Below are 121,896 nucleotides of genomic sequence, written 5' to 3' on the forward strand. Positions count from 1 at the left end.
CCCCCAAGTTCCTGTGAGTATAAGAAGAGGGGAGGGGAGGGGAGGGGAGCTCAGCTCTGAGGCAATTCAACGCCCCCCCCCAAATTCCTCACATTCATATTTGAGATCATATTTATTAGTCAGTATATGAAGGAAGAAGCTTGACTCCCCCCCTTTTTAAACATACGTTTTATTCCTAATAAACTCTTCTCTTTCTCTGGGGGGGGGCGCTTTTATATGTTAAAAGTTCGTTTCCGGTTCCGAAGAAGCCTCCCCCTTCCCCCCACCCCACTATAAAGCAGAACAGCCCCTCCCCCATCCGTTTTCTTCATCTCTATTGACTCCCCCTCCCCCATTTCGTCGCCCCCCCATTCCATAGATATTGGACTCCTGCAAAGTCCATCATTTGGGCCCATATCTCCACTCCCCCCTTCCTAGAATAGATATTTCCCCCTCTTCCCCGCCCCCCCCCAACTTCCCAAAACTACACCTTCTCCCCCAGGTTTTGAAAGCTGTATGGGATGCAATTGTGCTTTGGGGGAGTGAATAGGGAGCATGGGTGTGTGTGTGTAGACAGGTTGGAGACATTGCTCTGTTGTATTTATGTTTTGATTACTATTATAGTTTTATATTTTGTATTGTAAGTCTTAGGGTGACCATATGAAAAGGAGGCCAGGGCTCCTGTATCCTTAACAGTTGTATTGAAAAAGGAATTTCAGCAGGTGTCATTTGTGTATATGGAGAACCTGGTGAAGTTTCCTCTTCATCACAACAGTTAAAGCTGCAGGAGCCCTGCCCTCTTTTAAACCTGGTCACTCTAGTATAGCTCTTGCAGCTTTAACTGTGGTGATGAAGAGGGAATTTCACCAGGTTCCCCATATATACAAATGACACCTGCTGAAATTTCCTTTTCAATACAACTGTTAAAGATACAGGAGCCCTGTCCTCCTTTTCATATGGTCACCTTATGTAAGTTGCCTTGGAAAACTTCCTCCTCCTCCTCCTCCCCCAAAAGCCTGGGGGTATATTAATACAGTGCTTTGCATAAATGAGCATTATGGTCTGTGATAGTCCTTACCCATAGTGAATATTTCTGGGGGAGGGGGGAGTTACACAGGTTGATCACGCCTTAAGTATGTGTTTTTATCTGTTGTTTCGGCTATGCTTTTACGCACTTCCGTATCCCTTAATGCTGAGTAGAAAGACTTTGCTAACTTCTTAATTATGAACGCTGACCCATTTTTGCATATTATTAGTAGCAGCACACTGCTTTCCTTTGAAAACTTAGAATGCTGTGTACAGTTCTGGTCACTGCACCTAGAAAAGCAGCAGTCCTCAACTTTTTTGGCACCAGGGACCGGTTTCGTGGAAGACAATTTTTCCACGGACCGGGGGTGGGTGGGTTGAGGGAATGGTTTTGGGAAGCCAAGCCCCCCCCCCCCCAGCATCCTGACTTCGCTTCGGCTGGGTGGGCACCCAGCCGAAGCGAAGCCAGGACGCTGGGGTGGGTGTGCGGTTTCGGAGCGGCGCACCCGGAAGTCACTCTCCCAGAGCGGCTTCCAGCCGGGTGAGCCATTCCGAAGCTGCCCACCCCCACCCCAGCGTCCTGGCTTCGTTTCCGCTGGGTAGGTGAGATGGCACCCCGTGCCCAGGTACACTGGTGTGGGAGTGGGGGTGGGTTGGTGGGTGAAAGCAGCTCACCTGCGCGGCCTGGTTCCTAAAAGGCCACGGACCAGTACCGGTCCATGGCCCGGGGGTTTGGGACCCCTGTAGAAAAGGATATTATGGAGCTGGAAAAAGTGTAGAAAAGGGCAACTAAAAGGATTAATGGGCTGGAGCATCTCCCCTATGAGGGAAGGTTCCAACAACTGGGATAGTTTAGCTTGGAAAAAAGGCGACTCAGGGGAGACATGATAGAGGTGTACAAAATTATGCATGTTATGGAGAATGTAGTTAGGGAGACATTTTTCTCCCTCTCTCAAAATACTAGAACCCAAAGGGGTCATCCCATGAAGCGGATTGGTGGGAGATCCAGGACAAATAAAAGGAAGGACTTCTTCACACAGCGCAGAGTTAAATGATGGAACTCACTACCACAGGATGTAGTGATGGCCACCAGTTTGGATGGCTTTAAAAGGGGGTTGGATAAATTCCTGGAGGCAAAGGCTATCAATGGCTACTAGCCCTGATGATTGTGTGCTACCTCCAGTATTCGAGACAGTAAGCCTGTGTGCACCAGTTGCTGGGGAACATGGGCGGGAGGGTGCTGTTGCACCATGTCCTGCTTGTTCATCCCTGGCCGATGGCTGGTTGGCCACTGTGTGAACAGAGTGATGGACTAGATGTACCTTTGGTCTGATCCAACATGGCTCTTATGTTCTTAGGAATTTCTTTCCATTGACATTTGCCCCCTCTTCCTGATCCCCTTTTTGTTTGCATGGATGGTAATGTGTTACATCAGGTTTAAAGATCTGCATATCTTTGGTGGGTTAACTACTATTTCCATCTCCCATGCTTGCAACTTCAGGTAGGGCACCTGTCAAAGTTAAGCTTTCATTATTTGTTATTATTTATACAACATTCAGTCATATTTAAGTTAACTTATCAGTGATTATATTTACCTCAGGATCGGCATGAAATTACCATTGTTGATATATCCATGATAGGGGGAAAGGAGGGAAAGTGCTTGGGGAGATAAACAGACAGATAAGGGCATGTGGCATTACAAGTAAATTGGCACAAAATGTGCTTGAGTGATTTGGGGGGGATCATTGCATTAGTATACATATTTTTACAATGTTCTTCAATAAAAATTCTCAGGTTTTTTGGGGGGGAAATGGAAACTTCGGAAGGGTGATATATGCACCTCTTCCTATTCTTGCTGAATGGATATTGTCTTTGTGGATAAATATAACCCATTCTGTTGTGAATGTTTAGACATGCATATATGCCCATGGGTTTTCTAAAAATAAAGTGAAGATTAGTTATATATTGTATTGAAGATGACACACTGATCCTGAATAGTAAGGCATACTAATAAAGGGGATCCATGCAGAACTTTACTTGATGGAGTCTATATGCCCTAGATGCTCTGTTATGCTGGACTAGCGAGCAATCGAAACGAATCACTTATTCCAGAAGTACCCTCCAGAGTGGCGGTGGTGATGATGATGAAAGTTGTCACATCTGTTTATCACTGCTCTGTGCATGCTTGTGACTTTAATATGGAGAGGGGAAATCTTCATCTAGTCTAGGAGGATGATAGAGCACTAGGGATATGTGATTCTTCCTGAGTTATAAAAACAACTAAAAGTGTCTTTACTGGGATAACTTGACAGATGTATTGAGTTGTTGATGTGCAGGAGCTTGTGATGCTGGAAAATACTTTATGAAAGTCAGGACATTTCCTTTTTCAGAATTTGCTCGTCCTGGGAGAATGCATTGCGTGTAATGGCATTCTTGTTTAAAATCCACTTGTTCAGAACCAAGTCCTACTGAAGTCAATGGGCTTCTAATTAGACATGTTTATGTTTGGAATGTAAATGAGTATCTGGCTGTCAATGTTCACAGTAGTTCTTCATTATTCTTAAGCATAACATATAATTATCAGACTAAGAGAGGCTTGATATTCATTGCCAGTTTTGAAGCATAGAAAATCAATTCAGACTCCAGTGAACCTAAGGGCTTTTGACACATCCTAAAATTGAAATAATATGAACTCAAACTATTTATACCTGGGGTGGGTTACCTGCTGCCCATGAGCCAAATCAAGATTCTTTTAACCCTATGTCTTACAAACCATGAAGCAACTGAATCAATGAGATCCCAGTCTATTTTTGATTTTTCCTCAGTCTTTCTCTAGAGACTCATTCATTTTGCACTCCCTGGAAGTCATAGAATCATAGAATAGTAGAGTTGGAAGGGGCCTATAAGGCCATCAACTCCAACCCCCTGTGCAATGCAGGAATCCACCTTAAAGCATACCTGATAGGTGGTTGTTGTCATTGTCGGCTTTGGGGGTGCTTCTTTTTTATTTTTTTTATTTATTTAAGGATTTTTATGCCGCCATTCAACCAAAAAAGGCTCTCACAGCGGCTTACAAAAGTATTTCTTGACAGTCCCTGCCCACAGGCTTACAATCTAAAAGACATGACACCAAAGGAAAGGGGATTGGGAGGGAGGAGGAGGAGGGGGAAAAGGAAAGCAAATTCAGGCACTACAATCTTAGTTGGAAAGTTCAGCAGTTACAGGTGACAGCAGGAGGGAGGGGGCTCTCAGCTAGAGCTGGACCCAGTCACGGTGGGTCTTGCACTCCCAAAGTGTATGGCAAACAGTGGAATATAGCCATCTTCCTCCCTTTGCCAGTAGCTTTACCAGGTGAGCATGATAGAAGAAAAGGAAATACAAATTTGTGCATATGAGTGAGCATAGTTGTGAACAAATGTATGTGCATACAACATAGCTGTAATATTTGTGTGCATTTTATTATAAATACCAAGAGTATGTGTGTTCTTGTGTAGGCACTCCTGCCAGCATGTAATTCAGGATGGCTTTCCACCCCTAAATTAAGAACACAGGAAGCTGCCTTATACCAAGTCAGGTCATAGTCTGTCTAGCCCAGTGCTGCCAAGTGCTGACAGTCAGGAGTCTTTTCCATCCACACTTGGGGATGCGAGGGGTTGAACCTGGACCATTTGCATGCGAAGACATGCTTTACTGTTGTACAACTGCCAGCTTGTTCAGATTTATGTGCCATTGATCTCTGACCTCTAGGAAGAAGCTGGGCTAGAAATCAAAATAAATGATGGTGTTAAATGAATCCTTCGTTGTATAGAGTGTAGCTTGGTTGATGGCATAAGTAGAATCAAATGATCTTCCCTGTAATACTTTTTTGTAATAGTAAGAGCCCTCCTGTATTAGACTAAAAGGTCAGTCCAGTTCAGCATTCTGTCCCCACACTGAATGGCCAACCACACGCCTATGGGCAGCCCAGAAGCAATATCTCTGATATTGGAGGTAATATATAGCCATCATGGCTCCATGAATTTGCCTAATCAACAGACTGAAGTTGGGCCCAGACAAGACAAAGGTGTTGGTGATGAATATATTTGCTTTTGGGAAAAAGAACTTACCTGTAACTGATGGGGTATCTTTTTTTTTTAACTTATAGATTCATTCTTCTTCGAAGTCTACCCTTCAGAATATGCTTCATAGCATATAAATACACAATTTCATTGGCTTTCTGGAGGGAAAACATTTCAGGTTTTAGATTTTAAATGTTTTTTGCTGCTGATGTAGCTTTTTATTTCTTATTGCTAACTTTGGTCTTCTAGCCTTTTCTTTTTATGCTTTTAATTGATTTATTTTTGGTGCAAGCTCCTTAGAAATGTACGTTACAGTCCTATGTGCACTTAACTTGGAATTTGTGAATAGAGATGTGTAGGGGTACAGAACTTTAAATTAAAATGCAAGTGGGCATTAGTCCTATATAGTTCTCTAGTGAGCTTCAAAGACTTCTTGCAGATAACAGGTTGTTAGGATGTTTTTCTTCTCCTTCTGTTGTCTGATCTGAGATCAGCCACATGAATTATATGCCCTTTGAGAGCATTTATCTGTGCATACACAGCAATAGATTTGATTAAACAGTTGTTGCTGTGTTGATCCTGTTGAATAAGCATGACCATTGGGCCAGTGGATGTTGCAGAAATAGCATGCAAGCATTAATGCTACAAAGAATACTTAATTGGTCAGAAGGCATTTCATTCTCGGCTAATAACACGTTTGATTTTTTTTTTTTTTTGCACTACATGCGTATAGATACGTATATATAATGAACAAAGGGTTCATTTTTTTTCCTGTTCGCCTACCTGCTATTTACTGCAGCGGTACAGATCAATATCCCCTTTGTATCTGTTGAAATCCCATGCTTCAATTTGGGATCTCACTGTATTAAGTTTTGTTTCCTCTTCCACTTTGGTGGAGCAAGCACGTTTAATTACTGCTGGTGTATAGGTGTAATTTCTGCAGAAGTAAAATAATTACTAGTGCACTTGCGGAAAGCAGAAAAAAATGAACTGATTTTTGCAGTAAGTACACCCCTACTCCTCCTGCCCCTGAAATATTATTTCTCTGCTGCAAGGCTACACCTTTGTTCATGACATGAGGTTTTCTGAAAGTTTGTGGGTTTAAAACCTTTAAATATTTTTTCTTATGTACATGGTTGAGAATTTCTTATCCTCCGAATGAGTCTCTCCTGTGTAATGATTTCTAGGTTATTTCCTCAAGCTTCGTGTTTACTACTTGAAAGACTTGATTCTACAGGAACTGTGTTATACTTTGTTTCAGTTTATGTTTGATAGTTTGATGCATCTTCTCTTCACTGCTTTCAGTGGAATCGGGCCTGTCTTATTATGTGACTTGTCCACCCTGAAACTTGCCATTCATTTCTTTAAATATCACAGGCCTTTGAGAATTCAGGGACATCTTTCTGTCAGGTACATAGATAAATACAGCTTTGGTAAGGCGAACACAGAGTCACAACTATCAGTTCTCTTCCCCCCAACAAATACATACTTTAATGAGGGGAACTAATTCCCCTGCTTGCTAGATTATTCCAAAATCTGTCAGTTTTCTTCCCCTTAGCTTAGTTACACACACATCCCTTGAGAAGGATTATTCCGGTTTCATTAGTTTGAGGTTATCATGTGTTAGCAATTGTTTCTGACTGCCACTAAGGTAAATATTATTCTATTTGCAGCAAATGGCACAACTTCTTGGACATTTGTATTCCTTCTGCATTGCTCTTTCATTTCCTCATCCCCATCTCTTTCTGGCAACTAGCAATCCGAATGTTTTGTCTCTGTGACTTCAATTGCTAATGTGGCAGTCTCAGAGGCTCTAGTTAATTAGCCATCTTTTGAGGTATGAAGCATTATATGTAGTTTCCGTTTCTGCCATCCATTTCCTCAAACTCCTCAAAAGAATGTTTATTAATACTTAATGTGTGTGCTTGCTTGGAAAACTGTCATACGAAATGAATATTGCATGTAACCTTATAGATTTGAGGTGCTACTCTGATATCCTGAAGATATGCATTCCCTGGTGATGGGAGGAGAAACTGTTAATATAGGTAGCTTCCCTTCCCTACACCACCCCTCAAAAGCAGGAATAGAATGGCTTGAATGGATGTCAGGTTTTCCAGGACCTGCCGTAATGAATTATGTGTATTTGGTTCAGCATGAAGGCTTTGCATCAGTCTGTATCAGTCTATAACATGATAAGATAATTTGTGAAAGTTGTCAGGATGAGGCAAACTGAACCCCACAGTGGTTTCACTCCTTGTGACAGTAGTATAGTTGAGGCCTAGACATTGTGGGGGTAGAAAAAGATCTGTAGTTTTGGCGCTTCCTTGCTGCTCCATTCTGGAGCTGGGGGTATTTGAAATGTCTTCGTGCTGCTTATGTGCCTTGACTATGTTCATCCTTCTGGTACGGGAAGGTTACAGCGGTGGTAAGTCCTGGGATTGCTATCCATTTGCTGCTAGACTCTGAAATGACGCTCTCTCCACCCACCCTGTCCCCATTGATCCTGTTGACTGAGTGAATTTAGTACACCTTGGAGTAATGCCTAGTCTGCTATATAGGAAGGTCTGTAGGATCTTTTCCCTTCATAGGGTTGCCAGTTTGCTTCTGTAAATTTGGGATGAAGTAAAGGAAAATGCTGAAATATGATGGGAAGAATTGGACAGCAAAGTAGGCTGTTTAAAAAGCAGGTTTGTAAAGAGTCCCAGTTTCTATGAATCCTTCCATAGAAATTGATGTCCCGGTTTTTAATAGGTGGTGCGCCTGTCCCCACTTTCTCATGCTCTCTCGCTGTCTTGGATTCTTTGTTTCTGTGGTTCTGCCAGAGCAGCAGGTAGACTCTGGCTTTAATTTGTACCTGCCAAGATGAGATTCCTTAGCTTTTAGTAGGTGCTATGAATCTTACCACATTCCGCTTTAGAACCCCAGTATCAGTATGTTGTTTCATTCTCGCAAATTGCAACACTGGCATGTAAAGGAAGACAGGGCTACTATACCTTTACTATCTGCATCTTTGTAAAGCAGGGGTAAGCAATTTGTGGCCTTCCAGAGGTTTTGGCCTACAACTCCCATCATCCCTCATTGCTGGCTAGGACTGATGAGAGTTATTGCCAAAACATCTGGAGAGCCATTGGTTTCCCAGCCCTGATGTAAAGTGAGGTGATGGCTTCAGTTCCTAATGGCAAACAGTTATTAATGTCAACATTATTTGTTTCTCTATTAGTCCAATATTTCAGGATGCACAAATCACTTTTTAGCAATCAGCTATTCCACTACGTTGTTATTTCGAGGTATATTAATGTGATTGAAGTTGGTATGGAGAATGTATGTATTTAAGCTTCTTTAACGTAAATGCCTCTTGCTCTTGACGAAGATCACTGGCCAAAACATGATGGGCAATATTCAGCTATTTAATTGCTACTTTTAAAAATGTATGCATACCCCACCCTTAGAATTGTATGAGAAATATTTGATCAGGATTTAGCCAGTTTTGCATCTCCTAGACCAAACTATTACTTCAATGAGTCTATGAAGTCTGTACATTTCTGAGCTTGTAATGTGGTGGTGGATCCCCCTCCCAAATGTGTTTGCCAGCATACATTTGAAAAATGTTCATGAAAAACTGTGTACTTTTGAAAAAATATGCACAAACACGCTTTAATCAATGGGAGAAGAATAGGCACACAATTGATATGTACATTTGTAAAGCATGTGCAAAAAAGAAAAACAAACGAAGCTTGTAACCTTTTATGGACATGAAATAGAATGAGTTTCATGGTGGAAGTTGGAGAATTTCAGTGATCTTGAATTTTGCTTTGTATGCACGTCCCTACCCACCCTTCAATAAAATTCCTAGGGTAGCTTGCAAAATTTCAAAAAATCAAAGCAAGTTAGGAACATACAAATTAACACAATATATATATTTAAAACAGTAAAATCTCTAGGAGAGGCATAAAAAGAACAAACCCAGCCAAAATAATACAGATCAAATTAAACGATGATACCATGGTTATTCCCAGTCAGTGATCTAGCATCTGTATTGTGAACAACTATCTTCAAAGGCACTTAATTGTCTAGTACATGCTTGAGATCTGCATCTCTTTTTGGTCATTCAGGTTTTTTTGAATGAAGAAGAGCTAATGCAATTCTTCTTTACAACTGCTATCTTAAAGAGTCAATTGTTCTATTGCTTAGACTCCATCTGCTTGCTATTGACCCTTCTGGAAACACATTGGCCTCACTTATCTGTTTGAATACTATTCAGAACAGCCACATAATTACCCCTGCTTAAGATATTGAAAATCAATATATACATATTGGATTTTATGCTATGCTGATTGCCTTTATTGTTCATGCTTCATCACACATTGCTTCAGATTTTCTTAAGGGTAATATATAAATCCTACCCAGTCCTTTTCCTTTAACAAGTGGAATTAGGATGTGCAAGAGGAAGTTGGGGCCCTTGTCCAGTGCACTAGATGTAGATTATAATCCAGGTTGTAATTTTTTTAAAAAATCTAACTTTTAAAATACCAAAGACCATATTCATGTAATACCTTTACTAGGCCAACCAAAAGGATACAGAAATCGTGACTAGATTTCATAATTTCTAAAATGGGGGATTAAACATTTCCCCCTTTCTTGCTCCCTGCAGCAGCTCAAGGTCCAACCAGTTACCATCACATGACCTGTTAGAACTTACTTTAATGTTTCAGACGTCTCCTCCCCTGCTTCATTTTAGGATGCTAATCATGTAGATACTATGACTCCACCATCATAGTCCCCCCCCCAATCTCCCCTCTGCCTGCTTTTTGTAACATCTTGCCTGATGAAGAGTTCTGGAGATCTTGAAAGCTTGCACATCTTTTTAGTCTAATAAAAATATTGCACTAATAAGAGCTGTATATATATTATTTGTTATAGTCAATTTGGCAGCCTTTGTTTTTTGTATCATTGTATTTATACAAACCTTTCTGACATAGACTTTCTGTTTTGAAATTTCATTACATGTAAGAGGAAAAACTATTGCAAGTGTTCTGCTTTGCTTTTTATTTTGTTGGAATTCATAACAGTACAGTTATCTGAATGGTTTGTTAAACATTCAGTTAGTGTTTCTCCCCAGTTGGTGACTTTCACAATTGTTGTAATCCTTTGGACTCTATAACCTTTGCTTGAGTTTTGGATAATTATGGATACTTTGGTGGTCCTTACTGGAGTGTTGCAGCTTAACCTTTTTTCCTGGGGTACCATTCAGCTCTTGCCTCGCTATCTTCAACAAGTGATATTAATTCTTGAACATCAATATAATTATAAAACTTAAATGACTCTTGCAGTCTCAAATATTATAAAATACAAATTTTCCAATCTTGATGAGTATTACTTTTTTAAAATATCTGTTTGTTTCAGCCTATTGCAACAACACCACCACGCCGTGGATTGAAGGAAGAACTATTAAGCCAAAGCAGCAGTGGGACCCAGATTTCAAATGTCAGTGGTATCTCCTTGGGAGAAGTGATCAGACGTAGATCTACCATTAATCAGGTAACTTTGCAATGTTGTCAACGTACCTTTTTTTGCGTCTCATTGGACTATTCACATAGGAACATTGAAGAGACTGGATAAACAGTATTTCAAATGTAACTGATGTGCTCGGACTCTAAGACAAGTCTCTTCATTTTTATTTGAATAAGCACTTGTGTGCTCTGATTATGACTGTTATAGAGGGGAGCTGGGTGTTAATCTGAGGGAAGGGCAGTGAAGTACCTCTGATATTAAGAATATAGGCAACTCCTCTCCTGCTTTTAGGAGCTATGTTAAATGGGTTGGGTCCTTCTGTAAAAGGAAGGAATCCTTCCATTTACAGAAGGAATGAGATCCAACAGAATCTCCTACTGGTGGTAGGCAGGAACACAATTTGTCCAGATTCCCCTTTTGCCCTGTAGCTCCCTGTGCCGCTTCCAAATTGTTCTGGAAGTCCTTCAACCCTCTGAAGCAGTTCTTTCGGGAAAGGAGGAATGGATGAAAATGGTCTCTTCCACCCCATCCCCTCTCTAGCAGGAGATTGGGATGTGCTTGTGGGATTTCTGTCCAGTGATTGTGGACACTCATGGGATTTCTGGATCGCACTCATCTAATAGATGGCTGTGGAGGCCGGACATTCTGGATTCTGAATATTCTAAGGATTCTGAATATTCTAAGGGTGGAGTTTACAACAAGAAACATGTGGGTCTGTATTCAATGTGGCTCTCTGTGCTTGAAGCCATGAGGTAGGAGAAGTACCCTAGAGTAGAGGTGGGCAGATTTCAGGTGGGAGAGAACTGCTTTGCTTTTTTTTAATAGAACTCCAAGATCCGACAATGACAGCTTGGTGCAAAAGATGTGCACTTGGAATGAAAGAATTCTGAACCCAGGGATTTGTTTTGAGTACCAGAACTGAGCTTAGCTGGGAGTCTTTCCACATGGAAATCCGCTCCTGGTTACCTCAAACTTTCTTCACATCTGCAGTTTAATTTGAGGGCGGAGGGGAGTCATTTTCTTGGTGCTGCTATTGTTAAAACAATTTGGGATCCGATATTGGAGTAAAGCAGACTAGCAAACCTTAGAGGAGTAGACTCTTCCACAGAAGTGCTGTGGGTGACAATACTGGGCTCTAAAAGTAATTTAGTATTACGACCGTGCTATCGTCCCCTGGATCAGAATGCTCAGCATGATCTTGACATGGAAGGCAAAATCAGGGAGGCCTCCTGACGAGTGTTGTAATAATGAGTGACTTCAATTAACCCCACATTGACTGGACAAATGTATGTTCGAGTCATGACAAAGAGGTTAAATTTCTTGATGCCCTAAAGAGCTGTACCCCAGAACAATTGGTCATGGAACTGATCAGAGGGGAAGCAACCCTGGATTTACTCCTAAGTGGTGCTGCCCAGGACCTAGTAGGAGAGTGTTGAACCAATTAAAAACAAGTGTTATCAGCTTCAGTATCTATTTAAGCAAAAAAAAAATGCCAATGAAGTCCAGCACAGTCAGGGTTGTTTCCCCGGCTGTAACAGGAGCCTTGTAATAGTGCTTGGGGTCTACTGGGGTAAGGGGAATGTGAGAGCTGTGTTTCAGGTATCTTAAATACGTATATAGGCACTTAATTCTAAAAGCATGGTGTTGTGCAAGAGAACTGCAGATTCCGTAAATCTTGTCTTGAAGAATTCAGTATTGTGAGTGTTTTTCTTAGTTTTTCCCATCCTTCTACGTTCAGGAGACGGAGGCATGGTACCAACCTTCTGCAGAAACGGATGCCAGCAATCTGATAGTGGCTGTTGGGTGGAGACTTGGCCAGAGTCATGGAGCCTGTGATTTGACAGAGTTTCCAAGTATGGAGGAAGGGCCGTTTACTCCCACAGAGAACTCTAGAAGACTGGAAGCACCAAACATGACACACACTCCACTACTGGGTATGTTCTGTACGTTCTAATCATGTTTAGAATTTTGAATATTCCATAAGCAGTTTTATGAACTTTAATCCATTTATATTTATTGGCAAAGGCCACTCTTCAGAGGAGTTTCAAAGTGCTGATACTGACAATCTCAATTTTTGGGATTTTTGGACCATGAAACACAATCAGTTTTTGAAGTTGTTGTGGCCATCTTTTTTATTATTATTATTATTATTATTATTATTATTATTATTATTATTATTATTATTTAGAATATTTATATACCGCTCCCCATTGAAAAATTTCGGAGCGGTGTCCAAGGTAAAATGAAAATAAAAACAGAATAAAACAGTTAAAACAAAATTTAAAAGAAGCAATAACAGTAATCCAAGGCTGCATGTTAAAGAAAGGCTTCTTGGAATATAGATGTTTTCAAGAGGTGCTGAAAGATGAAAGTAAAATCAAAGATAAAATAGTAATTCAAACACTATGTGATTGAAACAATTAGTGTAGTAAATTATGTTATCTAAATTATGTTTTGCTTTTAGATCTAAATGTAGTTTTTGTCTAGGTAGGTAAGCTCAATATTCATTGAATGCTATCTTTTCTAAAACAACATTCAAATCTAAGTTATATCTGTTGTTGGTATGCTAAATGAAAGATATTTGGTTATCCTAAGATCATGGCTTTTAGTTGTTTTAAACTGATATTGTCTTTTTGTTTGTATTTTATGCTTTTTATAGTTTCAAATTTTGTATATTTGTTTTTAATGTTCATTGTTTTAAACTTTTGTAAACTGCCCAGAGAGCTTCAGCTATGGGGTGGTATATAAATGTAATAATAATAATTACTTTCTGTTAATAAAGAGTTTACAGTTAGGGAGGATTACTCTCTTTGTGCAAGAGTGTATATTATGGTGGTTTCTTGGCTAAAATTTATGTCTGTTTATTGTATTGTATTTTTAAAGTTTTTAATCTTTGTAAACTTTGTGAACTGCTCAGAGAGCTTCGACTATTGGGCGGTATAAAAATGTAATAAATAAATAAATAAATAAATAAATCAGACTACCCAGAGAGCTTTGGCTATTGGATAGGCTAGAGATGTAATGAAATGAACTGACATGTATCTGCATTTAAGCAGAAAGCACTTTTGCTGTTATGGAATATGGTGAGAGATGGTAGCATCAGTTGTAGGCACGTGTACACTATGGTGGCCTGTCTTCTGCTCCAGACATGTTCCAAGCTTTTGTGGTTTTGTACAGTCTTTGTGGATGCATTTAATAGGCACAGTACTTGTCCTTATCGAAGTACAGCTTCTGGACCTTTTGAAAATAAAGGAGAAAGGGGGGCGGAATGGAAATACAGGCAATGCTCACAGGAGGTGGGGTGCATCTCCCAAGGCCTGGGAAGAAGGTGTTTGACAGCAGCCTCACAAGTCTGATTAAGAAAGCTTTAAATTAAATTATGTGGGGAGGAAAGTGAAAGCCCAGATCCTAGTACTGAACCAAGTATTTGGGACAATAACATGTTTGGCAAAGGAGGAACCAAACCGGCGAAGGTGCTGCCTGGTAATGTGCAGGTAATTACAGCACTGGAAGCTTGCAACCACCGTGGCTTCCAATGTCTGTATACAAAGTATGGGAAACAAACTGGGTGAACTTGAAAAACTACTATGGGAATTTACTTGTGATTTTCCTTATGCGTAGAAAGGAGAATTTAAGGAAATATAACTCCTATGCCGCTTTTAGAATTGCAGGAACTGCAGTTTCTAAAATTCACCTATTTATCTAAAAGCTATTAGCTTTTGGAATGCAAAATTATTATTGACCATTACATACAGACTTCAAAATCAGACAATTCAATTTTCCAAGTTAAGCATCCATAAAACAAATAAAAAGCACATTGGCGTAATAATGTATACAAGAACCAGCAGAAAACCGCTCATAAAAAGCTTTGTGAAATAGACCATTAAGTGCTTTAAAGGTTAAAACCAGCAGTTTAAATTGGCTCTGGAAATGAATTGGTAATTTATATAGTTCATGTAAAATTGGTGTAATGTGCCAACAGTTTTGCTCTGATCAGTTGTTTGAAAGCTGCATTGGAAGTACCTGCAGTTTCTAAATAATTTTTAAAGACAGTAGCAGCTGAACTTTTAAATCAGCCTGTCTTGTTACAATATAAACACATGTGTATATGTGACATTGGCAAATTGGTGACTGTGCAAAAATCATGTAGGTAGTGCTTGCCAAATAATCCAGTGGTCAGTGCTGTTACGTTCTGAAGGATTACTTAATGTGGAGTCAGAACAGCCTTGCCTGTGTTCTTTCCTTCTGACTTTTTCCAGAGTTAGTTGGCTACTTTGACAGTTGCCAAATTGAGTGCAGTGAAAAACATGGTAAAAGATGGGGTTAAATTACACTGAAATGCAGTCTGTGAGGATTTAATTAGAGCTTATCTGTATACAAAAGAAACACAATGAGTAATCACAAAAGTACCGTATTTCTTCGATTCTAAGAAACACTTCCCCCCCATATAAACATCTCTAAAAACAGGGTGCGTCTTAGAATCGCAGGTGCGTTTATTATTTCTTAGAATCAAAGCTTTTTTTCTGTTGGTGGTACTGAAATTAGTGTGCGTCTTACAATCTATGGCGTCTTAGAATCGAAGAAATACGGTAGTAATCTGTGATAACAAAGTCATTTTTATCATGATTGAGATTAAGACCTGGACAGGAAACACTTGTCTGTATTCAGACCCAAATAAGTGGAATCAAATGTCATTATTAGTTTGAATTTATCTATTTCACTCTGGAGTCTCCCTCTATTGCAAAATGGCAACTTTCAAGTTGGTAGCAACAGTGTCCAAGGAGAGTGAAATGTTTTCCTACTGGTTTCTAAGTGTCCTTTCTGTTGTCCAATTTGTATCCATTTATTCTTTTGTGTTCCACGTACAAAGCAGAATGGCATTGCTGGCAGGTGATAGTATATATATATACACCACATTGGCAGATGGAGCAAGTAAATGAACCCTTGATGTCGTGACTGATACTATTAGATCCTGTAATAGTATTGGCAGGGAGGATATTGGGACAGAATTGTCGTCTGGGCTTGTTGCAAGATCTGGTCGTCGCTGGATTTGTGTTTATTATGTGGCCTGTAGCTGGTGAGTAGCTGTTTTAGGTTAGGAGGCTGCCTGTAAACAAGGAAGACTTCAAGCCTTATTTGTTTTTACAGCAACAGAAGGACATGGCTACCTCTCTAGAAGTTCAATAATTGCAGAGTGTTAATTTTTTTCGGGTTTCCCAAGCCCAAAAAAGCTCTCTCAATTTAACTGGAATGAATGTAAAGTGTTAGGTTTTCTTACTGTGTCTCCCTGTATTTACATGCATGTGCACATACTTTTAAAAGTTCTGGTCTTACTTATTTTCTCCATGTGCAAGATATTGGAATTCTTCCATGACTTCCATGTACAGTTTTACAATTTTCTTGCACTTCAATCCCATCCATGTACAAGTAACTCCTGGAGTGCACAAATGAGAGACAGTCTACAACAGTGGTTCCCAAAGTGGGCGGTACTGCCCCCTTAGGGGCGGTGGGATTGCATAGGGGGGCGTTAAGAGGCAAAGGGGCGGCAGGGGGACGCTCGAGGTGGTCTTTTCCGTACCAGGGGTTTTGGTTACAGAAGGAAATTTCTGATCGCTATCCTGCACTATAGAGAGTGGTTCAGAAGCTCCTGGTTGTATTTCCAATGTCATATTTGGTGGAATGTGGTTGTAGTGGGGTCTGCCTACTTCTCTCCAAGCAAAGAAATTGACTCCAGATTACTAAACGTGATTTAAGACTCATGTTAAGTGACTTTAAACCAGACATTGGGAAACTGGTATCACTTCATCAAGCCCATCCATCACATTAAGCATTTACAGAATAGCGAGGTACTCTACCCTAGTTACTAAATGTGATATCTAATATTCTTGCTAAATGGCTATCAGGTTTTGACAAGATGGTATCACTGGATCAAGTTAATCAATTATGTTTAATTGAATAAACTAAAAAAATGTAATTGGATTTTGAAGAAATATCCAATTAATTGCTACTGTTTTGAATTTCATTGTTATCATCTTCCTTAGTGGATCGTTGAAAACCACTATTCTGAATAATGATTTTTATAGGGTAGGGTAGGGAGGTGCTGGGCATGAGTTTGTGGAACCACTGGTCTACAAGATCCTGGCAAACTCTTCAGTTTCTCTCAGCTTCCTCTTTGCCTCTCCATGAAGGGCAGACAAGCACTTTGAGAATGTCCTGCAGTTGGGATGGGATTTACAGAGTCCTGTGTGCATATGTGAAATGCATCTGCATGTGCAAGAGTGGCTGATCTTTATTTCCTTCCGGAAACAGCCACTCATGTTTTAAGGTGGGGCTGTGCAAGGTTCGGGCCCCAGATTCGAAGTTAAAATCACAGAGGCCATTTTCTGGTGGATCTGCCATTTCCTCTCACAGCCCTAGGCCCCTGTACAGCCTACAACTTCCAGCATGCAGTGCCTGGGAGGGCTGGACTTACCAGGGCCCAGTTCATATCCTTGCCACCGCCATTGCTGTCCTCCTTGGCGTGATCACATTCTTTTCCCTAGCTCCTGACGTGATCACTGGCTTTCCTGCGAGATCACTGGCTTCCCCGCAAGATCGCCATTTCCTGTGAGAGGGAATGGTGGATCCATCATAAAATGGCAGTTCTGCCAGAAAATGGCCTCCATGATTCAAACTTTGAATTGTGGAGCCCTACTTTAAGGGATGCTAGATTGGATTGCTCTGGACCTTCAGGCGTTTGGTTGGGTGCTCAGGCTGCTGCTAGAAGAGGGGAGCTGAAAAGCCCAGAGGAAAAAGGGAAAGCTTACTTGTGCTACTTTGGATACTGGCTGTATTATGCACCATCCCAAAGGTAAGTGTAGGTCATAGGAGAATTAAAATAGATGTAACAAACACCAAGAACGAAAACTGCTAAAAACAACATATGAAAAAAAAATTATAATATGACTAAGGGAGTTATATTTGGATCATATAGTACACTTTCTTTGTAGCAGTCAGACATTTTAAAAATTGCATTTGGGGGGTGGGGGAAGACATTGCAAGTGATATACCTCCTACACTCTGATCTCTCCCTGCTGCTTCATATTCTGACTTCTGGTGGCAGCTTCTGCTCTGTTTAGCGTTAACATTTAGTCATTGGCAGGCTTGAATTTCCAATTGTGACTGCTGAGGTACTGGGTGGTTCAATGAATATTGCTCACAGAGTTGGAATTTGATAATAGCCAGTTAAGCATTTCAGTTGGAACATGGGGCACAATTTCCTTGCTGCGCTTGTGGAACTGTAATTGTTAGTTCTTCACTCTAGTAGTAACAAACCTGATCATCCTCTGTCTGCTCCGGCGATTAGCAGTGCTGGCAACCGAACATGTGCAGCAAAATGACTATGTGCACCCGAGTAGTTTATTTTGTTAATATCTCACCGTTTCTCAAAATAGCTTAGGGCAATGTATGTGGGCTTGTTAATTTTAGTTGGGTAATATCTAAACTAGTGTGGAGGGAAAGTGCATGCAACTGGGAATCACGTGAAGATGTGTTGGACGGAGCAGGATATATTGTTTTGCATTATCTAGCCTCTTGAGCCATCCAGTGTAAAAAGGTGGCAGTATTCCCTCCCACACCTACTTTAGCATGCTTTTCAAACAGCGTGTCTCTCGTTCAATACTGCTACCCAGCAAGGGAAGCTATTTACTGTTGAATGAAGCATCAGTTTCCACAGCGCTATAGAATTCTTCTTAATGACTTTTTCCTTAAATGTATTTGCAATTTGATCTGACAAAGCCTGTGAATGTGATCTGCAGTGGAACAGCAGGGGAGGGTAAGTCGATTGGTAAGGATGTTGTTTTTCTCAGATTCCAGGGTCTTATTGTTCCTCAGTCTTGATATCTTGCTGGGGTGTGAACCTTCTCAATATTCATTCTGGCTTGCTACAGCAGCTGCATAAAGGCTCTTTTCCTTTCTCTCGCTCCAGCCTTTAAAATACTGGCCAATTAGAGCTTTGAGAAAGAAAGTGGAAGAATGTATAGCGCTAAATGTTGCAGCCAGGCTGTTGTAATGGAGAAAAAGAAGTAGGCGTGAAAGCATAGGAGCAGGTGTTGGGTGGGGGACGCTGGTGGTGGAGGTCATGAGGAAAGGCCAGTGGTACAAGTCATGGATAGTGCTGCTCACCCGAAAGGAGTAGACAAATGCCAAATCGTGTGACTGGAATGATGAGGAATCTGGGTATTCAGCAACATTATTCTCTGGTGAGTGAGTGGGACTGTACACTTCCATTCTCTTTTGCTCTATATGCCACTCCCCATGTGACTTTTGAAAGATTGACTTGTATTATTTTATTAATATTTATTTCATTTCTATACTGCTCCATAGCTGGAGCACTCTGGGCAGTTTAAAAAGCTTAAAATCATTAAAAAACCAGTTTGCCAAATTTAAAAACAAAACTCCCACAAATGGACAGTATACGCTGAGAAAACATATATCTGAAAACAGCTTGAGCAATCAGCCACACAGTAAACAAATCCAGAATCAATTGAAACACATCATGTGCTGCCAAATGCCTGGGAAAAGAGAAAAGTCTTGACCTGGTGTTGAAAAGGTAACTATGTTGGCATCAGGTGGGCCTCATTGGGGAGATCATTCTTTAGTTAGGAGGTCACTGCGGGAAGGCCCTCTCTCTTGTTGCTGTCTTCTGAGCCTCCCTTGGTGTAGGCACCTCGAGGAGGACCTTAGATGTTGAGTGTAGTGTAGGGTATATTTAAGCTGGGAGAGGTGCTCCGTCAGGTGTTGTGGTCCTGAGCGATGTATGGCTTTATAGATTAAAACCATCTCCTTGAATTGAGCTTGGAAACATATAGGCAGCCAGTGTAAACGGGGCAGAGTTGATCTTATATGTTTGGATCTTCTGGTCCTCGTTACCAATCCTGCTGCTGCATTTTGCTTGAATTGCATCTTCTGCCTCAAAGGCAGTGCTATGTAGAGCACATTGCAGTAATCTAACTTGGAGGTTACCGGAACATAGACAACTAAAGCCAGGAGGTTATGCCTGTCCAGATAGGGGTGTAGCTGGGCCACCAACTGAAGTTGGTAGAAGGCACCCCGTGCCACTGAGGCCATGTGGTTTGGGTCTTTTAATATCCACCACTGCAAATGCTGATGAAATTCCATAATGTAATGGGCACTGTAATTCTTTTGTACAAATGTACAGAAGAGACAGACCATTTCTGTCTGTCTCTTCTGCCAAGATGCTTGTTCATGCACTGGTTATTTCTCGGTTGGACTACTGGAACCTTCTTCTCTCTGGCCTTCCTTCTTCTCACATCAGTCCGTTGGTTTCTGTCCACCACGCTGCCGCAAAGATCATCTTCTTGGCTCGCCGCTCTGACCATGTTACTCCACTTCTGAAATCTCTCCATTGGCTTCCAATTCACTTCAGAATCCAATATAAACTTCTCTTGTTGACCTTCAAAGCTTTTCACGGTCTAGCTCCTTCCTATCTCTCCTCTCTCATCTCACACTATTGCCCCACTTGTGCTCTTCGCTCCTCTGGTGCCATGTTTCTCACCTGCCCAAGGGTCTCTACTTCCCTTGCTCGGCTTCGTCCATTCTCTTCTGCTGCCCCTTACGCCTGGAATGCTCTCCCAGAACATCTGAGATCTACAAGTTCAATCTCAGCTTTTAAAGCTCAACTAAAAACTTTTCTTTTCCCTAAAGCTTTTAAAACTTGATGTTACTCGGACTTTAGACTGTTAGTTATACTGTTATTTTTTCCCTACCCTGTGCCTGTTTACCCTACCCAGTGCCTGTTTGCATTCTCTCCCCCTCCTTATTGCTTTACTATGACTTTATTAGAATGTAAGCCTATGCGGCAGAGTCTTGCTATTTACTGTTTTACTCTGTACAGCACCATGTACATTGATGGTGCTATATAAATAAATAATAATAATAATAAAATGTGAACAGCATTTCATTATTGTACTTCATTTCAGAGAATTCACTTCTGCCCTGTCCATTCAGACATCAGAATATCTCACTCTACAGAAAATATTAGATGATATTGCTATCTGTTCCTTGTGTCAATAGGGTTACTGAAGCTCCTTGCTTTAATTTATATAAAAGCATTTTCTATAATACTAGAATTATTATTATTATTTGCTCTTTCCTAAAAGTATTCACTGTGAGTGATTGCAAAGCACCTTTTACAGTCTTTCTGAAAACGTCTTTCTTAATAATAGTGTCAGAATTGTCAAAGTGAATTGTCAGAAAAGAGGTGTTTGCTTCTTTTTTTGCCTTCATCTCTAAATGTTCAGTGCACAGCAGTCTCGTTCTGGCTTTCAGACTTCTCAACAGCAGGCTGTATGATGATGCAGGATCTGCAAGGTTTGCTTGCTCAGTAAATTTAGTAGGGAGGAGGAAGACGACCTTCAGAATCGACAGAGGAAGGAATTGCTCTTTTTTGTACCTGGCATTTGAAGATGATGGCACTGGTATCGCTTGCTGCTTTGATTTAAAATGTCCCCATCCCCACCCCCAGAATTCAAATGTGTGTCTAAATTATCACAAGCAGCAAAGGTTGGGGTGAGGATGTCTTTGCTCTTTCCCGGAGAAAAGTGAAGCTTTGTTTTCAGCCAATATAAAATTAGGTCTTCCAGTGTAACTTGTAATAATCTTACTATTTTTTTTTGGTAATTATTAGTTGGTTTATTTAATTATTATTTCTGACATACCTAATATTGGATGGATTGAAAGAGACAAGTCCTGCCCGTAGGCTCACAATCTAAAGGCTTATGTCTAATTTTGGGTGGCAGATCTGTAGACTGAATGCTTGCTTCTTCCCACCCTCACCCAAAGAAGAACTCTGATACAATCCTGCTGAAATTCTGGATTGCCTTTTGGGCAGGTTGTCAGACTTGCCAGTGATGGTAATGGTGAACAGCTTAGTACAAGGGCCTCAGGTGACTTCACTCCAAGATCAGAGGTTGGAAGTGACATGTTAGTCCCCTTTGAAAAAATGTCTCAAGCCCACTGCTCTAGCCTACCTGACTCTTAAAATCAGCCTGAGAAAATGATCTGTTTTCAAGATTGACAGACAATGGAATGCATGAAAAAGAAGCATGTATTCATTCTTCATGACTTTTGAAAGATTGACTTGTAATATTGTGGTTTGAGTCTTTCAGTAGCCAGTACTGCAGGTGCTGATAGAATTCGATGATGTAATTTTTTTGTACAAATGTGAACAAAATTTCATTATTGTACTTCACACTTGCTTCCAATAGCTGCTCTATATGGGACAAAATTTGAGAAACAATTGCAACTGACAGTATCGGCTGAGGCTGCCACTTATGCTTTCCCCCTCCCACACTATTACCGTATTTCTTCGATTCTAAGACACACTTTTTCCCCTAAATAAACAGCTCTAAAAATGGAGTGCGTCTTAGAATCGATGGCGTCTTAGAATCGAAGCAATATGGTAGATGCAAAAAGACTCTATCGTATTAAAAAAGGGTCTGAAACATCCATTCTGTCTAGCTTTATTGCTTTTAGAAAGCTGAGCAAGCCGGGCTTTTTAAGATTGCTTTGCAGGCTGATTGGGGCCTACAGCACGCCCCGTGCAGCTCCGGCCCTCGTCAGCCGTGCCTGGAAGACACGCGGCTCCAAGAGTCAGGAGGCTCACCCCCTCAAGCACTGGGTCTCCCCCCAGCCGCCACGCTGGGAAGCGTGCGTCCCGCCTGGAACTCCTCACGCCCGCGGAAAAACCTGTGCCCGGAGGCTAAAGAAGTGCTGCTCCACCGAAGCTGCTCTCACGCGGCAGCTCCAGCTCCAGTCGTGTCTCTCCTCCTCGTGCAGGCAGGCCTCCAAAAGAGGAAGTTCCTGCAGCAGCCGCGAGCCATGTGAGCAAAGAGGAGCTGGGAGGGTAAGCGCCTGGTTTTTTGCTTACCCCTAAGCCCCTCCCAGCCCAGTGGCACCAAAACCCAGCTCTTTCTAAGATATTTCTAAGAAATTTCTAAGAAATTCTACTCATAAAAGATATTCTAAGAAATTTATTTTTTCTTAGAATCAAAGCTTTTTTTCCCCTGTTGGTGGTACTGAAATTAGTGTGCGTCTTAGAATCGATGGCGTCTTACAATCGAAGAAATACGGTAGTATGAGTTCTTACCACATCTTTTAAAAAAATTTCCCTGAAGGAGAATTTTATCGGGAGCACCCTACAAAGGTTTGCTTGTAGTCTTTTAAGAGAAGAAATGTGTTCGGTCTTCCAGATACATCCTATCGTCCACGAAGGGCATGTCTACACCAAAGGGTGTAGAGGGAAGGAGAGGGGATGATCTTGCAATATGCTGAGAGTGAGATCTTCCCCCTGGATTCACACGCGTGGTGTAACGTCTGGGGAGGAAGCAGGGATGTCACGGCTGCCATTTTTTTCTTTGGGAAGCAGTGGGGCCAGTTGCACAAGAGTGAGGCCCCGCTCCAACGAAAATGTAAGGAGAAAATAACTTTCCCCCTGAAACAGCCCTCAGACCCCCTCCCTGCCATCCCAGGGGTGGCGGAATTGCTGCCAACCCCTCCCCTGATGGGCATGGACCTACGCTGCATGGCTCTGTGCTGCGGGTAAAATCGGGATAACTGGGCTACTAGTTATCCCGCAAAAATGTAGATGTCATCCTTGGTTGTCCCCGGGATCCCATGTGCGTCAGGAAGACGACCCGGGATAAAAGTCTTGTGCAGACATGCCCCTGGTTTGCATGAGTTTTAACATCTGTTGAATATGAAATTAGAAGTTGCAATCCAACTCCTGAGATTCTTAGTACTGGCTGAGGTGCCAAAGAGGCTGCCTTCCTCTCATTTAATTTACTGACTTTGTTGCAAAGTGCCTGGTGCTGAAACGCTATTGTGGGGTTTCAAGGAGAGGCTGTAGCTCAATGATAGAGCACCTTTATGCAGAAGGTTCTGGGTTTGATCCCCAGCATTTCCAGGTAGAGGGAACAGTCCTTCCCTAAACCCTGGGGAGCCACTGCCAGTCAGTGTCGACAATACTGGGATAGATGGACCAATGGTCTGACTCAGTATAAGACAGCTTCCTATCCTAAGTAGCATTTGTTTTGGAGATTGACTGTGGAAGAAAGGGTTTCTTTACCTGGTATCTCTATGACTCTGGGCCAAATTATTGTTGTCGGGTTTTTCTACTGTTTTCTCTCAACTCCTTTCAAACTGGTGTAGGTGGCATAATTTGAAATAAGAAATGATTAGTGGGGGCACTAAGGCTTGCAGTGTTGAGGAAGGATACTTTTAGTTTGCTAAATTTGTTTCATCTTTAATTAAATACAGCAGAGAAAGGTCTGGGTTCTGATGACACACTGCGACTCACTGTGGGTTATTTAACTTACGTTCAGTTGCGGTACTGGTGGGCACCAGATTACATACACAACCGCCACGCAGGGGTTGTCTTGTGTTGTGCAGACCTGGTGAATGTGGGTTAAACAACCCTTGCATAATCCTAAAACAGACCATGGGTTATGCGAGGGTTGTTTAAGCCTTGCATAAGCCATGATCACTGGATTTGCATGACACTTGCATATTCAAAATGCTGGCTGCACATGCCCTGAAAACGCAAAAGCCTCATAGTCTGTTAAATAACTCATGATGGGCTGTCTTGTCATGTGAACAGCCCCACTGTCAAGCTCTATTCATAAGAATATAAGATCTGTGTTGGAGACCAATGGGGCATATATTCCATCACCTGTTTCTTACACTGACTGGGATTCCTTTTCTAATCATCAATAGCTTGGAATTTACCATTTTTGGAATTGCTGGATACTAGGCTGACATTTTCATTGAGCTTTCCAACCTCCAAGAGCTCTTTCCCAGTTAGTCGCTGCCTGAAATGTTTGTGTCTCAATAACTTCATTAGGCTTTTGAGGTGCCATAAGATTCTCTGTTGCATTTGTATCTTTGAACAACCAAGTGGAATTTATTTTATTTTATTTATTTTACTTATTACATTTGTATACTTCCCCATAGCCAAAGCTCTCTGGGTGGTTAACAAAGATTAAAAACAATGAGTTTCAGTCTATGACTGGTTCGTCTCTTATTTATCAGGCTGGTCATTTAACGTGTTGGCTAATGGCCTCTTGTCTGCTTCCTTTCCCCTTTCAGTCGGGGTTCCATAGGGCTCTGTGCTTGGCCCGTTGTTGTTTTCTCTTTCTACATTATCTTTGGGTAATCTTATTCATTCTCATGGTCTTCAATACCCTCTGTATGCCGATGATACCCAACTGTACCTTTCATCTCCTGATTTGTCTTCCGATGTTCAGGATCATATCTCGGCCTGTCTCACCGATGTCTCAGCCTGGATGCTTCGGTGTTGCCTGAAACTAAATATGGCAGAAACAGAACTGCTAGTTTTCCCTCCTAAACCCTCTCCTCTTCTCCCATTTTCTATCACTGTTAATAATGTTATACTCTATCCTGTTGAGAAAGCTTGTAGTCTTGGTTTTATTTTTAACTCTTCATTTTCTTTTTCTTCCCATATTGAGGCTGTAGCTAAGTCTTGTCGTTTCTTCTTGTATAACATCTCTAGAATTCGCCTGTTCTTATCGGTCTCTTCCGCCAAGACTCTCATTCATGCCTTGGTTATTTCCCGCTTGGACTATTGTAATCTCCTGTTGACTGGTCTTCCTTCTTCTCATCTTTCCCCATTGGTTTCCATTCATCATTCTGCGGCTAAGGTTATTTTTCTGACTCGTCGTTTTGATCACATCACCCCGCTTCTAAAATCCCTTCACTGGCTCCCTATCTCCTACAGAATTCAATGCAAGCTTCTCCTTTTGACTTTTTTTTTTTTGGTTAATATTTTTATTTTCTACATTAATTAAACATACAGCATTACAATAATAAAAGAAAAGAAACATCAAACAACTGCTACATACACATTGAATAAACGTTGAGTACATATATGTTGAATAGATATTACCTATAAATTATCATACTACAACATAATCGTTCTTAACATAAAAGTGCACCCCCCACCTCGGGATCTATTCCTGATTCCAAAATCTTATCGTTTCTTCTGCTGGCAGTTTCCCACTTCCCTTAGTAAACACAAATATTAGGAACTGTTTCCAGATTCCTTCAAACTCTTTTATTTTAGTTATGCCTTTTCTCCACTTAATATTACAAGTCAGTTTATCATTAATAGCTATATCCCATACTTCTTTATACCATTCTTCAATAAAGTATTCCCCTTGAATCTTCCAGTTCCTAGCTACCATCAATCGTGCTGCAACCAGCAAACTCGATATCAGCTCTTTAGTTTCTTTTCCACATTTTAAATCTTCAAATAGTGATAGTAATGCAATCTTTGGTGTTTGTTCTATTTTCATTCCCACTATTTCTTCGATTTCTAAAAACACCATCTTCCAAAGTCTTTGTACATATTTGCATTCCTCTCCTTTTGACTTTGAAAGCTTGTCATGGTCTGGTTCCTCCCTATCTCTCGTCTCTTATTTCACCTTACTGTCCTGCTTGCACCCTTCACTCTCATAACACCATAACGCGCCCAAGAGTTTCTACTTCTTCTCTCGCTCGTCTTTGCCTGTTTTCACTCGCTGACCCCTATGCGTGGAATTCTCTTCCAGCACATTTGCGAACCGCAACGTCGATCACAGTTTTTAAATCTTATTTGAAAACATTTCCTTTCTCAAAAGCTTATAATCTGTAGTGTGACGATACTAGTTTTTATTATTTGTTTTATTGTCCCCCATGCTGGTTGGTCTTTGCCCTCCATGTTTGATTGTTACTGTGATTTTAGATTAGAACATAAGCCATATGGCAAGGTGTTTTGTATTTTGTTTTATTTTGTTCTGTACAGCACCATGAAAATTGATGGCGCTATATAAATAAATATTATTATTAATAATAAATAAAACAAAATTTAAAACCGTAAAAAGCTTAAAAACAATATCCATTTAAAACAACTATTTTGGAGTAAAATTAAGAAAAAACACAGCATATGTTGTTAAATGCCTGGGAGAAGAGAAAAGTCTTGACCTGGCGCTGAAAAGATAACAATGTTGGTGCCAGGTGAGCCTCCTTGGTGAGATTGTTCCATAATTAGGGGGCCACCACTGAAAAGGCCCTCTCCCGTGTTGCCATCTTCTGAGATTCTCTTGGAAGAGGACCTTAGATGTTGAGCGTAGTATACGGGTAGGTTCATGTCGGGAGAGGCGTTCCGTCAGGTATTGTTGTCCCAAGCTGTGTAAGACTTTATAGGTTAAAACCAGCACCTTGAATCAGGCTCGGAAATGTACAGGCAGCCAATGCAAGCGGGCCAGAATCGGTCTTATATGATCAAACGTTCTGGTTTCGGTTATTAATCTGGCCGCTGCATTTTGCATAAGCTGCAGCTTCTTAACCATCTTCAAAGGCAGCCCCACGTAGAGTGCATTGCAGTAATCTAATTTGGAGGTTACCATAGACAACTGAAGCCAGGTTATCCCTATCCAGAAAGGGGCATAGCTGGGCCACCAACCAAAGTCGGTAGAAGGTGCTCTGTGCCACTGAGATCACCTGGGTCTCAAGTGACAGAGATGGTTCTAGGAGAACCCCCAAGCTATGAAGACTCTCCTTCAGAGGGAGTGAAGCCCCATCCAGAACAGGTTGAACACCCTGCATCCGGTCAGAATTAAATTTGTATTTAACAGTAGCTTTTATACCACTTGAGCCTTGTGTGGCGCAGAGCGGTAAAGCAGCAGTTTCTGCAGCTGAAACTCTCCCCACAGCCTGAGTTCGATCCCAGCGGAAGCTGGTTTCAGGCAGCCGGCTCGGGTCGACTCAGCCTTCCATCCTCCTGAGGTTGGTAAAATGAGTACCCAGTTATTTATTTATTTATTACAGTTAGCTGGGGGAAAGGTAATAACGGCCGGGGAAGGCAACGGCAAACCATCCCGCTATAAGGCCTGCCAAGAAAACGTCAACGAAAGCTGGTGTCCCTCCAAGAGTCAGTAATGACTCAGTGCTTGCACAAGAGGTTCCTTTCCTTTCCTTTATACCACTTATTTTTAATTGCTAATTTTGTAGACAGTGCAAACAGTAATAGAGTATATGAAGTGTTTTGCTGGATGAAATGAGAATGCTGCAGAATGGACATTTGTTCCCATAAACAGCAGGAAAGAAGAATAGGACAGGCAGAAAATGGACCTTTTGTTTCTGATGCTTTCTCTTACTTGCAACCTGGTTGCTGGGAAACTACAAACACAATGCACGGTTATATTAGCCGACTCTAAGCCTTGGAAACAGTGGCATGTTCACAGCATTGCTATTTCTGGCTTTTGGGTTACAGTCTATCTACTATGAGTTGAAAAAATCAAATTCGTTGCCAAGGAATCTACATTTGTAGCAAGGATTATTATGACAAGAAAGCAAGTCTGCATAATTCTGCTTCTGTGCTTACAGTTTTTCAAAGCTCTTTGTAATTATTTGGGAAGACATTGGGGTAAAGGAAGCGGACTTTCCTTTTAGGGCAAGAGCCCACTCAAGGCAGCTTACACAATAAAGTTCCTAACAGTCTCATTCCAAGCAGGAAGTGTGTTTAGAACAGTGACTTGTGCAGAAATGGAGGCGGAATGGCCCCCTTTGAGAGTAGGAAATCCTTATCTTTTCAGAGAGTGTAAGTAAACATTTGGGTGTGATGCTTTCTTCCAGCTTTAATTCAGGACAAAAGTGTGACTTGTCAATCAAAGGTCTGGAAACACTGGGCTAGAGCATAACTTGGCTCTGGAGGATATGGCTATTTGTAACACCGAAGATGTTTGTAAGGACTTGCAAAAGCCATTCCCCTTGCTTCTTCCTCTCCCTGCCTCACTGGTGAAAAGGCAGGAGACACATCCTTTAAGCCCAGCTGGGTAAATGCCATGAGGATTGCAGATTTCTTTTTGTCTGTCCATCCAGCAGTGAGGGAAGCAGAAAAAGAAAGTGATCCCTGTCTGTCTGTAGTGCTGTGAAGGAGGCAGGTCTTGGCTGTATGTATTTTCTTTCTCCCAGATTTAGAACATGTAGGGAACATCCTGTTTCCCTTCTGGCTGTCTTTTAACATGAGGATTAAGGAATTCTGGGCCAGGGATAGATCTTTCTAAAACTTTGTGAGTGTTGGCAGAAATGGCTCCCCACTTATTGTGCCATAACATGATAGTGAGGCAGAGGTAAAGTAGGTTTTTTTTCCTTTTTAAGTTAATGTATGACAACCTGAGCAATTTTAAAGAATGTAGTCACTGAGGAAATTATTGTATAGGCGGTGGGTAGGTTAGTGCCTTCATTCAGGCTTGCCTTTTGCACTGATGTTTTGATGATGTCCCTAGAAAACGAAACATTTTCTTGCTTGCTTAAAAAAAGAAACACAGTTAAGAAATACTTTCATTAAAGCCTTTCGCTTTAAGAAGGAATTCTTTGATTTTCAATTTGCATCTCATTTGACCTGTCATTATGCATTAGATCATTCTACTTGGGAAGCTAATTATTTGGCATTAAGGGTATTAAAAGTTTTCTCTTGTACCACTTAAATTACTGTTGCCAGCTTAGTTAATAGAAACATGCATTTCTCTAAGTAGCTTGTTTCCTCCTTCAGATAGTAGAACAGCCAAAAGGAACTGCCAAGGTAAGAATGGGCATGTGTGTTTGAACCTTGTCATAAGGCATAATTGTAGGTTATAAGTGTTAAAATCAATCTGGCTATCTGGTATTTGGAATGGGATATGTTCTCCACTAAAGTAATGAGATTCTTGGAAGAGAAGAAGGTATATGGAGTGTTCTTGCTTGCAATCATGTCAATGTTTTCTCAAGACGTTTGGGGCTGTATTCTAGGAGGAGCAGCTTTATTTATTTATTTATTACATTTTTATACTGCCCAATAGCCGAAGCTCTCTGGGCGGTTCACAAAAATTAAAACCATAATAAAACAACCAACAGGTTAAAAGCACAAAGGAGTACAGTGTAGGAGCCAGGCGGACCTCTCTGGGGAGCTCATTCCACAACCGGGGTGCCACAGCGGAGAAAGCCCTCCTCCTAGTAGCCACCTGCCTCACTTCCTTTGGCAGGGGCTCGTGGAGAAGGGCCCCTGTAGATGATGTAGAAGGTCCGGGCAGGTACATATGGGAGGAGGCGTTCCTTCAAATAACCTGGCCCCAAACTGTTTAGGGCTTTAAATGTCAATACCAGCACTTTGAATCGGGCCTGGACCTGGACTGGCAGCCAATGAAGTTGTAAAAGGACTGGCGTAATGTGATCTCGCTGGCCAGTCCCTGTTAGTAAACAGGCTGCCCTGTCTTGTACCAGCTGAAGCTTCCGGACCGTTTTCAAAGGCAGCCCCACATATAACGCATTGCAGTAATCCAAACAAGAGGTTATCAGAGCATGGATAACTGTAGCTAGGCTATATCTGTCCAAATAAGGGCTTAACTCATTCCCCTAAATTTGTATTATGAAATTTACTTTTATTTTTTAATGATGATATGGTCTTTATAAAAATCACCATATGCCGTTTCTGCAACCTGTGTATCCCAGTGTGATTCATTTTTAGTCACAGCGTTGTTGTGTTACACAGCTTTTGACTATACTTGGTTTTTAAAGCTTATGCCAGTTGGCAGGGCAGTAGCATTAGTAAGAGTGTGGTTAGCAAGCCATGACTTTTCAGTCTTGCCACATCACCCTGTTATTTGTAATCTTGACAGAAATTCAGGACAGTCGCCTCTCTCCCAACCTCCCACTGCAGACGACATACTCAACACAAGGCCGAACTTTCTTCAATGAGACGCTCTTTCAGCAAACTGGAATGGATTTTGCTCCTTTGAAGTGAGGTTAACCTATTACTTGCCAGAACTCTCTTAGCTCCTTTGTTTAATGCAATGAATTTCTGTTTGATTTACGCTGATCGTGTCCCTGGGGTCCACAAATTTTGGCTTGGTTTACTAGCCAAATCATTACCTGTCAGCACCATTAGTTGCAGTCTTCAGATCCTGTGGGGTGTGCAAAGGACTTGGGGAAGTGTGCATACCACTGTGCAGGATGTTTGCAGAAAACATGAGAGAAATGCCCTGCTGCTGCTGCTACTGCCACTTTCTGCAGAACCACATGGAAAGGGAAGGAAGCCACGCTGCTTTTCAAGGAGGGTTGGCATATCTCCCATTGGGCTTTCACTGGAGGTGGCAGCAGCAGAATGGTGCTACTTTTTTTTCTTTTCTTTCTTTCTTTTTGTTGTTGTTGTTGCAAAAAAAATTGTTTACAGGAGGTGGGGGAAACCAAGCACTTTCTCTCCTGCATGTTGGGATTTTCAAGAAGAGAGGGAGACCCTATTTCCTTCTTCGTCTGTGAAAATGCTGCTGGCATTTCCTTCTAAACCCAGCATCTGTGAAAGAAACCATCCAGTTTCTCCCTATGATTAGAGGCATGTCTACACTATGCGAGGGAAGGGGGAGGTTCTCGCGATATGCTGATCGCGAGATCCTCCTCTTAGACCACACATGGCGTGCGATGTCTAGGGAGGAAGGAGGACATCGCACCCTCCGGGTTTTTTTATTGAAGATGAGTGCATGCGCGCTCCAATGATAAGGTTAGTTTTTTTCAAACAAAACACCTGCTCCCCCCCTCCCCCGGGCATGGAGCACCTGAAGAGCTTCATGCCTGGTTCCCTGCTCTTCACATTTACTTGCGAGGAGCTGGGACGAAACCGGGATGGCTGCCCACACCTCTCACGGTATCGGGACGATCCTGAGACCGCAGGAAAAGTAGGGATTAAAGCCGTCCCAGTTATCCCGGGGAAATGGAGGGATCATCCCTCCATGCCTCCGGGACCCCCTGTACATCATGTGGACACACAGGGATGATCTCGGGATGATCTCCGGGATAAGGCATGGTGTAGACATGCCCTGGCACTCTTGCAGAAAGTATCAGTAGTGCTCTTCTGCTATTGGCACCTTCCATAAAAGCTCAGTGGGAAGAAAAATCTCCCCAACCTTCCTTGAAAGAAGGCTTGGATTCTCTGTCCTCCCTGGCCCCTTTTGAAGAAGGCAGCAACAGCAAGGCATGCCTTTGCAGGAAGGAAAAGAAAGGCCCCTATCCCTTTTCTCTTCCCTAAAACCTTCCTTGAGAAGAGCTAGTTCTTTCCCATGAGGAGGAGTTTTGCTGGAAGCCTCCACTGCTAATGAGTTGGTAAGTGAATTTGTCATTTGGTATATCAAGAATTGAAATTTTGCCTGAGTCACCTTAGCCTTGTGTTCCTGTATGTATGTCCTTTGCCATTTCCCCTGCCTTATTTACTAGTGTGAAGGACTGCTTTGCCTGTTACCTTAGCCACGTGGGAGGCTGCTTTTATCTGATGATTTACCCTGTCTGGCTAGAATGTCTGTCATGGATTTCCCTATGAATCCAACCAATTATACAGAGAAATTCCATGCTCATGCTGGATTTCTTGGAGACATCCATCACGATCATGGAAAGTCTTCCTGTAATCAGGAAGAGGATCCATAGGGCCAACTACTGTATCATAGAATCATAGAATAGCAGAGTTGGAAGGGGCCTACAAGGCCATTGAGTCCAACCCCCTGCTCAATGCAGGAATCCACCCTAAAGCATCCCTGACAGGTGGTTGTCCAGCTGCCTCTTGAATGCCTCTAGTGTGGGAGAGCCCACAACCTCCCTAGGTAATTGATTCCATTGTCGTACTGCTCTAACAGGAAGTTTTTTCTGATGTCCAGCTGGACTCTGGCTTCCTTTAACTTGAGCCCGTTATTCCGTATCCTGCACTCTGGGAGGATCTAGAAGAGATCCTGTAGAGTGACACAGTTGGATATTGACAGTGAGGAACATGATAAAGACAGTTGAAGGAAACAGCTGTAAGACTAACTGTATCAAAAGGAGATTTCCAGGAGCAAGGAAATGACAATGTTTTGCAACAAAAACAATGAATACTTGCAGATTTATTAGACGCAGACTGGCAGTTCGAAATAGCACTTAAACTGAGACACAGCGAATTGGCAAGGAACGTAGATGAGACTGGAAGGAAAATGTAAAGCTAGATAGAGAAGAATAGGTTAAGATAAATATCAATTGATAATAAAAGCAGCAAACCAATAAAACACAAAAGGGTTGGAGAGAAAGGCAGATAAGAGAAGCAACGCGGATTAAAAATTGTTCCTTTGTGATACTGGCCTTTGAAGCCTCAGCTTGCCAGTTCACCAGAAAAAGGGGCAATATTAAGAAACACCACTGTGCCACCAGGCAGGAAGGGTTATGTTTCTGCTTGTGTGAAATGGGAGCTGGATGATGATGTAGCCAAGAAAAACTTGGAAGTGCGTCTCTATGTTACTGGAAGGTCAGAGCTGATCCCAGGCTCAGTTGTACCAGTGTGACAGGGATTCTAAGTGTAGCACTTTCGACCTGACGGCAGTATATATGTTTACAACCCCACTAACCTCACTCCATAGAGTTCGATGGCCTTCCTCACTTGAGAGGCTGCTACGACTGAGATACCTAGAGTCCTGGAAGTAACTAGGATTTGCATATATTAAAAGATGCATCTTGAAGGTCATTGTATTCATATAGGCCCAGCATTGGGCAAAAGGCAAGATATAAATATAATAATAATAATAATATTTATTTATTTATTTATTTATTTAAGCATTTTTATCCCGTCATTCAGCCAAAAAAGGCTCTCACGGCGGCTTACAAAATATTTCTTGACAGTCCCTGCCCACAGGCTTACAATCTAAAAGATATGACACAAAAGGAAAGGGGATTGGGAGGGAGGTGGAGGGGGAATAATAATATTAATATTAATAATATAATAATAATATAGGTTTAGGGGTGGGTAAACTCACCCACGCTTGCCTTGGCGGGAGCTCGCCCCTTTTGAAGTTTGGCTTGGACTGACGAGCGCACGGCTGCCATCATGCTGAAATTGCACGCTTGTCCTCCTGCGTCAATGGAAGCTGCCATTGATGCAATTGGGGGGGGGGGTTGTGCAATTTCTGGAGCCTCAATAAATTGTGTACCTCTTTCCTGCTGCATCAGTGGCAGCTGCAAAGGCTCCACTTCTGCATGGTTAAAGGTGCGTAAATGGGGCTTTTACGTATGCCATTGGTGTAGCAGGGGAAAGTGCTCAACTTAAGGAGGCTCTGGAAATTGTGCAATACCTCCATTGTGTCAATGTCAGCCACCCCTGATACTGGGGGCGGGGGAGGGAAGTGTGAAATTTTGGCATGAGGGCAGGGCAGCTGCCAAGCATGCTGGGGGCCCTGCGGACACTTGAGTAGGGCTCGCACTTGTACCAGTAGTGCCTTACTGAGTCTGGGTGGTGGTGCATGCAGGGCAATCCCTCGTGACATCCCTATATAGGATAGGAAGACACCCAACCTCTGCCCCATATTGCCCTTTGCCCCACTTGCCCTCTGCCCAGTAGCACCCTCTGCTTTGTGAAAAATGTCGTCGGCACCAGGATCTGCTTTCCAAGGAGCTTTTGGAGCAACATCAGCTTCCCAGTCTATACTATATAGGGAAGATTTGGGTCCCTGCTTAACATAGATTTAGGAGAAATCCAGGTGTGCCCCAAAGCTATGGATAGAATGGATTTGAATTTGGGAGATCTGGACTCTAATTGTCATTGGCCTACAATCTAATCGCAAGGGGCACTATCCAATAGGGCTGTTCCGCTTCCATTAGTTCTGGTATGCTCATGGTATTCACTGCTTGCACAACAGGGCTTTTGCACTTCTAAAAATAATCCCCAAAATGCTTGTTTCTCGGTTGGGACGGGACAGCAGAACTCCCTTCTATGAACACCTCAGACTTGCCCTGTTCTGGAAACGAGTGTTTCCATTCAATTTGGGTTGTTATTAGAACTGCAAAAGCCCCATTGGGCAAGAGCTGGGTTCCATGGGTGCATGGGCACAATAAGATACTGCCCTAGGTGACTTTTGAGGGTTCCTTCCAGTTTTATGATACCATCTCTCTCCCCTTCCCAGTTGGGTGGATACAGGATACAAATTGTAAATATAATCCCTTTGTAAGCGGATAGTGGAACTGAAAAGTTAAATAACGAATCTTTCAAAGCTGAACTGAACGTTTTCTTCGCTAAACTAAATTCAGAAAACTGTCTGCTTAAGTCAAAAGGGTCCACCTGCACTTCTTGCAGAACACTAGAAGGCCGAAAGCCCTAACAAATTAGCATGCCTGTATGTTGTCACTGCATCTGTTAAAATATTTCATTGAAAGGGCAAATTAAATTATGTTTTGCTTTGACCTGGAAATCTCTCTGGGTTCTGTTAGACTATAATTCAGGTTTGCGTTTTTCCTCTCTCTTCTGTTTCAGAGGGATTCCAGATGTTTCTGAAACTACTCCTGAGGAGACGTCAAGGTGTTTGCAGATGAGTGAAGCTGTGCGGCTGGCCGCCACGGAAGTTGGCTCAGACTCTTCCAGTGACAGTTTTTTCCTGACCCAGCACCCTCTGGCTTTCAGTGCCATGGCACCTAGCAATACTAGCCTTGGTAGCTGCCTGTCCCAGCATCCTCTGGCTTTCAGTGCCATGGCACCTAGCAATACTAGCCTTGGTAGCTGCCTGTCCCAGCATCCTCTTTCGCTTTCTGGGCACATACCTACGAATCAACGGCATTATGATGAAGAGCAAACACCTCATCTTGATATGCGTGCTAAAAACTTGGGCTCCAAGGATGAGAATTCTGGAGTCTTCTATTCGCAGAAGTTGCTAAACCAGCAGCCGGCAACACCTTTCCCTCCAAGGGATTCTTGGGGAATAGGTCAGGATCTGTTCCTTTTGGACAGCAATGTGCCAGCACCTCTCTTGCTTGAAATGCTGGAGAAAGAGGTGGGGTTATCGAAGCACTGTGGGTTCTTATCTTCTGCAAGCTCTTCTTGCAAAAGTGTTTTGGGAAAGGATGCAGACGAAAATGAAATGAGCCAACTAATGGAGAATGTAGTTCTGGTGGAGAAGGAGCCAGCAACATGTGTAGAACCACATCAACAAGAAGGAAGAAGCGTTCCTGAGCGTCAGTCATTAAAGCTGCTTTCTGATTCAGAGGGAAAGCCCTTTAAAATTGCTAGTGACTCACAGGTGTTGGTGTCCTCCAAAGGACATAGGATGGGTTTGGATGACTCTCGCATTATTACTGGGTTATCTCCAAGACCTTTGCTGAACAAGCAGCAGATGCAGCAGGTTTCTGAAACTATATTTGAAGATCAAAAAAGAAAGATTGTTTCAGCTCCAGCTGACTGTAAACTTAATGCCCCTGCACCCCTCCAGCCAGTCATTGAGGCTGCAGAACATGGCGCTAAATGCAGCGGGCAAGTGAACACTGTGGTGGATATCCAGACAGGAGCGAGCAAAAATGAAATAACACTTTCAGACTTCAGCATAGAAAGAGAGCATAAAGATACTGGGATTTCACCTTCCTTTAACGAAAGATCATTCATTGGACATCTGGCTCATCCAATTCATCATTCTACCCCAGGGATTTTTACAACCAGAAGTTTGAAGCAGGAAGGTTCTGGCAAGCCATTCCCAGTCAAATCTGTTCCGCAGGCCTCTCTCTCTTGCTTTCGTGAGGAGATTTTGAAGAATTCTTGTGCCAGTACATGCATTCCTTCTGTGGAAGGGCCTCGTGTGCCTTCAGTGGAGGACACTCACGTACCTTCTGTTGAAGAGCCCGTTACACTCCAAAGTGGGCAAGAAGGAAAACTTGAAAATAGTGATGGTCTCCAAGTCCTACATCCTCTTAAAGGTAGGATTCAGTCTCTACCTTCTCTTAACTTTTTGGAGAAGGTAGGGGCGTGGAACATGAGCCAATCAGCTGAGAGGATGTCTGATGCGTTGGCTTTACATGGCTCAAGTGGCATTTCTCCCAGGCAGAAGGCCTACAGTGCTATTGCAGATTCCTTAAACCACATTTTGTTACAGCAGCAGAACCAGAACGGTCTTACGACAGGGCTGGGGACATCCTTTTGTGGGCCAAACTCCATGCCTGGTGTGCACTCTTACAATAAAAAATCACCACGTGCTTTGCCACTTAGCAGGTCTCAATCTGAAAACTCTGTGATTGCAATCAGCAGAGAGATTTCAAGGGCTGAAGTAAGTCATGAAGCAGGCAAGGAAGATGATCTTCAAGCAGCGAAAGATGTGGGTAGTATTTCAGGAGCTTCTGGAGTTAAGCAAAGTGCTGCTAATATAGAAGATCCACTTATCCAACATTATACAGCCGTTCTAGTCTCCACTGTGTCCAGCGATGAGGAAATGATTGAAAGTGTTGGCAGAAGAAGGGGATCAACTCCAGACCAGTTTATTACCAGTGAAAGGGTTGCTGAACTCCTCAGGGATGAAGCCAGCTCTTGCAGTGGTAGCCAAGAAAAGTCTGATGGCTCTCAAGATAATACCAAAGAGTTGCCAGGCTTTCATCTTTACACCAACCAGATTGGTACGGACCATTTTAGAGATGTTTCACCAGATAGCTTGAATCAAATACTTAGTTCTGGGGCAGGCAGCTGTGCCGATTTGAGACTTTCTTCAAGACAATCCTCAAGACGATCTTCAGCCGTTTCTGGAAAGTTGCATAGCAGTTTGGAAGATGCGTTACAGACTCCAGATGACAGAGAGATAAATATAGAAGAGAGAATACCAGTAAGTCCTTAATTATGTTGCAATCTTCTTTATTATGTTTGCCATTGGCAGTGACCATTGGTATGTTAGATTCAGTACCTTATAATTTGTTTGCGACACACATACATGAATTCTCATGTTATATCTGCAGGTGGATTTTTTTGGTGTGGCCAAACTTCTCCAAGATAGTAAAAAAAAAAAAATTACAAAATGAGACTGCCTTAACTGAGTCAGACCATTGGTCTATCTAGCCAGCAGCAATCCAGGATCTTGGGTAGAGGTCTTTCTCAACCCTGCTGTCTAAAAGGTTTTTTTTTTTTTTTTTGCTGGGGATTGAATCTGGAACTTTTTGCATTTAAAGGCTGAGCTCTACCACTGAGCTCTGGTTCCATTTCTTTGAGGGCTAGCAGGGAATTTTCAGTTCACATGCATGTCCAGTGGCCAAGTGCCAGTTTAAAATAACATCTCATAATCAAATTCATGAAGAGATGGCCCAGTTGCCCGCCCTGCATGATATACCTGTTGCTGGACTATACCTTGGCAGATGGGGGACTCAGAGTTGATTTCCCCCTCCATATAAAGCTTCCTGCACATAGAGAACTAGCCCATCAAAGAGAATGTTCTACCTTGGCCATTTGAGAGATAGGGCTGCATGCTTAAGTATATTGTTCATTGCTTGGTAAATAAGAAAAAAGTAGAAACCGTCATCATTGGAGTAATAATAATAATAAAAAAGGTTACATTAATAGTAGTAGTATGTAGCCATCAACATTTTCATGTTGAACCAGACGCCATATATGTTTAGGAAAGAAAAAAACCCACCTCTGAAATAAAATCTCTGTAATGTAATTAACATATTTTTACTTGATCCTCTTTCAAAGAAGATGATTTGATAAAGCATTCCCCCAATTTTTCCATATAAAGCTACAGAAAAGTTTGAAACACCCCCCATTCCCCCCTCCCCGATTCCCCTGCTGCCTCATCTTTAAGCACTCTAGATAAAGGGCCTTTAATTATTATTATTATTATTATTTATTTATTTATTTCTTATCCGCCTCTCCCTTTGGATCGAGGCAGGGAACAATATTAGAACAGGAATCAATACATCTTAAAAATTCTTGTTTTTACATTGATCTGGATAGGCCTGCCGGAAAAGGCTAGTCTTTAAAGCTGCCTTAAAATCACACAGAGAGTTAATTTTACGAATCTCCTCCGGCAGGCCGTTCCACAATCTTGGGGCGACAGAAGAAAAGGTCCTCTGGGAAACTGAGGTCAGCCAATTTCCATTGGGGGTGTGGAGGGCAGTTTTGGGCAAATGCTCCTGTACAGAACCTGTAGAAACACAGCCCTGTGGTAAGGACTGTTCTGTGTCAAGCATATACCGAAGAATCAGCCCTTAGTAAATGATGCAAATGCTGAGGCTGCTGGCGTGACAGAAAATGTGAATGCGCTGCGACTGCAAGTGAGAGGAGACAAAGTTGACAAAGAGATGCAGCAGTTGAGTGATGAGGGACGTAACGTTCTGTGACTCGTGCGTTGAAAAGCTGCGCATGACCTTCAGTCTCTTCCTTGGAGGCAGCCATTCTGTGATACTCAATACCAGAAATCAACTCTCTGAGAAGACCCCATTCAAGGATGGGTTTTGTATGGGAGGAACTTGTTCACGCCAGCGTGGCCTCAACAACAGCAGAAGTTGGCACAAAATAATAATAATTATTTATTTATTTATTTATTTATTTATTTATTTAATTACATTTATATACCGCCCCACAGCCGAAGCTCTCTGGGCGGTTTACAACAATTATTTGGAAGGCACGTTTTCAGATACCCTAAGTATTCTTTACTTTTCAAGCTGACACTTGAATGAGCATGCCTCTGACCCATCCACCTACCTCTTTAACCTCACTACCTATTAATCATTGATCTTTGGCAATAGAGAATTACATTCAAGACGGCTGTCGTGTGAATATTGTCCTTGCTGGTAGCTGGGTTATATGCTCATTTGGGAGACTTACTGCCTCTACTCAGAATATGTAGCTTTTTTTTAAAAAAAAGTGTCTTCTGGTTCAATAATGTAGCCTTTAGGAGTATTGCCAAGAGGTTTAGACCCATGAGAATAGTTTGCAGTGGACAGAGGGGGCAGGGTCCCCTGGGCAAAGGTGAGGAAATGTTTCCTTTCTCCTTCTCCGCCATGCTTCTTCCTTTAATACCGGGGTGAGCAACTTGTAGCCCTCCAAATGTTTGGACTACAGCTCCCACCAGCCCTAGCCAGCATAGCCAGCGGTGAAGGCTGATGGGAGTTGTAGGCCAAACATCTGGAGGGCCACAATTGACACACCCCTGCTGTAATACAACCAGGGAAGCCTGAGCGTGAAGGCATTTTTCCACACGTACCACTTGCTGGAGCAGGAGCAGAGGAAGCTGCCCTATTTATTTATTTATTTATTGCATTTTTATACCACCCGATAGCCGAAGCTCTCTGGGCGGTTCACAAAATTTAAAAACATTCCAAGTATAAAACAACAGTATAAAAACATGATATAAAATACAATATGAAAGTATATTGAGTCAACCCATCTAGCCCAGAACTGTCAACGTGGACAGGCAGTCGCGCGCCAGGATTTTGGGAAGGAGTTTCCCCAGCCCAACCTGGAGAGGCCAGGGAACAAACGTGGCACTTTTGCATACAAAGCATGTGCCTTAACACTGAGCTGTGGCCCTTTGGCACACGTAGAATGTGCAGCCAAATGCAACTCCAGGTGTGGGTGCTGTTTGGACTCCACTGCTTTGCTGTATTATTCATAGAATCATAGAATAGCCGAGTTGGAAGGGGCCTACAAGGCCATCGAGTCCAACCCCCTGCTCAATGCAGGAATCCACCCTAAAGCATCCCTGACAGAGGGTTGTCCAGCTGCCTCTTGAAGGCCTCTAGTGTGGGAGAGCCCACAACCTCCCTAGGTAACTGATTCCATTGTCGCACTGCTCTAACAGTCAGGAAGTTTTTCCTGATGTCCAGCTGGAATCTGGCTTCCTTTAACTTGAGGCCATGATTCCGTGTCCTGCACTCTGGGAGGATCGAGAAGAGTTCCTGGCCCTCCTCTGTGTGACAACCTTTTAAGTATTTGAAGAGTGCTATCATGTCTCCCCTCAATCTTCTTTTCTCCAGGCTAAACATGCCCAGTTCTTTCAGTCTCTCTTCAAGGGCTTTGTTTCCAGAGCCCTGATCATCCTGGTTGCCCTCCTCTGAACACGCTCCAGCTTGTCTGCGTCCTTCTTGAATTGTGGAGCCCAGAACTGGACGCAATACTCTAGATGAGGCCTAACCAGGACCGAGTAGAGAGGAACCAGTACCTCACATTATTATTATTATTATTATTATTATTATTATTATTATTATTATTATTATTATATCCCACCTTTTCCCCAGTACTGGGACTCAAGGCAGTTTACAAGATTAAAACATGTACAATTAAAACTTAGAAATATAAATTACAAAAGTTTAAATAGAATTAAACCTACAGTAAAATTAAAAACGTGTTATTTTTTTTTTTTAAAAAAAACAGTAACAGATTAAAAGGTGGGGTGGGGGGAATCCAATACATTAACACAAAAGCCGGCTGAAACAAAACTGTTTTTGGCTGCCTCCGAAAGTGTAACACAGAGGGAGCCAGCCTAGCCTCCCTGGGATGGGAGTTCCAGAGCCTTGGAGCAGCCACCGAGAAGGCCCTCTCCCGCATACGCATCAGGCGTGCCTGGGATGTTGGTGGGACTGAGAGAAAGGCCTCCTCAGAAGATCTCAGAGCACAGGCAGGCACATATGGGAGAATACAGTCTTTCAAATAACCTGGACCCGAGCTATAGAGGGCTTTATAGGTCATAACCAGCACTTTGAATTGTGCCCGGAAACAGACTGGAAGCCAATGAAGCTGTTTTAACAGGGGAGTTGTCTGTTCCCTGTACCCAGCCTCGGTCAAAAATCTGTCTGCAGCTATTTGAACCAGCTGAAGTTTCCGAACAGTCTTCAAAGGCAGCCCCACATAGAGCACATTATAGTAATCCAAACAGGATGTAACTAAGGCATGTATGAAGGGGTGTGCACTTGGTTTTATGACATAATTCCTCCCCGCCCCGCGCTGGTTCTTGATAACTGCTTGGAAATACTGCTTTCACACATGGATCTCTTTTAATCAAATTGGGGTGCCTGGCTCCAGGGAATAACTGGGGAGCAGCCACTGCAGATCCTTTGCTTGAGCCAGAAGGTGCCATGCTAGACAAAAAGACTCCGCAAATATCTCCCCACCCCCAATTTTTATTGATTCAGCACTACTAAGAATTTGGAAGGAGAGAGAGTCCTATTGAGTTCCATTAGACTTACTCCTTTGTAAATGTGCATACGATTGCAGCCTTAGTCACCTTGCCTGTAACATTAGATCTGAGAGATTCATCTTGTAAACCTGTGCCAAGACATTGGCGAATAAGCCATGCATTTAATATGTGTGTATATAATAGATTTTTTCTCTTCTGTGACTTCTCTTTCATTTCCAAATACAGCTTAAGTCCCACCTAATTAATATATATATTTCTGGCAAGGAAGAAGCATGGTCTGCCTGCTGTGGGTGGGGTGAGGGATATGTGGAATGCTTGTTTATTTGGGCTTTTAAAGGAATATGAACGGGTGGAAATGTTTGTGTGTGCATATGTGTCTAACACCTGTCTATGTATTATACGTAACTATTACAGAAAGTGGTGTTGAATTCTCACCATTTATCTCCCTCCCCCCCTAAAGAAGTTGAAGTTCTGCAGAATGTTGGGGATTGTCTACATGTACAGATTCCCACAGTCTTTGCCGTGAAGACTCACCTAGGGAGTTATTTCCATCTGTGTGTGTTTTGTGCTGTCCTTCTGCCAAATTGGTTGGTGAAATTTTCGATTGCGCATCGCAGGAGGCCAATCTCTTAATTGCTTTCCCAGATTAATTTTTTTTCCACTTCTTGCATCAGGTATATCTCCGTAACCTTGGCATCGATCAGTCACCTTCATCTATACTGACTCCGTTTATACCCCGAGGGCCAATCAGAGAAATAGAATTGTCTCCGACTGAACTCAGCACACTGAAGTCATCCACTGATTTGTTAACACAGCGCTTGCAGTTATCAGAAGGTATGGTGGAAAATGCATCTGCTTCATCAATGGAGAATATGTGGAGCTATCAACAGCTATTAGCCATGATAGCTAAATGGAACCTCTGGGTTCTGATGTAGTCTATTTCTGAGTACCGGTTGATGTAGGGGAGGATAGTTGCCTTTGTGCCCTCGTTGTGGGCTTCCCAGAAGTACCTGGCTGATTTTATTAAAAGCTAAGAAATGGCTACCAAAAATTCCCAAAGCCTTATCAGTGGGCCATCTTTATTAGGCCAATGAAATGATTAAAAAAAATAAAAATACTCCAGCTTTCAGGATGTTATATCTTGCCTGATGCAGAGATCTGGAGAACACAAAAGTTGGCACATTATTTACATTAGTAAAGAATACTCAGAATTCTAACCCTTCTTTTTTTCTTCCAGGAAACTCATACTCTGTAATAGTTGATATGCCGTCAAGCTTAAACTCTTCCACTCTTAGTCCGCGTGTTCCAGCGGGGTCAGATACGGGCCCTGATAGTCCATTGCCTACAGAGCTCTCTCAACAGCCTTCCAGAGACCATCTCACTCAGTGCAGCACTGTCTGCCATCAGTTGGAGCTGCGTGCTCCCACACCACGTTCTGCAGAGGGCAGTTCTGAGTCTCCAGCTCCCACCTCAGTAGAACAGAGTCACGTAATCCCAGCAGTTCCATCCAACTTTCATTTTGGTGAGGAACAATCTACAAACAGCATACAGATATTGATAGGCGGGCTTGATTCAAAGGAACGTGGTGGAAGTCAAGAGAAGCTGTCTTCTGGCTTGTTGTCTCAGGAAAAAGATGAAAAGTGTATAAGTGAGGGAACCAATTCTTCAAGTATAATTCCTGAAGAAGAAAAAGATGACTCCTTCATAGGGTCCCAAACCCTGAAGGAGATTCAAAAACTTCTTTCAGAGGCAGAAACTAGAACTCCAAGCAGAAACTTTAAATCTGTCTCATCCATCTCCTCCACAGACATGGACAGCTCATTAAAACAAATGAAAAAGATGGATGGCTCAGGAGATTCTGGATCGGTCAAGGGGAGCAGCCCGGGGGTTCAGAGATTATGGTCATGGGATGAGACACTGACCAGGCAAAAAATTCACGAAGATAATACGCTCACCAAAACCGTTAGCTTCTCTGGTAGCTTAAAATGGGAAGGCTTGCCGACTGTGGACTTTTGCAGCGATGAGCTGAGGCCAACATCCCAAGCAGCGAGTGAAGAACACAGGATGGTGAAGCCTGTAAAGCGATCAGAGCCTGAAGGTTGTAATAGTGCAGTGGTAGATAAAAATGTGCCTGTTTTAGTAAACACTGCTGCAGACAGTGAATTGTGCACCCCCAAAGACCTCAAAAAAATCCAGGCCTCTTCTAGTGCCAAGCCCTTGGATAGCATCTCTAATACTTTGGGAAACTTTCAGCAAGTTTTGGAGAAAACCAAGGAACCTAGCAGCAAAGAGGCATGTAGCAGTCGTGGAAGTGAAAATAGCAGCAGTGTGGACTCGCTGGGTATCAAAGTGAAAAATCTTCTGCAATATGAACATCCTGCGATACATGGAACACGTTGCGTAGAGGAGATGGAGCACGATGGATGTGTTCAGAAACCAGTCTCCGTTGGAGCCACAGTAGCTTACAGCAAAGTAGATATTAGTGCTCAAGTGAGTGATAACAGTAGCAGCTTGGACTCTCTGGCTGCCCGTGTTAAAACTCTTCTGGAAGATGAACGGCCTGTGATGCATGCAGCTCAGATACTACAGAGTGCTGAGGAAGAAGAAGAAAAAGCACATGGTAAGCAACTAAGCTTTAGGAGGTCCATGATGCATAATTGCTGGTTTAAGTGTAAGAGCGCAGAACTCATCTCCAGGGTTGAGGTGTTGAGAGAGAGATTGAGGGAATTTCAGAGGGTGAGTGGGAAGTGTTTTGAACCTGTTGCACTCCATAAGATATTGACTGGGTTCAGATGACATGATAACCAACGGTGGGTTAAATAGTCAACAGTGGGTTAAATAGTCAGTGGTTGGTTATTGTGTTGTCTGTCCAGACTTTTTCACACCACAGTTGGTTATTTGGCCTAAATAACCAACGCAAATAACCAAAGCTGTGCAGAGCTGATTATTTGAACAACTGTGGGTTATCGTGTCCTCTGTCAGGCACCGTTGACTATTTTGTCGCACACAGTTTTCGGCGACTTCACAGTCCCCTGGCTAGAGTGACCAAAGTGGTGGCTGCTGCCAGCTAGCCAAATGGCTGATGGGATACCAGCGGGAGGACTGACGGGGGAAGAGGGTGGGGGGATGTGTCAGTCAAACACGCCGTTGACTAATAGCCAACTCCACACTGGCCTTAATCCACACCACTGTTGACTATTAACCCACCATTGACTACCGTGTTGTCCGTGCAGCGATCATCTTACAGTTCTTGATAAATTCCTAAGAATCTTAGCCTTTTTTAAAATTAAAATTAAAATCTAGCCTTCATTCTCCCTAAGATGCATTTAAAGATACATGAGCAAAAATGCTACAGGATCAGTGTCAAGAAGGCAAGGAAAAATAAGTCTGCATTTCAATTTTATTTCTTTTGCTTTGGAGAGTAGCAGTAGTGGGAAATGGTGTAGAATAATGTCTGAAATAGGGCTTGGGCACATGTTCATCTGAATGGTCATCTAGTTTGTAACCCACAATGAAGTGAATATATATCTTGGGACGAGAGCCAGTTTCGACGCAGAAGGACTCGGATTACTGCTACTGTCGTAATTGAACAGGCCGCACACACAAAAGTATCTTTAGGAGTTGTAAATTAGCAGTTTGTGCAAGATTTCCACTAATTGGAGTCTGTCATCAGCTAAGTTCACAAAATGGCAGGCAATTTAGTTGCATCTCTCCAACTAATCAGGTGTTTTGGAAGTGGTCCCAGGTTGCCCAGCTTCTTCGGGAGGAAGGAGAGGAACGATTTTGCCAAAATCAGTGGAAATATTGATAGATTAGCTAATAAGAGTGTACTTGCAGTGCATTTTATAGTACCCTGGGAAATTAATTGACACTTTCGGCATTCTGCATTTGAGTCTATTCAGAAATTAAAGCCATTTTGCAAAATTTTAGGTAATTTGCTCTGAACAAACATTCTAAAGTAATTCCTGAATAGTGTGAAATTTGTTAATATTGTATCTCTCACACATATCTCACTGAACTCTCATTGTGCACACTCTCTCTCTCTCTCTCCATCTCCCAGTTCAATAACCATTATTCTCAATATCTGGATCCCTAGTGATTCTTTTAACATGACCACCACCATCACTACCTGCCAATCCATCAAAATGAAAGGACAGCTAATAGAGGTTTCTTTCTGCGATCTGTCTTATAGCCTGGGTGAAACTGAAGCTGGCTGCTGCAGACACTGTGCCTGTCCTAAGTGAAGAAGACCGGCAGCTCATAGAAGAGATCAAGAGAGGGCAGCTTCTAAGTGTCAGGAAAGCTGGAATTCCTAAGGTATGAAGGAACCTGGGGAAACTAGTAGACAGATTTAGGAAATATCAAAGAGTTGAACTGTATAGCAAGTTCTTAGTTTTGGGCAACCATCTTAAAATCACTAAAAAAGAAATGTCTTGTACAAAGCAAAAAATTTTTGCCGGTGTTGTGCGTGGTAATGGCACGTTAATGAAACTCACACATAGTTTGAAATATGTAGGAAATATTGTAGAGAATTGGTTAAAGAATTGATTACCCACCTTTAAGTCACCTCTCCCAGTAGACTTTCGGTCCCCGAGTTTTAATGTAGTTTAATAAAGATTTGAAGAGGTGGGAATATAAATGCTAGAAAGGACCATTTTACTGAACTGTTATATGCTTTTGATTCATGGTTTCCAGTTTTTACATCTCTGCTCCTGCTGTTACGAATCCAGGTGAATACTATGCTTTCTCCTGACAGTTAAAGCAGTACAACAATGGAACCAATTACCTAGGGAGGTTGTGGGCTCTCCCACATTAGAGGCATTCAAGCGGCAGCTGGATAGCCATCTGCCAGGTATGCTTTAAGGTAGATTCCTGCATTGAGCAGGGGGTTGGACTCCATGGCCTTATAGACCCCTGCCAACTCACCTTTGTCAAAGCTAACATTATTTACTCAGTATTTTAACACTTAATTTTAACTTAATTTTAAATTTTACTGTTTTAACTCTGTATTTTAAATCTTATATCAACTTTGCTGTGTGGTTTTATCCTGGTTGCGCTTTTTATACTGTATTTCGTAATTGTGTTTTAACCTGTTGGGTGTTTTATTGTGGTTTTAATTTTTGTGAACCGCCCAGAGAGCTTCGGCTATTGGGCGGTATAAAAATGTAATAAATAAATAAATAAATAAATAAATAAACATTAAGCTGTGCCATATGGAATTTCATTGGGCTGTAGATCCTGATATTCATGAACTGAATTCTAACAGACATAATAATAATAATAATAATAATAATAATAATAATAATAATAATAATAATATATTTATTTATTTCCCTCCTCTCCCTCTGGATTGAGGTGGGGAATAATACTAAATATTATATAATACATAAAATTAGTTACAAGAGTATATAAAACCAGTACAATATTAAAATAACAATCACAGCATCTTAAAATTCTTAGGTTTAAAATTCATCTGGGTAGGCCTGCCAGAAGAGACTAGTATTTACGGCTGTCTTAAACTCAGAGAGATCTTTAAGCTGATGACTCTCCTCTGGCAGGCTATTTCCCGGTCTGGGAGTAGCAGAAGAAAAGGTCCTCTGGGTAACAGTTGCCAGCCTAGTTGTGGCTGACTGGAGTAAACCCTTCCCAGAGGACCTGAGTGTATGGGAGAAGGAGATCCCGCAGGTAACCTGGACCCAAACCATGTAGGGCTTTAAAGGTAATAACCAACACTTGTACCATAGACTGTACCATACATAGCAGGGCCTATTATTGATCTCATTGTCTGTTACTAGCAATCTACACATGATTACACAACTCCCTCTCACACAGGCACACACATATGTATGTATGTTTTTTTTAATTTATTTATTTGTTTGTTTATTACATTTTTATACCGCCCAATAGCCGAAGCTCTCTGGGCGGTTCACAAAAATTAAAACCATAATAAAACAACCAACAGGTTAAAAACACAAATACAAAATACAGTATAAAAAGCACAACCAGGATAAAACCATGCAGCAAAATTGATATAAGATTAAAATACAGAGTTAGAACAGTAAAATTTACATTTACATTAAAATTGTGTTAAAATACTGAGAATAAATTTTATTTGCTTGAAATGCAGGCTTGTATATAATTATATAATTATGTGTAATTTGTGCAGGTAATATGTTAGTAGATATAATTAGAACATCAAGTATTGCAATTCCCAGGAGCTGGTGTTAAGAAGGAACTAACTCATTCTAATGCCCAGGAAAAGCAAGGATCACATTACAGGGTTTTCCTATTATCCATGATGGCAGGCTTTTCCCTGCCAGTTGGTCCCTGCTTTTCACCCAGGAGAGAGGTATCTCTTTGCTTTTGTTTTTTCCTTTACAAAAAAAATCCCCCTGAACTTGTTTACTTTCTCCTTTTTGCCTATTCTTTACACACACACCCTACTCCTCTATGGCTCTGACCAGCAAAAAGACAGCCTACAAATCTGTGAAAACCAAAGTTCAGTTGACCAGGCACATTAGTCTGGTCTGCAACCTTAACTGCCCTTAGCCTTCTCAAAGGAGCCACGTCCTTGATTCCTTTTTGGATGCTAATTTGGTCAGGCCTACTCTGAAGGAGCCAAGCAGTACGCAACAGCATGCAGGTTCAAGTCACCTGCTCCACATTGCTCCCTGTGACATCCACTGCTTCTGCCACACAGAAGAGTTCCCAACAGTGCCAGTGACCATCAAGATATCTGTGTCTATGAATCATACTATCCTTACTTGCACAACCTGGGAGCTGCTTCCTCCACTTTCCATCCCTGGAGAAGGCACAGCTAGACCTGGACCAGATAATTGCTTGACTTTTGAACCATGGTTTTCTGATCAACCAGATGAAAAGTAATTTCCACCTGACTCAGAGACTCCTATACCTGGGGCACTGGTGGATTCCTGCGTTGAGCAGGAGGTTGGACTCGATGGCTTTGTAGGCCCCTTCCAACTCTGCTATTCTATGATTCTATGGTAGACATCTCCCAGGACTAAAACGTCCTCTCTCTGGAGCAGATTCTCAAATTGCAGAAAGATGTATACAAGTTTTGCTCCAAGAGATACAGAGAAGTTACGTCTCTGTTGTTATGGCCCAAGGCCAAGAGTACCCCGAAACTGAGGTTTTTAGTGGCAGTGAATCTGAGTGGGAGCCGGAACCAATTCTTGGATTTCCATAAGTGGAATGCTTCACCTTAGATTCCGCACCATGTGCTCTCAATCCCATAAGGCACTGTTGCCCCCTGACTCTGAGGGGTAGAACAAAGGATATTTTTTAATATGAGAAACCAAATCTGAAGCATTTCAAACCCGTAGGTGCTTCCTTAGGATAATTTGACACAATGTAAGGTAGGGTGTGGACAGGGCTCCTGTATCTTTAACAGTTACATAGAAAAGAGAATTTCAGCAGGTGTCATTTGTATATATGGAGAACCTGGTGAAATTCCCTCTTCATCACCACAGTTAAAGGTGCAGGAGCTATGCTAGAGTGACTAGATTTAAAAGAGGGCAGGGCACCTGCAGCTTTAACTGTGGTGATGAAGACTGAATTTTATCAGGTTCTTCTTCGTGGTCTCTATGCATCACACATATGGGCTTTGCGCCTGCGCAGAGACCAGACCGGAACCTTCTCTAGCTGAGTGGAACGTTTTTGGCGGGAACCCCTCCCCCACGCTACTGCGCATGTCCATGGGGTTCCCGCCCTTCCCTCAGTTCTTCGTCGTCCGCCATCGTGCCTAGACCAAAAGACTGAACCTCTAGCGTTTCTCTGCTTAAATCTGTTTAAAAATATTTTCTACTTACCTTTTTCTTCAGCTTTCTTCAGCTTTCTTCTTTTTCGCCCTTTTTCTCTTTTCATCTATATAAAAAAAAAAAAAAAAAAAATTTATTATTATATTCTTGTAGATAGTTTATCTTAGCGACTACGGTCGCGACTGCCGCATGGCAGTAAAGGCCCCGTTCCGCAAGTGTGTCAAGTGCGGAGCCAAACTACCTCCTACGGACGGACACTCCCTCTGTGTCCTTTGTTTGGGCGAAGGCCATATTGTACAGGCGTGCCACCATTGCATGTCCTTTACGAAACAGACCAGAAAGAACAGGGCAGACCGCCTTCGCTCAATACTTTGGGAGAAAGCCCTCAAAGCTACAGAAGCTCCAATGGATAAAACGGCAACTGATAAGTCCGTTTCTGACCGAAGCACAGGGACGAATGTGCAAGCCAGAGCAATTGATAGGGCACAGATACCCCTGACGCCTGGCCGGTCTTTGGCAAGTTCTGCAGCCAAAAAGATTGCTAAAAAGGCCAGAACGCCAAAATCTTCCTCCGAAATGGAGAAGAAAAAGAAAAAGAAGAAGAAATCTGCGGAGAAAACCTCTCATGGCTCTCCCAGACTATCTGAGCCCCCTCGAGGGCAAACAACTCCTCCTACCGCTATTACGGTATCGAGGCATGTCTCGACCCCGAGACCTCAGTCGATACCGAGGAAGACGGTACCGACACACCCTCCTAGTCTATCGGAGGGTGAGTTACGAGACTCCGCATCAGCAGCTTCGGCTCGGGAGCCTACAAGACCTCAAACATCCCAGAATGTAATCCCTCTGCAGGTGTCGCCTAGACGAACACCGAGGCGTGATTGGGACAGAGTCTCCCGATATTCTGAGCCCCAAGACAGGCAGAGTTTCTATGATTGGGATCGATACCGTACCCAAAGATACTATGATACAGATCAAGCCTATCATTATCCGCAGGAGGAATGTTTTCCTCAACCTCCTCCTACCACTAGGGTCTGCCAATTACCGCTACGGCCTCCATCAGCATATCAATCTCCATCTCGACGTCGAAGCCACCCTTCGACACCAGCTGCTGCAGCTGCCACGGTACCGACGGAGCGGGATCCTATGCAACTGGTTACCGTATCATCCCCAGAGGGTGACTACCCATCTGATTCGGACTCAATACACACTGTAGCAGCATCGGTACCGTCACCTAATGATGACGTACATGGAGAGGACCCCTCATCACCTTCGGATGATATGGTGAGGTTTTCGGACCATATGTTAAGGATGGCCCGTGCACTCGGCTTAGACCTGGAACAAGCGGTCGAACCGGAGGTCGATCCCATCTACGATGTCTTTCAAACAAAGACTAGTCTGTCAATTGCGATCCCTTTTCCGCCGGCACTCAAACAGACAGCACAACTCGCATGGGAGACACCATCGGTAACACAACCAGCTTCAAAGAGATTAGAATCTCTTTATAGGATTCAAGAACGGGATGCTGGATTTTTAATTAAGCACCCAAAACCGAATTCCATTGTGGTTGAATCAGCCCAGGGTCATTCTCAAAGAGCTCATGCTGCTCCCGTTGACAAGGAGGGTAGAAAGTTGGATTTGGCAGGCAGAAAGATCTACGCGGCATCCTCCCTCGGTATCAAAGCTTCAACGTACGAAGCAACAATGGCACGGTACCAGCTCTTCCTCTGGGAGAAAGTGGGGTCACTATGTGACTACCTCCCAGAGGATAAAAGAGACTTAGCGAGGGTCTTCCAAACGGAGGCTTCGGCGATTGCGAGGCAACAATTGTCAACTGCGAGGCATCAAGTCGATTGCCACTCAAAGAATATGATGGGGGCCATTTCTTTGAGGAGGCATGCCTGGCTACGATCAGCCAACCTCCCTACCGAGACAAAAGCCAGAATCGAAAGCATGCCCTTCGATGGCGAAGGGTTGTTTAATTCAAAAACTGACGAGACCTTAGATTCCATCTATAAGGCTCGTACGACTGCTAAAAAGATGGGTTTTTCTGCCCCTCCTGTACAATACAAACCTAGAAGATGGACAAGGCCTCCCCCGCAACAACAATACCAGCAGCGGCCTCAATACCAGCAACCAAGGCAGCAGCAGCAACAACTTCAAAGGAAACGGCCTTATCAGAGTCGTTTCCAGCAGGAAAAACGTCAGCCCGACTTCTCTAAAAAGCAGCGGGTTTGACTCTTCGGCCCCAGATCCACTCCCTTTTGCGAACCGCCTAGCACCCCATTACCATCAATGGGAGTCAATAACATCAGACTCCTGGGTGCTCACTATCATCAACTCGGGCTATGCCATCGAGCTCGATGCCCTTCCTCCTTTTTCCGGCGTGAAAGTAACGACTCCATCCCCTCCTCTGCTACTCGAGGTACAGACCTTGCTATCGAAAGGAGCCATCTCTCCCGTACCTACAGAGGAAATCAACCAAGGTTTTTTCTCCCGTTACTTCACGGTCCCGAAGAAAGATGGAGGTCTTCGACCGATCATGGACTTAAGACAACTGAACGAGTTCATCACCCCGAAGAAGTTCCGTATGACAACGGTTACTTCAATTTTGCAGCTTCTACAAAAAGGAGTTTGGTTCGCAGTGGTGGATCTGAAGGATGCGTACTTCCATATCTCCATCAGGAAGTCGCATCAAGCTTACCTGCGGTTTTCGATCGGTGCATCCCAGTACCAGTTCACCGTTCTTCCGTTCGGGTTGGCCACGGCACCGAGAGTCTTCACGAAGGTCATGGCGGTGGTATGCGCCCACCTAAGGCAGAAAGGCATTTATGTTTATCCGTACCTGGACGATTGGCTTCTCGTAGCGGACAGCAGCGAGGCGCTCCAGTCGGATATACTAACCACCCTCAACCTGTTGGACTCGTTGGGGCTGTGGGTCAACCACGAAAAGTCCATTTTGACTCCGCAGCAGAGATTGGACTTCATAGGGGTAACCCTATCCTCTCGAGACGGGAGAGCATACTTACCTTCAACCAGGGCAAACACCTTGCAGCAGTTAGCCATCGACATCGAAAGTCGTCGGAAAGTATCGGCTTGGACAGTCCAGAGACTATTAGGCCTGATGGCAGCCACTACGGCAGTCATCAGGTTTGCAAGACTCAGAATGAGGGTATTGCAGGCCTGGTTTTTAAGGACTTTCGATCTCAGGCTCAATGCCCGACGAACTTACCTTTCGTTACCGAAGCAAGTCAGGGCATCGCTGAAATGGTGGTTCTCGATGTCGACTCTTCTCGAAGGCGTTCCATTCCAACAACAGGCGCCTTCGGTAACGATCACGACGGATGCATCCTTAGAAGGATGGGGAGCTCATTGCGACTCCCTTACTGCTCAAGGTCGTTGGCCTCGATCACGGAGAGAACAGCACATCAATCACCTCGAACTCATGGCTGTAGAAAATGCAATAAGAGCATTTGCACAGTTGATCGAGGGCAAGAATGTCTTGATCGCGACGGACAATACTACCGTGGTGGCATACATCAACAGGCAGGGTGGAACAAGATCGCACCCTCTGAACCGTTCTGCACTCAGGATATGGAACTGGTGCATAAAGAGAAGGACTTACCTGACTGCGATCCATGTAGCCGGCAAGGAAAACGTCATTGCGGACTCTCTCAGCAGATCCTTCCATGTCGACCACGAGTGGGAGCTCGACGTCGAAGTGCGGGAAAGCCTTTTTCGGTACTGGGGCCGCCCTGCTGTCGATGTCTTCGCTACCGAGAACAACGCGGTCTGCGCCAAGTTTTGCAGCAGGGCAGGAAAAGGAAAGCGCTCTCTAGGAGACGCTTTCACCAGGACTTGGAGAGGAAATCTCCTGTACATGTTTCCTCCCTTTCCACTTTTGACAAGAGTGATAGCCAAGATCCAGATGGACAACTCCGATTGCATCCTGATCACGCCGTGGTGGCCTCGACAGACGTGGTTCTCCCACGCTCTTCGGTTATCGAGAGGGGATTACATCAGGCTTCCGTCGATACCGAAGCTCCTGTCTCGACACCAGGGCAAGGTTCGACACGCAGATTTGTCGACCCTCAAGTTGACTGCATGGAGGATAGCAGCCACTCCTCCTCTGGGATCAGAGTTTTGACTGTGGACCACATTATATTAGCAGCACTAAAGCCTTCCACAAGAAAGGCTTATGCGGCAAAGTGGCAAAGATTTCAGAACTTTGCTTCAGAAGATGGTCAAATACCAGAATCTTGCCATTTGTCTTTCATCCTCAATTATTTATTGACACTCTTCCAGCAAGGACTTAAGCTCGCATCCATCAGGGTTCACCTTGCTGCGATTACATCTTTTCACCAAGGTATAGATGGGTTTACACCTTTTACCCATCCAACAACCAAGAAATTTCTGAAAGGTCTGAAGAACACGATACCGACTGTGAAGAGTATCGTGCCGCCATGGAGCCTGTCAGTTGTGCTGCAAGCACTGACACGCAAGCCCTTCGAGCCCATGGCTTCGACAGACCTTAGGCTACTTACTTTAAAGACTGTCTTTCTAGTAGCCATTACATCGGCAAGACGAGCAAGTGAGCTTAGAGCTCTTAGGATAGATGTCCCATACACTATCTTTCATAAGGATAAGGTTGTGCTACGCACAGATCCAGCCTTCCTACCTAAGGTAGTGTCAACTTTTCATCTGTCCCAGCACATTACTTTGCCTGCTTTCTTTCCTAATCCATCTACACCTCTTGAGTCTTCCTTGCATACTCTCGATGTAAGAAGGGCTCTTGCTTTTTACAAGGACAGAACGGACAATTTTAGGAAGACAAAACAGTTGTTTATTTGTTATGGGGAGCCTTCTAAGGGACTCCCTGTCTCCTGCCAACGACTGTCACGTTGGATAGTGGAGGCAATTGAATTGGCCTACTCTATTTCTAAAATGGAGTTAGTGAAACCTGTGACAGCTCATTCCACCAGAGCTGTTTCAACTTCGGTGGCCTTCACCAGAGGTGTTCCACTGACTGAAGTCTGTAGAGCTGCAACGTGGTCCACTCCATCCACGTTTGTCAAGCACTACAGTTTGGACACTCGTGCGAGGCAGGACTGCTCGTTTGGGAGGACAGTGCTCTCCGAGATCTTCAGATGATGCACCAACCCACCTCCAAAGGTATGTCAGCTTGCTACTCGCCCATATGTGTGATGCATAGAGACCACGAAGAAGAAATGCAGGTTGCTTACCTGTAACTGTAGTTCTTCGAGTGGTCATCTATGCATTCACACAACCCACCCACCATCCCCACTTGGTGGTGTGAGACTTACAAATGACACAGTTATGTGTGGAATGTACTTTATTAAAATTACACTCAGGTTTATGGGGGCACAATGTCGGACTCCTGTAAACTGAGGGAAGGGCGGGAACCCCATGGACATGCGCAGTAGCGTGGGGGAGGGGTTCCCGCCAAAAACGTTCCACTCAGCTAGAGAAGGTTCCGGTCTGGTCTCTGCGCAGGCGCAAAGCCCATATGTGTGAATGCATAGATGACCACTCGAAGAACTACAGTTACAGGTAAGCAACCTGCATTTCTCCATATATGCAAATGACACCTGCTGAAATTTCCTTTCCTGTGCAACTGTTAAAGATACAGGAGCCCTATCCTCCTTTTCATATGGTCACCTTATGTAAGGTATATTTAGGCTCATAGTTTTTTTAGGCTCATAGTTTTTTTTAAAGTTGTTATAGTGGTTTTAAATGTATGTGTATATTGTATGTTTTTGTGGTTTTTAATTTTTGTATATTGTTTTTAAGTGTTTTTATCTTTTGTAAACTGCCCAGAGAGCTTCAGCTATGGGGCGGTATACAGATGCAAATAATAATAATAACAACAACAACAACAACAACAACATCATTTATTTCATAACCCCCAATCTCCTATGCTCTGTTGAGGCTGGGTGTTATGAAGTAGATGATATACCTTATGCTGTGTCAAATGACTAAGAGTCTGAAATTAGTCAGATTTGGTTTACCGTATTAAAGAAATAGCCTTTGTTCTACCCCTTTACCTTTTGGGCACATCCATAAAAAGGACTACATTTTGAATACCAGGAATTTTGATTGGGACGTTCAACTTGCCTGTCAGCAGGCCATGATTGCATGGAGTCATGGAGTTCAGGAGAGTTGAAGATAAAGGAACGTGGTGTTGGTTGCATTGGCTAAATTAGCCCATGTAGACTCCACTGACTGGCATCTATTCAGTACAGTTTGCCTTGCTGCCCAAAACCCTGCACAACGAGATGAATCTGAGAAGCTGGGCTGGAGGCTGCCCTGTGAGTACTGTCGGCATTCCAGCATGCTGTTGGAATGCTAATTTGTCCTGTATGGGAAGTCCTGTTACTTTGAAATACGAAGTGTCTAGAGCAAACAAGACAGCTCTGAACTCAATCCCAGATATTGACATACTCTTGGGAAAACAGGATAAGCTCAACAGGCTGCCCAGAACAAGCTGCACTTGTGCCTCCTAGTCTCAAAATGAGTGACAGCCTTATTTGATCTCCTGACCTTTCGTTATGCATTTTTCAGGCATGCGTCTTGGGAGATTTTCTAGAATGCACAATTGACACCTTTATTCTGATTTCCCCCCTCCCCCAAAAGTTGCAATGATACATATCATCCAGGCACTCTCAAACCCATAAACGTTTTAAGTAATTGTGTGTAGGAGGAAGCGGCCCCACAAACGTCTTGGGTTTGTGGGGCAGACCCTGTGTGCCGAATCGCTCCTTAATGCAGACCGCATCTCTGCTTTGTGCTCTTGAATAACACACAGACAGAAATGCTTGTTGATTTTGTACCTGTTTGTCTTGTCTGTTTCCAGCATAAAATAACGATGACACTGCTTCAAGTGCTAACGCAAGGGTGAGATGACTAGAGTGTGGGTTTCCAGCATGTTTGAAGCCTTGAGTAATGCACCTGAATACTATCTGTTTTTCTCTTAATTGCTACCAAGCAGTTTCCACTGCAGGGAGGAAGCTGAGGTTGCTGATGCTGAGTTTTCTGCATGCATTTAAACGAGAGGTTTCGTGTTTACTCTCTGTTTGCTGTGTGGTCTTTGCTCTATGAAAAATATGTATTTTATTGTAACCTTTCTTTGTGAAACAGGCTGCTTTTTCCTTGTACCAGATAATTTACTTGATCAGATAAACTAGAGGATAACTCTTCAAGGTTACAGCATTGTTACCCTCCAAAGAAATGTTGACAGCTTCTGTATTATCTCTCTTTGGTCCACATAAGGGGCTTATTGCTAACTACATTAAGCTGAAATTTTTTTTTACATTGGCAGTCCTCAGACCAAACGCACATCAAAAGTGTGTTTGTTTCAGTTTAGCTGTGAACATTCATTGTAATGTTTTCTATTTTTCATTAGCAAGAAAGCTCTGTGGATTTAAAACCTTACAGTGTTATATTTCCCCATGCATTATTTACCGGGCATTTCAGTGAGTAAATTAAACTGGGTGATAATGGAGCTGTTTGAAACTTCCTTCAGATCTAGATTAGAAAGTACCTGCTTCTATGAAGCTATCTATAGGTGCTCCTGCAGTGAAACTTGATATCTGTGTTCATTGTCCTTTATTTTTAACACTTTTATGTACACACACACTGGAGTTCAGAGAAGGTTGTATGGAAGGGTTTTTTTCCCTTGGCCATATGAGAATGGTAGCATTCTGGGCTCCACAATTCAAGAAGGACGCAGACAAGCTGGAGCGTGTTCAGAGGAGGGCAACCAGGATGATCAGGGGTCTGGAAACAAAGCCCTATGAAGAGAGACTGAAAGAACTGGGCAGGTTTAGCCTGGAGAAGAGAAGATTCCAGCTGGACATCAGGAAAAACTTCCTGACTGTTAGAGCAGTACGACAATGGAATCCGTTACCTAGGGAGGTTGTGGGCTCTCCCACACTAGAGGCCTTCAAGAGGCAGCTGGACAACCATCTGTCAGGGATGCTTTAGCATGGATTCCTGCACTGAGCAGGGGGTTGGACTTGATGGCCTTGTAGGCCCCTTCCAACTCTGCTATTCTATGATTCTATATACAGACTGGTAGGAATTTTGCTGACCCTGATTTTGTCCTTTTGGTCATCCATGTTGTTTCTTCATATTCTAGCAAACAGCTCATATTGCTTCCAGCTCCTGCTTGTGGGAATCTCTCCGAAAAATTTATGGGAATGACCAGTGTTGACATTTTTTTAATGTGTACATCTCTATGAGAATACTTTCAAAAACACTGTTTTGAAGACAAAAATACATCAGCAGGCGATCTTCAATATGTTTGTACCTTCTGAAAAATTCTGTGTTAGTAAGAGCTATAATCTTCTCCCATACAAAAATAGAATTAAAGGTACACCATTTAATGAGAAAAGGAGTGATTTTAGGTGGGAAGGAAAAATGCAGTTTAGTTGATTTGGTGGTTAAATGCAGCCATGTAGATTTCATTTATATAGTAGGGAATGTACAACTAAATGTCACCTTTAACTGACATGTAATAAAGCTATTAAATAATTTTATTATCCTTATTATCAAAACTTCAACTTACCTTGTGCATGAGGGATATCAGCCCCTTCCATAAGTGCCATTCTAGAGGAACAGTGTAAAAAATAGTTAGATGGGCTCTGAAAACTTTTACTTCTAAGGTGCTTTATGACTGATTTTACATATTTTCTGCTGGCGTTTTTGATTTTTATGCTGATGTGTGCTAATTACTTGATATTTGGTTTTCATGTGCTATTGTTACTTTAGAACTTTGCAAGAAACCTTTAAAAGACTTTATATTTAAATATAAATATTTTTATATTATATGATTAAAATAAATAAATGAATACCCAGTATTCTCATAAGTGGTGGTAAGCAACATGGAAGGGAATGGTGTCGTCTTAACGTTTACACAAGTCATATTCTCTGATTTGGGTTGTTGGGCTCGTACATATATACCAGTAAATCAAGGTATCTGGTTCCACCTTGCCTGTCTCTGTCATCTATGGCGACATCTTGATATGATGTGCCCTTTTGGGTGGAAAAGTCTACAACCAAATTGGCCTGATTTCCACATGAGATTTATCTACTTCTCTTCTTTTTCTTCCTGTTAAATACTTAAAGTTTATTGGAGGTGGTTTTTGATTAGGAAACTTTCCTTGGCGAAAAAGCAATCTTGGTCTTACTGGTTTGGCTATCTTAAGGAGTCTTAAGACTCATTTATTTCAACTGCCCCCTCCCACCATCTATTATGGATGATAAAGTATTGAAATTACTTACGTTAATGTGCAAAGCTCCCATTCTACTTTAGGAGAGCTGTAATATTAAAATATGTGTATTGTGAAACTTCTGTTTCTCTTTGATTCTTAACAGGATCAGTTGTGGGGAAAAGGTTATGAAGTAATTTCTAGCCGCTGTCCAGTTCCAAAACCAGATACAGGACTCTCAAAAATTCCAAGCGCCAATGAGCTGCAAAAGGGCACTCAGACACAAAATTTCCAACTAGTTGAGTTTCCAGAGGTAAATGCATTTCAGGCTAGACCAGTATCTGGAACTGACTGCGCCCTTCCAAGTGATCCAGAGATTAAGCCGTTGAACAGTGTCCAAGGTCATATCTGCAATGAGCTTCAAACGCAGTCTGATAATCTCTTGCATTCCAGACAAAATGTTCGTGTCCCCCTGTGTAATGCCACAGATACTCATCTGATCGGGCTGACAGGGGCTTCTGAGTCACTTGTGGCAGGAGAAGTGAGTGTGTCGGCCCAGGCAAAGTTGAGTGTGGGCAACTCTCCTGCAGAAACTGCCAAGCAAATTACTTCCATCACTTTTGCATCCCGTAAAAGATCATCTTCTCCTTCCCGTGCGCCCTGCATTGGCATTTCAGAAGCTGTTTCTTGTGATCTAATACTTTTGGAAACTCCATCTAAAACCAGTGAAAAACTGGAGCCTAAAAAGCAACAGCTGGAAACTCATAAACCCTATGCTTCGGCAAGTCCAGCAGCCATTCGTAGACCAGATAAGAGTGTTGGATTTTCTTCAGGCAGAGATTACCATCAGCATGTGACCACAGTTGGCTGCAAGGATGAATCTCATCAAGAAAAGGTCACTGCGTCAGTGGAGAAATCCCAAACCACTTGTGTTGAGCAAACAGGCCACTTTATTACGGAGAACCATGACAAAAACCAGGCTTCTTCACAAATTCTTACCAGACTGAGAAGATATGACAAGCCTTTAGGTGATGTTTATGATAACAAATCTAATCCAGAAGGAATGGTGACTGTCCAGCTCCGTTCCATAGACCTGCCTCCACGAAAGACAGAAGATACCGGCTTCCAAGATGTCATGGGAAGCTCTGTTTATATTCCTAAGCCACTTTTTCCTAACGGCCAAGAGAGTATGTTGACCAAAGACAGTAAATTTACTTCCGATCCATATTTATGTAGACTCGGAGACGTGGACACTGAGAGCAGCAGTCTGTTACCATCTTTTCCCCCTCACCACATTTTAACAGTCATGCCAGTATCTCCAGTACCAACCAGGAAAGCTCTCTCTGGTGTCCATATTACTCTATCTCCAATGCGTATTGATTTGGATCTTCCAAGTCCAGTGGACACTACATCCGAAATGAGACAAATTGATGGGTCTAGGACCAGTCCTCAGCCAGCAACTTTAAATGCTCCAACTCCTTTGTTAGATGCTACTTCTAAATTAAAACCCATAGAAGTTTCCCCAAAGACTCAAGATTCTTCATACTTCCCTAGAGCACCATCATCAACAGATTCTCACTTTGGACATTCCCAAGTTCCAGTTGTAGCAAAACTAACCCCGCATCAAAGTCAGGAGCCACTGGAAAGCAGGCAGAATTTTCCAGTAACAAATCAACGAAGCACTAGAGTTCTGGCTTCGGGTGCACAGTGCCTAGAAAATAACTTAAAGACCACAGCTTCTTCTCAAACGGAAAGGATGTCGTCAGATGCCATCACTCAAATAACAATGGAAAGCCCTGAAAAAACAACCTATTCTGCAGAGATTTTTGTTAGCGCTGACAATGGTGATATAGATGGTCTGAGATCCCATCAGAAGAGTCATGAAATCCGTAGTACCACGACTCCTGCTGTGGAACAGATTCCCATTTTGAATCAACAGGCTGGTGAGAAATCTAATTTGTTACCCTTTGGTCTGAGCACCCACACACTAATGGGTAGGGTAGGATATTTATGACGATAACTTGCAGAATTCATGGTGGGCTTAAATAAAACTGTAAATGCTGATGGCTGCCTATCCAGACTTAAAAAGTTTCCTTTTTGAATGAGGGAAAAACTAAGTTTGGCCATTCCATTATTTCATATGGGCAAGAAGCTATTCAATGTAGCCAAGTGAGTGCCTCTTCAAAGATAAGTGAGTGCCTTTAGTTGCTCCCATCTTATTTTCCCATGAATGCCTCTGGGCCACACATGGGCCTCAGAGACATTCTTAGAACATAAGAAGAGCCATGCTGGATCAGACCAAAAGTCCATTTATTCTAGCATTCTGTTCACACAATCTGCCCACAGAAAAGCAGTAAGCAGGACATGAGTGCAACAGCACCCTCCTTCCCATGTTCTCCAGCGACATAGCCTTAGAATCATAGAATCATAGAATAGCAGAGTTGGAAGGGGCCTACAAGGCCATCGAGTCCAACCCCCTGCTCAATGCAGGAATCCACCCTAAAGCATCCCTGACAGATGGTTGTCCAGCTGCCTCTTGAAGGCCTTATGCTCCATGAATTTGTCCAGTCCGCTTTTAAAGCCATCCAAATTGGTGGTCATCACTAGACCTTGTGGAAGTGAATTTCATAGCTTAACCATGTGTTTAATCGAGGAAATGAAGTAGGCAGGCGGCTGTAGGCCGATGCTTTCATCTACAGCATGTCCATTTTGTGCTGCTGCCCAGGACAGTTTCTCAAATTGCCAAATGTGCCCCAAAAGTTTGCCTACCCCCATTCTATAATATCTCCTCTCAGTAGCAAAACCCATCTTGTCCTTGAGGGACAAGTGACGGTGGTTTCAGACAACCACACTTTTTTTCCAGTGTGCTGTAAATTTTGTAGTTGAACTGTATGAACCAAGTTCAGTAAGCAGCTGTGGGTTTGTTGTCTTCAGGGTTCAATATTCAGTGTGTAATAATTATTAGGTGGCTTCCATGGAGTCAAGCAACAAGATAAAAAGGAAGATCCCTGCATCTACCAGAAAGTTGTGCTGTCAGGTTTCTAAGGTATCTCATTTGGCAGCTATTCTTTCTTTTGCCAGGGTAATCAACAGACTCCGGTTACTTGGAGACCCATCAAGCACTTTTGCTCATCCTTAGAACTATGCTTCTACCTTTTTCAAGAATTTTTAGTTCTGTTTTCTTTCCAGAGGAGGGTATTCCAAGAGGCCCAGTTAATGCCCCATCCCCTCTCACCAGATGTGGTCAGTGTCACTTTTCCAAGCCTGGGACGTGAACCTCTGAAAACTATCCCTTTTGAATACTACCTAAAATTCTGGAAGTATGTCAAGTCAAATTCCTGTTCTTCCCTCTCTATATAGCTGTGGAGCAACAGATATGCAAGGGAACTTCAGTATGCCTTTTCACTCCTCTCCAGACTCTTAGCCAGGGTCCAAGCAGGATGGGCACTAATCATTCTGGAGGCTCCTTAGTAGTCAAGATATGTGCCCACTGATATGGGTATTCGAGGATTGACAACTCCTTGTTCGAGCAGAGTGAAGTTGTCTTGATGTTTGAGACGTCTTCACAGATGGTTCATCTAAAGGCCAACTCCACTTCAAGCAGGTTGTCAGAATTGGCATTCTAGTTGCTGACCCAGCATTCCACAGTTTCTGTTGATATAGTGATTCTTCACCCCAATTTCTGCTCTGTTCCAAAAGTCAATTCTCCTTTCCTTTGTCCAAGTTCCTGACATCCCGAAAGAGAAGATATGGGAGTGAGGGCACCAGGCTCCTGTAGCAGGAGAGCACATCTAGCAGAGTGTAAATGAACCAGTGTGGTATCATAGAATCATAGAATAGCAGAGTTGGAAGGGGCCTCCAAGGCCATCCAGTCCAACCCCCTGCTCAATGCAGGAATCCACCCTAAAGCATCCATGACAGATAGTTGTCCAGCTGCCTCTTGAATGCCTCTAGTGTGGGAACTTACCTGAAGGATAGTTTCTTTGGTTCCTGTGAGGAAGCAATAGGGGTCTTGAAAGGAGATGTGTTCTCTGTGTGATCTGCATTACAATAGTGCAGTCATAGGTCCTTACAATTGTATCACATTTGGTGCTAGAATCACTACTTTGTCTTCCCCCCTTTGTTTTCCAGTGTCTGCAGGTACACCATTGTTGCTACCATATAAACCACCTGGGAGTTCAGAGGTGTTCTACGCCCCTCGTCCAAAAGAAACGCTCAGACTCTCACGTGTCAGGTCAGAGACCACCGTGGAGAGCTCCCACTCAGGTATTTTAGATCGATCTGACCTTTATCAAACTGATATCTAAGCTGCTCAGAACCCTGAGTTTTATGTGCACAGCACTTGCCAAACCTGAGGAGCTGAGTTTGCATAAAACAAGAGAGCATCAGCAATTTGTTGTGCTACGCTTACATTTGTTGAAACAGAATGCAGCTGAGATAATCTAGATTTACACCGTTAGAAACTACCCTCTGATGTTTGCTACATTTAAGCTTTGGCTTTGGGTGTGAAATGACCTTTTATATTTGAAAGATGAGGCTTAAGAATTTAGTAGCATGAAAGATTCGTTTCTTGACAGTATGGGTGGGACCTAGATTTCTTTTATTTTCCTGGCTTTGGTTAGAACTGCTGCTTCATTCTAATTTATTCTCCCCTTTCAGCAGCCTTTCCTTATTCTTACTTCAATCTCATGTGTTTAACCTTTAGAACAGATGTTAGTGATATATTCTGGGAAGCAAATCAAGGCATAAATTAAAGATAAAGGCAATTGTTTGACTTGGCCGTATTTCTACAAGAGCACAGTAAACCTGCACTCTGCACATTCACAGAGGCATGTTTGCTTTTATTTCCACCTTACCACGTCCAGAGCTGAGCAATGAATAAAAATAGATTTCCTTCAAGAGTTAACCTTAGACTCTCCACTAGAATCTTAGTCTGGCTCAGCCTTTGCTGTCTATATTAAGCTTCCTTATAGTGAGTCAAATCATTTGCCCCATATTGTGTGCTCTGACCAGCAGCTGCAGTTTTCCAAGGCCTTTGGTCTTTCCCAGCTATGCTAAATGAGAACCTTGAAGTGGAGATGACGGGGATTCAGCCTGTGCTCTGCTTCCAGCTAATGTGGCATAGTAGCTATCCATGGCTACTGGTCATGATGACTGTATGATGGCTGTATAATATCTCCAGTGTCAGAGGCAGTTTGGGTTTCAATACCAGTTACTGGGGAAAACGTCTGGGCTCTTGCACTCACGCCAGAGTGCAGGACACGGAATAATGGGCTCAAGTTAAAGGAAGCCAGAGTCCAGCTGGACATCAGGAAAAACTTCCTGACTGTTAGAGCAGTACGACAGTGGAACCAGTTATCTAGGGAGGTGGTGGGCTCTCCCACACTAGAGGCCTTCAAGAGGCAGCTGGACAACCCTCTGTCAGGGATGCTTTAGGGTGGATTCCTGCACTGAGCAGGGGGATGGACTCGATGGCCTCAGAGGCCCCTTCCAACTCTGCTATTCTATGATTCTATGCCCTACTTGTGGGCTTCTCACAGGCAGCTGGTTGGCAGCTGTGTGAACAGAATGCTGGACTAGATGGCTCTTTTGTGGTTCTTGTGTTCCCTGATATAAAATGCTGCTTACACTAATTTAGATAATGATCGGTTTGAGGGGGGGAAAGACAAGTGATTGTGTGTGTGTGTCTGTGTGTGTGTTTGTGTGTATGTGTGTATGTATGTATGTGAGAGGGAAAGAAGAGGGCTGGGCAGAAGAAAGAGAAACTAAAGCAGGTGGCCTTGCCTGCTTTTGGCTTTGGCCTCTGGTGGCATGTGGCCTCCAAAAGATCAATTCTCTGTTCAACAGGACAGACATGGGGGTGGGGACGGAGTGTGAAAGGCCAGAGAGGAGAAGATTGCAGTAGTCTAGATAAGAGATGATCAGGACATAGGCCAGCATGCCTCAGACTACGCCCTAAAGCTTTCTCCTGTTATGGATCCTTTTCAATAACTTGCTTCAGTGTCTGATTTTTTTCCCCTTGTGTCTGATCGATTTTCACTACCTTGCATTTATCCTCCCAGTCGTGTCTCTTCCATAATACTTTCTGTTGCTTCCTTTTTTTCAATAGGATCAAATGATGCCATTCCTCCAAAGTTTCCAACACAGGCGCTTGGCTCAAGGGAGGAGCATCCTCCAGATGCTATAGCTATCAAACACAGAGATGGTATCTATAGTAAAAAGGCTACATCCAAGGAGGTTTGGACAGAAGAAAAAGTGGGAACACAGAAAGGTGTTAAGGGTAACTATTCTTTTATAACTCTGATGGTTGATGAGCATGTCATTAGAAGAACATCTTCCCCCTTACCCATTTTTAACCTTTTATGCCAGCAAAATATTTCTTCTTTTGCAGTGAGTTCCAGAAATGTTCAAGGCTGGTTTTGGAGGATAAGGGAAGAGGTTTGACAACAATACTGTTTTACAGTGACATGAAAAGGATTCTAATTTTGGTTGACCATTACACAGTATCTGGTTTGTGTGGACCAGAAATAAGATCAGTTGAGCACTGTTGGTTGTCTTCTCAATGACATGCATACGACTTCATATATTTATTTATTAATATAAGTATAGCTTCCAAATCACGTGAGGTACTGGTTCCTCTCTATTCGGCCCTGGTTAGGCCTCATCTAGAGTATTGCGTCCAGTTCTGGGCTCCACAATTCAAGAAGGACGCAGACAAGCTGGAGCATGTTCAGAGGAGGGCAACCAGGATGATCAGGGGTCTGGAAACAAAGCCCTATGAAGAGAGACTGAAAGAACTGGGCATGTTTAGCCTGGAGAAGAGAAGATTGAGGGGAGACAGGATAGCCCTCTTCAAATACTTCAAAGTTTGTCACACAGAGGAGAGCCAGGATCTCTTCTCGATCCTCCCAGAGTGCAGGACACGGAATAACGGGCTCAAGTTAAAGGAAGCCAGATTCCAGCTGGACATCAGGAAAAAACTTACTGACTGCTAGAGCAGTATGACAATGGAATCAGTTGCCTGGTGAGGTTGTGGGCTCTCCCACCCTAGAGGCCTTCAAGAGGCAGCTGGACAGCCATCTACCTGAGATGCTTTAGGGTGGATTCCTGCATTGAGCAGGGGGTTGGGCTCGATGGCCTTGTAGGCCCCTTCCTACTCTGCTATTCTATGATTCTATGATTCTATGATTTTGCATGGGAACAATCATACATGTTTTTTGAGCCACCTCTTGATTTTGGTCTGTACCCATTCAGTCCTGCCGTATCATGATGGGTTTTGTTTGGGATCTATTATTTCTTGTATGTAATGCAGAAAATAGTTAAACTTGGGGATAAAAGAGCAATAAAATGATGGACAAGTAGTTCTCTCTTTTAATGCCCTCATTAGCAACTAGTTGTTCTGGAGAACCACATTGGGGAGTGGATGATGGGTAGAGGGCCAGGGCTTTCTCCCTCCACCACCCCAGATTCTAGAATGAAGATTGCTAGTCACTACCATAACCATGAACACTGCTTTCTAAACATTCCTGCCTCTGGATTTGTAATAGGAGGACAGATTTGTTTCTGGGTCTGCCAGTTGTTAACTTCTGCTCTAGCAAAATCAAGAGAAAATCCAGATATCCCCTTGGTTTTCGTGATCTTGAATAATATGAAATTAGCTTTGAGATATCCTCAAAACTGATCTGACTTTACAGCACAGAAGGTGGAATATGTCCCTTGAGTGAGTGCATGTATTAGCTTTCTGAAAGAAGAACGACTGAGTGTCTGCTTTCTCTGCTGCAAGCAGATATTCATTGCACTAGAGAGAAAAATAATTGTATCATGCAGCATTCTGAATATGCAGGTCAGAGCACAGTAATGTAATTATGGCAGTTAATAAGGGAGGGAGGCTGTGCCCCCTTCTGCTTTGCCCTCTAGCCTTACTAACTTCGAAGGCTTATCTGTAGTCCCCTCAACTATGCAGGTGCTATTAATGAATGCCAGGGCAACAAATAAGAAATTGTGTGTGTGTGTGTGAGGGGGAATATATTATAAGAATACGAGAAGAACCGTGGTGGATCAGACCAAATGCTTATCTAGTCCGTCGAGTGCCCACCGAAGCTGCATGGACACGTGCAACCCTGTTGCGAGCCACTATTTATCCAGGAAGAATGCCTTTTTTAATGGTGTGCTGCTTTTAATGATGCACTGGTTTTAAACGTTTGAATCAGTTGTATGTATTTTATGGTGTTTTTATTTGTGTTGTACCCCACCTCGATCCAGAGGGAGAGGTGGGTAACTATTATTATTGTTGTTGTTGTTGTTGTTGTTGTTGTTGTTGTTGTTATTATTGTGCAAAGCGGCCATTTACACAACATTACAGGCGTGAATGCTCCAATTATGCCTGTAACGTTGCGTGAAGGGCCACTTTACGGCTGCCATTTATGCAACATGACCTTACAGGAAATGCTCCAGCCGCCGTTATGTGCAAAATGGTGACTCGGCAAGGGCGTGGGCTGCCTCGTTGGGTGCTTTCTGAGCTGCAGGGTGCTTTGCAGGCATGCCTGCGAGTGCCCCGTGGCTCAGCAAGCGGGGTCCACATACGGGAGAGAGACCGCTGCACTCTCCGACCAAAGCAGATGCTCATGGTTGCGGGTCACATAAAAATAGACAGTGGGTCAGTATCCAGTTAATATGTGTAATCTCCAAGAAACATGTCCTTGGTTTTCATCTCTACTTCGGAGGTGAGGACAGCAAGGAACAGCTAAGTAGTGGGGGGGAAAAGGGATTCCAGCTATATCCCTTTCTTCCAGTGAGCATTTGATAGCCGGGAGGGAACACCACGAGTCGCAAAAGAGTGCACTGGCTTCATTGGGTGTGTTGCCCACTGGCCACGTGTGCCCTGCTGTGTGATTTTATGTGACTCGCCGCTGCCTCTCCACAGTGGGGTTGGACTCGATGGCCTTATAGGCCCCTTCCAACTCTCGTATTCTATGATTCTAAGAGTGCCATGTGGCTACAGTCTCTTTTTCCTCGCCTACTCAGCTGCTCCTTGCTGTCCTCAAGAGTGTGATATGGACCTAAGTGTGATATGGAGTGTGATATGGAGCCCAGAATAAGGGCTCAAGTTAAAGGAAGCCAGATTCCAGCTGGACATCAGGAAAAACTTCCTGACTGTTAGAGCAGTACGACAATGGAATCAGTTGCCTGGTGAGGTTGTGGCCTCTCCCACACTAGAGGCCTTCAAGAGGCAGCTGGACAGCCATCTGTCAGGGATGCTTTAGGGTGGATTCCTGCATTGAGCAGGGGGTTGGACTCGATGGCCTTGTAGGCCCCTTCCAACTCTGCTATTCTATGATTCTATGATTCTATGTAGTGTGGTACGGACAGTAGCAATCTTGCCCCTGTCAGAAAGCACATTTCCTAGGCAACAAGTCCAAGTGCCACTCCTGTATTTGATTACATCTCCAAGGGTCACTGTGGCACCTCTTTAGTTTTTTGACAGCCACTTAGATTGCATTGATTAGGGGAGGATGGAATGGATGCTTTAACCTCTGGCCCAGTGGAATGTGCAGAAGAACTGGGATTGGCTTACATCTCCAGTAGCACTTCCTTTTGGGGGTCTCTGAAATTTGTTGGTTTATACAAATGACCCTCCAAACTTTTGGACCAATGGACTTTTGCTTCTGTTCCAGACCCATTTCTTATTTCCACTGCCAAAACCCGAAGCTGGTCTTCCCTAACAGCTTTGTGCTATGTCTTCGTCTGTATCCTTTGGCAGTGCAGAATCAGCCATTCAAAGCTTTTGCTCTCGTTGCTGAAGGAAAGAAAGACGCTAAACAGAATCTCTAAATGGCAAAAGAATTGGAGCAGAACAGCACAGCATTTTAGAGAGCGTGGACAGAATATATGAGCCTTCTGCACAAGCTTATTGGATCATAACCTGCTATATTTTTCCAGATTAATATCTCAGTGTAGTAATATGCACAGAAGAAGAGGGAGAATTGTTTTCTGTGAGGCTTTGATCAGCTCTTGCAGTAGAGTGACAATACATATAGTACTTGAAATGTTCCTATTAAAAGGAAGTTCAGAAGAACGTTGGAAAAACAAGGATAGGAAGAAATGTGTGTCTGTGGATGTAAGGGAGAGCTGTGTGTTCTGCCACAGGAAAATCCCCAGGCCTATAACTAGATAATCCAAATTCTACAGCCTGAATAAATATATGCAGATTGTGCATACCACAAATCTTGTTTGCAGCTGGAAGAGAGAGCTCATGTTGATTTGTTTCCAGACAGAAGTGTCCAGGCCTGTGTCCAAACTACCTTTCCAACATAAGTATTCATCTCTGTTAGAAATAGCAACATTAGAACATACTTATTTATTTATTACATTTCTATACTGCCCCATAGCTGAAGCTCTCTGGGCGGTTCACAAAAATTAAAACCTCAAGGTACAGCATAAAATAATATAAAATATAAAAGCTTAAAACTGCAATATAAAAGTACAACCAGAATAAAATGCAATAGCAATGCAGAGATTTAAAATACAGATTTAAAACAGCATAACTATAAGTCCAAAACACTCAAATATTGGAAAAATAAAAGGCCTTCATCTGGCACTGAAATGAGTACAATGTAGGCACCAAGTGAACCTCTGTAGGGAGCTCATTCCACAGCAGAAAAGGCCCACTTCATGATAGCCACCTACTTAAGAACAAAAGTGCCATGCTGGATCAGACAAGGGTCCATCTAGTCCAGCACTCTGTTCACACAGTAGCCAACCTGCCATCGGCCAGGGACCAATAAGCAGGACATGGTGCAACAACACCCTCCCACCCATGTTCCCCAGCAACTGGTGCACATGGGCTTACTATCTCGAATACTGGAGATAGCACACAACCAGCAGGTCTAGTAACCATTGATAGCTTTCTCCTCCAGGAATTTATCCAACCCCCTTTTAAAGCCATCCAAATTGGTGGCCATCACTACATCCTGTAGTAGTGAGTTCCATAATTTAACTCTGTGCTGTGTGAAGAAGTCCTTCCTTTTATTTGTCCTGGATCTCCCACCAATCAGTTTCATGGGATGACCGCATTGGGTTCTAGTATTATGAGAGAGGAAGAAAAATGTCTCCCTATCCACATTCTCCACACTATGCATAATTTTGTACACCTCTATCATGTCTCCCCTTAGCCACCTTATTTCCCAAGCTAAAGAATCCCAACTGTCATAACCTTCCATCATAGGGGAGATGCTCCAGAGCCCATTAACCATTTTAGTTGCCCTTTCCTGCACTTTTTCCAGCTCAATAATATCCATTTTTAGGTGAGGTGACCAGAACTGTACACAGCTGCTGAAGCCAAAACATGGCCACAGCAAAGGGAGCTAATCACAGAGGAGTAACCACTTACAAACTTACAGTAGAGAGCTAAATATCAGGTAAGGAATCCAGCAAGAACTTACAGCTCTTGTTGTACGATTACAGAATAGTTGAAAAGAATCCAAGCTATCTATTTTAACTAATCCCAAGCTGTAAGGGAGGGGGAAGGAATTTGTAGCTCTATATTGATAGGAGCCACTTAAGACTAAGTATTGGAGATGTCTGCTTAGAAACATAAAAAAGTGTACACTAGCTTCTGTTTAGGCTCAGGTTTTCTGTGTAAACCTGAGTATTCTATATAAACCAAGTGTAAGAATTCAGCTTATCACTTAGCTAAAAAATAACAACATATACACAGAAAAAAAATAGAATAAAAAGACTCTCTCCTTACTAGTTTCAGTTTAGGCTCAGGTCTTACACCCTAGAGAGCAACCCATTAAGTAAAGCAAGTTTAAGTAAGCTTAAGAAATCAACTTATCCCTTGGTTTTCGTCTTGGGTTTAAAGAAAACCCCATACACATACACAGACCCTCAGCCTGGGTGTATACCAAGGAGCTGCCCAGGCTGCTCAGAGGGAGAGGGTGCTTGGGCACGATTGTATTGACTGCTTGAGTCATCTCTGCATTCCACAGAGCAACCTGGGCTTTGACAGGAACACCAGCCATACCAGCAGGAGCCCTCTGGAATCTATTCGAATCCATTAGCCTCCAGGGACTTACCATTTTAATAGGTCCCCCACCCTTGCAGATGGGAGAGGCCACCGAGAATCTAAACCTCAATAGGAAGTGATCCGACCATGAGAAGGATAGATGTTAATTCCCCCACTTTCAGATCACCATCCTCGTGCCCAGTTGAGAAAAGCAGATCAAGCATGTGTCCTTTTACATGCATTGGGCCGATGACATGTTGAGATAGCCCCATGGTTGTCATTTCAACCATGGAGTCCTGAGCCGCCCTGGATACAGCAGCCTCGGCATGGAAGTTGAGATGCCCCAGAACCATCATCCTAGGGGTCCTCAACACCAAATCCAAGACAACATCCTTCAGCTCAGTCTGATGGGTAGCAGAGTCAGCTGTACACCAGCAGAATCCCCTAATCTGTCCCAGGTACTCAACACAAGGTACAGACACTCAAGTCCCACACTTGAATGAACAGGAAGCCTAGAGAGGAAGATAGTATTGCTATAGACCATGGCAACCCCCACCCCCTGGCCCTTGAGTCAGTTTTGATGGTTAATCCCGTCCCGCGCCTGTTTTACTTCCTTGCCTACTTGCTATCTCTCTCCTCATTTCTTCTCTTAATTCCTTTCTCCTCATATCTGTTCCCTATGGCTCGCTCCAATTTCATCTCTCCCAACTTAGTTCCTATTCGGTGTCTCCCCCCTTCCCAGCTGCCTTTCTCGTGTTCCTTATGGAACTGTCGCTCTATTGCTTCCAAGGCCCCTGTCATCCAGGACTTGTTTTTCTCTAGATCTCTTCACCTCCTTGCTCTTACTGAAACCTGGCTTCCTGCCCATGATACCGCCATCTCGGCTGCCCTCTCTTGGAGGACTCTCTTTCTCTCACTCGAGTCGCCCAGAGGGTCGAGGTGGTGGTGTGGGTCTTTTATTATCAAGTTTGTGCCAGTTCCAGCCTCTTTCCATTCCACCCTCACACTGTTTCTCCTCCTTTGATGCACATGTGGTAAGACTCTTCGCTCTGCTGCGACTACGGGTTGCAGTTCTGTACCGCCCCCCTGGCTCATCTTCTAAATTTCTCTCTGATCTCGACTCGTGGCTGTCCTTTCTCCTCTCTGACAACTCTCCTACTCTGATCTTGGGCGACTTCAATATCCATGTGGATGACCCTCACGATACTGCAGCTCTACGATTTCGCTCCTTATCTTCCTCTTACGATCTTAAGCTCTGGTCTGAAGCACCCACACATTCCCTTGGACACTATCTAGATCTTGTCCTCACTCGGAACTGCTCTGTCCTGGACTTTTCTATTGCTGACTTTCCTCTGTCAGATCATCATCTAGTCTCTTTCAATATTATTCACAATTCCCCTCCTTCACGTCCCGCTTCACGCCCTTGTCGTGACCTGCATTCTATCAACTATGAGGCTTTTTCTCAGTCTCTAGCCTCCTCCCTTCCTTCTGTCTTCACAGCCGTCTCCTTGGACTCAGCCATCTCCTCCTTTAACTCCTCCTTATCTTCAACTCTTGACAATCTTGCTCCATCTACAACTCGGATAGTTCGCCCCTCTCAACCCCAACCGTGGCTCACCTCTTTCCTTCGCTCTTGTTCCTGGGCGGCCGAATGCCTGTGGCGTAAGACCAGGGACTGGGCGGACTTTGTCCATTACAAATTTGTTCTCTCCTCTTTCTCTTCTGCCATTTCACTGGCCAAACAGCAGCACTACTCAACGTTGATCCAGTCAAATGCTAGGCACCCTCAGCGGCTCTTCGCGTCCTTCAATTCTCTTCTGAAGCCAAATCCACCATCTCTCCCTGCCTCTCTGTCTGCCAATGACTTTGCCTCTTTCTTCAATGCTAAAATCCAAACTATTCGCTCCGGTCTGGCCAGCTCTGCTCCGCTTCCAACTCCTGTTCCTCACCTGTCAGTTCCTCCTGCAAATCTCTCGGCATTCCCTTCGGTCTCAGCTGATGAACTGTCTAAAATACTGCGCTCGTCGAAGCCTTCCACTTGTTCCTGTGATCCGATTCCCTCTCGCGTCTTTATTAATCTTATCCCCGCTATCCTCCCGTCCTTGCTCCACATCATTAATTCCTCTCTGTCCTCTGGTTCATTTCCTTCGGCTTTTAAACATGCTACAGTCTCTCCCATTCTCAAAAAACCCACTCTTGATCGACTATCTCTGTCTAACTACCGACCTGTCTCTCTGTTGCCTCTTGTCTCAAAGATCCTGGAACGTGTGGTCTACTCTCGTTGTCTTGACTTTCTCTCTAGTAACCCTGCTCTGGATCCCTTTCAATCTGGATTCCGTCCTTTGCATTCCACTGAAACAGCCCTTACCAAGATCACCAATGATCTTCTTACTGCCAAGTCTAAAGGCCATTATTCCGTTCTTATTCTCCTTGATCTAACTGCAGCCTTTGACATGGTTGATCACGATCTTCTCTTAGATTCCCTCCATGACCTTGGACTCTGTGGCTCTGTCTATAACTGGTTCGCCTCCTATCTAGAGGGTCGCTCTTTCAGCGTGTCGGCTAACGGCAGCTCGTCCTCCTCTTTTCCCCTTTCAGTAGGGGTTCCGCAAGGCTCGGTGCTTGGCCCGTTGTTGTTTTCTTTATACATGCTGCCCTTGGGTAAGCTTATTCAATCTCATGGCCTCCAATATCACCTGTATGCCGATGATACACAATTATATCTCTCATCTCCGGAACTTTCTCCTGATGTTCACGATCGTATCTCGGCATGTCTTTCAGATATCTCAGCCTGGCTGCTTCATCGTCGTTTGAAACTTAATATGGCAAAAACTGAACTGCTTGTTTTTCCTCCTAAACCTTCTCCTCATCTCTCATTCTCTCTTACTGTCAACGATGTCACGCTTACTCCGGTCAAGGAAGCTCGTAGTCTTGGCTTTATATTTGATTCCTCGCTCTCCTTTATTCCTCATATTGAGGCAGTAGCTAAATCCTGTCGTTTCTTCCTGTATAATATTGCCAGGATTCGACCATTTTTGTCTGTCTCTTCTGCCAAGACTCTTGTTCACGCACTGGTTATCTCTCGGTTGGACTACTGCAACCTTCTTCTCTCTGGCCTTCCTTCGTCTCACATCAGTCCGCTGGTCTCTGTCTACCACTCTGCCGCCAAGATCATCTTCTTGGCCCGCCGCTCTGACCATGTCACTCCACTTCTGAAATCTCTTCATTGGCTTCCAATTCACTCCAGAATCCAATATAAACTTCTCCTGTTGACCTTCAAAGCTTTTCACGGTCTAGCTCCTGCCTATCTCTCCTCTCTCATCTCACACTATTGCCCCGCTCGTGCTCTCCGCTCCTCTGATGCCATGCTTCTCGCCTGCCCAAGGGCCTCTACTTCCCTTACTCGGCTTCGTCCTTTTTCTTCTGCTGCCCCTTACGCCTGGAACACTCTTCCAGAACACTTGAGAACTACAAACTCAATCACAGCTTTTAAAACTCAGCTAAAAACTTTTCTTTTCCCTATAGCTTTTAAATATTGAGTTTGTTCTGACCCTATACTGTCAGCTTCACCCTACCCGGTGCCTGTTTACACTTCCCTGTGCCTGTTCGCATTCTCTTTCCCTCCTTATTGTTTACTACAACTTTATTAGATTGTAAGCCTATGCGGCAGGGTCTTGCTATTTACTGTGTAATCTGTACAGCACCATGTACATTGATGGTGCTATATAAATAAATAATAATAATAATAACAGGAGGGCACAGCTGGGAAAGAGTAACCCTTCCCAGTTCGCTCATCGAGGTCTCAGTACTGCATACCAGGTCAGCCCCCTCATCCGCAATCAAATAACGCATGATGGAGATTTTGTTTTGGACCGACCTGGCATTCAGCCGCACCAGACCCAAGGGCAAGTTGGTAAGGCTGCCAGGAACCATTCGGTTAGGGAAAGAACCAGAAGAGGGCATAGTAATACGTTATCTAGCACCTCTTTTCCTCAACTGGTCTGTTAAAACCCCAACACCATTTATTTATTTATTTATTTATTACATTTTTATACCGCCCAATAGCCGAAGCTCTCTGGGCGGTTCACAAAAATTAAAACCACAATAAAACATTAAAACCACAATAAAACAACCAATAGGTTAAAAGCACAATTACAAAATACAGTATAAAAAGCACAACCAGGATAAAACTACGCAACAAAATTGATATAAGATTAAAATACAGAGTTAAAACAGTAAAATTTAAATTTAAGTTAAAATTAAGTGTTAAAATACTGAGAGAATAAAAAGGTCTTCAGCTGGCGACGAAAAGAGTACAGTGTAGGTGCCAGGCGGACCTCTCTGGGGAGCTCATTCCACAACTGGGGTGCTACAGCGGAGAAAGCCCTCCTCCTGGTAGCCACCTGCCTCACTTCCTTTGGCACGGGCTCATGGAGAAGGGCCCCTGTAGATAATCTTAAGGTCCGGGCAGGTACATATGGGAGAAGGCATTTCTTCAAATAACCTGGCCCCAAACCGTTTAGGGCTTTAAATGTCAATACCAGCACTTTGAATCGGGCCCGGACCTGGACTGGCAGCCAATGAAGTTGTAAAAGGACTGGCGTAATGTGATCTCGCTGGCCAGTCCCTGTTAGTAAATGGGCTGCCCTGTTTTGTACCAGCTGAAGCTTCCGGACTGTTTTCAAAGGCAGCCCCACGTATAACGCATTGCAGTAATCCAAATGAGAGGTTATCAGAGCATGGATAACTGTAGTTAGGCTATCTCTGTCCAGATAAGGGCGCAGTTGGTATATCAGCCTAAGCTGATAAAAGGTACCATACTTATCCCTACCCATGACCACAATTATGGGAGCACCCCATTGTTCACCTGAGTTACTCAGCTGAAGAACAGACCTGATCACACAATAAAACTGACTTTCTCTGTGTTCATAATTTTCTAAACCTCTATCATGCACTCTGTTAGTCTCTTTTCCCTTTAATTAAATGTCGCAACTTTATACACATCTTCTTTAGTACTGAAGATGTTTCATTCTCCAGACCACTTTACTTGGAGAATGCATCATGTTCCCTTAAAAAAAAAAGAAGTACACTTCATCCTTTGGTTACCAGCAGCTGTTGAAATCACAGAATGTTTTGTAAGTGTAGTTTTGTAATGTAATGTTGACATGGTTATTGGATTTTTTGTATACAAGCAGTAGGCGGGTATAATGTATGCCTCAAGTTAATGTACAAAGAGCACTGCAAATTTAGAATTGGAATGGTCATGTAAGGTAAGGAACTCTTTCTGCTTGGCTGAACACAATGACTAAAATATCCATCTCATTTTCTCTCCTTTCTCTACCCTGTGTCCCCTCAGAAAGTGCCAAAATCAGAAATCCCTTGGAATCTGTTAAAACGACTCATTCAGTCTTCAGGTCTGCTCAGTTTTTCTTGCACCATCCAGTGCCTCTGCAGCATGAAATTGACTTCCTTCCTGGGAGCGAGGCTTTGGAGCCGCATGCAGTACAAGGGCGCCCACCGCCTTCTTCAAAGAACATCTTCCAGTTCAAGGGAATGCCAGGGAGAAGCCAGACTGCCACCTCATTGCATCAGCCAAAAGAGGAGGAGAGGTTTTCCCCACTGACTGCTGAACTAGATTACAGATTGGTTGAGGAATTAAAACTCAAGAAGACTTTGGAGAGAGACTCGCCAAGAAAGGAACTAGTCCAACCTGATGTGAGGAGGACCGGTCATGAAGTAGCTAAAGAGCTGCTTCTTCCAAACAGCCAAAGGATTCACTCAAAAGAGAAGCCAGAGGCTGAACTCCCAATGATGCAAAGTGCTTATTTCACTAGTGGTTTGGATGAACTCTGGGCTAAATACTTAGAGCGTCAAAACCAGCATCAGCAATATAATCCTTGTAGTAGCAGCAGCAGAAATGAGCTTTCTCTAGTAGAACGACTTGATCGATTGGCTAGACTCCTGCAAAACCCTGTGAGGCACTCTCTAGTGCCTGCCAAAGATGAGCAGAGCAACGTCCAAGAGGAATCAAGAGAGCATGGGCCAAAGAAGATCAGCACCCAAGGAAAAATGCCGTACAAAAGTAACCTGGCGCCCCGTAGCACCATTGGAAAGGTGGGAGAGAGCCCAGATACAGCCAGAAATGCACAGCAGTCAAAATCCAGGCGTCATAAAATTGGACATAGCACAGCTGTTGGCCACATGGATAGAAATTTGGAGCAGCGCAAGAACTCTGAGGCCCTGAGTGACACCTCTTCAGAGGTGAGGCTTATCAAAGAGTGTGGTGTGTTAACTGACATTAGCTCTGAATCAGAGGCAACTCTGCTAGAGACAGAAAGTGCCACTCGGACAGAGGCAAGTGGTTCTGTTTCCACTATCGACACGGCCAGACTGATCAGGGCTTTTGGGCATGACAGAGTGCAGGTATCTCCAAAACTGTCCCAGCTGTACAGCACCATCAGCATGCAGAAGAACCGCTCTGAGAAGGGGGCCAAGGGAAGCAGGAAAGGCAGGGCAACAGACTACCCAAAACCGGCTCGTATGGAGCAAAAAAGAAAGGATACTCAGGTATGCTAATCTGAGGGTCAACCCAGCAAGTTACAATTTTGAGATGAAATCTGTGATTTGCATGGAGGAGAGAAAAGGAAAGAGCAAAAACTAGGCTTTGGGGCGAGGATGCATAACCTTCATCGGTCTGACTCACCTTTCCTCACCTCCAGTTCTTTTCGCACATCGTTTAGATATAAATGGGACTAGAAAGTTCCAGTTATTTTTTTGAAAAACCCATGCTCACCCATTGGCCCTCTCATGGTATTCTCGGAGAGGTTCTTTTCCATAAGCTCCATAGGAGCTGCACAGGGGGGAGCAAGAGGGAGTCTGAGGGACAGTGGCTTATCTAGTGGCCATGCTGACTGGGGATGATTGGAGTTGTAGTCCAACACATCTGAAGGTGTTCAGCATAGCAAAGGCTGAACGGATGAGTCATGGCTTAGATGTGATGCCAACTGGGTGACTTCCTGGCTGCTATACTGCTCTTGTAGGTAGTCTTTACAAAGGCAATGTATTCACTCACTGTTAAGCAGTAGATGGCATTGTAGGCTGAGACATCAATGAGAGCAATTTAGAAGCTGGTTGGGCAGTATGGATTTCTCCTGCAGCCTCTGACATCTAGCAAGTGTCTACGGCATGTAAACTGTGGGGGTAGATTCCTGTGGTTGCACAAACTGGAACCAATAGTTCTGTTCACCATGTGCCTCTTCTCAGACTAATTGAATGGGTTCTCTTTTGCTGCCTTCCATTATGATTTCCCTTGACATAGCTGTAAAAGATGCAAAGAATAATCAGATTAACGTTCTTGAATAACAAGCAAACACTCAAACCTTATCAGGCCCAGAGGCAAAGTACAAGGACTGCCTGTTAAGCATTTTCTATAAAGGTGAAAGAGCCTGATTCTCTTTTGTGGGTACTTATACATGGTTAAAACATCCCCTTTAGCAGCAGTACAGCAACAAATAATTACATGGGCTGGAATAAGTCTAGAAATAAACAAGATGAACTTGCCTTTTTCAATGGAAATAGAAAGGCTGAGCTATCGATATTCATCTTAGTTACAATGACCCTCTTCAGACAACACGCTAAGCCATGGTGGTTAAGCATTTTGAGCCAAACATTATGGCTTAGCACAGAGCTTTCCAAACTTTTCATGTTCGTGACACACTTTTTAGACATGCATCATTTCGCGACACAGTAATTCAGTTTTACTAGCAAACTGGTGGTTAAACTAACCCCTTATAAGAGATACAGACACATACATAAATTGTAATAACGAAATGTATGGGGACACAACGTATCTCATGAAAACTTTTATATTTTTAAAAATATATGTTTTGCAAGATAATAGCATACATTTCCAAGACTTTTTACATTGAACCAATTTTGCCGAGCTGCAATTGAGCGGCCGTTGAGACTTCTATCAAAAAGCTGGACCCATGGAATTTCTCGAATGCATCATTCCAGGTGCAGCTGCGTCGCCGGAAGTGACGCGGAATCAGCTGTTTCGACCCGATTATGCATACTGAGCATGCACAGTACCTGTATGATCCCTCGACCATGGTGTGCATACACGGATACGACGGAAGGGTAATATACCAGTGCACCATACTAATCGGCACCTTTGCTGCGTAAAAATGCATGCAAGTTGGTCTTGCTTATTTCACATAGACTCAGAGGTTTCTCAATACGTTCGCGTGACACATCTACACACTGCAGCCGACACACTAATGTGTCGCGACACACAGTTTGGAAAGCTCTGGCTTAGCATGTTGTGTGAACCATTCCTGACCAGGGTGGCTACATAATCACGGCTTAAACCCGTTCCCTAACCATTTGCTGCAAAAGGGTTAGCAGCCTAACCATGGCTTAGCGTGTAGTCTGAACAGATCCAATATGTTAGACATCCACTTGAACTGAAAATTGTCCTACCTTAAGTTCTGAAAGTTATAACTTGATTTTTATTACTTTAGACTTCGGACTCTATTGATGGCTGGATCCACTCCTTAATGTGGGTGGTGGTGAATGTGTGACCCACCAGACTACAACTTCTGTCAACCCTAGCCAGCATAGCCAGTGATGATGAAGTTTCAGTCCAAGAACCTCTGGAGGGCCACATGTTCCTCACCCCCTGCCTTAAAGGACATCCCATCCCTGTTTTGCAAGAACGTCACCTGAGCTGCTTCAATACAGTTGGATGAGAACTCTGTTGGGATCATATCGTAATTTTGTCCTGAATTTGGATATTTTTTACGTGATGTGAGGAAGTGTTTGGCAATCTAGATTCTGAGTGAGTTGGGTCTGCAGGAGTTAGGGAGACGGGAAGATTTTTTTCTAAACTTGCTTAAGCTGAATTGAATTTTAAGGAGAGAGACTCTTTTACATTGGTTCGCTTGAGTATTGCCTCGGTTTACTGGCAGCGGCATGCCAGGGTTTCAAACTCTACGTGGAAGTGTCAGGGATCAATCCTGGGATCTTTTACATGCGAAGGATACGTCCTACCACTGGGATATGTACTTATTAGGGTGTTTCACATTTGCACAAGAAAGGAGTAGAGGTAGTGAATTACTGAGATGAATGGGCTTCAGCTCTTCTTCATTGCACAACAAAGCTCTTCTTTATCACATAACTTTTGATTCACGATTAAAAATTATTAATAGAATGCTAATTACTGCACTAGGCATAAAAATTGACTGTTTTCCTAATTTAAAAAATTAACTGTGACAACTTTTGTTGTAATAGCTACTTACTACATTACGAAATAAGAAACGTCATTAATTGCCAAGGTATTTAAACTGCAGTCACCCATATTTACAAAGCTATTAAGATTTGCGTAACTAAGATCATTTTATTCTTGGACAAAAATACTCTCTCTCTCTGGGCACTCTCTTTTTAAAAACAACAACTGTGTTTCAGTCCACATAATCTACTTGCCAATAAATTATTTTACGAGATGAAAAGGAGCCACTATTGTCGGTCAAAAACAGTCTTCTGGCACCTTAAATACTAACATTTATTAGCTGTGAGAACCTACACCATGTACATAAAGTTGGCGTCTGCCTACGAAAGCTCATGCCACGATAAATTTGCGAGCTTTTAAGATCCCATAGGGCTCCTAACCTGTTGAAGCAAAAACACGAAGCTTTGCTACACATTTGAAATTTATTACCTGTCAAACTCTCCACTTTACTGCTTGCTTGTCTCCTTATCCCCTTCATAATAATTTTGTGAATGAATAGCTACAAAATGGACCGGTTTCCATGACACACTGGGCTCACCATGGGTTATTTAATCTACAATGAGACACAGTGTGTGCAGTTGCCATCATGAATACATAACCCCCAATGCGGTTGCACCGTGTTGTCCAAACCTGTCCACCATGGGTTATTGGAGCATTCAACGACCTTCACATATTTCTACTAAAAGCCAAGGGGCTTTCCTATTTATTTATTTTTATTTATTTATTACATTTTTATACCGCCCAATAGCCGAAGCTCTCTGGGCGGTTCACAGAAATTAAAACCATGAAGAGCGTAAAAACAACCAACAAATTTAAAAAACAAATACAAAATACAATATAAAAAGCACAACCAGAATAAAACCACACAGCAAAAATTAAAGATTAAAAGAGCGAAGTTTAAATTTAAGTTAAATTAGGTGTTAAAGTACTGAGAAAATAAAAAGGTTTTCAGCTGGCGATGGAAAGAAAACAATGTAGGTGCCAAGCAAACCTATCTGGGGAGCTCGTTCCACAACTGGGGTGGCACAGCAGAGAAGGCCCTCCTCCTAGTAGCCACCTGCCTCACTTCCTTCGGCAGGGGCTCACGGAGAAAGACCCCTGTGGATGATCTTAAGATCCAGGCAGGCACATATGGGAGGAGGCGTTCCTTCAAATAACCTGGCCCCAAACTGTTTAGGGCTTTGAATGTTAATACCAGCACTTTGAATCGGGCCCGGACCTGGACTGGCAGCCAACGAAGTTGCAGAAGGACTGGCGTGATATGATCTCGCCGGCCAGTCCCTGTTAGTAGATGGGCTGCCCTGTTTTGTACCAGCTGAAGTTTCCTAGAAATCGAGAGTTGTTTAATCTAACCCATGGCGGCCAGTTTCGGACAACATGGTGCAACTCCATTGGGGGTTATGTATTCACAGTGGCTGCATGTGCCAGGCACACACTGCAGCTCATCATGGGTTAAATAACCCACGGAGAGCCCAGTGTGTCATACGAACCAGGTCAATGACTGGGTGGGACCTGTTGGGCTCTAAGGCTGCTAAGTGTTTAGGCCTTGCTGTCCAGTTGATGTACCAGGGGCTATATTAGGCTGCTAAGTGCCTTCCTTTTCTTTTCAAAGGGATATTATCCCCTGCCTGACACCCCCTACCCCACCTTTCCCTGTTGTTTCTGCCAGTTGCCAGCCACGCTGTGGGTTTTCTGGAAAAATTTCCAGTGCAAATTAGGATCATTTGCTTAGGACCATTTGCACAGGAAAAGTTTCAGTTTGTATCAGGAAATTTTCCCATGTAAATCAGGTTCATTCGCGTAGGAGGTTTTTCACTATTCATTGGGAAATGTCCTGCTGTCCTAGAACAGGCGTCTGGCAACTTGTAGGCCAAAGCCTCTGGAGGGCCACAACTCCCATTATCCCTCAGCATCGGCTATTCTAGCTAGAGCTGATGGGAGCTGTAGGCCAAGCCTATACTGGCTGCCAATACGCTTCCGGTCGGAATTCAAGGTGTTGGTAATGACTTTTAAAGCCCTAAATGGCTTGGGACCTCGATACTTGAGGGAGCGCCTCTCCCTATATATGCCTGCCCGAGATTTGAGATCTGTTGGAGGAGCCCTTCTCCGTGCCCCACCAATGCAAGACATACGCTATGGTGGGATGTGGGAGAGGGCTTCCTCTGTGGTGGCCCCCCCGGCTGCGGAATGCCCTCCCCCTGGAGGCCCGACTGGCTCTAGCACTGGCTTCATTTTGGCTCCAGGTTAAGACATGGCTTTCAAACAGAGCCTTCGATGGCTGAATTCACCAAGCCTGTACATAGTTTTAATTGGTTTTACTGTTGTAAAATTCTGTACTGGTTTTAGCTTATTAATGGTTTGATTTGTTTTTAGCTGTGAATATTTATTGTTTTATATTGTTTGTGTGATTTTATCTGTATGCCGCCCTGAGATCCTTGTGATATATAGGGTGGGATACAAATGTCTTAATAATTAAATAAAACAAATAATAAGCCATCTAGAGGCCACAAATTGCCCACCTCTGCCCCAGAGAGATCTAATTTAGCATGTTTATTTTACTTGTGTTTAGTAAACAACAAAGCTAAAGACGTGCCTCATGTTAACTTTTTTGTCCCAATACACTACAGGTATTTCACCTGAATTGTTTGATGGGGGGAAAATAGGGTGCAATGCCATGCATGTTTTGCATGTTGTGATCCATATTTGAATGCCATTTTTTGATCAGAAGGCGGAGTACAAATAAAATAACTAGGGCTGCAACCCTATGCATGTTTTTAGCAGAAAACAGTTCTACAACTCCCAGCATTCCTGAGCTAGGATTTATTAGTGTGTCAGCAGTTTTCACTACCTTTGGGGGTGGGGTGGGGTGTTCCCTTAAATTTAAACCATGCAAGGGAAGTACATGTTAATGTCTTTAAATTTTTACAAGGATTCCAATAAAAAAAAATGAGTATAATATAAAATTTAACTGAGTCTGGGTAAGTGACTTGTTCAAGACTCGGCGTAACTGTAAGTTTAAATATCAGTTTGAACTCCTGGATTTCAGTCCAGTACTAGCCCTCTTCAGGCATTTAAAAAATTAGTTACAATAATACGTGAGGAGGGAGAACAAGAATGATCACGCTAGCCATCCCACGGATTTATTTATTTATTTATTACATTTATGTACCACCCCATAGCCAAAGCTCTCTGGGCGGTTTACAAAAGTTAAAAACAGTAAACATTTAAAAAGTATACAAAATTTTAAACCATCAAAAACATAAAAACAACAGTATAAAAACAACAGTATCCATTTAAAACAAAAGTTCTGGGGTCCGTTGAAAGACAAACTTAGCATTGTTAAATGCTGTTAAATGCCTGGGAGAAGAGAAAAGTCTTGACCTGGCGCCGAAAAGATAACAATGTTGGCACCAGGCGAGCCTCATCGGGGAGATCATTCCACAGTCGGGGGGCCACCACCGAAAAGGCCCTCTCCCGTGTTGCCATCCTCCGAGCTTCCTTCGGAGTAGGCACTCGGAGGAGGACCTTAGCTGTTGAGTGCAGTGTACAGGTAGGTTCATGTCGGGAGAGGCGTTCCATCAGGTATTGTGGTCCCAAGCCGTTTAGGGCTTTATAGGTTAAAACTAGGGCTGTGCTCCGCTTCGGTTCTTAGAACCGATAGCGGAGCGGCCTGATTCGCCTCCAACAAAGGCAGAGAAGGATTGGGTTGGGGGAGCTGTGGATTGATCCTTTGCCTTGATCCGGAGCTCCGAAAAAAAGGTAAGTGGAGGGAGGGGGGCTTATCTGGCACCACTGCAGTCCGTGCAGCACTGGTGGCAGAGCCAGGTAAGGGGGCGGGAGGGGAGGGGGGCTTACCTGCCTCCGTCGCGGTCCGGCGGCAGCTTCAACTGAGGCCGAGGCCTCAGTTGAAGCCGCTGTCAGACCGCGGTGGAGGCAGGTAAGTGCTGAGGAGGGAGGGGGCGTTATCTGGCAGTGGCGCTGCAGTTCATGCGGCGACGGCGGAACCAGGTAAGGGGGGAGGGGGGCTTACCTGCCTCCGTCGCGGTCCGGGGGCAGCTTCAACTGAGGCCTCGGCCTCAGTTGAAGCCGCTGTCAGACCGCGGTGGAGGCAGGTAAGTGCTGAGGAGGGAGGGGGCGTTATCTGGCAGTGGCGCTGCAGTTCATGCGGCGACGGCGGAACCAGGTAAGGGGGGAGGGGGGCTTACCTGCCTCCGTCGCGGTCCGGCGGCAGCTTCAACTGAGGCTGAGGCCTCAGTTGAAGCTGCCGCCAGAACGCGATGGAGGCAGATGAGGGGGGAGGGGGCGTTATAGGCGTTTGATTTTCAATGCAAGTCTATGTGGGGGGGGGGGAACACGGAGCTCCGATCCGGATCCAGAGCCCCGCAGCGGATCGGAGCAGAGCATAGGTGGATCAACGCGGGGTGGAACGGACCCGATCCGGAAGTTGTGGATCGGGATCCAGCGGATCGGGGGGGGGGGGGTTGTCCGTGCACAGCCCTAGTTAAAACCAGCACCTTGAATTGGGCTCAGAAACGTATAGGCAGCCAATGCAAGCGGGCCAGAATCGGTGTTATATGTTCAAACCTCCTTGTTCCAGTTATCAATCTGGCCGCTGCATTTTGCACAAGCTGCAGCTTCCGAACCTTCTTCAAAGGCTGCCCCACGAAGAGGGCATTGCAGTAATAGCCTCCATGGATAGAAGAGATTCCCAGTTCAGACATTTGCCCTGGCCGTGGGGTGGGGGGGCATGAGAGTGAGGGATGGGGGAGCGAAGCTAGCATGTGTGTCCTTGTCCTCCCTCCTCGTGGGTTGTTGCAATGAAGTTTCAGAATGCTTGAAATGGGCTACTGTCTCCACTCAATCTGACAGAATCTGATGTATTTTGTAATATGTAGAATAGCTGGTGGGCATCTGTTCTGAAAGGTTAACTAGAAGATTTTTCAGAGCTAAGGTGGAGTAATACATGAGCGGGGAACGGGGAGACTGACTGACTGACTGGATTCTCAAAGAGTGACAAATTAACTTGCAGTCCTCTGAGACCCTTATGCACTTTCCTGCTTCTTTCCTTTAGGCGACCGACTCTTTCATTTCATCAGATTCCTTTTCTACCATCAGCAGTTCCCGAGGACCAAGCTCAGCTCTCAGTAACAAGCGGAGCACGCGCATGTTAAACAAGGCCGTGCAGGCAGGTGAGCAGCTCTGGGTACAAAATCCACCTCCGAGTAGCAGGCGCTCTTTATCTTTTTGTTGAGTTCTTCTTCAGAGTCTGATGTACGATTCTAGTCAGCCAGGTGTGTTCACAGAGCTTTCTGTGCCTGTACATCCTTACAGCTCAGATCCTTTCTCAAAAGGATAGCAAGTTGAACTCAAAGGGATTGGCACTTCACTTGTCTGTGCTAGCTTCTTCGATATCAGCAGGCAGTTCCTTTGTTCCTACTGTGGGTTTTCTTAACTCTGGCCTCCTAATAAATCTTGGTCAGAGAACTTGTTTGTTCCGTGGGGTGTTTTTCCCACTTGCAAGGACAGCCGAAAACTTTGGCACTACTACTTCAGATGGGTTAAGGCCGAATCTCCCGAGAGTTTTGCTTCCTGTTTGATGAGGTGTAGTTTCCTCTCTCTCTCTCTCTCTCTCTCTCTCTCTCTCTCTCTCTCTCTCTGTCCTGTGATGTCTGTTCTGGGGCAAGACCTGTACAAAACTGGAAGCAAATTATACAGCTGCACAGTAGCCTCACCTGTTTAAGCTAAGCCAAGCACAATTGCCAATTAGTTGCAAGCCTATGTACTGTGAACAGGAGAAGAAAAAGGGGATGTTTTAGGAGCTGGAAGGCACCTTAGAGGGCACCAATTTCAGTCTTTTACTCTAAGGTGTAGGATGTAGGGATCTAAGTATTCCACACTGCGTAATAAAAGCATGGAGTTTGGCACTTCACATGGAATCTAGTATTGTTGGAGTCTCGTTTTTGTCTCGTTTAAAGTAAATGTCAATCCCTTATGGCCATAGAGGTTGGGTTACTTTGGTGCAGAACATAGGAGTCACTTAAGACGTGGGAATTGTCCTTAGCTCAGTGGTAGAGCATCTGCTTTGCATGCAGAACGTCCCAGGTTCAGATCCTGGGATGTCCAGGTAAGGCTAGAAAAACTCCTGTCTGAAACCTTGGAGAGACAGCTGTTGGGCTACATCAACCAATGGTCTGACAGTATACGGTCGCTTCTGATGTTCTTATGAGAAAATTGCTACGTGGGAGGCATAAAAACCGTATCTAGACCATTGCTTCTGATTATTTTCCCAAGTGCACATGGATTTCATTATGTATGGCCCTTGGCACTGCGTAATGATGCTTGAGCATCATTCCCCCCCACCCCCGATCCCCAAGGAAGGAGATTTCACAGTCTATCTCTTCCTTTGCTGTACAAGTTGTGTAGTGGTTATCAGGATACGTTTGTCGGCCTGACAGGGTGCTATCTTAAAGGCTCAGAAACCAAGAGGAAAGTAAAAAAAAGAAGAAGCCAGATTTTGCTTCAGTGCTCATTTTAATGCCTCATATTTATTTCATTTTAATACCTTATATTTATTTACAAAATGTATAAACTGCTCTATATTTTAAAAATATTCCTGAACGGTAAACAGTAAAGAAAAAAAAAATACTAAAACACAAAATAATAAAAATATTTAAAATCAAGTTATGCCAATAAAGCCATGGCTGTTCATTCAGGAAAAGCTTATTTAAATAAAAACGTTATTCGCTGAGAACAAAACAACGTTGACGCCTGCCTGACATCGACTGGAAGGGAATGCCACAGGGAGGGAGCAAGGACACTAAAATCTCATCTCCAAGCGGATGCGAAACAGTAGGCTCCAGCACCGAATGCTGAGTCAAAGTGGGCTGATTCAGACCAGATGGGTCCAGTCCCAAAGCGGGTCAGAACTGGGTCAAAGGGAATCCGAGTTCTTCGGCCCCAATCAGGGCAGCCCCCTGCCTGCGCGAGCCCCCTGCTCCTTACCTGGATCCGTTGGGAGTGCCTGCAGACGTCACCGTCTCCCCCCGAAATAAAACATTGTATTAATGGTGGCCATAAGGCCATCATATACGCAATGCTACAGGCGTAAATGGCTGGTGGGTGGGTGAGGCGATTCGGATGTCCGCAGCTCGCTTCGGCTCCATAGTCCGAAGTGGGTTGGATTGGGTCTGAATTGGGCCGAGGACAATTTGGAGGCTCAGAATCAAGGTCAAGGATCCTGCGCACAGCCCTACTAAACCGTCCTCATGTCAATGAGAAACCACCACGAACATCTCATCCAGTGACTTTAATGACAGTGGAAGCTGATAAGGGACAAGGCAAACTCTAAAATACCTTTGAGAGTTTTTTCACAGGACACAGCTTTGCTAGAATTTTTTAAAAATGCTAGAGTTAAATGCGGCATGTCTGCAGCTGTGATTTGGCATCCACCCATTCATTTGTACAAATGAGTTTCGAATTATGTTAATTACTAATAACAGAAATGGCCGCGTTTGTTATGTGAGCGGAGCGTACTGTTTCCAACATTCTCAATTTCCAGCGAGTGGCCTTCCCTGTTATAAATTAGTTACTATTCTTTCTGCCACACACATTTATTTATTTATTTATTGCCATGCAAACATTCGAGATTGTTTTTCCTTTTTTAATTTATGGGGTTAATGAACTGCTGTCAAAGCCACTGCGTCCAAATAAACTTTTAATTTACACTGGCAGGCCTGTTCTCCCGAATCTCATTCTTCTGCAGTGTTCTAATATTCTGCGCAGGTTTCATTCTAATTTGGACTAGCTGCAGGCTTTTTTCAGAACAGAACAGAAATGTACGAGCTCCAGGTTTTGATGTATACTCAGACCACCCCCACCACTCCCACCCATTTTAATAATTTACTCCAACTTTAAAATGCCATGTCGACCAAAGGAGAACTATACTAATGGCTTTTATGCTCATTTGTCCATGTATTTTATTATAAGTACTTATTAGGTATTATTGCTCTCAGTTGGGCAGACTTCTTGGGGATGAACTGCTAAAGACTGTTGTGCAACAGCTGCGGGGCACTTCCTTATCCAAAGGGCAGGCCATTTATGGCCTATGGACCACGCCCAGCTTCTTAAAACTTTGCCCTTCCTCCTGGGTAAGATGTGGCAGTGGCTGAGTGGTGGCTGGCCGTGGGCCTTGTGCCACCTGTACCTCCAATATCCTGAAAAGGTTCTCCAAAGGAATCTTAACCAACTCATTTGAGATCTGTGGGAGGAGCTGTCCTCTGCGTCTGTCATGCCCCTACTTGAGGAGTCCTCCTCAGAGCAGGAGCTAGAGGACCCAGAAGCCCAGGGTGCCCCAGAAGCTGAAGCCCCAGACCCAAGACCACCATCAGACCCGCAGGAGCCTGAGCCCTCAGGGGAGGTAGTTGCAGGACCAACCCTGCCAGGAGAAAGGGACGGCTGAGCACCCCCCTGACCCCAGAGAGCGACGTCACCTCAAGCGACAGGCGAGTAAGGCTCCTGTGCTGCGGAGTGCTCACTTGCAGAGAAGGTCTCCTCAGGAGTAGCTCTGAAAGGAGAGCTTTGATTGCTGCAGCTGAGCTCAGGGTGGGGCCCAACAGGCTCTGAGCTTAAAAGCCTGCATTTGGAATCAGCCAGCATAGGAACGACTTTGGTCCATCCTGCCTTGTACCTTGTTCCCTGAACCTTGCCTTTGTCTGATACCCTGCTTACGGACCTTTTGGACTGCCTACCGACTCTGCCTGCGGACTGTGCAAAGTACTGACTGTTGATGGTGTTTTGACCTTTGCCTGTTTATTGTGACGACTCCTGTTATCGCCCGACCCTCTTGACGAATTGGCTGCATGTGCTCTGACCTCAGCTTGGATTGATCTTCTCTCTGTGTATACCTGATCTGCACGTAGAGCATCCTGCAGCCCAAGCAGGACCGTGTCCCACCAATCTGAGACATACATTACGGTGGAACATGGGAGAGGGCTTCCTCTGTGGCTGCACCCCGGTTGTGGAGTACCCTCCCCTTGGAGGCCCGACTGGCGCCAACGCTGGCTTCATTTCAGCACCATGTTGAAACGTGGCTTTTTATTAAAGCCTTTGAAGGCTAAATCCTCCAGGGTTGCACATAGTTTTAATTGTTCTTGTAGCTTTTAAACTTTTCTACTGGTTTTAGTGCGTTAATGCATTTAGTGCATTTTTAGCGGCGCATATTTATCGATTCACATTGTTCTGATTTTACCTGTATGCCACCCTGAGATCCCAGTGACACAGGGCGGGATACAAATGTTTTGATAAATAAAGGAAATAAATGTATAAATAAAATAAATCTGCTGCTGCCATCAAAACGTCAGATTCTTTTTCTTTTGCACCCCAGGAGATTTTGAGATAATGAACAGTGCAACTAAGAAGCATACTCGAGACGTTGGCCTGACTTTTCCCACCCCGACATGCAGCAAGGCAAGGCTACGTGGAGACTCCGGGAGCGAAACGGAAGAGGAGTTGGCTCAGCCAGACGGGCTCGCTTTGGAAAGCAAGGGCAAGCAGCAGGGGCAGCCAAGCAGCTTTCTCTCAGGGAAAAGGCCAAGAAGGAATAAGCCCCGGTGGCTGCAAGGTCTCTGAGAAGTACTTGCACGGCACGCTATTGAGGACTTTATCTGTTTGTGCCGTATGGCTATAAAACCTGATAATAAGGAGCACAGAGATGGTGTTGGGTGGTAGATAGGACACGCACAATGAAAAACTGAAGAGATATGTAATCGCCCTCTCCCCCTTCCCTTGTTACCTGCAGGGGAAAGTTGTGGTGTTACAACTTCACCTGTAGCAGATGTCCTTGTCTTAGAATCATGGAATAGTAGAGTTGGAAGGGGCCTGTAAGGCCATTGAGTCCAACCCCCTGCTCAATGCAGGAATCCATTTTCAAGCATCCCTGACAGATGGTTGTCCAGCTGCCTCTTGAAGGCCTCTAGTGTGGGAGAGCCCACAACCTCCCTAGTAAACTGGTTCCATTGTCGCACTGCTCTAACAGTCAGGAAGTTTTCCTGATGTCCAGCCAGAATCTGGCTTCCTATCACTTGAGCCCATGATTCCGTGTCCTGCACTCTGGGAGGATCGAGAAGAGATCCTGGCCCTCCTCTGTGTGACAACCTTTCAAGTCCTTGTATAGTGCTATCCTGTCTCCCCTCAGCCTTCTCTTCTCCAGGCTAAACATGCCCAGTTCTTTCAGTCTCTCCTCATAGGGCTTTTTTTCCAGACCCCTGATCCTCCTGGTTGCCCTCTTACATTTCTATACTGGCCAATAGTCAAAGCTCTCTGGGTAGTTCACCACAATCATAACCATAAAAGACAACATGTTAAAATGCAGTATACAAGTTGAAAAGCACAATGCAACTTAAAATAAAAACCAAAGTATTACCTAGCAAGAATGCAAAGATGGAAAACGCAGTACCCAATTTTAACACATCAGAAACTGAAAGGTCAAGGTCTTCTCCTGGCACTGGAAAAAGTACAACACAAGCACCAGGTGAACATCTCTGGGAAGCTCATTCAAGGGCCACAAAGGAACAGGCCCTGTTCATAGTAGCCATCCATCTCACTTCCTTTGGTGGGAGTTTTTGGAGAAGGTCCTTGGAAGATGATTTGAGCAGTCCCAGCAGGTAAAAATGGGAGGAGAGGATTCTTCAGGTAACCTGGACCCAAGTCATTTAGGGCTTTGAATGTTAATGTAGGGTGACCATATGAAGAGGAGGACAGGGCTCCTATATCTTTAACAGTAATGTAGAACGGAATTTCAGCAGGTGTCAATTGAAGAGGGTGAAATTCCTTCTTCATCACAGCAGTTAAAGCTACACTAGCTATAGTAGAGTGGCCAGATACAAAAGAGGGCAGGGCTTCTGCAGCTTTAACTGTTGTGATGAAGAGGGAATTTCACCCTCTTCAATTGACACCTGCTGAAATTCCCTTTTCTACATTACAGTTAAAGATACAGGAGCCCTGTCCTCCTTTTCATAGGGTCACCCTAGTTAATGCCATCACTTTGAATCAGGATCAGGCCCAGAAATGGACAGGAGCCAGTGCAGATAGAAAAGTCAGTCCTTGTTTGCACTGAAGCAGGCAAACAATGCAAGCAAAAAGGTGTAGCGCAAGAAAAGAGGCACGAGAACATGTTAGAAACATCTAACATCCCTCTAGCAGTTGAGGATAGGCATCAGACAAATGAAAGTGTTAGGAAGGCAGGTGGCTGCTACTTTGCATTTGCTTCTGCTCATCTCTTATCTGTACACTCACTTGCTGTTAAGGCTTTTAGAAGACGTTTTGCTGCCCCCAGGTGGGCTGAGTTGTTTAATCCAAGAATTAACTCTCAATGTCTGCTGACATTCAAGAGATACCTAGGCTCACTGTTTAATTAGCGCCCCCCACCCACCCACCCCGCCCAAACCCTGTTGCTTGTTTGTTTATTTGTAGTATTTATACACCGCCGTATAGCCAAACAGGGTTCTAGAACAGCTTACAAAGATGCGTAGCTCAACAGTCCCTGATTGTACAGTTTGCAGTCCATACTTATGTGATACCCACGGAATGCTGGACAGGGAGGGAAATGGTTTTTAAATAGGGTGACCCTATGGAAAGGAGGACAGGGCTCCTGTATCTTTTAACAGCTGTATTGAAAAGGGAATTTCAGCAGGTGTCATTTGTATATATATATGGAGAACCTGGTGAAATTTCCTCTTCATCACAACTGTTAAAGCTGCAGGTGCCCTGCCCTCTTTTAAATCTGGTCACTCTAGTATAGCTCCTGCAGCTTTAACTGTGGTGATGAAGAGGGAATTTCACCAGGTTCTCCATATATACAAATGACACCTGCTGAAATTCCCTTTTCAATACAGCTGTTAAAAGATACAGGAGCCCTGTCCTCCTTTTCATAGGGTCACCCTATTTTAAAGCCTATTTACTCGGACAGCTTGCACAGTCAGGCTGGCCCTGCAGAGTTCCTGGTTCGCATGTCACGTTAAACAAACCTTGGGTGGAGATTTTGTGGTTTGTTTAGCTGCTTCTAGAGGGAACGATCAAACAGTGCGCATTAGCAAACCGGCTCATTTATGAGAAGCCAAAATTATTTGGAATTCTGGCTTATTGTAAGTCCAGTCCCCTGCTTAAATGCAAAATAAAATAAAATGGGGAGATGGGGCAGGGGAATTTCGGGTATAAGGGAAGCCTTTCAATAGATTTTAATTCGAAAATCTCGCATGCACATCTTTCAAGTTAGACTCTCTTTTGGGGATTGTTTGAACAAAGAAAACAAATACTTAAACATAAAGCAAGCACAATTAGGACACATTGATATAATGCATAATAAGTAGTGAATTGTTAAAATGTTTTGTCTCTTCAAGACCACCTCATGTTCAACCAGAATCTTTGCAAAGACCAGATCAGGTTACAAAACACTCACTGCATACAATGTTGGCTTTCTAGGGCTGTTTCCCGTGTTCTTCCCACTCTCCATTTCCTTCACTCTTTGTTCTCTGTCATCTTTATACCTGGTAAATCACTTGAGCCTTTGAATTTGGACACAAGAATGTGTTATGCAGGTTACGTCTGTAGCTGCGGTGTGCATAAGCCTACTCGAGCGTAGGCGTAGCTGCAGAGGCCAGCCCCTGTTCCAGCCTTTCTCAACCTGGGGCGCTCCAGATGTGTTGGACTGCATCTCCCAGAATGCCCCAGCCAGCAGAGCTGGCTGGGGCATTCTGGGAGCTGTAGTCCAACACATCTGGAGCGCCCCAGGTTGAGAAAGGCTGCTTTACACGCTGGTCTTTGTAAATAAACGGTCCGCACAAGCAACGGACCTTTCAGACTACATTCGTTTTTTCTTAAGAAGCCTTTCTCTTTTCTAACTCAACCTTCCCCCAGGAATTTCCTGGTTTGTTCCGACGGAGGATTTAAAATCTTACTCTGAGAAACGGCACGGATCCAGCTGTATTCCTGATCCTGGTCCCTCCTGGTTTGAACCATTGCCCAGCAGAAAGCCGTGGCGAGAGCCGCTCCGGGAGAAGAACTGGCAAGAGGATCACGGTGGCCTCCAGGTGCGTCTGGCGGCTCCAGCCAGAGACGTTGAAAATAAGCCACCCTCACCTTTTGTGAAAATGACTCTGCAGGTAAAACCCAGGCTCTGCTTTTGGGCTGCTTGTCTGGCTTTTGCTGTTCAGTTGTGTGGATGTCATAGAATCATAGAATAGTAGAGTTGGAAGGGGCCTGTAAGGCCATCGAATTTAACCACCTATTAGTTTAATACAGTGGTTCCCAAACTTCTTCAGGTCACCGCCCCCTTGGTTCCACAAACTCATGCCCAGCGCCCCCTACCCTACACTATAAAAATCATTATTCAGAATAGTGGTTTTCAATGACCCACTAAGGAAGATAATAACAATAACATTCAAAACAGTTAACAATTAATTGAATACTTTATTCAAAATCCAATGACTTTTTTTAGTTTATTCAATTAAACATAATTGATGAACTTGATCCAGTGATATCCTCTTTTCAAAGTCTGATAGTCATTTAGCAAGAATATTAGCTATCACATTTAGTCACTAGGGTAGAGGACCTCACTATTCTGTAAATTCTTAATGTGATGGATGGGGCTTGATGAAGTGATACCAGTTTCCCAATGTCTGGTTTAAAGTCACTTAACACGAGTCTTAAATCACCACGTTTAGTAATCTGGAGTCGATGTCTTTGCTTGGAGAGAAGTAGGCAGACCACGCTGAAACCACATCCCACCAAATATGATGTTGGAAATGCAACCAGGAGCTTCTGAACCACTCTCCATAGTGCAGGAGAGCGACCAGAAATTTCCTTCTCTAACCAAAACTCCTGGGATGGAAAAGACCACCTCGAGCGCCCCCCTGCCACCCCTTTGTACCCCCCTGCTGCCCCCTTACTTCTTAACACCCCCTATGCAAGCCCACTGCCCCCAAGGGGGTGGTACCGCCCACTTTGGGAACCACTGGTTTACTAGAAGCAAACATGTGGCAGTGTGTGTGTGTGGTCGGTGCCTTTGCTCTTCAAAATATGAGATACTTCTCTAGGCGTTGGACTCCAGAGCTTACTTTAGCTTGTGGTCCACCATTATCCTAGAGCAGCCTTCCTCAACCTGAGGCGCTCCAGATGTGTTGGACTACAGCTCTGGCTGGGGCATTCTGGGAGATGCAGTCCAACACATCTGGAGCGCCCCAGGTTGAGGAAGGCTATCCTAGAGCATGGGAGCACAACTCAAAGCAGCCACTGGGGCCATTTTCTACGCTGACGCCTTCTTTAGCGCACAGCGTAAAGACAAGAGTATACCGGCAGGGGAGAAGGAGGTGGCAGCATGTCCGTACATTGCCAATGTCCTCCATTTATGCCAGGCACTGGGGAGGAAAAGGCCCTTTCTGGGATTCCACCTTAAACTCAGGGTGCACTAGCAAGAAAAGGATAGTATTAGTGCCGTCCGTTCGCTGTCTGTGCCATGCATGATTATGCTGGGCACTGAAGGAAGAGAGGCAGGGCAGTGAGGGGTCACCAGCTCTCTGCGGGTGCTCCCACCCCTGCACCAAATGTGCCAGATGTTGTAAAGCCCCTGTGATTCATGCTATGTGATAGAGAAAACAAAAATGCAGGCTGTCCCGTTACTGGCTTAATCCTACACAAGTATTGGAAGGCAGTAGTTATTAAGTAGGACTATATAAAGTTGCCAAAAAGGCACACAACTACTCCAAGCACCAATAGGCACAGCTGCGGCTTGCGGTCTGTTGAAGACTAGAACAAACAATGAAGCCGAGTTTTACTGGAGCAGCCTTCCTCAACCTGGGGCGCTCCAGATGTGTTGGACTGCATCTCCCAGAATGCCCCAGCCAGCTGAGCTGGCTGGGGCATTCTGGGAGTTGTAGTCCAACACATCTGGAGCGCCCCAGGTTGAGGAAGGCTGAACTGGAGGGATTGTTTCCCCGAGACAGAAACAGCTCTAATTGAGGGTATTACCTGATACGACGTTGAGTCCGAAGAAGCTGGAACAGCGAAAACGGGAAGTTTAATTGCAAATTCCTGTCATTCAATGCATTGACAACGCTGATCAGAATAGAAAATGAGAAGAAACCCTATTTCTGTACATATGTTATTCTGATGGTATTGTCTCAGGTGCTAAATGTTATAAAAGCCTATAATATTGTTGGACTGTATTAGATTTGTACTCTTGCATGTTTGCTATATATGATTGGTTATTATAGTACCCAGCGTTGTGATTGTTAACCACTTTGAGACGCAGCAGCTGGTTTTTTATATATCCTTATAAATTGTAAATGAATGGGTTATTTGATAATTATCACCTTTTATTGGTGTTTGGAGTAGTTGTGTGCCTTTTTGGTACTTTATATAGTACTACTGGCTTAATCCTGCCATCAGATGCCAGTCCAAAGCCTCCAGCCCCCGACATCATCCTTTTGGTGGGAAAAAAAAATGCGGTGCTGAAATTAAAGCAAAGACGTCGTAAGGAAAGGGAAAGCTCTTTCATTCTGGCTCCCACTTAGGCTTTGGCAGAACTTGCACATACCAGGTGACTGTGAACCCCCTTCTCCAGGACTAAGCTTGGGCTGTGTTCATTTCCCCATGTAGCCAATTTGGTTTACAGTCGCTGGGCGGCCTCCCCCGTCGCTGAGAGGCCTTTTTGTCCCATGTGCTTTAAGCTTAAGTATTTATCCCTTTTACAAATACATCGCTGTGCTTATTCCCCAGTCTGGTGTCTTTCTGGTTGGTTTTCCAGCATCAAAGCACTTGTTAACAAGACCCACAGAGACATCTCTTCAGCTTTATAGATGCAATATGCTATACATTGCAATGATAATTCTTTTTTCGTCTTCTTCTGAGGCATGTTTTTAGTGCTTTGTTAATGGGGTTAGCTATTTTTGTCCTCCTCTTCTCTCCATCCCCCCCCCCCCCGTCAACCCCCATCCTTCAGTGGAGGTTCTGCAGCAACCCTTCTTTTTATTCGCCAACTTAGGAGGCTCTTGCACTGCGCCGTCCTGATTTCATTTCCAGCTCTGGGGAACGTGTGAAACGCCTGAAGCTAATCATAGAAGAAAGGAAACTACAGAACATGCTCCAGGGAGAGAGAGAAGAGTTATTTAATCCTCCTGAAGAGAGGAGGAGTTACAGGAATGCAAGCTGCGTCCTTTCTAACAGAGGTACCTCTTTATTTTGGACGTGGGCCATGCCCCAGAGGAATGATGTATGTGTGCAGGAGAAGCTGGCCAAAGCTGCTATTGATCTTGTATCTCTCTGTAGGACATGGTAGGAGACAAATAGCCAGTTTGCACTAAAGAACATTTCTAGGAATTATATTGTTCCCTGAGAGTTCCCTGAGAGCTGAGAGTGTGAAATCCCCCTTGCTAGAATTAACCTGTGGGCTGTGGTTATCCTATTGATTGGGGGGGGGGGGGTCCCCTCAAAGTGGCGCCTGCAGGTGCCAACATGCTTGTGGGAACCTCGAGTGATGTCCGCAAAACTCTCTGTGTTTGTTTATCCTCCTTGTCCTTAGACTTGCTCTTTTCCTCCTCCTCCTCCTCTGTCTGTCTGTCTTCCTGGGTGGGTGCTCTAGTGGCAGAAAAGGGGGAGCAGTTAGGAGCACCATGAGTGAAATGGAGTGTCTAAGCATGGGTTTGAGATAGTGAAAACTTTAGGCCGTGTGTGAAATGAGCATTGTCTTGTGCTCCTGTAGGGTGAAATATGTAGATTGGCTTTGGAGTTCAGACCCTTCCTCTTCTTGTACCCAATTTCCTGGGTGAATTACATGTCCTTTGACTAGCCAGCCCCCTACAGTGGCCATTATGTGACTAGCCACATCCTCTGTGGGAACCATTTTGTGGTGGCGCCCACAGCAGCTTCTCAAATTCCCAAAGGTGCCCGTGGGTCCAAAAAGCTCGGGGACCCCTCCCATGGCTGAGAGGAGAGGAACTTTTATTTTCTATGAAAGGCTGCTAACTGATGGGAAAAGTTAGTCAGGGGGCACGTCTGGTGGCGGGGGGCAGAACCACCTCTTCCTCTCTCTCTCTCTCTCTCTTTGCCATCCCCTCTTTCTCTCCTCTGCCCAGCACCTACTGGGATGGTTTAAATAAAGAAAGCCCTGAACCAAGATGCCTTTAGAAAATGCTGATCTGGCCAGATCTGTGCTTTTAGAGTGCTTGGTTGTCTGCTTGGGCAGAGCGGGGCTTGAGACACTACAACCCATGTGAAATTTGTCCACAGGCCTCCCATCTCAGCTGTACATGCTTTTCATGAGCACCTCTTGCCACTGCTTAGAGAGCGCTATGCAGACATCTTTCAATCTCTCTTCATAGGGCTTTGTTTCCAGACCCCTGATCATGCGGGTTGCCCTCCTCCGAACACGCTCCAGCTTGTCTGCATCCTTTTTGAATTGTGGAGCCCAGAGTATTGCGTCCAGTTCTGGGCTCCACAATTCAAGAAGGATGCAGACAAGCTGGAGCGTGTTCAGAGGAGGGCAGCCAGGATGACCAGGGGTCTGGAAACAAAGCCCTATGAAGAGACACTGAAAGAACTGGGCAGGTTTAGCCGGGAGAAGAGAAGATTGAGGGGAGACACAATAGCAATCTTCAAATACTTCAAAGTTTGTCACACAGAGGAGGGCCAGGATCTCTTCTCGATCCTCCCAGAGTGCAGGACACAGAATAACGGGCTCAAGTTAAAGGAAGCCAGATTCCAGCTGGACATAAGGAAAAGCTTCCTGACTGTTAAAGCAGTACGACAATGGAACCAGTGACCTAGGGAGGTTGTGGCCTCTCCCGCACTAGAGGCCTTTAAGAGGCAGCTGGACAACCATCTGTCGGGGATGCTTTAGGGTGGATTCCTGCATTGAGCAGGGGGTTGGACTCGATGGCCTTGTAGGCCCCTTCCAACTCTGCTATTCTATGATTCTATGATCCTATAATAGTAGCCGTGAAGGAGTTTTCCCAAGCTCAGGGCACTCAGGTGCCCAGAGTTCCTCTGCCATCCGCTTGTCTGGAGGATGCATTGTCATTTGGCTTTGCATGTGTGTGTGTGTTGTGTTCATTATGATGTCCGTAAACACTGTGGGACTAGGGAAAAACCTCGTGGTATAGTGCAGTGGCTAAGAGTGTGATGAATCAGGGAGACCTCTGTTCAGCTCTGACCTGCACTTCAGCAATGCATTGCCTCTCAGCCTTAAGCACTGTGGGGATAATAGTAGTGTCCTACCTTACAAGGTGGTTGTTCGGATCTGTGAGGCAATGTAGTTCCTCATAATCCTCTTGAGCGTCCCTTCCTTTTTTTTAAAAAAAAAAGTTGAACCAGTTAAAGTTCCCAGCTTCCCTCAGTGTAGCGGGATCAAGTTAAAGGAAGCCAGATTCCAGCTGGACATCAGGAAAAACTTCCTGACTGTTAGAGCAGTACGACAATGGAACCAGTTACCTAGGGAGGTTGTGGGCTTTCCCACCCTAGAGGGCTTCAAGAGGCAGCTGAACAACCCTCTGTCAGGGATGCTTTAGGGTGGATTCCTGCATTGAGCAGGGGGTTGGACTCGATGGCCTCGTAGACCCCTTCCAACTCTGCTATTCTATGATTCTATGATCCTATAATAGTAGCCGTGAAGGAGTTTTCCCAAGCTCAGGGCACTCAGGTGCCCAGAGTTCCTCTGCCATCTGCTTGTCTGGAGGATGCATTGCCATTTGGCTTTGCATGTGTGTGTGTGTGTTGTGTTCATTATGATGTCCGTAAACACTGTGGGACTAGGGAAAAACCTCGTGGTATAGTGCAGTGGCTAAGAGTGTGATGAATCAGGGAGACCTCTGTTCAGCTCTTACCTGCACTTCAGCAATGCATTGCCTCTCAGCCTCAAGCACTGTGGGGATAATAGTAGTGTCCTACCTTACAAGGTGGTTGTTCGGATCTGTGAGGCAATGTAGTTCCTCATAATCCTCTTGAGCGTCCCTTCCTTTTTTTAAAAAAAAAAAAGTTGAACCAGTTAAAGTTCCCAGCTTCCCTCAGTGTAGCGGGATCAAGTTAAAGGAAGCCAGATTCCAGCTGGACATCAGGAAAAACTTCCTGACTGTTAGAGCAGGACGACAATGGAATCAGTTACCTAGGGCGGTTGTGGGCTCTCCCACACTAGAGGCCTTCAAGAGGTAGCTGGACAACCATCTGTCAGGGATGCTTTAGGGTGGATTCCTGCACTGAGCAGGGGGTTGGACTCGATGGCCTTGTAGACCCCTTCCAACTCTGCTTTTCTATGATTCTATGATTCTAGCCCTTTCTCTGGGAGACTAGATGGCCCTGTTAGTTTTACCTGTGGTCTGCTAAGCTTTGTCCAGCTCCAGTGACCCACAAAGGGGACAGAAGAGAGAGGCCTGCTCTCCTCTGTCAGAGTAGCACAGTGTGTAGTTGGCAGGGAAAAGAGGCACCACTGAACAGATAATGAATAAGAGACTAGCTCTGGTGCTGTTGAAAATAGTTAAAATCTTTAATAATTCTTGTCTGTATGCAAAACGCTCGACGTTTCGGACTAGTTGTAATCCTTCCTCAGGAGCTGACGCTGGAAAACCTGTTCCTGGATGTTAGATATTCCCTGGAGCCCTTTTCTCCTCCAAGCGTTCTGCTGCGGAACTGCACCCAGTCAAAGAGTTCTGGCTCATAATGGCGAGTCTGGCCATCAGAAAGCACAAGGGCATCACTGTTCTATCATGGTCCACTCTTCCAGCACCGCCAGAACCTATGAGCTACTGCCTTGGTATTAGCAGCGCGTGGGATAAATTCCTTGTTTATCACCAGGCATATTTGAGGCTTTGGATTTTGCTGTATTCAATGTTTTTCCTCCTTTGTTTAGACTACCGGGCTATACGGAGGAGGAGAACAATTTCCAAGAATGAAATGGTTCAGCGATCCAAGCGGTGAGGCTGGTTTTGTCTTTCTCAGATGATCACTGTCAGGTTTTTTTTTTCATACAGACATAAACCCCATACGTTGTGCTGGTTATTCAGAAGTTGAGTTCTTCCACATTCTGAATAACCAGCACAACGTAAAAGATGAATAAGACCCAAATGATTTTAGTGTCTGAAAATCCAAAAGGTGGTATCCTCTTTCCAGCCCTAATCAACATGGGGCGCAAGCCAGCAGGTCGTTCTCCTATGCAAGCTCAACAAAGGGCTGGAAATACACAGCAGGACTTCTGCTGGATTCTGCCTTGTGGGTACAATCCCTCTCCTATCTGCTTATTTATTTTATTTTATTTATTACATTTTTATACCGCCCAATAGCTGAAGCTCTCTGGGTGGTTCACAAAAGTTAAAACCATAATAAAACAACCAACAGGTTAAATGCACAATTACAAAATACAGTATAAAAAGCACAACCAGGATAAAACCACGCAACAAAATTGATATAAGATTAAAATACAGAGTTAGTACAGTAAAATTTAAATTTAAGTTAAAATTAAGTGTTAAAATACTGAGAGAATAAAAAGGTCTTCAGCTGGCGACGAAAGTAGTACAGTGTAGGAGCCAGGCAGACCTCTCTGGGGAGCTCATTCCACAACCGGGGTGCCACAGCGGAGAAAGCCCTCCTCCTAGTAGCCACCTGCCTCACTTCCTTTGGCAGGGGCTCACGGAGAAGGATGCCTGTGGATGATCTTAAGGTCCGGGCAGGTACATATGGGAGGAGGCATTCCTTCAAATAACCTGGCCCCAAACCGTTTAGGGCTTTAAATGTCAATACCAGCACTTTGAAACGGGCCCGGACCTGGACTGGCAGCCAATGAAGTTGTAGAAGGACTGGCGTAATGTGATCGCGCCGGCCAGTCCCTGTTAGTAACCGTGCTGCCCTGTTTTGTACCAGCTGAAGCTTCCGGACCGTTTTCAAAGGCAGCCCCACGTATAACGCATTGCAGTAATCCCAACCAGTAATCTGCTCCCAAAAATCGTTGGTCTGAGGCGGCCATCTTGTCTTGTCTCGTGGCAGGACCACCTCTAAATAGGAGGCATTAAATGCACAAGTGTGTGTGGGGGGAATTCTTTTGAGAACATTACATCTCCTGTGAATTGTGTCTTGGTCATCTCAGCTGTTGGAACAAGATTTACAAGAATACACCCCTTTAGCTTTGGATGTACATTCAAATTTTATCCACAGATGCTGGAGATACTGAGGTTTGTTTATGGCAGAGGCAGGCAGAATCTCCACGTGGTGTGCAGTAGATCTCTTGACTTTAACAAGAACAAGGGGATGAAACAAGAACAACAAGAGCCCTCTGCCATGGCTGGCCTTGTGCGAATTGCTTCTCTCTCTGCCTTGGTGTTCTTCATCTGTAAAATGGGAATACTTAGACAGCAATCCCTTGACAGCGTCTGGGCAGCCATAAGATAGTTCAGATTCCTGGATCTGAGGTCGGAAGCAGCACTCTGAACTCAGACCCAGAAGTCTGAGCTCCCCACCCTCTCCTTCTTCCCTGCACAGCTGGCATGCAGAGAACCAAGCCAGCTGCCTCTCTGAAGTTGCAAAGGTGACTTCGGAGAGGAGAGAATGGGAGCGTTCCCATGGGTGGGGGAAGTGAGAAATCTTCCGGCCTCCTTCCCTCCCCCTCCCTGATACCTCAAGTAGCTGAAATACAGAGCGGGGGAAGCCCAGAGGCGAAGACCACCTCAGTGCTTCTTCTTCTTCTTCTTCTTCTTCTTCTTCTTCTTCTTCTTCTTCTTCTTCTTCTTCTTCTTCTTCTTCATCATCATCATCATCATCATCATCATCATTTATTTCTTGCCCACCTCTCCATTTTGATCGAGGCGGGGAACAACAGTAAATATAAAATACATAAAACTGAATTAGAACATAATATACATTGTTAAAACATCCTTTGTTGTTTATTCGTTCAGTCGTTTCCGATTCTTCGTGACTTCATGGACCAGCCCACGCCAGAGCTTTCTGTCGGCCGTTGCCACCCCTAGCTCCCCCAAGGTCAAGTCTGTCACCTCCAGAATATCATCCCTCCATCTTGCCCTTGGTCGGCCCCTCTTCCTTTTGCCTTCCACTTTCACATCAGCCACTTTTGCCTTCCACTTTCACATCAGCCTCTTCTCCAGGGTATCCTGTCTTCTCATTATGTGGCCAAAGTACTTCAGTTTTGCCTTTAATACCATTCCCTCAAGTGAGCAGTCTGGCTTTATTTCCTGGAGTATGGACTAAAATCCTAAAATCATTTTAAAAATATTCTAAGATTCCCATCAGCCTCTGAGTTTGAGGGCTGACCGAAATCCCAATAGGATTGCACTCTTCGTTGCTTGCGATGAGCCTTTGATCATTTCTACTGGCCAGTTTGAATGTTGTGTTAGAAGCCCTGATCTCTGGTCACTCAAATGTAGACTTGTATGTTTCCCATTGTATGGTTCATGGCATGCAGTAGATAATTGACACATGATAGCTCTCTTCAAATACTTGAAAGGTCGTCACACAGAGGAGGGCCAGGATCTCTTCTCGATCCTCTGAGTGCAGGACACTTAATAACGGACTCAAGTTACAGGAAGCCAGATTCCAGCTGGACATCAGGAAAAACTTCCTGACTGTTAGAGCAGTACGACAATGGAACCAGTTACCTTGGGAGGTTGTGGGCTCTCCCACACTAGAGGCCTTCAAGAGGCAGCTGGACAACCATCTGTCAGGGATGCTTTAGGGTGGATTCCTGCATTGAGCAGGGGGTTGGACTCGATGGCCTTGTAGGCCCCTTCCAACTCTGCTATTCTATGATTCTATGATAATTGTCTCTGCCACAACCCTCATTTTGTGTCTGGCTCAGGTCGGTAGACCTCAGCATTCTAGTAAAAAGCAAAATAAATTCCTCGAGCCTGAAGTCTGCCCTGGAGTATGGTGCATTGAAAAGGCTGGTGGCCAGTTCAGCAATAAACTGATTGTGACTTTGTTTTGGGCCATTTTCAGAATAAGTATTCCACATAGGAGAAGGGAAGAGCAGGTAATCAAGATAGGACCAATAGCAGATGATGTGGTGAGGATGTCATTGAGGGACTCATCCTCTACCTGTTCTAAATAAACGGCTTGTTTTATGCTGTAATTATGAGATCCTCCAGGGAACATACGAACAAATAATTTTTCTTTTTCTAACGAACTTATCCCTTTATCTGCTAGAGTTATAAAAGGGATTTGATAGATATTTAAGTTCTGGAGCTGAGAATTTGGGTTGTATCGACTGATTCGCAGCCAGACTCCTACATAAGAAGATTACTCTTTATTCTATTGCTGTAGCATTTCAACAATCATTTCCCCCACCCCCCTCTCCCCAAATGCACCAAGTTCTCTTCCTTCACTTCTGTCTGTACACACCTGCCCTGTCTGGTGAGTCACCAGGGCTACAGGTTGGAGCATCTGTCTGGACACTGAAGGGGTTCCAGGGTCCTGGAGTGACTCTGCCCACCTAGATAGCCCTTTGCTCTCCTCACCAGGAAGGACTATGCAATTTGTTTGGGAAAGGATAATCTTTCCTGGCTTTATCTCCCAGCTCTGGTTCCTGGCTGCCACTTCACAGTAGCCTACAGGCCACCTCTGATAACTGAATCCAGGGTCTTGCTCTTGGCCCAAGGATGGGCCCTCCAGATGTTTCAGCTTACCATTTTGTCATGTATAGCCCTGCTCCCCTTGGGTTGGGGGAAGGTGTTTCAGGTGATCAATCAGAATCAGAGGAGATGGCGCCAGAAACATGCCAGATTATACCAGTGGGGGAGGCAGCTCTCCTGGGCTCTTCACCAGCTGGGAATGAATCTTCTCCAGAGGTTTTCTCCTCAAGGGTAAACAACACACAGTCAATGGGAAGCCAGTATTTTTCTGAAGGGGAAGGGCAAGGAGAAGTTAGCCGATCCTAGAGTACAAGCAGACTAAAATGGGCGGAGGAAGGTAAGAGAAAGTCAGCCCGGCTGGCATCTTGTCAGAAGCTGCCTCACACCCAGTCTCTCTGAAGTTAATGCATCTTGGGAAAGGGCTTTCCATTCTTCTTGAAAGGACAATTGTTTGCATAGTTTTGCCTAGAGGGAAGTTCCTAGAGGTTAGACTCCCTTCAGTTGGGAAGAGAAGTTTATTGCTTGAATAAAGCTTTGTGGATTACTTAGCAGGCCTCGCTATTGTCTCCAAGGAGGGCAGGAAGTCTTGGGAAACACGACACATTTCAATCATCTCTTATTTTATTATTTTTATTTATTACATTTCTATACTGCCCAATAGCAGGAGCTCTCTGGGTGGTTCACAAAAATTAAAAACATCCAAAGTATAAAACAACAGTATAAAACCATAATATAAAATACGGTATAAAAGCTCAACCAGATAAAAACAGCAGCAATGCAAAATTACAAATTTAAAACACCAAGTTAAAATTTATTTATAGACTGTTAAAATGTTGGGAGAATAAAAAGGTCTTCACCTGGCGTCTAAAAGCATATAATGTAGGTGCCAATCGAACCTCCTTATGGAGCTCATTCCACAGCCGGGGTGCCACAGCAGAGAAGGCCCTCCTCCTGGTAGCCACCTGCCTCACTTCCTTTTGCAGGGACTCGCGGAGAAGGACCCCTGAGGATAACCTTAGGGTCCGTGCAGGTACATATGGGAGGAGGCGTTCCTTCAGATAGCCTGGCCCCAAGTCGTTTAGGGCTTTAAATGTTAATACCAGCACTTTGAATCGGGCCCGGACCTGGACTGGCAGCCAATGAAGCTGGAAATGGACTGGCGTGATGTGGTCTCGTCAGCCAGTCCCTGTTAGTAAGCGTGCTGCCCTGTTTTGTACCAGTTGAAGTTTCACACCATTGGCTGTGGTGCGTAGCGCTGATTGGAGTGGTAGGGCCAAATATCTGAAGGGGCCACAAGTTGCCCACCCCTGCCTTGGCCTGGGAACTTTGCCTGCCTTGATAAGGAAGTCATCTTTCGGGTTCTGAAGGAAGGAGAGTTGAGGTCCTCTCTCAGGCTCGCAATCTTGTAAATCCTGCTTTGCAACCTGTTGCCTCCTGGATTTCTGGCACTTACTTTAAACACTCCAAACCCGGTCCTTTGTAGTAGGGTCTGGTGCTCGTCTTCAGAGAGGGCGAGCGTTACCACTCCTCTTGTTCACATGTCTTGTCTCTGTGAGGCTACCAATCCTGATTAGCTAGCAGACCACAGCGAAGAGAGATTACTTCTTGGAAAAGAGAGCAGCTGTAAGAATTTGAGCCCACAACAGATCTTGACTTTGGGATTGCACTGTGATTGCTATCTCTATATAAGACCAGGTCAGGTGAACTTTGGGGCTCGAAGACCAACGAGATTACCTTGTTTCTCCCTGCCTGCCTCTTTCCATGCCTGTTTCCACCCTGCATAACCCCCACGAACTGGACAGTGCCAGGCCTGACCGTAGGGGTGGAAAACCGGGATACGTTTGAGAGCCACTTCTTCAGAGTTACCTTTTCATTTTACTTTTAGTATTTATGAGCAGCTGCCCGAGGTGCGAAAAAGAAGAGAAGAAGAGAAGAGACAATCGGACTACTCTACCAATCGTTTGAAAGCCCAGCTTTATAAAACGGTACGTGCTTTTCTTCCCCTTCCTTCCACAGCAAGCCAACCTCCCCTTTGAGAAGCGGGGGTGAAGCGAAGTCATTGGGCTGGGCTGGGGTAGCCAGAAATTGTCCCTGCAATGAAGTTGTGGCTGGTGGTGAAGAAATAGTCCCTGCAGCTTCCATCTAAAGAATCATAGAATCATAGAACAGCAGAGTTGGAAGGGGCCTACAAGGCCATCGAGTCCAACCCCCTGCTCAAGGCAAGAATCCACCCTAAAGCATCCTTGACAGATGGTTGTCCAGCTGCCTCTTGAAGGCCTCTAGTGTGGGAGAGGCCACAACCTCACCTGGCAACTGATTCCATTGTCGTACTGCTCTAACGGTCAGGAAGTTTTTCCTGATGTCCAGCTGGAATCTGGCTTCCTTTAACTTGAGCCCGTTATTCCGTGTCCTGCACTCTGGGAGGATCGAGAAGAGATCCTGGCCCTCCTCTGAGTGACAACCTTTTAAGTATTTGAAGAGTGCTATCATGTCTCCCCTCAATCTTCTCTTCTCCAGGCTAAACATGCCCAGTTCTTTCAGTCTCTCTTCATAGGGCTTTGTTTCCAGAACTTGAATTGCTGCCCAGATTAGCCACAAGCTCCTAATAAAACTGGCCTCTTCCCCCCACCTCTCCTCCTTAAACGATGAACTCGATAGAGGTGCCAAAATTAGCTACGGCAGATTTGTCGGAAATAGGGTTGGAGGGAAATTTCATCTGGTTCCAGCGGCAGAAAGGAAGCCTGATTTGTATCTCTGGCAATTCAAGCCATGGGCTGACAAAAACAACACCTTAGTAGCTCTTCGTCCATTTAAAGCCTTTTACGGCTATTTTAGATGGCAGGACCCATCATCTGTGTGCTTTAAAAACCAGTACATGCCACCCCCAGCACCTGGGTCAACAGAATAACGTGCTCATCATTTTAAAAAGCTTTCATGCCTGGGAGGGACAGAGTGACGGAGACTGCTTAAACTGTGGATGCTGTGTGGCAAACAGGAATGCCTGGCTTCTGTGTCGGAACACGTGAAGCGGCCTTCTATTGTGTGAGGCCATTAGTCTCTCTAGCTCACTGCTGGGCACCCTGACTGTCCGTCTCTCTCCCTCTTATCCCAAGCCAAGGCCTTTCCAGCTCTGTTATCTGAAATCGTTTTAACTCAGTGGTTCCCAAACTTTTTCAGGTCACCGCCCCCTTGCTTCCACAAACTCATGCCCCGCGCCCCCTACCCTATCCTATAAAAATCATTGTTCAGAATAGCTGTTTTCAGCGACCCACTAAGGAAGATGATAACAATACAATTCAAAACAGTAACAATTAATTGAATATTTATTCAAAATCCGAAGCACTCGCCACAGGCTTGCCGAGAAAGGGAGGGAAAAGAGAGCGAACGCCTCTGTTTTGCAGCCGGTGTGGCGGGGCACACCAAGCAGGGTATGTCTCTTCATTAGTGTTTTGGTGCTTTTGAAACATTTCAATTCACTGTCAAAAGGACTCTTCTTAAACGGTATCAATACATGTGTGGATTCTTCCCCTGTATGGCTTGGGACCAAACTACCTTCTCCCATAAAAATGTCCTTGGGTTTTAAGACCTTCTGGAGAGGCGCTTCTCGGAAAAGACCACCTTGAATGCCCCCCTGCCGCTCCCTTGCCTCTTAATGGCCCCCTATGCAATCCCACCCACCCCAAGGGGGCAGTACCGCCCACTTTGGGAACCCATATTTTAACTGGAGATGTTAGGATTGATGCTTGTCTCTTCTTCAAAGCAGAAGCATGTGCTCTACTGCTGTTGGCTATACTCTCACCCTTGAGCATATGAAGCTGCCATAGGCTGAAGCTGATCATGGGTCCATTTAGTCCAGCCTTCCCCACCCTGGTGCCTTCCTGATGCGTTGGATTACAACTCCCACCATCCCCCAGCCAACTACGGTGGAAGTTGTAGTCCAACGCATCAGGATCGCGCCAGGGTGGGAAAGGCTGATCTAGCTTCTCATTGTCTGCTCTAACTAACAGTGGTTCTTTCAAGGTGCTATCCAACCCATCCCAGTCAGTGTCTGTCCCTGCCCTGAGATCCTTTTAAGAGAAGTTGTGAAGGGTTGAACCTGGCTCCTTCAGGGTGCCAAGACTGTATTCTTTATTCCAAGCCTGGGGTGGGCAGAAGGTTGATCTCCAGATGTTTGGGGCTTCAACTCCTAGAAGCTCCTGGCAGCGTGTCTGACCAAATCTGTGTGATATAAGGGCAGGGCTGGCACTGCCATAGAGGCCAGTCAGGTGGCTGCCTAGAGTGCCAAGGTAAGGGGGGCACCGAACACCGTGCCCGGAAGTCTCCCTCCCATTCCCAGAGCCGCTGTAGCCGAGCGAGAGCAGCTGCTGGGTGCGCCGTTCCGAAGCCGCCCTTCCGCCCCGCCACCCCAGTGTCCCTGGCTTGGCTTCGGATGGGCGCCCGCCCAGCCAAAGCCAAGCCGGGATGCTTGGGTGGGGGCGGGCGGACGGCTCCACGTTCTGACTTTCGGTGCATGCTGGACGTCCGTCCGTCCAGCTGCCCCCACCCCACCCCAGCGTCCTGCCCAAATGAAGCCAAGCTGGGACGCTGGGGTGGGGGTGGGCGGACAGCTCCACGTTCTGACTTTCGGTGCATGCTGGACGTCCGTCCGTCCGGCTGCCCCCCACCCCACCCCAGCGTCCTGCCCAACTGAAGCCAAGCTGGGACGCTGGGATGGGGGTGGGCGGACAGCTCCACGTTCTGACTTCCGGCGAGTGCTGGACGTCCGTCTGGCTGCTCCCCACCCCACCCCAGCGTCCCTCCCAACAGAAGCCAAGCCGGGACGCTGGGGTGGGGGCGGGCGGATGGCTCCACTTTCTGACTTCCGGTGCATGCTGGACATCCGTCCGTCCGGCTGCCCCCCCACCCCACCCCAGCGTCCTGCCCAGCCGAAGCCAAGCCGGGATGCACGTTCTGACTTCGGGCGAGGGAAAGGTAACGCGGCCTCCATCCCCGCCTGTCTCCGCCTACTGGGGGTGGGGGTGGGGGTATATGCTGGGTGTGTGGGTGGGTGTGAAAGCAGCTCACCTTGCCTAGGGTGCAAAATAGCCCAGCACTGGCCCTGTATAAGGGTGATCAGTCCCAATCGGGCCTGGTGTCTACAGTGAGCTGGAGTAATGTGCACACGAAAAAGTAGGGGTGTGCACGGACCCCCCGATCTGCTTCTCTTCCAGATCCGCAAATTGCGGATCGGTCCGCTCCGCTCCGCTCCACCTATAGTCCGCTCCGCTCCGCTGCGAAGCTCCGGATCCGGATCGGAGCTCCGCTTCCCCCCCATACGCTTGCATTGAAATCCAAAAAACCCTACAACTTATTTTCTGTTAAAGTTAGAAACCTCAAGTTTGGCACCATGACACCTCATGGACATATACACACACATGCCAAGACTCAAGCAAATCCAAGCATCCCCTGATTTTCGGAGAATTTTTGAAAATCGGACACCCCATTTTCAGATATGGGATTTACTCTGACATTTTAACAGATAAAAACTTGGAAGCAGGCACCCTCACAGATGCCATCTAGATCCACATTTATGGCAAGTTTCAAGCAAATCCCATCATCCCCTGATTTTTGGCAGGACTTTAACCTCTAACGCAGCACCCATAACCCCAATTCACACCCCTTTCGATATCTCTATCAATTTTCATGTTAGAAACCTCAAACTCGGCACCATGATAGCTTATCCATGGATACACATAGATGCCAAGACTCAAGACAATCCAAGCCTCCCCTGATTTTTGGGGAATTTTTGAAAATCGGACACCCCATTTTCAAACATGGGATTTGCTCTGACATTTTGACAGGTAAATTTTTTTGAAGTGGGCACCCTCACAGCTGCCATCTAGATACACATTCATGGCAAGTTTCAAGCAAATCCCATCATCCCCTGATTTTTAGAGGGGCTTTAACCTTTTAACTCACTCCAAATCAAGTCCCATGCTAGAACTACGTCAATTTTCACGTTAGAAACGTCAAATTAAGCACCATGACACCTCATGTTATGTATACACATGCATGCCAAGACTCAAGCAAATCCCATCATCCCCTGATTTTTGGGGAATATTTGAAAATCGGACACCCCAGTATCTCAGGGATTTAAAGCTGCAGACAGCTCAATGGGGCCATTTCAAAGGAAATCCCAACATGCCATGAATTGGGGAGTAGAGATAAACCTATATGAATCTTCTTCTACACTTGAAAAATTGATTTGGAACTTCAAAAAGTCTAAGTGAACGCAGGAAGGACTTATCCTCTGAGTCAAAGCAAGACACACAAAAACCATCCCTGCGAGGCGGGCAGGGGAGGAGGGAGGGAAGGCAGGCAGGCAGCAGACATTTCTGGGGGCACAAGGAAGTGAGCCAAGGATAGTTTCAAAGCCAGTAATGCAAACCATCCCTGTGAGGCGGGAGCAGCACAGAGAGATGCCTTTTCTTTTGCATCCCATAACTAGGAGGCTAGGAGGATAAGAGTAAAGCTTTGTGATCCTTGCTTCAGAGTTGATTGACTGCACTGCACTGTACACTGCACTGCAGTGCAGTACACTGCACTGTGATTCACTGCACTGTGATCACAGCCATTACTAAACAACAAAATAATAATGTTAATAGCAGTACTAATTAATATTAATAGCAATAATAATAACAACAACAATAATAAGGACTTGAACCACAATGAAAGCCTGCCTGACCTCACTGAAGAGGAAAAGCCAGGAGAGCTTGGGCTATGGGGTGTAAATATAAAATGGAATAAATAAATAAACAAAGGATGGGTAGAATTAAAAGCAGCAGTGTTGCTGAATAAACAACAGGAAGAATTTTTTTAAAAGGCTATATCTGTCTTTTACCAGTAAGAGGAAAGTGGACGTGCCCAGGGGGAGGGAGATATGCCAATTTGGCTGGCCCTGTCTAGGGACCAGTCTTTAAGAAGCAAACTAACACTTCAACTCATGAGAGGTATTAGTCTCTCTCCACTGGTTACTCTTTGGAGGGCTCTGATGACCCTCCAAGGGCAAGACAGTGTGTGTGCACTGGGCACGTCCACATGCCCTAGGGGACCTCATCCCCTTGCACCACATCTATTCAGTTGTTCACCAAGGTTAGGGTGGGTAGCAGTGCTGTGTTTCCTATCTGTTATTTATTTGCTTAGTATATGATTTCAGGCTGTGTTTGTGCATTTGGTGGGGCTACTGTTTTAAAAAACACTGGGAAAAGTCTGTTCAGACTAAGAAAGAGAAGTTTCCCAGTATCCCAAGTTACTTACTAGTATCCTGTTTTGCCTATCCCCTCCTCCAACTTTGGGATCATGACTCTGTCTCTCAACACTTCAAAAAGGTACCTCTCCCGCTTTTTTTACCCGATTTTTAAAAAAAATATAGCAAGTGAACTGCACCACGCAGAGAGCTGAGAGTAGGCTCAAAATGACCCCCAGCCACGACTCTCTAAGCACATGAACTTTCAGAAAGATAGCTTAAAAAACAACACAATTATCCCCTATTCTTTTCCGCAATGCAATCCTATGGGCGAAATTTTCCAAAATGGCGGTCGCAGCGCTCCGCAAAAAGAGAAGTGCTCCGCCTATGGGCGCTTCTCTTCGCCGTGCTTCTAAGGGTCTGCGGTCCTCTTCTACTCTGCCTCTGGGCAAGGCAAAGCAGGCCAATTCGCTTCTGATTCTCCGATTCTAATCGGAGCGGAGCACATCCCTACGAAAAAGCTCTTCTATGGTTGTGCCGCTTTGTTGATTATACCAATAGCATATAGAGAATTTGCACTTCAAATCACAGATATCAAAGATATAAATAGAATTTGGTCGCTATCCAATCCTACTCACTACGAAGTGGGGCGGGCGGGCAACCCCGCTCAGTGAGATTTTGCTCTGGAGATTATGTGGGGTCTCAAGGTGCACCTGATGCTGCAAAGAACTCCAATTAGAGCTATTCGTAGGCCCACTTTTATATCTATTAGATCACCGCCACTGCTTTGACCATTCGTCACTGCGTTGCCTCACAGATATTTCGCCTTCGACTCACAAGTCATGACACTGTCTTACTGCTGAGGGTGCAGTCCTTGAGGGTGAGCTTGGCCACAAGCCTACTTGTGATTCCACAGAATGCTACAGTGACTATTTCAAGCTGTTCTGCAGGATGCTGAAACTGCTGACATGGCATTCGCTAAGGGCCTCACACTGTAAGGTCCTTATGGCACGATTTCTGAGACCTCCCAGGACCCCATAGCTCACGGCCTTCCGGGAACCCATTCAACTAAGATCTTAATGCTTTATTTATTTCTATTTATTTATTACATTTTTATACCGCCCAATAGCCGAAGCTCACTGGGCGGTTCACAAAAATTAAAACCTTGAAGAGCATAAAAACAACCAACAATCTAAAAACATAAATACAAAATACAATATTAAAAGCACAACCAGGATAAAACCACACAGCAAAAATTGATATAGGTCAAAGTATGGAATTTAAACAGCCAAGTTTAAATTTAAGTTAAATTAGGTGTTAAATTACTGAGAAAATAAAAAGGTCTTCAGCTGGCGATGAAAGGAGTACACTAGGTGCCAAGCGAACCTCTCTGGGGAGCTTGTTTCACAGCCGGGGTGCCACAGCAGGGAAAGCCCTCCTTCTGGTAGCCACCTGCCTCACTTCCTTCGGCAGAGGCTCACGGAGAAGGGCCCCTGTGGATGATCTTAAGGTCCGGGCAGGTACATATGGGAGGAGGCATTCCTTCAAATAACCTGTCCCCAAGCCATTTAGGGCTTTGAATGTCAATACCTGCACTTTGAATCGGGCCCGGACCTGGACTGGCAGCCAGTGAAGTTGTAGAAGGACTGGCGTGATGTGGTCTCACCAGCCAGTCCCTGTTAGTAACCGGGCTGCCCTGTTTTGTACCAGCTGAAGTTTCCGGATGGTTTTCAAAGGCAGCCCCATGTATAACGCATTGCAGTAATCCAGGTCTTTGTGATCTGGGTCTTACGATGCTCTGCACCTCCAGATTCTAAATAGCACACATCAGTGCCACCCTGCCTCCAGGCATGATCTCTGATCTCTCAGTTACTCAGCCATAGAAAAGCTCAACCCTCACAGAATATTTACAATATTTCTATACCGCTCCCCATTCAAAATTTTGGAGAGGTGGACAAAATAAAATAGAATAAAAACACATTAAAAGTACATTTTTTAAAAAAAACAAAGTGCAAAATAAACCACGGCTGGTCATTAAGGGAAGGCGTCCTGGAACAATTATGTTTTCAGGAGGCGCCGGAAGGAATACAAAATTGGTGCCTGCCTGACCTCCAGAGGCAGGGCATTCCACAGGAGGGGGGGCCACCACCCTGAAGGCTCTTCCCCTGGTGGACTCCAATAATGCAGATCCATGAATACTGATACGTATGTGATAACACACAAAATTCAGTGCCTAATCTCACGCATGGCCAATAGTCAGGAATGCTGGGGGTTGAAATGATCTACTTTCTGCCCACCTACTCTAAGCCGTGGGCCTTCCAGTCTTTAAAGTGGATTCCTAAAGTGGCTTGGAGCGTTACACGCTTGCCATAGCAGGTCTTGTAAGAACAGTGTTTTTGGGGGGATGTTTTCCCCTTGGCCTGGGATTTAATTATGCATGTAGCCAGGTGACCGCAGCTTAACTGTCCCTCTGATTTGTACATAAAATGAATTTTGCACTGTGGAAACAGTCGATAGATCCCTATTACATATGCCTTAGGCACTGACTATCTCCCGCTTTTATGAAGTCAGGGTTACAGGCCGTAATCAATGTAAGTTCTGCACTGTGGTTTAATAAAACAAAGTAAAAGTGCGTTGTTGACCTTCTCACCCCTGCTGCAGGCACAGGCGCAGAACTGCTCATTGGGTTTTCTGTCCTGTATTGGTGTGTGTGTTTTTTGGAGACTTGAAGTTGTTATATGAGTGTGTAGCAAACACACATCGTCAGTGAAACGAAATGTTGTCCCTTTTACTACCTGTTGCATTCTGTAATGGGGATAGGCCAGTTAAAAGAGTGCATTAGTCTTAAACATAGGGGCTGGATTGTAAGCATTAAGGTCAGAGGGAAATGAAGTGGAGAAAGTAAGTGATGAACTCCCATCGTAGTATGTGACATTTATTTATTTATTTATTTATTTATTACATTTCTATGCCGCCCAATAGCTGGAGCTCTCTGGGCGGTTCACAAGAATTAAAAACATTCGAAGTATAAAACAAACAGTATAAAACCATAGTACAAAATACAATATAAAAGCTCAACCAGATAAAAACAGCAGCTTGTGAGTGCTAGTTTCCAGCTCTTTTCTTTTGGTCTTAAGCTCTGAACAGAGGACCTCCTTTTTATTTTGGGCAAACCGGACAGTTCTTGGGGAGCCTTACAGTGTCAGAAGTCTGGGGAGCCCCTGAGTGAGGTCTTCAAAGACGCTCCTCCCCCCCCTGGGCCGTCTTCTGTGAGGGTTCCTAGCCTGTGCTTTTCTACGGCTGAGTAACTGAGAGATCGGAGATCATGCCTGGAGGCGGCAGGGTGGCACTGATGTGTGCTCTATAGAATCTGCAGGTGCAGAGCATCGTAAGACCCGGATCACAGATGTGTAACCATCACAGGCTGACTGACTGCAACATGACAGGCATGTGTCAGCGGGCTGTCGGGGATCAAACATTGCAGATGGAGCTTTTGTCTTGCTACAGACAAAACGCTTTCAAGGGATCCAGTTCACACATTCAGCAGCTAGTCATTATTATTTATTTATTTAACATTATTTATGGACCATTTCTCGTAAGAGATAACAAGGTGGTTTATAAGATGAAGGCGATATAATAAAACAATTGTAAAACATACAACAAATAGCTAAAATGGGCTCAAGCCGGTGCTAAAAATTAGGGTCCAGGAATCCCTGCATGAATAGGTCAGTTTTTACTAACCAGCGGAACACTGCACCACACGTTCCAGGAATCTACAGTAGGCAAATCAAGGGTCATAAGCAGTGGGCCGGTTTGCATGACACAACAACCCATTGAGGGTTACTTCACCCTTGAGGAGCTGCAGCGTGTCCGAGACGCCATTATGAATATGCGGCCACGGGTGGTGGTGTTGTGCAAAGCCAGCTGGTGGGAGGGTTATTTGAGGATTCAGCAACCCTCACATAACCCTACAACAGACCCCACCAACTGGGTTTGCACGATACAACAGCCCCCAGTTGAGGGTTGCATATTCATAATGGCATCTGGCATGTGCCACATCTCCTCAAGGGTAAATTAACTCAGTGGGTTGCTGTGTCATGCGAACCAGGTCAGTGTGAACTAAAGCCTGTAATTTAGCACCTTCTGGAAGCTGGGTTAAAGTAGAGTGGTTAGTACGAAGTGTTGGCTTGTCCTAAAAGAGGAAGTTTTTGTTCTGCACATTGTCCGTTAATCACCGCTACTCCTTGTTTTCTTCTTGGTGTTGAGTAGCTCCACACTACTCAAAGTACTGATAGGATATGAATAAACTGCTGATTGCAGCACAATGGTTGTCACACAGAGGAGGGCCAGGATCTCTTCTCGATCCTCCCAGAGTGCCGGACACGGAATAACGGGCTCAAGTTAAAGGAAGCCAGATTCCAGCTGGACATCAGGAAAAACTTCCTGACTGTTAGAGCAGTACGACAATGGAATCAGTTACCTGGGGAGGTTGTGGGCTCTCCCACCCTAGAGGCCTTCAAGAGGCAGCTGGACAGCCATCTGTCAGGGATGCCTTACGGTGGATTCCTGCATTGAGCAGGGGGTTGGCCTTGTAAGTCCCTTCCAACTCTGCTATTCTATGATTCTTTGATTCTTACCTAGGGAGGTTGTGGGCTCTCCCACCCTAGAGGCCTTCAAGAGGCAGCTGGACAACCATCTGTCAGGGATGCTTTCGGGTGGATTCCTGCATTGAGCAGGGGGCTGGACTCGATGGCCTTGTAGGCCTCTTCCAACTCTGCTATTCTATGATTCAAATGTTTGGGGACCAGTTTTTTTTTAATGTTTGTTGTTGTTGTTTTGAATGGTTCCACAGAATGGCTCAGGTGGCTGCTTATTCCCCCAGAAAGACAAAACAACCAGTCTGTGTGTTGTGTCTCCAAAGGTGGATTCAAAATGGGAATGTGTGCCTACATAAGTCATTGCTAAACATAGCTTCTGAGTCACGCATCCCAGATGGTCTCTTGTGGTGTCTGTGAGCTGAAAGCTCCAACTGAGATCAAGGCCCTTTCTACACCTAAGGGTTATCCCAGGAAAATGGAGGGGCCGCCCCTGCCTGCTCCGGGGATCCCCTGTGTGTCATTTGGATGCACAGGGACGATCCAGGGGAAAAAGGCAGGTGTAGAAATGGCTCAAGTCTCCGTTATTGAACCTACCTGTACTATAATCTGGACGGAGCATATTCACTGCCAATTAATACCACCGTTTTTATTAGATGAGGTCTTTCTTCCTTCCTTATCCCCATAGGTTTTTGTCTTGTTGTTGAAGTAGTCTTATGTCAGTATGTAGCAAACATTAGAATATTCATAGCTCCCTAAAGTGGGTGGAACTGCTTACTTGCAGTATAATCAAAACCTGGAGATCGTGATGAAGCGTTGCAGCACCCCAAGATCAATTAAAATAAAACGTTTTAATTCTGTATTTTGATTCTTTCCCCCCGTCTTGTATTGTTCACTGCTCAGGGATCTTGTTAGACATGGAGCGGTATATAAATATTCGAAATAAATAATAAGTGGGCAGGCAAGTCATGTTGTCTTCATCTTGAAAATAAAAGTTGTGTGGCTTGGCCCTGCTTGAGACAGGAAACCCGGATGGTTCCGTCAGGACAGTAGCAGAATGTGGGCCTTAATGCACTGACTGGGGTGCTCTGGCCTCTCGCCCTTTGAATCCTGTCTTCTGTGGCTTCGTTGTGCCAGTGTGGAATTTGGTACTGTGGGCAAATACAGCATCCTGAGCACTTCCCTACCTCCCACCCACAAAGGCAGGCTTGATGGCGTCTGGGCACTCAGGGGCTAGATGTCATGTCTAGCCCTGCTCCCCCTGGGTTGGAAGAAGGGGTTTCAGGTGATCAGTCAGAATCAGACTCTGAAGTAGAGGAGTCGGCGCCAGAAACAGGCCAGCCTGTACCAGTGGGGGAGAAAGCTTTCCACTGGCTCTTCGCCAGCTGGGAGAGAACCCTCTCCAGAGCTTATCTCCTCAAGGACAAACAATACACAGTCAGTGGGAAGCCAATATTCTTCCGATGGGGAGAGCATGGAGAGGTTAGCTGATCCTAGAGTACGCTGCCGACTAAAACGGGCGGAGCTAAAGGAAAGTGAGAGAAAGTCAGCCCGGTTGGCATCCCGTCAGAAGCTGCCTCAGAACTAGTCTCTCTGAAGTTAACGCGTCTTGGGAAAGGGCTTTCCATTTTTCTTGAAAGGACAGTTGTCTCGCTTAGTTTTGCCTAGGGGAAAGTTCCTAGAGATTAGACTCCCTTCAGGTGGGAAGAGATGTTTATTGCTTGAATAAAGCTTTGTGGGTTACTTAGCAGGCCTCGTTATTGTCTCCCAAGAAGACTTTTTTTTTTTTAAAAAAACACACAACACTAGAGCAGTTCCAGAAATCATGCCCCTCGCTGTGGTCAAGGCCTTCCCTTACTCACCATAGCGACCAGGTGCTTGAAATGACCGGCACAATCTGGCAGCTGCTGCAGAGTGGCTAGCGGATGGTGTAACTCACTCAAGGGAGAGGCAGGAAGGATCTGAGCAAAATCAGCATCAGTTTGCCAGTAAATCGGGTGGGACAATGACAGCTTCTGCCCTACACTTGATCTCTCTCTCTCTTTTTTAATTTTAAAAGGCAGCAAAGAGGCTTCTCTCCGTAACGAGGCTCTTCCCCCACCCAAAAAAGGCACTTCCGCTCACGAATGCGGACGAGAGGGCTTGAGGAATGGGAGTGCTGAAAGGCAGGGGAAGGGGAGGAAGGAGGGAAGGAGTGAAGGCGCGCTCACGCTGAGCATTTGTCCAGTCATAGTAAACCACACCGGGAGAAGGGAGGGGAAATGCAGTTGTGAACTGGACTTTGTCCACAAGGTGGCGCCACAGTAAACAGAATGGGAGTGGGGGCTGGTGACACTTTGCCCGATGGGCTGCGTTCCTGCTCTTTCTCCCTCTCCTGATGCTTCTCTGTGGGGTCCTGCCGACTCACGCCATGGTTTAGGTGGGGTGACTGCAGTTGGTGGTGGCAGCTATCCCAGGGTGGCCCTATGGAAAGGAGGACAGGGCTCCTGTGTCTTTAACAGTTGTATTGAAAAGGGAAATTCAACAGGTGTCATTTTTATGCATGCAGCCCGTGTTGAAATTCCCTCTTCATCACCACAGTTAAAGCTGCAGGAGCCCTGCCCTCTTTTAAATCTGGTCACTCTAGTATAGCTCCTGCAGCTTTAACTGTGGTGATGAAGAGGGGATTTCACCAGGTTCTCCATATATGCAAATGACACCTGCTGAACTTCCCTTTTCTGTGCAACTGTTAAAGATACAGGAGCCCTGTCCTCCTTTTCATATGGTCACCCTAGCTATCCTGAACCCACAGCCCTAGTGTTTCTCATATGCATTTGGCACAGATGCAATAATCTGTGGAATTATTGGTCTTTTCCTGGGTCCTTTGTTGCCACCTGGAAATCACCACCGCTTCACAGCTAATTCCCACTTAATACCCTCGTCTTAACTTGCATCCTTAAGATGAGGGTAGGAAAGCAGGCAGAAGCCCCAGAGTGATTGCATGCGAGCAGCGTGCCTGAGTGATACGCAGACTCTTGGCAACAGGCCAGCTGCAAACCCTTGTCTTGCTACTCTCACATTACTCATGGTGCCATCATTGTTCACAGAGGGAGCTATTTATGAACTTCTGTTGTAAACCGCTCAGAGAGCTTCGGCTGTGGGGCGGTATATAAATGTAATAAATAAATACCACAATACATTGTATGTGGGGCTGCCCTTGATAGGGATAAATGCCAAGTTCTACACGTAGGAAAAAGAAACCAAATGCACAGTTACAAGATGGGGATACTTGGCTCAGCAATACTACAAGCGAGAAGGATCTTGGAATTCATGTAGATCACAAGCTGAATATGAGCCCACAGTGTGATGTGGCTGCAAAAAAAGCAAATGCTATTTTGGGCTTCATTAATAGAAGTATAGCTTCCAAATTGTGTGAGGTACTGGTTCCTCTCTTTATGGCCCTGGTTAGGTCTCATCTAGAGTATTGCGTCCAGTTCTGGGCTCCACAATTCAAGAAGGACGCAGACAAGCTGGAGCGTGTTCAGAGGAGGGCAACCAGGATGATCAGGGGTCTGGAAACAAAGCCCTATGAAGAGAGACTGAAAGAACTGGGCAGGTTTAGCCTGGAGAAGAGAAGATTGAGGGGAGACAGGATAGCACTCTTCAAATACTTGAAAGGTTGTCACACAGAGGAGGGCCAGGATCTCTTCTCGATCCTCCCAGAGTGCAGGACACGGAATAACGGGTTCATGTTACAGGAAGCCAGATTCTGGCTGGACACCAGGAAAAACTTCCTGACTGTTAGAGCAGTATGACAATGGAACCCATGACCTTTATTTTTCTGCTGCGGGGTGGGTGGGTGAATTCCCTTTGGTAAATTCATTGGGAGGCGCTGTGCGTCATTGGTAGAGCTCCTCCTTTGCATGCAGAAGATCCCAGGTTCACTCCCTGGCCTCTCCAGGTAGGGAGGAAAAACACCTGCCTGAAACCCCGGGGAGCCGTTGCTGCCTGTCAGTGTCGACAGTACTGGACTAGGTAGACATACCAAGACGGCACAAGATAGGGAAAGGCTGAATTGGTGAACCTACCATTTCCAGTACCTTTTTTTAACTTACTTTTAAACAATGTAAAGGAAGTGCATACTATTATCTTTAAATTTGTACAGGTGTTCCAATGAAAATGCCTTCCTAATATAACATTGACATCTCATTAAGTGTACTTTATTCCCCCCCTCCACCAAAAAAAAATATTTCAGGACATATACTTCTTGTGGTAGATTGGGACAAAAAATTAACATGGACTACTTATTTTTAGCTTTGTTTATTTTACTTGTAGTTAGTAAACACGCTGAATTAGATCGCGCTCTGGTGATTTTCCCATGCAAACTGAAAATTTTATGATGCAAATGACCCTATGCAAATTAGCTAATTTGCCCTGGAAAATTTACAAAATTCAAACTTTTCAGTGACCCAGTACAAGTGTGAGCCCAAATAGTTCTTTGAATCTTGGCCCATGTTTTTATTGTATTTTTAACTGCCCTGACACTCTCATTTTATCAGACTACTGCAACCTTCTTCTCACTGGCCTTCCTTCTTCTCACATCCGTTTGTTGGTTTCTGTTCACCACTCTGCTGCTAAGATCATCTTCTTGGCTCGCCGCTCTGACCATGTTACTCCACTTCTGAAATCTCTTCATTGGTTTCCAGTTCACCTCAGAGTCCAATATAAGCTTCTCCTGTTGACCTACAAGGATTTTCACAGCCTAGCTCCTTCCTATCTTTCCTCTCTCATCTCACACTATTGCCCCGCTTATGCTCTTCGCTCCTCTGATGCTCTGTTTCTCACCGGCCCAAGGGTCTCTCCTTCCCTTGCTCGGCTTCGTCCATTTCCTTCCGCTGCCCCTTACGCCTGGAACGCTCTTCCAGAACATTTGCGAACTACAAGTTCAATCGCAGCTTTTAAAGCTCAGCTAAAACCTTTTCTTTTTTCTAAAGCTTTTAGAACTTGATTTTGATCTTACTTTTATATTGTTAGTTTTACTCTCCCCTGTGCCTGTTTGGTGCATTCTCTTCCCCTTCTTATTGTTTTATTATGATCCTATTAGAATGTAAGCCTATGCGGCAGGGTCTTGTTATTTTATTGTTTTACTCTGTACAGCACCATGTACACTGATGGTGCTAAATAAATAAATAAATAAATAAATAATAATAATAAAACAACTGAACCAGCCCATATTAATTTCCATGCTGCAATTTCTTTCACTGCTCCTCTTCCCTTCCCCTCCCAAGATTTCCATGGCACTCTGTGACCTCCCGTTCCACCCTGTGTGAACCTTCGCCTAGCCCCCCACCCTCGGCATAAACCTCCTCCTCTTCTTCCACTTGGAGCTGGGGGGGGGGCAAATGTTTGATGCAGGAGGAGTTTTGCCCTCTGTGTCTGCGTGTCATGGTGATAGTAACACTAACAGATTTATCATTTTCTTTCCTCGCAGAAAATCACCAACCGCGTTTTGGGAAGAAAAGTACCTTGGGAATGACTTTGAAAGCAGAGAAACAAAAAAAGCAACCTTCTGTTTCAATAAAACCCATCGCATGTCGTGAATTTTTCAGCACCTTCCTTGTGTGTGCCGAAATTTGTGTGAATAGACTACTTAGGCAGTTTTCCAATTATGCAAAATAGGGTTCATGAATTTTAATTAGCGTCATGGGTGCCCTTCCCAGCTAATGTAATATGACTATTTCTCCATTACAGTGATCTCATGAAGATTTATAAAAAGAAAAGGAAAAAAAAAGATTTTCAATCGTGTGCTTGTACTGTCCTAGATCAAGGTAACTTGGAATTAATTTATAAGAACAATTAAATCAGTGGGTTTGTGTGTGTGTAGGTAGCCTGTTTATTTATTTTTTGATACTTGAATTTCAGGGTGTTTTGTACTTTTTATAGTTGAATTTGTTATCCTGTTTGTTTGATTTTTCTACTACTACTGAAAAAATTAAACATCTTGAGATTTTTTCCGCCAGTACTTTTACACTCATTTTTGTATGGAGTCGTTTGATGTGTGAGAGAGGCACACTCATTTCTAGTTTCCGTTGTTTCTCCTGCTAAGGTTGATGCTTAATTAGATAAGTCACGTTTTGTCATGCAAAGTCGTGTTGAATCACCTGTATCACTAGTGCTCATCGAGGATTCCTCCATATCAGCTAGCGTTCCTCAGGTTCCTTTTTTCAGTTCTTCTTTTCTTGCACTTTCTTCTTATTTATTTATTATTTTACGTATTTAAAATATTTATATCCTGCCCTATATCAGTAAGATCTCAGGGCAGCGTACAGATAAAAACATACAGTATAAAACAATTTATTTATTTATTTATTTATTTATTTATTTATTTATTTATTACATTTCTATACTGCCCAATAGCCGGAGCTCTCTGGGCGGTTCACAAAAATTAAAACCATTCAAAGTATAAAACAACAGTATAAAACCATAATATAAAATACAATATAAAAGCTCAACCAGATAAAAACAGCAGCAATGCAAAATTACAAATTTAAAACCATGTTATTTAAAATTTATAGATTGTTAAAATGTTGGGAGAATAAAAAGGTCTTCACCTGGCGTCTAAAAGCATATAAT

General features: G+C 44.4%; 1 protein-coding gene across 1 annotated transcript; it reads left to right on the plus strand.

Annotated features, from left to right (window-relative positions):
* The first annotated feature begins 12,303 nt into the window (after positions 1-12,303).
* ALMS1 (ALMS1 centrosome and basal body associated protein) lies at positions 12,304-121,043 on the plus strand. The gene is made up of 17 exons (XM_063135695.1): positions 12,304-12,508; positions 30,287-30,407; positions 34,921-37,240; positions 42,220-42,379; positions 42,783-44,165; positions 45,738-45,862; positions 58,720-60,496; positions 62,685-62,819; positions 64,663-64,833; positions 75,917-77,127; positions 84,921-85,038; positions 89,232-89,468; positions 92,762-93,006; positions 95,886-96,069; positions 99,741-99,804; positions 105,350-105,449; positions 120,755-121,043. Exons 1-17 carry the CDS (start codon positions 12,430-12,432, stop codon positions 120,797-120,799), a joined length of 8,475 nt encoding a protein of 2,824 aa, XP_062991765.1. The 5' UTR covers positions 12,304-12,429; the 3' UTR covers positions 120,800-121,043.
* Positions 121,044-121,896: the final 853 nt, after the last annotated feature.

Source organism: Elgaria multicarinata, chromosome 10 (assembly GCF_023053635.1).
Source record: "Elgaria multicarinata webbii isolate HBS135686 ecotype San Diego chromosome 10, rElgMul1.1.pri, whole genome shotgun sequence".
Lineage (NCBI taxonomy): Eukaryota > Metazoa > Chordata > Lepidosauria > Squamata > Anguidae > Elgaria > Elgaria multicarinata.

Excerpts from the sequence above, each read along its gene's own strand:
- ALMS1 (XM_063135695.1), top strand. The coding sequence starts at position 12,430 with ATGGAGGAAGGGCCGTTTACTCCCACAGAGAACTCTAGAAGACTGGAA. Across the intron at positions 37,241-42,219 it reads ATATAGAAGAGAGAATACCA|GTATATCTCCGTAACCTTGG; the intron begins GTAAGTCCTTAA and ends TTCTTGCATCAG. Across the intron at positions 42,380-42,782 it reads GCGCTTGCAGTTATCAGAAG|GAAACTCATACTCTGTAATA; the intron begins GTATGGTGGAAA and ends TTTTTCTTCCAG.